Source organism: Macaca mulatta, chromosome 1 (assembly GCF_049350105.2).
Source record: "Macaca mulatta isolate MMU2019108-1 chromosome 1, T2T-MMU8v2.0, whole genome shotgun sequence".
Lineage (NCBI taxonomy): Eukaryota > Metazoa > Chordata > Mammalia > Primates > Cercopithecidae > Macaca > Macaca mulatta.
Genome location: NC_133406.1, coordinates 29,005,296 through 29,127,191, shown reverse-complemented (window position 1 = coordinate 29,127,191; position 121,896 = coordinate 29,005,296). Strand labels below are relative to the sequence as shown.

At 38.9% G+C, this 121,896-nt stretch overlaps 1 protein-coding gene and 3 non-coding genes across 20 annotated transcripts; 1 reads left to right on the top strand and 3 right to left on the bottom strand.

Annotated features, from left to right (window-relative positions):
* Positions 1-9,955: 9,955 nt before the first annotated feature.
* On the bottom strand, positions 9,956-115,032 carry PRRC2C (proline rich coiled-coil 2C). 17 transcript variants are annotated; one of them, XM_015124239.3, is made up of 36 exons: positions 114,799-115,032; positions 90,175-90,343; positions 89,223-89,400; positions 87,762-87,871; positions 86,550-86,675; positions 83,961-84,184; positions 79,395-79,477; positions 78,299-78,432; positions 78,131-78,218; positions 76,701-76,845; positions 73,898-73,951; positions 68,843-69,455; positions 66,133-66,302; positions 65,458-65,707; positions 64,266-64,476; positions 59,557-61,815; positions 56,357-56,565; positions 52,377-52,531; positions 44,444-45,347; positions 41,468-41,553; positions 36,080-36,268; positions 35,658-35,909; positions 34,176-34,268; positions 31,076-31,177; positions 27,288-27,489; positions 24,498-24,701; positions 22,700-22,812; positions 22,199-22,335; positions 17,943-18,174; positions 17,588-17,710; positions 14,989-15,207; positions 14,463-14,566; positions 13,707-13,833; positions 12,594-12,830; positions 11,007-11,059; positions 9,956-10,553 (listed from the first exon to the last, which is right to left on the bottom strand). In XM_015124239.3, the coding sequence occupies exons 2-36, from the start codon at positions 90,284-90,286 to the stop codon at positions 10,481-10,483; spliced, it is 8,571 nt and encodes a 2,856-aa protein (XP_014979725.3). In that variant the 5' UTR covers positions 90,287-90,343; positions 114,799-115,032; the 3' UTR covers positions 9,956-10,480. The 17 variants fall into 17 exon arrangements, with proteins under 17 accessions (XP_014979725.3, XP_014979673.3, XP_014979760.3 ...); XM_015124187.3 differs by lacking the exon at positions 11,007-11,059; XM_015124274.3 differs by lacking the exon at positions 12,594-12,830.
* On the bottom strand, positions 11,066-11,128 carry MIR7178 (microRNA mir-7178). Its single transcript, NR_128358.1, has one exon. It is a non-coding gene; the product is annotated as a microRNA mir-7178 (primary transcript).
* LOC114674972 (U6 spliceosomal RNA) lies at positions 81,826-81,929 on the top strand. The gene has a single exon (XR_003726068.1). It is a non-coding gene; the product is annotated as a U6 spliceosomal RNA (small nuclear RNA).
* A 3,291-nt stretch (positions 115,033-118,323) lies between the features above and the next one.
* LOC114675332 (small nucleolar RNA U13) lies at positions 118,324-118,426 on the bottom strand. Its single transcript, XR_003726384.1, has one exon. It is a non-coding gene; the product is annotated as a small nucleolar RNA U13 (small nucleolar RNA).
* Positions 118,427-121,896: the final 3,470 nt, after the last annotated feature.

Below are 121,896 nucleotides of genomic sequence, written 5' to 3'. Positions count from 1 at the left end.
GGCATGGTAGCAGGCGCCTGTAGTCCCGGCTACTCGGGAGGCTGAGGCTGGAGAATGGTATGAACCCGGGAGGCAGAGCTTGCAGTGAGCCGAGATTCAGCCACTGCACTCCAGCCTGGGCGACAGAGCAAGACTCCGTCTCAAAAAAAAAAAAAAAAAAAAGTCTGGTTCCTTGGCCTCAAGGCCAGATAATTCTAAAGGAGCATCTTATTTCCAGAACTTACCACAAGATTTACTGAGGCATTTTTTTGCATTAGCATCTCAGTTGAATGTCTCCCCCTGCCAATCCAATTTTATGCTCCACTATGGTGTGATCTCAAGGGCAGGCCTAATAAACTTCCTGTACACATCTCTTTTGCAGTGTATTCTGTAAACTCTGACTGATATGGTTTGGCTGTGTCCCCACCCAAATCTCATCTTGAATTGTATCTGCCATAATTCCCGTGTGTTGTGGGACAGACTGGGTGGAAGATAATTGAATCATGGGGGCAGTTTCCCCCACACTGTTTTCGTGGTAGTGAATAAGTCTCACGAGATCTGACGATTTTATAAGGGGTTTTCTCTTTCACTTGGCTCTCATTTCTCTCTTGTCTGATGCCATGTAAGACGTGCCTTTTGCCTTCTGCCGTGATTGTGAGGCTTCCCCAGCCACATGGAACTGCGAGTCCATTAAACTTCTTTTTCCTTATAAATTACCCAGTCTTGGGTATGTCTTTATCAGCAGCATAAGAACAGACTTGTGAACACAGACTGCACTGTTTTCTATACACCCCGGCCAAAGATAAATACAGAATTGCTGAACAAACAAATAAATGATTACTATTTGGAGTTGAGGAATTTCATGCTGCCTTAACCCATATGGACAGAAGGGCCTAAGAACTACCAGAGACCTACAAGTGTTGGAATGGCAGGGAAAAATCCAGAGTTCACTTTGGGCCCATGCCAACATCTCAGAATGAGTATAGAAACCATAGAATAAGAAAGGATGTCAATGGTTTTAAGCATCTTTTTTTTTGGAGAACCACATTTTAGAAGTTCAGTCTTCCATGGTACCCTAATACACAGATGAAAATGGAGAGAGGGCTTACATTTATTTACCAAGTTGGCTTTTCTCATACTTTGAGACACCTCTGAGGAGCCTAGGACCTCTCAGCATAGTTTGAAGTGGGAGAGAGAAACAATGACCTAAATTTTGTATTTACAGAAGTTATTTAACTCTGGAAAAATCCAGCTTTCTGGTAAGTACAGATGCTGGTTTAGACTTAGATATGTATATTTAACAAGGCAATTAAGTGATCATCTTACGGTAACCTAATAACCTACCAAACAAGCATTGTATATGTATATTTCTAAAAACCCCTTTATGTCATTTAATCAAAACTCCGTAAGGAAGATAGAATCATCTCCATTTTAGAGGTAGAAAAACAGACATATGAAAGTTGAGTGATTTTTTTTTTTTTTGAGATGGAGTCTCATGCTTTTGCCCAGGCTGGAGTACAGTGGTGTGATCTCTGCCACCTGGGTTCAAGAAATTCTCCTGCCTCAGCCTCCCAAGTAGCTGGGATTACAGGTCTATAATGCCTGCCACCATGCCCAGCTTATTTTTTTGTATTTTTAGTAGAGATGGGGTTTCACCCTCTTGGTCAGGCTGCTCTTAAACTGCAGACCTCGTGATCCACCCACCTTGGCCTCCCAAAGTGCTGGGATTACAGGCCTGAGACACTGCACCCAGCTGAGTGATTTTTCTTAGGTTACTCAGCTAGCAAGGGATACCTTGAAGAAATTGTGGGTTTGGTTCTAGACTACCACCACGATAAAACAAGTCACATGGACTTTTTTGGTGTCCAGTGCATATAAAACTTATGTTTACATGGTTGTTATTAAGTGTTCAATAGCAGTATGTCTAAAAAAATGCATACACTTTTATTTAAAATACTTTATTGCTAAAAAAAAAAAAAAATGCTAATGATCATCAGAGCCTCGAGTGAGTCATATCTTTTTTTCTGAGACAAAATTTTGCTCTTGTTGCCCAGGTTGGAGTGCAATGGCGCGATCTCAGCTCACTGAAACCTCTGCCTCCTGGGTTCAAGCGATTCTCCTGCCTCAGCCTCCCGAGTAGCTGGGATTACAGGCATGCACCACCACACCCGACTAATTTTGTATTTTTAGTAGAGATGGGGTTTCTCCAGGTTGGTCAGGCTGGTCTCGAACTCCCGACCTCAAGTGATCCACGTGCCTTGGCCTCCCAAAGTGCTGGGATTACAGGCGTGAGCCACTGCGTCCAACCAAGTCATACCTTTTAGTTGGTGGAGAATCTTGCCTTGATGGTGGTGGCTGCTGCCTAATCAAGGTGGTGGTTGCTGAAGACCAGGGTGGCTGTGGCAATTTCCTCAAATAAGACAATGATGTTTGCCACATCAATTGACTCTTCCTTTCACGAATGAGTTATCTGTACCATGTGATGCTGTTTGATATCATTTTACACACAGTAGAACTTCTTCCAAAGTTGGAGTCAATCCTCTCAAACCATGTTAATGCTTTATTAACTGAGTTTGTGTAAAATTCTAAATTCTTGTCATTTCAACAACACATACAGCATCTTCACAAGGAGTAGGTACCATCCCAAGAAACCACGGTCTTTGCTCATCCGTAAGAAGCAACTCCTCATCTGTTCAAGTTAGATCATGAGATTGCAGCAATTCAGTCCCACCTTCAGGCTCCACTTCTAACTCTACCTCTCTTGCTATTTCCACCACATCTGCATTTACTTCCTCCGTTGAAGTCTCCTTGAATCCCCAGGGCTCTGTGAGGGTTGGAATAAAACTTCTTCCAAACTCCTGTTCGTGTCGATATTCTGACATCCTCTCATGAACCACAAATGTTATTAATGGCATCTAGAATGGTAAATCCTTTCACATGGTTTTCAATTTCTTTGCCCAGATTCATCAGAGGACTATTTATGAAAGCTGTAGCCTTACAAAATGTATTAGTACTTTTTTCTATTTTTTTTTTTCTGAGACAGTCTCACTCTGTCACCCAGGCTGGAGGGCAGTGGCGTGATCTCAGCTCACTGCAACCTCCGCCTCCCAGGTTCAAGCAATTCTCCCGCCTCAGCCTCCTGAGTAGCTAGGATTACAGGCATGTGCCACCATGCCTTTTTTTTTTTTTTTTTTTTTTTTTGGTACTTTCTGAAGAGATGGGGTTTCACCATGTTCACCAGGCTGGTCTCGAACTCCTGACCTTGTGATCCACCCGCCTCGGCCTTCCAAAGTGCTGGGATTACAGGTGTGAGCCACCACGTCTGGCCTAGTATTTCTTAAATAAGACTTGAAAGTCAAAATTATTCCTTGATCCATAGGTTGTAGAATGGATGTCATGTTAGCAGGCATGAAAACATCAATCTTCTTGTACATTTCCATCACAGCTCGAGTGACTAGGTGCATTGTCAACGATCTTATCATATTTTGAGTGTTTGGTTTTTTTCCGCCCCTGAGCAAGAGGTCTCAACAGTGGGCTTAAAATATTAGATATGCTACACTATAGAGATGTGCTATTGTCCATGCTTTGCTGTTGTATTTCTAGAGCACAGGCAGAGTAGATTTAGCTTAACTTTTAAGGGCCCTAGGATTTTCGAAATGGTAAATGAGTATTGGCTTCAGCTTAAAGTCACCAGCTGCATAAACCCCTAACAAGTCAGTTTTTGAAGCTTTGAAGCCAGGCATTGACTTCTCTCCAGCTATGAAAGGCCTAGATGGCATCTGCTTCCAATAGAAGGCTATTTTGTCTACATTAAAAACTTGCTATTTAGCACAGCCCCTTCATCAATTATCTCAGCTAGACCTTCTAGACAACTTGCTGCAGTTCCTACATCAACTCTTGCTGCTTCACCTTGCACTTTAATGTTATGGAGATGGGTGCTTTCCTTAAACTCCATGAACCAACCTCTGCTAGTTTTAAACTTTACTTCCATAGCTTCTTCACCTCTCTGACTTCAAGGAATTGGAGTTAGGGGCTTGCTCTGGATAAGGTTTTGGCTTAAGAGAATGTTGGGCCTGTTTCGATCTTCTATCCAGACCACCAAAACTCTGTATCAGCAATAGGGCTCTTCTGTTTTCTTATCATTGTGTATTCACTGCACTGGAGTAGCACTTCTAATTTCCTTCAAGATTTGTCTTTTGCATTCACAACTTGTCTAATGAACCCAAGAGGCCTATCTTTCTGGCCCATCTCAGATTTTGCCATGCCTTCCTCACTAAGCTTAATCATTTTCAGCTTTTGATTTAAAATGAGATGTGCGACTCCTCTTTTACTTTAACACTTACAGGCCATTGTAGGGCTATTAATTGGCCTAATTTCAATATTGTGTCTCAGGGAATAGTGAGGCCTGAGAAGAGGGAGAGAGGGAACAGCCTGTTTGGGGAGCAATCAGAACACGTGCATTTATGTTCACCGTCTTATGGCTGTGGTTCATGAGGCTCCAAAACAATTACACTAGTAACGTTCAAGATCCCGGATCACCATAACTTGATAATTTAAGTCTGAAATAATTTTGAGAGTTATTAAATGTGACACAGACAGGAAATGAGCACACATTGTTAGAAAAATAGCACTAATGAACTTGCTCAACATGGGGTTGCCAAAAACCTTCAATTTTTTTTCAAGAAAAAACCCTGCAGTATCTGCAAAGTGCAGTAAAACGAGGTATGTAACTTCAAGTACAGTGCTTTCACAACAGTGTAGCTTAGTAAAGAGCTTATGCTTAAGAATTAGACTGTCTGGACCAAAAAACCCTGCCTCCTCTGCTTACTGTGTATCATTGGGCAGGCTATCATACCTCATTCTCTGCATGTGTAAATAATATTACCTACCTTATAAAGGTGGGGGGTGGAGGGAGCAAGTGGGTGATATTTATGTGTAATTTCCAGTTTTTCCCTGTAAAGTTCTAAGCTGGAGATACAATTCTGATAACCGAGTCATGTCACAGGAAACTATAGCACCCATTCATATTCCCAGGTTATAGAAAGCTAAGGCCCAATCAGTCTCCTCAATGGGTATCACTATCAGCTTCTGTGAAGAGTGTGGTTTTTACTCCAAGTACAACCTTCTTCGCAGCTTCTCATACTAGAGAGGGTGTCTCCTCCCCGGAACCAATAAACCTTATTCGCATTGGTAATTTTTAAAAAAATAGCCACTGAATCCTTTAGCCAAGCAAAATTTTAAAGTGGAATTGCTTCTGTTTAATAGTGTGTACTTCTAATCTGAAAACCACTGCCCTAAGTAAACCAGATTTTATCAGTTCCACAGAACTGTCTGAAATTAACTATTTCGCCTCTTGGCAAATCTAACCCTGGAGGGCCAGAATGCATCTCTGTCCCTCTATACCATCCTTGAACTTAAGACTTATTCACCTGGAACCACAGGCTCTGCTTATTGAAATTCCCTCTGTTCTCCACTGAACATTAGTGCATTTTTCAGCTCAGATAAGGAAATTATTGAATTGCTTTCTTTGCTCATATATAAGACCCAAATTTACACGCAATTCTACTTACTAAATATTGGCTAGTATGTGAAGAAATGGTGAGAAGGCCAGATCGGGACTGACTAAAAACTTCTGAAAGATTTAGGTTAAGTAGTACAGGCAAATAGATTAGGGGGGAAAACTTAGACTGGAAGATGGGGTTTGAGGCATCCATGAAATAAGGGCTAGGTATCTATCAGTGACGAAAACCTGAAAGGCCTCAAAGCTACCACATGTATCTCCACTCACACCCCAGACTGTGTTAAGAAACTGTCCTCAATATTCCCAGCACCTGACACATACAGAGTTAATACTTGACTCCCTGCCTGATTATACCAGAGACTCACCTCTTGCTTAAACTCTCTGCCTCAGGTAAGTTTTCCTTTTCCTGTAGCACATTATTCCTTTCTGTTGAGGGAAGTTTTTAAAAAAAATAATTACATTACATTATGAAGTAAATTTGTGGTTCCTAATCAAACTCTATTTAACACTTCCAAGGTAATACATGCTGACTGATGACTATTAGCTAGTAGGTAGTTTAGTTGTCAATATTACTTGATTTCTACAATTTTTACTGTTAAAAACTGTAGTCAAATTAAGGGTACAAGCAAAGCTGGAAAACTGAGGGAAGGTATCTGTGAGAGTTCAAGGGAATTCTCTATTCAGATTTCTTTAAGACAAAACTGAAAACTATAGATGATGCATATGTAATAGATCTAGGCAGCAGACATCTCAAAGACATGGTGTAGACCTTCCTCTAAAACAAGCAATCAAAGTATCTAGACTCTGTGACTTTCCACTTTAACTAACTAACCAATTCTAGTTCTGCTTCTAAAGCACCTACAAAATAATTAGGTCTGTCAAACTATGATATAGTTTTATATTTATTCATAAGATGGAAAACAAGTTGCAGGGGAATGTGAAGTCAGTACTGAAAACGGTAAGCATCTATGAAATATGCTGCAATGGCAACATGAAAAATCACTTTACTTGTTAGAAAAGACACACTTAAATAGCTTCTGACTCATTCTACCTTCTGTATCTTGCCTCTGGCCAAGAGTTTGTTGGAACTTACAACGATCCCCTCCTCTCATTCCCCAACCCTCCTCCCCCAATCACTCTTCTATCATAAACACTATTTGTTATTAACTAGGGGCAAGGACCTGGACTCCCCTTACCTTCTACCAGGGCAGCTCAAGGGACAGAGAATGTTCAGAAGTTTATGTGACCAAATATCTACAGTCCACTATTAACTGCAACACCTTTGGGTTATTCTGTCACATGTCAGAGAAGCCAGAGACAAAATTGCATGGCCAAACTGCAGAGACACATTAATATGCATTACCTTACTTTCATTCGATATGCTTTTGGTGCCATTTTCCCACCACAGGTTCTAGCAAAGGACCCAAGGTATTAGTGATATTTTAACAGTGAATACAACCAAATAGCACATGCCTGCTGGTTTGCAAGTGGGGGTAATGCAAGCTGTATAGCTGGTCACCTATTAAGTCTTAAAATTTAGGAGGATTAAACTTAAAAACTAGAATATGAAAAATACCGACAACTGCAGCGACTTGGTAAGGCAAGTATTTGATTCCCATTCTTACCCATCACACCTCTTCCCACAATTCCCTGCAATAAACCACAGCTTTTAATTTGGAGCGTATCTTGAGAAAAACCCTACACTGAAAACTTGGATCAAGGCAGAGCCTACTAATAAGTATCAGACCTGGTGCGGTGGCTCACGCCTGTAACCCCAGCACTTTGGGAGGCTGAAGCAGGTGGATTGCTTGAGATCAGGAGTTCAAGACCAGCCTGGGCAACATGGAGAAACCCTGTCTCTACCCAAGACAAAACCATCAAAACTTGGGTATCTTATGTTTAAGAATTGCAGTATCCATGAGTTAAGAAGGCACGTGTCATTAGTGACTGAATAACTAGTTTTCTTAAAGCTGGGTCTGGAAGCAACATGTTCGGAACATGGGATTTTAGGATAAGTAACTACAATCCCTCAGTACTTCATTTCATAAATTGAGTAAACGATACAAATGCCCTATAGCCTTTTAGGGCAGGTGATGATGTTCGCGAACATGCTAACAAAGCTATGAAAAATACAAACGTAAATAATACTGAGATCTATTTTTGGTCCTTCAGCTTCTGACCAAAAGATGGTGAAACTCTTTTCAACATCTGGCACTATGCATCAAGAAAACTTCTTTCTCCTTGACATCTCCTGCTTCGGCCTCCCAAGCAGCTGGGACTACAGGCATGCGCCACTACGCCCATCTAATTTTTGTACTTTTAGTAGAGACGGGGCTTCACCATATTGGCCAGGCTGGTCTTGAACTCCTGACCTCAGGTGATCCGCCCACATCAGCCTCCGAAAGAGCTGGGATTACAGGCATGAGCCACCACACCCAGTGGATAGATTTGTTTTCAATATGAGTTTGGCTACCTCAGAACAGGAGCCATGACTGCCACTGACAATAGTTACTTTAGTTGAATAATTTTCAGAGTTCTTCAAAGCGAGAAGTCAAGGCTTTGGATGATAATCCTTTTCTAGAGTATAATGTACTTTTTTTGAGACAGAGTTTCACTCTTTCGCCCAGGCTGGAGTGAAGTGGCATGATCTCGGTTCACTGCAACCTCCAACTCCCGCCCTGGGTTCAAGCAATTCTCCTGTCTCGCTTCCCAAGTAGCTGGTATTATAGGCACCTGCCACCAGGCCCAGCTAAATTTGTATTTTTAGTAGAGATGGGGTTTTGCCATGTTGGCCAGGCTGGTCTCAAATTCCTGACCTCAGGTGATCCACCTGCCTTGGCCTCCCAAAGTGTTACGATTACAGGCATGAGCCACTGCTCCCGGCCGTATAATGTACTTTTTGTTTTTTTTGTATTTTTAGTAGAGATGGGGTTTCACCATGTTGCCCAGGCTGGTCTCATACTCCTGAGATCAGGCAATTCACCCACCTCGGCCTCCCAAAGTGCTAGGATTACAGGCGTGAGTCACTGTGACCGGCCAGTACTCTTGACCACTAGTTTTAATACATGACAAACCCTCTTTTAGGAAATGATTAGAAGCTCCAAGAATCATTATTTAGAGAATACTTTATTAGTTTCTGTAATCAAACCCATGTAGATAAGACCTTACATATTTAATACAGTGCGTTACCCCTGTACAAATGGAAAAAATTAAGTTTAACGTTTCTAGACCAATATGGCTGTTAATTTCTGTACAATGCCAACTCAACACAGTAAACTGGGATACTTTTTCCAAAGTTGACAGCACAGCTAAAGTTTCCAAAAATTCAAATTATATATATATATGTATATATATATATATTTATATAAAAAGACCAATAGCAGTATGTTATGCATCAATAGCAGCAACAGCTTTTCCAGGTTCTGCAGTCATCTGAATAAAATTATAGAGACATCCAGCACACTCCATTTAAAAAAAAGGGGGGGGGGGGGGAAGGTAAAAAACAAAACCCCAGAAAATTGCAAAGTTCTGTTACTGTTGTGGTACCTGGCACCATTTTTTAAAATTAGCTTCTGAATCATCATCTGGAAATAAAACATTCTAGAATAACATCATTAAAAACAGCTCTGATAAAGCACGGTCACTACTACGTATCATAAAGCAGGTACAAGATATTTTACATTCACAGAGGTATGATACAGTACTGTCCTATATCTATAATACTAGAGGATACAATTAAAAAGGCATTATTTGAGACTTGATTCTACTTTTCCAGCAGAGGGCCCAAAGGATGGCATGACACAGCTCTGTAAAGAAATGCACCTTCTTAGGATTTCCTTTAATTAGTGGCACAGTTCTAGGTACTCACTGTTCTTCATAAACACCAGCTAAAAACTGGTTTAAAAAAAAAAAAGAAAAAAGAAAAAAAGAAAAAAAACCCAGAACCATGGGATTCATACAAAGATGACTGAGTGGGGCAAGGAAGACTCAACCTAACTAGCATTTTATCAAATCTGTCATGTTTGAATGGTGAGAGCTCCATGGAAGAAAGGAGATGCTAAGTAGCGCTTCAAAGCTTCGGACCACAACCAAAACAGCATCATTTCAAACAGAAGCAGTAGCCAAACACTGCTCACTGTGATATGGTTCAAGGATGCTGATATCAGTATTTAATCATCTGCTCATTCATCCAGGAAGAAGGGGAGATCAGTTACTACTGTACTTTGATTGTGTTCAACTCAATCACCATGTTATAAAAATAGCAAGCTGCCATAATAAAAAATAAGGCTCCTCTATCCAGCACCAGTTATCTTCAGTTCTTCACCTCCAAGCCTACAAATGCCATAACCATATCCAAAGAACATAAGGGAGCAAAAAAACCGCATCTGATGTATTAGCTGGGACCATCACACTGTTCAGGCTGAGCTATTCCTCTGCTGTGTTATTTTCCTTATATTTTTGGTGTTTCATCTAATCATAAGGATTTTTAGGTCTAAATTATATGCACTCAAAAAATGGGTGCATATATTTATATATAAATTCTGACTGAAGATGTGTGGCCATCAACCGAGCGAGCGCATGTTATATAGTAGGTACAAGCTTGCAAAGCCTCATTTTTACTGGTACAGCAGCTATGTGTCAGTGTAAATTGCTCCTATGTCCCTTGTATATCTCCAAGCTCTGAACAGGATAATGTCACAGACCATTTTGCCCCTTTGGCTGCTGGCATTATCTGACTTAATTCTCCATGTTTTCCCTACCCCCACCCCCAATCCCCTGCAATAAACCATAGCCTTTAAGATTTTGTTTCTTCGGTTTTGATCGCCTGAGGTTTGATTGGTCCAGTTCTAACAGGTTTGGTGGCTATGGAGGGTGCAGGGGGTGGCTTTTCTTCTACTTTTTCCTGACAGACACCAGGAGGGTCGGTCAGTGTTTCAGGAGGTTTACTTGAATCACTGTCCACTTTCTGGGCTTTGCCTCCTATCTGTTTGCTCTGTTGCTGTTCAGAGAAGAACCGTTGCGTGGACTGAAGAACCTCTGCTCTCTGCTTTGCCTTAAAAAATAAGAAAGAATAACTGAAAATACTGCAGCATTACCAAAGCCTGTCAAATCAATCTTGGTTCAAATTCTTTTACCAATCACAAATCAGTTTTCCCCACACTGGTTTGGCCAAAGCCAAAAGGTACCTCATTGATCTTTGAGCTTTTAATGCATAGATTTCTTCCTATTTTTGAAATATTCCATGTGATTAAAAAAAAAAAAAAAAAAAAGGAAACCACAGGACCACCTCCCACCACCTTTTCAAGGTTTGCCCTCTCATAAAATAATAAAATATAAATTGCTGCTGATTTGTATCTTCTCTGGAACAATAAGCTTATTGATATTACATTTTATTTAGGGAACCTGCTTGCAAATCTGAAAACATACATGTAACACTTAAAACTTCTAGTTATCAATATGTGGTCTACAATAAAATGAAAAGGAAGCACTTATATTGTGGCATTACCAACACCTAGGACCAAATGTCTTGTGGCTGAGTCCTCTTCCCACAGCTCTCTTCTGCAGGGGAAGAGCATCAGAAATTAGTAACTACGACTTCACTTGATCACTAAGTTCTGATAGCTCCTACCACATTCTGAGCTGGTAAATAATTTCTTAGTTTTGACTATGTGCCCCCAAAAATATACTTACGTCAATCTGTAAATTTTACCACTGTAACATTCACAATTAAAACTTAACTTTCCATCCTTCTTGCATATAAAAAAAAAATGCTTCATGTTCTACAGGTAACCTGTACTATCCAAAGATCTGAAGCAATTTTCAAGAAGCTTGTACCCTTTCCCACCCCATTACGATTATAAAGCTCTAATGTTATTTCCAACATGGGAATATGTGAAAATCAAGAGCCAAGGAGCCAGAAGCAGAACTGGAATCCAAGGCCAAATAACTTCCGAAGATTTTTACTCACACTGGTATTTCTAATTATAACAAACAGATGGAAATCCTAGGCATACAGCCTTAATAAAAGTAGATAATTATTTAATAAAAGTTTTGCTGCTGGGTAGTCTTTAAGGATTACTCAGGATCAGAAACACTAGGGATGTCGCCCCCAGAAACTTTAATCAATCCATCCATCAATCAAATTTTCGAATAGGATTATCATAAACATGTTTCTAATTCAGAGTAAAGCATTACTATGCACATTTCCCTGTTTGAAAGCGGTAAGCTTTTCTTTCTTCTAGTCTGATCTCATGACATATATAGTGACAAAACAGGCAAAATTACTAAGATCCCTGAAAGTCAAGCCTAAAGTAAATATAGAAATAAATGGATTCAACTGGCTGTACTGGCAGACATGTAAGGTTCATGCTACAAAACTGTCCCCACACAGACTCCTAAAGGCACTCTTTCTGCATTAGCAAACCCCATGTGTATCAGTGCCTTTCATCATGAAGGATCCCAAAGTGCTTTTCTGAGTTCTCCATCTACAGCTGCACAATCCACTGTGGAATACGGCCACCTCATGTGGTAGGCCAAAAAGCGTATGAAAACAGTTTGAGAAGAAAACTGTACTTCAATGACTCATAATGGAAAAAATACCAAGATAGGTAACACATCTTACCCATTCCAGAGTTTTCATATAACCATGATTTATATTTTAAGCTGCTGGGAGGAGGAGAGTCAGGGGAAAGGGGGGAAGAAAATTAAAAAAAAAAAAAAAAAGAAAATGGGGAAGTCTATAATAATTCATATTACTTCTTTGCTATTCCAAAAAAAATTTTGCATCTAAACTCAGATCTCCCTCAAATATTTATCTGATAACAATTCATTTGGCCACAGTTTAAGACATTAATTCGTTTCCTGACTACAGTTGCCAAAAAAAAGAAAAAGAAACAAAAAGAAAAAAAGATGAAAGGAATGGGAATGGGGCAAAAAAAAAGAAAAAAAAAGGGGGAAATGAATAAAAGTAGTTAGCTTGGTTCAGTCTACTAAGACAATGAATGCCTGGATATACAGTTATGGGTCCAGAGGCATTTTAAGACATGGTTCAGAGACAGATTCTTGATCTGTTGGCTGTTAACACTGTACTAACCTTCATGTCTTGTTCAGCCTTCAACGCAGCCTGGGCCTGATTACCTCTGACTCCAGATAGTGATCCACAAGGACCCCTGGCTACATGTGGCAAACGAGCATGGCTCATGAGGCCTGTGGTCAGCGGAGGAGGCATCTGACTGGCCAGTGCCATTGGTGGCCTCTGAACAGGCGCTGGGAAGGTGTTAGTATGTGGGGCTCTTACCAATGGAGGGACCAGGTTAGGCTGAGAGAGAATCTGAGTGAAAAAAACAAAACATACAACATTGAACTGTTAAAAAAAAAAAAAAAAAAAAAAAAAAGAAAAACTGCCAACTAGACCAGGTTGGCTTATCCCAGAGTAAATCTGTGCCCATCCTACCAGTGAAAGGAAGTGTATGGATTGTGCCACTTCATTAACAAGGACAAAGAATAAACAGGCCATGCTTGGAGAGTTTAACAGAAAAATTAGGCAAAGCATGCTATGGCACTTCAGTTGGTCCTAGCACCTCAGTTGTAAATTCTGAAGGGGGGGATAAAGACTTTTAATTAGGCTATCTTTTTAAAAGGTACAGTTACAGAAAAGGCACACACCTGTAACAAATGTAATCTGAAGATAAATAAAATCAATACTAATTCAACAAATGTTAATTTCTCAGGAACCAGTTCTAGTTTGTGAGAGTTCTTAGTTAGTCCTTTTATATGATCAGCAAGGGGAAGAGAAGCCAATATTTTTAAACATATATTAAAACACCTTCTTGGAAATTTTATCTCAATTGCACATAAATATCTTAAAAACAAAAACCAACTTTAAAACTAGAAAACTTCAAGCACTGGGACCCTTCGCTGAAAAGTCAACTCCTTAAAAAATGTTAAAAGGAAAAGGACTCAAATTATCAGAGCTGTGTGGGGAATCTTAAAACTATTTCTCTTGTCTGCTTTAGAACTAAACAATTACTATGTCTGGCTATAAATCGCAGACTATCTTTATAAAATAAATTTATTGTTAAATTCAGAAACTATTTTTTATTAAAAACTGTACTTAACTGGCTAACATAAGGCAAGATCACAATTTATCCAGATTAGCAACTATTTTTAAGTCAATAATACTCATTTCTTAATTATATCTGCCCACCTGGGGTGCAAACTGTGTAGGAAATGGTTGTGTCATTCTCACAGTGGCAGGGGCTGACTGGAACTGCTTCTGGTAGACAATGCTGTTCATTTTGCTGGACTGGCTGTTCGGACTTGTAGAAGTAGCCCTTGGGAAGAAGCCGTTACTAGTCAGTATAGTAATACCAAGTAAATAATGCTGTTAGATTTTTGCAAACACTGTTCTTAGTATTTTCATCATACTTGGTAGTTGGTAAAAATTACTGTGATGAGTTACCAAAACATTCTGGTAGAAGAGAGACATTGGAGGAGCAGAGGTAAGAAAGGATACCAGTTACCAGTTAAGATTGGCTGGTTCGAAACCAGCTTGGACAATATTTTTTAAAAAATTAGCCAGGTTTGGTGGCACGTGTATGTAGTCCCAGCTACTCAGGAGGCTGAGGCAGGAGGATTGCTTGAGCCCAGGTGTTTGACATTGCAGTGAGTTATAATCATGCCACTGCACTCTAGCCTGGGTAACAGAGTGAGGCTCTGTCTCAAAAAAAAAAAAAAGAAAAAAAGATCTGCTCTGTAACGAAAGAATTTACTTAAAATATAGTACAATAAACACATTTCAAATAATTTAAAAGCTTAACATTTTAGACAAAACTATCAAAAACAATGTCTTAATAATTCCTTTCCTGCTTGGAAAAGGGATTATGTCACACAGGACTGATAAGTATTTAACAAATAGTGACCAAATTGGAATTTCATAAGCAAATTTAAATGCCCATTTTACCGGAAGGGACTAGATGTTGGTGTGGTGCTTCTACCAGCGATTGGAGGTGTGCCTGGTTTTATATCAATGCCACTTCCAAAGGCTTTTAGTTCCATTTCAGACATCTGAGGAAAAGCATAAAATAAACTTAACATTTCTTTAATTCCATAAGCTAAGTGCTGTGTTTACATGTCCTATATGTGAAGACGTAATCTAGGAAAGGGCAAAAAACCTTAGTACAAAACTCCTATAGTCAAATATTATGGAATTATCAGACCAAAGAGACTTGTAATAAAATAAGCCCAAGAGACACTATAAATCCAATTCTTCCAACAAATTTGTGAATTCTTTGTTATTAGGTAAAAACTAGATGGGGCCAAACACATTAAAAGTAAACAGATAAAATGTAAATACACTGGGGTTTGAGATTTGTTTTGCAGGGTGGTAAAAACTGACACATTTTAGTTTTTTAGATAACACAAATGTATAGATCGGAACACACTACCTTAAATTCTCAAACAACCTGTGCAAATGTCTCTTTACTTACTTTTCCTGTGGTTGCAATCATGCTATGCTGTGTTCCAGCAGGAATTAATCCTCTGAAAGGCTGGCTTACTTGTGCAGGACGGCTCAGACTCTGAGCCTGTGCTTGGGGAGTGGTATGCTGTAATGGGGGCTGAAGAGTCTGAGGCAAAGCAATTAGAGGTTGCCCTGTAGATCCAAAATTAGGCAAGGAAAGCTGGGATGCTGGTAAAGGTACTGTAACCTAGAAAATAAGTAAAGAGAAACTGAAGCAATTTGTTTCTGTTTACTGCAGACATACTCATACAACTATACACAACTCTTCAAATACTTTTGAGTAAGATTTAAAATAGAACACATCGGCTGGGTATGGTGGCTCATGCCTGTAATCCCAGCACTTCGGAAGGCCAAGGGGGGCAGATCACGAGGTCAAGAGATCGAGACCATCCTGGCCAACATGGTAAAACCCCATTTCTACTAAAAAAAAAAAACATACAAAAATTAGCTGGGCGTGGTGGCGTGTACCTGTAGTCCCAGCTACTTGGGAGGCTGAGGCATGAGAATTGCTTGAACCCAGGAGGCAGAGGTTGCAGTGAGCCGAGATCGCACCACTGCACTCCAGACTGGAGACAGAGCAAGACTCTGTCTCAAAATACAAAAAATAAAATAAAATAAATAAATATAACACATCCATCTACTAATATATTTCACATATTTCTTTTTCTTAGTGACTACAAGTTGAGTATCTCTAATCTGAAAATCAAAATCCAAAATGCTCCAAAGCTTTCTGAGAGGCTGATATGACACCACAAGTAGAGAATCTGACATCAAGTCCGGGCACGGTGGCTCACGCCTGTAATCCCAGCACTTTGGGAGGCCAAGGTGGGTGGATCACTTGAGGTCAGGGGTTTGAGACCAGCCTGGTCAACATGGGGAAACCCTGTTTCTACAAAAATAAATAAATAAATACAAAAATTAGCCAGGCATGGTGGTGGGCGCCTGTAATCCCAGCTACTCGGGAGGCTGAGGCATGAGAATTGTTTGAACCCAGGAGATGGAGGTTGCAGTGAGCTGAGATCGTACCACTGCACTCCAGCCTGGGTAAGGGAGACTCAGTCTCAAAAAAAAAAAAAAAAAAAAAAAAAAAAAGAAAAGAATTCAACACCCCACCTCATGTGACAGATCAGTCGAAGTGCGGTCAGAACTTTGTTTCATGCATAAAGTTATTTAAAATGTTGCTTAAAATTACCTTCAGGTTATATGTATAAGGTATATATGAAACAGGAATTTCAGGTTTAGACAGGCCCCACATCCCAAGACACCTCATTATATATACGCAAACATTAAAAAAAAAAAAAAAAATCCGAGACACTTCTGGTCCCAAGCATTTAGGTAAGAGACACTCAACCCTCAACCACATCTCCATTCTTCTATTAAAGGTACAACGTAGTTTAGTTAATGCTACTTGTACTGAAGAAAATAGAAAGTGAAAGAATTAGAACTATCTTTGAATTTATCCACAGGACATGTCAAATAATCACAAAGTACATGGGGACACAATATAAGTAGTATTCACAAGTTTCCAAACAGATATTTTACATAATGTTTTCAAGGCTGGTCAAAATGAGCTATGAGAAGAACAAGAATCTCTGTTTTCATATAAACACTGTATTTAATCTGAATGTCAATAAGATATTCCCGAATTATCACTCCCTAAAATAGCAAACAAAAACAGTTATAAGAAAATGACTAATGACTTGTTCCCCCACCAGCCCTCCACCACTTTTAAAGAATAAGCTAATGAAATTATTAGAGGAGATAGTTTTAAACGCACCATACATTTTTCACTGAAAATTATTATTGCATTCGTACACTTATGAAAGTATTTGCCATTTATACTCGATCACACTCTGCCACACTGTTGTATGTATGCTAACCTGTCAGATGGGTCTTTGGGAGGCTTCTCCCTAGCACTAATGGGTAAGCCACCTAAATCACACTTACATGTAACTATATTCTGGACAATGGTTTTCAAAGTTTTATATTCATAGAATCCTTTGTTAAAATAGAATAAATAATTACACGGAAACCTAGCAGCCAGGTGTGGTGGCTCAAGCCTGTAATCCCAACGCTTTGGAAGGCCGAGGCAGGTGGATTGCTTGAGCCCAGGAGTTCAAGATCAGCCTAGGGCAACATGGCAAAACCTTGTCTCTACAAAAAATACGAAGAAAAATTAGCCAGGCATGATGGCATGAGCCTGTAGTCCCAGCTGCACAGGAGGCCGAGGTGAGAGGATTGCTTGAGCCTGGGAGGTGGGCTGCAATGAGCCATGATCACATCCATTCTGGCGTGGGTGACAGAAAAAAAATAAAACCCCCCAAACCAACAAAAAAACCTAGAAGATGTAAAAATACAGGAATGACTGAAGTAGGGGGTGATGGTGGTGAGAAGAGGGGTGTCATGAACCTGAAACCCCTTCTACGTGAACCCAATGGAATTCTTTATGACATCTCAGTGAACAGTTTAATGACCACTCCTCCATCTTTCCTTCATGGTTCAATTTAAATTCCCAAACAATCACAAAAGCAATAAAAATAATAATAAAGAAAATTGAGGAAATTTACCATGCCATAGTTTACCTGCTGGAGAGCACTTGGTGACTGGGCAGTGTTATAAAAATTTGTCTGACCAGGCTGTTGTACTTGTCCAGAATAAAGATTTGAAGCCTGGGTAAGATTTGCTCTAGCCTAGAAAAAATTTTGTAAGAAAACATGAGTAAAACTGAAAAAAATTTCAAATTCAGAGACGGAGATTATGACTTCAAAGCAATATCTAGCAATTTTTAGTATTAGATAAAATGAAAGGACTTTGTTTTTTTCATTGCATCTTTTAACATGTTTTCTTTTAAAAATGTTTCCTTAAAATGATCTGTGGCATAGGAATACAATGAGTGTGCACTGTTCTAGTCCCCTGACTTACCTGGAGAAGATGTGTGTCAATCAGCTGGGAACCTCCTAGTCCTGATGCCTGCCCCAGTTGATGTTCATACAATATGGGAATAGGTTGGGTATTTGATGTTTGCTGAAAGGCAAGACCAGATTGTGCCTTGGCAAGTTCTTGGTGTTGGACAGTTGGAAAGTTGTGAATAGCAGTCCCAGAAAGGACCACAGATGGCTGGGATAAACTGCTTTGCATAAAAGCTGGCTGAGATCTACATAGGGATTAAAGAGAAAATATTGTTAGAATCTCATCTGGAATCTGAAAATCTTAACAATGCAAATCCCAAATGACCCAATACAGTCATGTACTACATGACATTTCAATCAATAGAACACACATATATTGATGGTCCCATAAGATTATAAGGAAGCTGAAAAATTCCTATCACCTAGTGACATCATAGCTGTTCTAACATCACAGAACACATGACTCAAGTGTTTTTGCTGGTGCTAGTATTAAATATAAACAAACCTACTACAGTCATATAACAGTGCAGTACATAGTTATATACAGTACATAATATCTGATACTGATAAAAAGAATTATGTTACTAGTTTATGTATTTACTATACATTTTGTTACTTTAGAGTGTACTCTTTCTACTTAAAACAAAAAACTATAAAACAGCCTCAGGTAGATCCTTTAGCAGGTATTCCAGAAGAAACCACTGTTAACATAGGACATGACAGCTCCGTGTGTGTTTCTGCCCCTGAAGACTTCCCAGTGGGACAGGATGTGGAGGTGAGGTAGATGAGAGTATATTGATGATCCTAGCCCTGTGTGGGCCTAGCCTAATGTGTGTTTGCATCTTAGTTTTTAACAAAAAAGTTTAAAAAAGTTAAAAAAAAAAATTCAAAAAACAGAAAAACGTTAACAAAAGAAAAGGCCAGACTTTGTGGTTCATGCTCACAATCTCAGCACTTTAGGAGGCTGAGGTGAAAGGATTGCTTGAGGCCAGGAGTTTAGACCAGCCTGGGCAAGAGAATAAGACCTCACCTCTACAAAAAAATAAAAAATTAGGTGGGCATGGTAGCAAGTGCCTGTAGTCCTAGCTACTTGGGAAACTGAGGTTGGACAATGGCGTGAGCTCAGGAGTTCGACGTAGTGAGCTGTATGTGTCACTGCACTCCAGCCTGGGTGACACAGACCTTGTCTCAAAAAACAAACAAAAAAACAACAAAAAAAAATAAAGTATTTTTGTGCTGATGTACAATGTGTTTGTGTTGTAAGCTAAATGTTATTACAAGAGTCAAAAAATTACACTAAGTTGAGGTTGATTTATTAAAGAAAAATTTGTTCTTACAAATATAGTGTACCCACAGTGTACAGTGTTTGTAGACTCCACAGTAGTGTACAGTAATATCACTCGCCACTCACTCACTGACTCACCTAGACCAACTTTCAGTCCTGCAAGCCCCATTCATGGTAAGTGTGCTATACATGGTAAGTACCATTTTTAATCTTGTATGCTATCTTTTTATTGTACTTTTTCTGTTTAGATTGTTTAGATTTCTATGTTTAGACACAAATATTTACCACTGTGTTACAACTGCCTACAAAATACTAAGTACAGTAAAATGCTGCATGCATTTATAGCCTAATTAGACACAATAGGCTGTACTCTATAATAGCCTAGGTGTGGAGCTGCAGGCTATACCACCTAGGTTCCTGTAAGTACACTCTATGATGTTTGAAAAAGGATGCATACTTCAGAATGTTTCCCCATCACTGACACTTGGCTGCACTCTAATTAGCTCAGAAATCAAGAAAAGGGGCAGAGAATACAGACTGTGTCTAAAGCAACTTATTTCAAGATTTAAAGCCCTGTATACAAGGAAGCTTCACATGTAAAAGTCCTGTGAAAAGGCCTGTTCTCCCTGAGAAGTGGATTGCTCTCTCCTTTTGAATAGTGAGAATAATTCTCTTTTTGTGTTCAACACAAAGTTGAGAACAAAATCTCTTTTTCTCTTTGGCAACTTTCTAATTTATAGCACCAATAGCCCCAACTTTTCTTATTTGTATTTCATTACTTCCCCACATATATTTTTAATATAAATGGCCTAGCCTCAAGATCTTTATGGAATAAAGCACAGTAATAGCTCACGTCAGAATTACCCACAAAGATCAAGCAAGCAAACAAACAAGAACACAAACCAAAATCAAACCAAGCCAAAACACACCCCTCAAAACAAAACCATAATGCCAGAATCTAACTCCAGACTTCCCTATCATCTCTGAGGTGGATGCCTCCAGTCTACACTTTTAAGATGCAGAGATAAAGAATAAGCAACTAAATCAAAAGTAGTGGGTTAAAGAACATTATGCTTTGTTGTTTTATTAAAACTGACCTATGTGGCAGGAACAAAATCCACTAAGAAAGAATGCTAGTCTAGGATCATAGCAATCTTTACAATATCTACTTATAATTTATGTTTCAAACACAAGGTAAGAAAATATGAATATACTGTTATAAACTGTCCTGTCTTTGTAGAAGCCAATTCAGAGACTCCCTAATAAATACTATGCTGATTAGGTTAAGTAACAAGCAAGGAATGTTTAGGGATAAAATAACTGCTTTCAAAATCTAAACCTGTACTTTCCAATGTGGTAGTCACTTGCCACAATTACATATGTGTCTTTTATTATATTTCTATTGACCAGGTCTGGTCTTAAAAAGTCTGTCTTCTAACACAATTAGTGAAATGGGGATTACAAATATAGTACATTGCTACTCCACCTCCCATGGCCTGTGGAAGACATTACTAATTAATCACTGTACTCTTTTTCACAGTACTGAAAAGTGGTTGTAAACTTTTCAACAGTGTTTCAAGCAGCCAATACAATTAAAAGGAGACTGGCTTGTGAGGTTAAATCTAGCTGCTATTCCTGTGTCAGAAATTTTCAAGTTTTATTTTTAATATAAATTCCAAGATAATCCCAAATACAAGACTTTCTTTAGCTTCTAGTTGGGGCAAATAGTTTTACTTCTAATGGGAGAAAATAACGAAACTACCTGAGAGTAAGATGAGGAGGGAAGACCTACAACAGCTATATAGGTAACGACACAGGTGTATTAAATTTTACTAAAGTATCTTTAATCAAAAGGTAAAAATAAAAGCCACATTTATGAGGTTTACTAATGACTCAGCTCTCTGTTAAGAAAGTTTCATTAGCTGAACCTGGCTTCTCTAGGAGTATCATTATGGTAATATAAAACATACTGTATTAACTGATGACAAGTTTAATCTGTAAAGTATGGAAATTCTATCTAAACTCACTTCTGAAAACAAATTCCTAAAAACAAATGCACAGACCTCCTAAACCAAGTGTACTGAATGTAACTTATTTTTCTTTCTGATGATTTAAGGCCACCATTAAGAGGATGAATGACAGCTATGCCATGAGGCACTGCTCCTACTATCTGACTCTTACTCTCACTCTTCTTCCCTCATTAAATTGGAAACCAGAGACACTGAGGGTTGAATCCAGGCTCTGCCACTTTATGTATAACCTTAGGTTAAAACAAAACAAAACAAAACAAAAAACCCTCACCCTCTTCAAGTCCTAACATCCACATGTGAAATGAGGAGGACTTACCTTCTTCACACAGGTGGCTGTGTGAAGACTAAATTTAGTTAATGTATGTGAAAGGCTGAATAGCTATCATATATAAGGAAAGTTCAAAAAAATCAGTTTTCATTATTTCCCTAATTGCAAAGGTAACTTACAGTGCATCTGAGTGAATTTTTGGAAAAAATGCTTTCTTCACTACATAGCATATTTGTCACCATTACTTCCATGCTTTGATATTCTACCCCTCTCTGTTCTGTTATATTCCACCCTGTCCTATACCCCCTAACATAATGTAGTTAACTGCCATGCCTCAGCTCGTACATAGAGGAGATTCAGATATATATAGTTGTTGGTAGCCAGAAGGCACACAGACTTTTAGGTTCTTTAAGCAGCTATTTTCTATAATTTCTAACAGTTTTGGGGTTGCTGTTGTTCACTACTTCAAAAGGTTTTGAAGGCTGACTTTCTTTAATAAGGTATGGTTGAAATTACCAGAGGCTGAGGTTCATGACATATAATCAACATGCTCAACTAGCCAATGTGGTTTATAGCAGAGTCATCCTAGGTTTTTTTGGGAAGGAACAGTTATGGATTACGGCAAGGAGGATCAGCAGTTACAATGTTTTCAACATCACTACAAAAGTGACTTTTAAAGCATTTACCTATATGGTTGAAGTGAAGAGCTGAACAATTCCTGAGCCTGGGAAACAGCAGGTCCAGCCCCCAAACTCAGTTGGGCTTGATGCTGCCCTTGCAGTGGTGCATAAATAGGGATTGGAATCTGCTGAACTGAAGTTGGCTGCAATGCATTGAAAAAGTATGTAAACATATTATATATCAACATCATACAAATAAATCATTAACAATGGAATATAAAAATTTGAGACATGAAAAGAGTAAGATGAATACTATATATCAGCTCCATTTTAAAACAAAACTGAATGTAAACATCTAAATTTCCCTTTCAACCCACTACTTATTCTACATTGTTAATATTAGGCTCTGGTAAATTTGGGGAAATTTTAAAATTTTGCTTATAGAATATCAAGGTAATCATGCGTAGCTTGTAATTTCAGAGTCTATTATTTATGTTCCAAGGTAACTATTATAACCACAGAAATGCGAAGGAACAAACATAGGAAGGAAGAAGTCTTTGATATTACCTGAGAGAGACCTGGTTGGAAACCCTGTTGTTGAGCCAAGGATGGTGGAGCCAATCGCGCATGTTGGGTATTAAATAAATGACTTGTGTCCATATAGAAGGCTGGGATTTGAGCTGTAGACCGTCAGGAAAAACAAGCAGTAATAAGTGTCCTAATTTCAGAATTTTCCAAACAGTAAATAAAGACCAAGTTTTGTAGCAGATTCCAAATTAAGTGCACCCTCTGAAAATTAATACAGCCATGGAAAAACTAAAAACGTGACAAGAGGCAAACGTGAAAAGATGGAAAACTTCTAGTAGACAGGTAACTAGTACTTGTGAAGGCATGAGAAAAAATTTATATACTGCCAATGGGGTATAGATACTCAGATTTTGTCAGTGGTAAAATTTCACATAATCTACTAAAATTGAAAACGAAACTACCCATTGAACTGGCAATTCTACTCCAATTTTAAACCTACCTACTAGAATCTAGCAAAATATTTAGAGGATTGACATTTAATTTTAAAAGTTTGGTATCAAATCTAAACACATTTCTATGTATGTACATACTACTTTGTGACTTGCTGTTTTTTTTTTTTTTTAACAGTCTCGCTCTGTCACCCAGGCTGAAGTGCAGTGGCACGATTGATCCCAGCTCACTGCAACCTCCACCTCCTGGGTTCAAGTAATTCTTGTGCCTCAGCCACTTGAGCAGCTGGGTGTGTGCCACCACGCCCAGATTTTTGTATTTTTAGTAGAGATGTGGTTTCACCATGTTGGCCAAGTGGCTCTTGAACTGCTGGCCTCAAGTGATCTGCCCGCCTCAGCCTCCCAAAGTGCTGGGATTACAGGCATGAGCCATGGTGCCTGGTTGACTTGCTGTTTTCATACAGTAGTATGTTCTGCAGAACTCCACATATTATAATGACGAGACAGCGTCTCACTCTGCCAGGCTGGAATGCAGTGGCATGATTATCACCTGGCTCAAATGATTCTCTCACCTCAGCCTCCCAAATAGCGGGAACTACAGGCATGTGCCACCACATCCAGCTAATGTTTAAAATTTTTTTGTAGACGTGGGGTCTCACTATGTTGCTCAGGTTGGTCCTGAACTTCTAGGGTCAAGCAATCCTTCTGCCTTGGCCTCTTGAAGTGCTGGGATTATAGGTATGAGCCACCATGTCCAGCCTATATATTGTTTTTAACTTGTCATTATTAGAAATAATACTGCAATGAATACCCTCACTTAACCTCTGATAGGTTAAGTGTATCCATATGAGATTCCTAGCTAAGAAACTGTTACTACAGTACGTATGTACACTTATATCTTCCAAGACACTTTTAAAAAGAATTATGTCAATTTAGGCTGGGAGAGGTGGCTCACGCCTATAATTCCAGCACTTTGGGAGGCTGAGGAAGGAGGATCACTTGAGCTCAGGAGTTCGAGGCCAGCCTGGACAACATGGTAAAAAAATGCTGTCTAGACCAAAAATGCAAAACAAACAAACAAAAAAATTAGCTGGGCATGGTGGTGTGCTCCTGTGGTCCCAGCTACTTGAGAGGCTGAGGTGAGAGGATCACTTGAGCCTGGGAGATGGAGGTGGCAGTGAGTCAAGACTGTGCCACTGCAATCCAGCTTGGGCAACAGAGCCAGACATCATCTCAAAAAAAAAAAAAAAAAGAATTACACGAATTTAAATATTTACAGCAATGTACTTTAAAAGCCTTATGCTTAGCTGAAAGGTTAAGAAGAGACAAAAATAGGCATTTTAGTCTTCAATTTCTAAATTCCTTATATTCAAGCCTAAAAACATTACCTGCTGCAGACTGAGACACATAAACTTGTGGACTCTGTTGTTGCTGGGCAATAAGGGAAGGCATACAGCTTAACTGTGAAAAATGACTTGCAGAAGGCAGGCTGCTTGTCTGCAACTGCTGAGGTTTCACTTTACAAATATTTGGAGGGTCTGATGTGGTTGTAGATTTTGTGCTCAAAGAAGAGGTAGTGTATGTACCAGCTCCTATATTTGGGGAAGCAAATAAAAGGGAAAACAGAACAAATTTAAAAGTGTTGCTATTGCTCACAGTACTAACCAGAAACTGCAAAATTAATGTTTCTACCCATCACGTACTTATATACTGCTTCAGGCCAAAAGTAGATGAGGTAGCTTACAAAACAAAAGAGTAATTATCACCAAATGCAAATATGACTAGAAAATATGGAACAGTAAACAATAGAAAATTAAAACAAGAAACAAAACACAAAATTCATAAAATGAGGCCGAGAGCCTATATAACTGTTATAGTTTGGCCAGAAACGACTTGTTTTTTAATCATCACAAAGAAGAATAGGATACATAATCAAGAGCTTCATTCACTTATGACCATAGATACAAGGACACAAAAGGGAAAAGTGCTATCCCTTAGAAATAATTACGACTATACATGGGCCTTGAGAGATCTCAACTGGTCCTAAAATGCCACATATACTTAAGGCTGGATTTCTCTCTCCTGTAAAAACTGGCCCATGTTGAGGGGAGGAGTATAAGACCAGCCTGGGGAACACTGTAAGATCCTGTCTCACACAAAATTAAAAAATTAGCTGGGCATGGTGGTGCCTGTGGTCCCAGCTACTCGGGAGGCTGAGATGGAAGGACTGCTTGAGCCCAGGAGTTTGAGGCTGCAGTGAACAGTGATGACGTCACCACACTCCAGCCTGAGTGACAGAGCAAGACATCATCTCTTAAAACAAAAAACACAACTCCAAAAACAACCAAAAAAACAAACAAAAACAAAACAAAACCACCTGGTAGATAGTAATATCTTTAAAACAAATGAAATAAACTACTTAATAAGTAAATAGAATTATAAAACTTAGGTGTTAGGGTCCATTAGTTTTATTGATTAATGAGCTATTATGACTGTATTACTGGCCCAAAATGTCAATACTGGTATTTGATTAAAAAGTAATGTATAGTTATCATTATCTTCAGATGATGTTCCACCTGAGAGTGGACCAAAATTCAAGTGCTTCTATCCTTCTAGTAATTATCTACCAGTAGGATGACTAGGCAACAAAGGCCTTGTTTAAAAAATTATCCTAGTCAAGCATAGTGTAGGAAATCTAGACCTGGGGAAACAAGTTAGTTGGGTTCCAAAGAAAGAACTAGGAACCATTATTTCCAGACCTTCCTACCACACTCTCCTGTTTCCTTCACACCACCTTCACTAACCCCTCCATCTCCAAGTAGACTGGGGCTCAAGCTAGTCTAGTAAGCATAAGAGAAGATGCCTTGGCAAATGAGTGGTGGAGGAATGCTAGGAAGGGTTTTAAAGTGAAAAGAGATATAGTTGGAACACAGTTTGATTTAAAATTTTAATGCAGCGTAGAATCACGGGAGTTTTGTGTTAATACATACTTCTGATTACAGACAATATCAAAATAACTTGTATAACCCTAAGACCAGCTTTTTGGTAACTAAAAATAGCACGGTGGGTTGGAATACTGAAAAGCAATATTGAACGAGAACGAGTCAAATTAATTTATATCACTGGAAAGGAGCTTCCTACTGCTTTGGAAGCAGATAATACTGAGAAATTAATACTTGAAATTAAATTTTATTTTTTCAACAGAAGAATCTTGGTTCTACATATGGTAAAAGGAAAAGGGTGTACTTTCTAGAGTCAAGCATTTTGGAAACACCCGTGTTTCCTGAACTGTAAGGCCTCCAAATAATGAAGTTCAGTGAAAAGATTATGCAATAGTGAAAATTTAAGAAAACCTAAGGAAAAAGAACAAGAAAAGCACCTTCTAACTTTGGGCACCAACGGACTCTCATAAAAAACAAAATAAAACAAAAACCAAACCAAACTAAAGCCAAATCCAATGGATTACATCACTCAAATAGCAGAGGCTGAAAATTCTCCATCCCTAACTCTTTACCAGAAAATATGTTATCCCAACAGGTTTAGGCCAATAGCACCTTCAAATTAGACACAGATTGTGAAACATTTAAAAAAGGTGTGATTCTCTGTTATTTTTGAGCTGATCTAGTTAGTTGTATATACATAAAAAATGACAATCAAAAGGTGAACTTCCTAGAAAAATTTAGAGGAAAATGACACTTTAAAAAGCAATTACTGGCCAGGCGTTGTGGCTCACGCCTGTAATCCCACCACTTTGGGAAGCCGAGACGGGCGGATCACGAGGTCAGGAGATCGAGACCATCCTGGCTAACACGGTGAAACCCCGTCTCTACTAAAAATACAAAAAATTAGCCGGGTGCGGTGGTGGGCGCCTGTAGTCCCAGCTACACGGGAGGCTGAGGCAGGAGAATGGCATGAACCCGGGAAGCGGAGCTTGCAGTGAGCCAAGATTGCGCCACTGCACTCCAGCCTGGGCGACAGAGCAAGACTCCGTCTCAAAAAAAAAAAAAAGCAATTACTGGCCAGGCGTTGTGGCTCATGCCTGTAATCCCAGCACTTTGGGAGGCTGAGGTGGGAATACTGAATACTACTTTTTTGGGAGGGCTGGGTAAACAAGAAAAGACCATAAAAATTGTTAAATAATGTAAGATATTTAAAGAAAGAGTACAAAAAAGTTTTACCTGATAGTGATGTTGTAGGAGTGACTGAGGCAACAGGAATCTGGGGCATGGATGCACTTGAGAACGAATTATAATTGGCAGTGCTTGGTCCACTGGCACTACTGCTGACTCCAGTTGCAATTGGAGGTGCTGTGGAAGTTACTGGAGACCCCTTTTCCCTTACATTTGGAGAATTCTCCCATGCCTTGCGTGCAGACTCCATCTGCAATAAAATGGACATTTCTTATAGTAAAAAAATGATGTTAATACACAAAATACATACTTATATACATGTATCAGTATTTAAGTGCCAAATATAATCTTTCAAAAACCACACACACACAAAGATATTTAAAGAAAATCTAAGACCCTAAGACCCTAGGGATTTCAGACTTTCCATTTGCCTCTTTATCTTTGCTCCATTACTCAAATTGGGAGTGTGAGAGTGGGGCTTAGTTATATTTCTACAGATAACTTGTTGATGGTTTTAGAAAACAAGTCAGTGTACTTTAAAGTCACAGCTTCTGTATCATTTAAACATGAGCCCCTATCCCTACCAGTGAATAATGAAAGGCCCTTCCCAGTAAATATCCATTCTCTCCATTGTTTCTTTTTACTCCAATGCTTCTTAAATGGCAAATGGCAGGCATCTTTTGGTTGGCTGCTTCATGCTCACAGTGTTTTAAAAGGCAAGGTAACAAGATAGGTTTTAGGCTTGGGTGCAGTAGAAATGCTTTTGTTTCACATCTAGATCTCAAGCATTTCATCTACCAGATGTAACCATTTGCATTTATGACCCCTGGTTTCAGGTGTCTTTTCTTCTCCTAGTTTCTTAAAGGGCAGAAAATGGCCTTATTTCAATCTAGAGCAGCACTATTCAGTGGTTTTCAACAGATACATATGTAAGTACAGATCAAATATGTAATTTTAAATTTTCTAGTAGCCACATTTAAAAAAGTAAATACAGAGATTATATATTTATTTTGAAAACATTTAATTTAACCCAATATTTATAATATTATAACTAAAACACTAATGAACATAAAATTGAGATATTTTATAAATGTTTTTAATATTAAAATTTCAGATGCAGTATATATCCAACATAATCTGTAAGATCCAGCTGCAATGACTTACGTGAGAGGAACTTTTTCAAGTTACATATTTAATACCACTTTGTGGGTCCTTAAAGTATCAGTTTCTAAAATTTTATTTTGGTTATAAGAATTTTGAGAAATAGAGGCTGGGCATGGTGGCTCACGCCTGTAATCCCAGCACTTAGAGAGGCCGAGGTGGGTGGATCATGAGGTCAGGAGTTTGAGACCAATCTGGCCAACATAATGAAACCCCGTCTCTACTAAAAATACAAAAAAAATTAGCTGGGCGTGGTGGTGTGCGCCTATAATCCCAGCTACTCAGGAGGCTGAGGCAGGGGAATTGTGTGAACCCAGGAGGCGGAGTCTGCAGTGAGCTGAGATCGTGCCACTGCACTCTAGCCTGGGCGACAGAATGAGGCTCCATCTCCAAAAAAAAAAAAAAAAAGGTTTTTGAGAAATAGTACATAATTTACCCTGCCTTCCTTTAAAAACACACTATTCATAATTTAACCTTTTCTTAAGACTAATTGTTATCATTGGATATTTAAAATATAGAACACTTTTATATTTGAGAAAAATCTAAAATCTTTTCTTTTTCTCAAAATCACCTGGTTGATTTCAAATGTGTTTTATTTTAAAATAAAAGTCTTGGGGGAATTTAGGAAGTAAGCTATAACGTAATTTACCTGGACCATCTGAGATTTTGTGGTTTAGGGCAAGTTGACAGAGTACAATGTCTTTCATGCCAATTTTGTTTTACTAAGAACATATAAATTAAGTTATAGCTAATCAAACTTACATAACATATAGGCCACATGTATGTATACAGGCCACAGTTTGATTTGATTCCATTCCTTAAGCAGAAAGATAATTTAAAGTTTATATTTTTGGAAATTCAGTGAAACTAAAAGTACAATTAGTTAACTATACTCATTTTTTCATATTCTGTCAATGATGTCCATAAAAAATTAACATTGTCAATAGGTTCTTGGAAACTGTGACTTTAAGCACAACAATGTATAATCAATATTTTTTCTCATAAACTTTAGAACAAGTGGCACTGAACCAAATGATGCTATTCTATGGATCCATTGTACACTGTTTTGCTTAAAGTTGCAGTTTCCATGAACCCACTGATAATAAGTAAGAATTTACTACGTAATATAACTTTTCTATGCTTTATATATTACTACAATAAAAAGGACATGGCAGAGGAAGTAAAAAATAAAGAAATCAGAGGTTTTAAGCTAATGCAATTTGATTTAAATTTAATTCTCAGTGTATATATTTCTTCTTGGAATGTTAAAAGCATGAGTGAAAGGCAAAGTTGAATAGGTATTCTAACAAAATAAATACTGGCTTAAAAATAATTAAAGATGACACTATATTTGCTTATGTGAAATTAGATTATTACCTTGCTAGTGTAATGACAAAAACCATATAAGTAAGACTAAATAAGGAACGCAGATTGAGACAATCATTCAAGCCAAAAGACAACAGAAAAGGCTGAACAGGAATTGGCAGTAAACAGTAAAGACTGGGCAAAGACAGGGATGGCACAAAGCAGAAGCTGTTGTCTTATAAAATTTTACGACCTCAAACTTACATTTGCTAAGCCTCTTACAAAGAAGTTGGGCAGAGAGGGGAGAAGATAAGGGGACAAAAGTAGTATGAGTCCAAAATGAATACTGGCCACACTGTAAAATAACAAAGTTCCTGTGATCCCAACTGAAGACCATCAAAGAGATTGTCAACCAGTGCAACATCAGGAAGCCCTACCATATTAGAGATTAAGGACTTGCCTGGATTATGAACAAAGGACACCAATGAGATAAATAGACTTAAAAAAATCTTCCCTTGGTCAGGTGTGGTGGTTCACACCTGTAATTCCAATACTTTGGGAGGCTGAGGCAGGTGGATTGCTGGAGCCCAGAGTTCAAGACCAACCTGGGCAATATGGCGAAACCCCATCTCTATTAAAAAAAATTTTTATTAAAAAAAACCTCCTTTAATTCCATGTTTGCACTTTTTTAAACGACTGACTACTCCAAAGATGAACTGATTTAAAACACTCTCAAACAACACAACTGTAAAAAAATCATTAACATAGCTCAAAATTACAATAGATTAAAAAAAGCCAAAACATTTTGACATCAAAAAGTGCTGAATCTCTTTTCCCTTCTTATTAATTATCCAAAAAACATCAACTGAAAATCTTCTGATGTCATTTATAAAGCATACGTGTTAATTATCTTCCCATAAAATAATCATATAATATTCATTCGATTCACACATAACTTACAGCGAAGACAAACAACATTCTTACTATTATCAGTACTTAATATTTTGGTCACAATCATAAAAACATGAAATTATAAGATTGCATTTTTTGTATACAAACCCATATATCCAAAAATTATTAAGATATCTGGGAGGAACTTAACACAAACATGGAAAAATACTCTCCTATATTTTTAAGAAAAAATTCACAAGCATAATAGGTCTCATTTTAAATATGAGGATATCACATCACCACTTAGTGGTATCAGAAGCTAATAAAACTTTAAGGTATAATTTGATAGCACTCTAATTCCTCAGCTTAGTATTGTTGCTTACCACATCAATCTAGTAAAAATGCCACACGAATATTGTTAACTTATGTACCCTTGCATGCAACAATTAAGGACTCTTAGAGATGGATGTTGTACATACCTTGAAGGTGAGGCTGAAAGTAGTGGGAGGAACTGAAGTTAGGCTGGAGCTCTGTTGTATAGTCTCCCTCTTAGGGAGGGGAAGGGTGTTGGGCAGGGGCACCTGAAAAGGTAGGCAACACATATCACAATCTAACTATGTGTCTACTATGACAGCCCCATTAAAGACAATGCTAAGGTGTTCTAAGGGTAGTGTTTAATTTTCATCAGAGCTAACAGAAATATGTGATTATTTAAGAGTCACATTGTGTTTATAGTAGTTGGTAATTAAGGATATCTCAGATAAAACTTCTGAAGGGAAATTATTATCTGTCTTTTCATACGTAAACTGGCAGAGAGTCTGCACCAGATATAAGGTGTATACTCAGAAGGCAGTGCTTCTCATATTTTAATATGTACATAAATCACCTGAGGATGCTGATAAAATGCAGATTTTGATTCAATTGGTCTATGCTAAGGCCTGAAATGCTGGGTTTCAAACAAGTTGCCAGGTGATGCTGATGCTGCTGGTCTACAGGCTGCTTAGCAAAGCTCTAAGGAATAAAACCTTCACCATATATAGGGCATCTACTGGCTCCAACCAAAAGTATTTAACATGACAGCAAAAATATAAAACATTAATCTCTTTCCTGCAATACGGTAAACTTTTTTATAACAAGATTCAAGAACAAAAGTAATCTTGGGAAGAAAGTATGGACTATTAGCACCACCTCATTATAATAAAACTGTTCTGCTATAGTAATAAAATTACGGCAAATATTGTTAGAAACTCTAAGATATTAGAAACTCACTGCCTTTATCTCTGGATCTTGGGACTTTATTATGTATTACGTTTTGGATGGTTCATTCAGTTGTTCAGTAAAAATAACTGGGATGCTTGAGAGTTTTAAGGTAATTACTTTGTGATACTATGGACTACCTAATGGAGATTCTTTCATACATGTTGAAAGCAGCTGTGCTATGATAATCCAAAATGCCACCTGCATTTAATCTTCAAGGCATTCAAGATACAAGATGACTATACTATTAATACTACTAACCAACATGTATCAGTTAAGACCATAAAAAAAGTGTATTAAGCCCCAATAAGAGAAATAAGCCATTTTCAAGTATAATTTAAAAAGACAAAAGTTCTATGTACAAAATGGAACCCCCAAACAGATAAGTGAAAGAAAAAAGGACATCTCAAGAGGTCCTAAATTTTTTCCCATGTAGGACATTTGTTTTTAACTCGACATTGAGTTCAGAATCACCAACACACTTGGCACAAGTAAGCAACACTGTGAAATCCTTTGAAACTGATGACCATTTATAATGCTCCCTGACCCAAACTGATCTTTCTGTGTTCAAATATACACTGGCTACACTGCTAACAATTGCATGCAGACTATTCACCTATATATGAGACTAGGTCTCTTGCCTCCACTAGTTATCAGTATAGAAGTCGCTCAATTAATTAGCCTTATAGATCACACAGAAACCATCAAAATGCTTATCTGGATATTTTCAGTGAATTTTAAGGGTTCTGAGAATAATAATTTTTTCTTCCTTATTCATATTTTATAAATCATTTTCAGAGGGTAGTCTGGCAAAAAGCATCATATACTTTAAAAACCAATATCGTAGAAATATTCTATATATTTTTAAAAATGAGAAAAGACACAAAGTATAATTAAACTTTATTGAGATTTTACTGATTGAATATTTCATAATCTAGACAGTGACAGCACAGCACTTAAACTGCTTAAACTGAAAGGAAGTCTTTTCTTCCTTCCCAAGTCTTCCATTATTTTTCACAGGAGGTATAAGGAGTTAAAAAAAGAAAAAAAAATATATATATACATATATATTTAAACCACTCTCATTTTAAAAAGTGGGGGGTGGGTGGGGTGGGGAGGAAAGTTGAACAAATCACATTAATCAGCTCCTAGAGAGCTCTCAACACCAAGAAAAAAATGTGTGACTCACTCCTTTCTATTCCTTTTCTCAGCTACATATTTAGTACAGTCCTTCAGCTGAACTACAAAAATTGGATCAAGTGACCCCTAATGCAGCTCACCTTTCTAAAATTCCATATACTTGATGCTAGAGGGAAGAATAGAAAGCATAGAAAAAAAGAAAGAAGATAATAAAGATTTTTGTACTCAAAGTGATAGTTAAAGCTCTTTGTGACAGACCTTTAAATAGTTATCTGTAAAAGATTTTTTTTAAAAAGGATGATCAACATTTTAGTCTGATACCCTTTGCTTATTATAGAAGGTTATATTTAAAACAGAGAGCACTAACCAAATTTCCATCACACCTGCTCTCCAAAATAAGGACCATGCAAATAACTTTTAAAATGTTCTTCTAAATAAATGACACTGTACAACTATGGCAAGCTACCTAATGTTTCTGGGCTAACAATTTTTCATCTGTCAGTAAGTGAACTAAGCAAAATGATGAACTGTACAGACTTTTAAACACAACTTTCAACTATATTAGTAACATGGTTGCTCTAGAAAACTAGGTCCTAAGTTACAACATGACTTAACATCACCTTATATTAGAGCATCTCAGAGTGTTTGGTGTACTTATGTATACAACACATTATAGCTCAATCTACACAAAAGGAATGTTGTTAACACATTGGTATTTTTTCTTTTTTAAAGACATACTTGATTCTTTGGGAATTCTATAGTTGTCTTTTAATTCTAATTTTAGTCATCTCAAATAAGTTAAGTTTCACTTAATTATAAAAAGGTTTTATATAAGAAAACAAAATCACCAACCATTCATGTTGAATTTGTAAAATGTGAGAGCTAAAACAACTTCTTACCAATACCAGGTTAATAAGATTAGTATTTATATGAAACCAAGCCCGCACACCCCAAACCTTCATCTTAAATGGAAAGCAGATGGCTTTCAGAGGAAAAATAAAAAAACTCAGCTTTGATTACTTTTACTAATTATATTACAGCGCTCCTAAAAACAGATTTACTACCAACTCTTTCCCTGAGCTAAATATTGATCGCTACAGTAAATAAAACATGAAATAATGTACTAGATAGTAATAGCCAGGTTCCAATCCAAACTTGCCACATCTCAAACTGATTACTTACATTATTAACCAAAGTATCCTCCATCTTTGTGTTATTAGTAGCCACAGTGTTAGGCAGAGAAGAAGAGGGTGTAGTATAGTCTGTTACAGACTCCTGCGAAGTAGTAATAGAAAAAGAAAATACATTTTAAACTGAATTAATTGCTCACTTTTTTTTTTTTTTTTGAGTCTCGCTATCATGCGGGCTGGAGTGCAGTGGCATGATCTCAGCTCACTGCAACTTCTGCCTTCCAGGCTCAAGTGATTCTCGTGCCTCAGTCACTGAAGTAGCTGGGATTACAGGAATGAGCCACCATGCCTACTTAATTTTTGTATTTTTAGTAGAGATGGGGTTTTGCCATGTTGGCCAGGCTGGTCTCGAACTCCTGGTCTCAAGTGATCTGCCTGCCTCAGTCCACCAAAGTGCAGAGATTACTAGCATGAGCCACCACACCTGGCCAAATTGCTCACTTTCTAATGACAGCCTAATAGTTGTAAAGTTGTTCTGGAAGAAAGCAGGAGAAGACAGCAGACTTTAAGACTCAACTCATTCAATTAATTAACTAACAATGGAATAATATGACACAGACTCACCACCAAAATGACAGCATTTCAACTACTGCTGCATTCTTGTACATTTAGTACTAGGAGACTCTGTCAATAGTACCAAATATTTATTTCTGTGGGTTATTACCCATGTTCATTCTATAGCTCACTATCAATTACTAAGATCTTAGTTGTTGCAATTACTTAGGTTTTAGGGTATATGCCTTATTTCCTGTCACAAATCTCATTTTGAAATATGGCAGAGTAGGACCACATAAGCTATTATTTATATGATTTCAGTTGTATGGCAATTAAAAAGAGAATAATATTCAGATAATATAAAAAATTGCATGTAACTTTTTTCTCAGTGAGTTTATGTCCCAGAGTCAACATAAAATGGCAGATAGGTTTGCTATTCCCACAAGTGTCAGTTCCCATAGTTAATCAACATATCTTGTCTTAATGAGTATTTTTAGATACATGTTTCATTCAATGTGGCTCCTAAATGTGAGTTAACAGCCTCTAGTGCTCAACCAAAGAAACAGTTATCTGTTCCAACTATGAAAGAAAACTGACTATACTGGAGTTACTAAAAGTCTGCCTGACTTTAGAATGTCACCAGTGGGCAAGATAAAGTTCCACAGTAATTTTATTTATATTAAAAGTGATATAGAGCCATCTTTCAAAGTATTCCGATTTTGTGTAGATGTTTTTCACTTTAAACTACTCAAATAGTCCAGAATTTAGAGTAAGTTTCCTCAAAAAGAAATATAATTTGCTATAAAGAATTTCTTTAGATTACATATGCATACTAGGAAATAAAATCTTCTTTGTAGAAATAACCTCTAGAGTTATATGCCTCAGCAGGAAAAAAAAAAAGCAGACTGTTGCTGTTCTTCTCATTCATTTTAGACATGGTTTGCATCTACTGAACTGGAAATCCCTACATGTGGCTTACCTTTGCATTAGTACCATATTCTGCAGATGATACCGAGATCATTGTTCCTATTTCAGCAGACATTTCTGAGACTGCTTTAGCTTCCTTTGTCGTGACAGGATCTGTGCTTCTGACTGTAGCTGGGCTTGGTTTCTCTTGTCCTTCTGGCTCCACCTGTTGGGCATCTTTTACTTTTCTATTTTTTAATGAACGTTCCTTTCCAATGGGACCAGGTTTATGTTCTTTGTTTTCTACTGGACTCAAATCTGGAAGCTAAAGTCAAATGTTTATGATAAAACTATGTTTATGATAAATGAATATCTTTCATCATTGCATCATGATCAAAGATATTCATTAAAACTAAGTTCAATTTTAAAACTATTATTTGCTCTTCATGTTATTGGCCTTCATAAAATTTTATCTGGATTATAAAGTATATTTACCTTCTGGGCTTTGATAGGTCCTGCCCGTGGCTGCTTCTGCCGCTGTTCTTTAGGTTCAGGTATCTTGTCAGCAGATTTTTCCGAAAGCACAGGAACAACTTCATTTTCATTTCCATTTGAAGCTGGAGCACCAAACTGAATTGTATCAGCTCCAATTTCAAGTCCACTTTCTTGACCATTCTTCGTTCCCTAGTAAAAGAATATTTTAAAACTTGCTTGCAAAGCATAGTTCAGATGTGACTGATTTATGAAGTACTATATAGTTTAAGTACAATAGAAGGTTTAAGGCAATCTACATATTAACTGAGACTGACGTTAATTATATTTTAGGAGAATTTTCTCTTAACTCTTGTTTATCTGAACAACTGAAAAATGAAACTCGCATAAGACTGAAGTTTTTAAAGTCCTGGCTCTCCTGAGTGTGATCATGGGCAAAGCACAGCTTCAAGCTGTTTCCTCATTTAAAACAATCGTAAAAGTAACACACAAAGACACCACTACCAACAAACAGATGAATGAACTGGAAATAAAAGACAGTAGTTGAGTGTCACCTGCTTCTCAGAAGTCTGCTTTGAAAATGAAATTTAAGAAATATAATACAAACTTTGCGACTGGTAACGTAGAGCACACATCTAAGCAATCAATCCACCAATTAAACAGTTAATTTGGGCCGGGCATGGTGGCTCACACCTGCAATCCTAGCACTTTTCGAGGCCAAGGTGGGCGGATCATGAGATCAGGAGTTTGAGAGCAGCCTGACCAACATGGTGAAACTCTGTATCTACTAAACACAAAAATTAGCTAGGTGTGGTGGCATGTGCCTGTAATCGCAGCTACTCAGGAGGCTGATGCAGGAGAATCACCTGAACCCAGGAGGCGCAAGTTGCAGTGAGCCTAGGTTGTGCCACTGCACTTCAGCCTGGGCGACAAAGCGAGACCGTCTCAAAAACAAACAAACAAACAAACAAACAAACAAAAAAACCCCAGCTAATTTGTTGAGCACCTTCTTTGTGCTAATCAGATGTGCTAATCAGTCTAACTGCACAATTTGCATTCTAGCAGGGAAAGCAAATAAAGAACTGAAAAGTCAGATAAGCAATATGCAAAAAGGGTTAAGAGACCAGCTACTAGACTGGTAGACACAGAAAGCCCCTGAGGAGGACACACTGACATTGAATGAGAAGACAAGATCAGTGGAAAGAGTTTAGGGAGACCACATACCTAGGGTAAACATCAAGAACAAAAAAAGGTCAGTGAGGCTGAAGCATAGCAGGTATGGGGAACAGTTGTAGAAGACAGACAAGCAGGAGGTTAGGTGACCTAGGGCTTTGCTACAATTAATCTTTTCATGAAAAGACAAAAAAAAAAAAAAAAAAAACAAAACTAGTGTCAAAATTCAACTAAAGCTTCTTTTAATAATTGAATCACTACTCCATGTCAATTTTGGCATTCCCAAACCTAGCATGGTCAATTACTACATAAGGTTAATGTTATATCTACCAGGATATAATGTCAAGAGTATGAACAAGGCATGTAATTCAGATTTATTTTTAATATCTAAATAGTCACCTTCAAATACAGTCATGTGCCATATAATGATGATGTTTAGCTAACGATGGACCACATATACAAGGGTGGTTCCATAAGATTATAATATCATATTTTTACTGTACCTTTTTCTATGCTTAGAAATACAAATACTTACCATTGTGTTACAACTGCCTACAATATTCAGTATAGTAATAAGCTGTATAGGTTTGTAGCCTAGGAGCCATAGGCTATACCATCCAGGTTTGTCTAAGTAGACTCTGATGTTCACACAATGACCCATTTCTCAGGATATATCTCTGTTGTTAAGCAACGCATGAATGTATTGGAAAATACTGACGTAAATTAGAATAAAAATTTCTTTGCTTTAGTCAATGTTGAAATTCTACAGTCAGTTAAGCTTAAGTGTACAGTTAGTATTAGAAAAGAAAATGAAGTAGATTGTGAAGGTTATTAACTGTATGTACAAAAATGTTAAGAACTTGTACATATTTAAATGAGTAGAAAAACAGAAAAATAACTGTCAAGTTAATGACTATTAGAGAATGTTATATCCTTTGAAATGAAAGTGTTTATGAAAAATACATAATACAAAGAATGATAAAAGTTTAGACAATATTATAATATCAAGTCTTTGTAAGGCTAGTTGGTGTAACTAACATTGATAACTTTAAGTAAAATAATCATTAAGAGCTCTATTTCACCAGAATAATCCAAGAAAAAGTCCATTAGGGAATTCTTTCCATCCTATGAAATATCAGCTTTGCTAACACAAAATTTTATCATGAGGAAAAACTCCAAAATAATGTATGACATTCACAAAAAATCAACTTCTATATAGAAAACATAAAGAACATAAAGACAATGAAGAAAAAAGTATGAGAGAAAAATGAGACACCACTAAAATATCTTGCTCCACCACTGACTGAAGGTAAGTGTAAACACCCATTTATCACTGTAAACTTGTAGAATGCCTGCAAGAAAAATCTTGCAGTTGGGAAACAATCTTCCACTCTGTCCTTCATACCAGCATGAAAAATCCTGAAATGCTCTCTATGACTAATCATAATGCTAATACCAACATGCAGAAGAAAAATTACTAAACTGAAACTCTTAAATATTGAATGCAGTGACTCTTGAGCTGTACAGAGTTCTCTGAAGAATCTGTAACATCAAAACAGATGATGAAGTCTATTCTAGACCTACTAAGTCAGAAAACTGGAGTGGAGACAGAAGTAGCAGGAAGACTTCTTTAACGAAAAAAAATTCTTTCAGCACCTATAGGCTATACAAAAATTAAAATAAAAAAATTAAAATCTCAACTATATTTTCTTCTACTGCCCTATTTTTTTTTCTGTACTCCTTTATAGCAAAACGACATTCGTATACAGTTGGCTCTCCTTATTTGCAGGTTCCACATCTGTGGATTCAACCCAGTATGGATGGAAAATATTCAGAAAAAAATAATAAATGGTTGTGTCAGTACTACACAAGAACAGACTGTTCTTTCTTGTCATTATTCCCTAAATAATATAGTGTAACAACAATTTACATAGCATTTACATTGTATTAGGTATATAATTAATCTAGAGATGATTTAAAGTACACAGGGAGGTTGTGAATAGGTTATATGAAAATACTGCTTCATTTTATATGAGACTTGAGCATCCCTGGGTTTTGGTTTATTATGGTGGTGAAAATCAATCTCCACAGATATGGAGAGAAAATGGTACTCATCTTTCCTTTCATTTTCTCTTAAACTCACTCTTTCATCCAGGCTTTCATCCCTACTACTCTACCAATAATGTTCTTATCAAAGTCATCAGTGACCATCATATAACTCCAACTATCAATTGAACACTTATATTAATTGACCTGCCAGCAGCCATCTGACACACTTAATCTATTCCTTCTTTGAACTTATCTTTCACTTGCCTTTTAGGATACTTCTCTAATCACTTAGCTTCTCTAATTCCTACATTTCCTGGAGTCAGAAAGCCCCAAGACTTAATTTTTGACTCTCTTTTCTAACTACTCTCATTCTCCCTTGGTAACCTTATACAATTCTATCACTTTAAACATCATCTATATGCTAACAATTTCAAATTCGTTATCTTCAAACTAGATGAACTCTTCTGAACTACAGACTCATATCCAACTACCTGACATTTCCACTAAGAGATATAATAAGCATCTTAAATCTAACATGTCAAAAACTGAACTTCTTATCTTCACCCCGAACCGGATCCATTTAGAACGTTCCAATCTCAGTTACTGAAAATTCTAGTATTTCCTACTGTTCAACCCCAAAATTTTGGTGCTAACTTTGACTCCTCTGTCCCTTTTCATACCCCATTTAACATTTTAGTAAATCTTGTCAGCTTAATCTTCAAAATACTCAGAAACTAACTATTTCTCATGACCTTTCATGCCACTTCCCAGGTTTTAAGCTATCATCATTTGATTATTGTAATATTCTAACTTCTACTCTTGCCACCTATGGATTATTTTTCACAGACCACCCAGAATAATTTTAGAAGTCAGATCCTGTCACTCCTTGCTCAACATCCTCCAATGTCTTCCTACCTCTTCCATAGGCCCTGTAGGATCCACCTGCTACTCAGGTGTGACCTCCAACTTCATCTATTCTCTTTCCATCTCTTATTTCACTCCAGCCACATGGACTTTCCTGAACTTCCTCAAACAAACCAAGCGTGCTGCTGTCTCATGGCATTCGTATTTGCTACAATCTGAACCTGGTATCTCCTTTCCTCAGACATTCGAATAGCATGCTCTCTTATCTCCTTCAAGTCTTTAACTCAAGCATTATCTAAGTAGGCTTTTGTGGTCACCCTAAACTGTCTTTGTGAACCATGGAAAATTCCTTATGTACCTTCCCTGCTTTGTTTTTCTCCACAGTGCTGATCACCATTAAACACACAATATGTTTTTTTATTAGTGCTTTCTCCTCACAGGACAATGGAAGTTCCATGAGGGTAGGGCTTTCTGACTGTTTTTAGTACCAGTTTTGTAAGCCCACAGGTTAGAACACTACCTAGAATAGTGTGAGTGCTTAATAAATTTTCGTTCAATGAATGAATGAAGAATCACTGACCCCTAACAGTCATTTACCAGTATCACATTTGAGAAATTATGTTAGAATAACAATCTGCTATAAACAGTTTCTAAATACTTATATTACTTAAGTCCTCAAGATAGAAATATGGGAGAAAAGTCCAGAAAACAATAACTGCACTTTTATTTTCTGTATCATTAAAATCTTTGAGACTAAATTGAAAACAAGTGTTTAATGCCTAAAAGTGACACATCTTATAAATGTAAAGATGTAGCAGCCAAAGTATTCAAACCTCAACCCAGACCTAGTAAGTCATGAACTATGGGCATGGGGCTCAGCAATCTTAAGTTTTAATTGCCCTCCAGGTTAATTCTGAGGCATGTTATAAGTTTTGTTTTGCTTTCCAGATGGGGTCTTGCTCTATCACCTAGGCTGGAGTACAGTGGCACAGTTATAACTTTACTGTAGCCTTGACCTCCCAGGCTCAAGTGATAGTCCAACCTCACCTCCAGAGTAGCTTAGACTACAAAAGCACATGCCACCACAACCGGCGATTTTTTGTTTTGTATGTAGAGACAGAGTTTTCCTACATTGCCCAGGCGGGTCTCACTATGTTGCCCAGGCTGGTCTCAAACTCCTGGACTCAAGCAATCCTCCCACCATGCTAGGATTACAGGTATAAGCCACCACACCCGGCCACACTGAAGTGCTAGGGAAAACCCAGCACGCTGACCCCACCAATGCTGTTAAAAGCCTATTCCTACCTCTGATGAAGCAGCTGATCCAAACGATGTTAAGGGCTTATTCCATGCACTGACTGAAGGTGGCTGTGGTGGACTAATGGGACCTACTGGAAAGAAGAAGCCATAGGAAACACGATTAAGATTTAGAGTCTAATAATCTCTAACTCATTTAACCCTTTCCTTAATCTCCTATTGTTTGGCTATTACTAGCCAGCCAATAAAACAATCACTTTTCAAATCACACTTTACAAAGATTATGTATCAACATACAGGCATACCTCAGAAACATTGTGGGTTCAGTTCCACACCACTACAATAAAGCAAGTACTGCAATAAAGCAAGTCACACTAATTTTCTGGTTTCCTAGTGCATATCAAAAGTTCTGTTTCCATTATACTACAGTCTAATATGTAATAGCATCATGTCTTTAAAAAGGTACATACCTTAATTAAAAAAAAAAAAAAACTACCACTAAAAAAGAAGCTAATCATCATGTTAGTCTTTGAATCGTAATTTTTTTGCTGGTGGAGTCCTGCCAGTGGAGACGTCGATGGCTGCTAACTAACCAGGATGGTGTTTGCTGAAAGCTAGCATGGCTGTGGCATTACTTAAAATAAGACAACAATGAAGTTTGTAACATTGACTATTCCTTTCATGAATGACTTCTCTGTAGTATGTGATACTGTTTACCCATACGGTAGAACTTCTTTCAGAACTGGAGTCAATAGTCTCAAATCCCATTGCTGTTTAATCAACTAAGTTTATGTAATATTCTAGATCCTTTGCTGTCATTTCGACAAAGTTCACAGCATCTTCACCAGGAGATTTCATCACAAGAAACAACTTTCTTTGCGTCAGAGTTATTTCCTCCACTGATGTCTTGAATTCCTCCGAGTCATCCGTGAGAGTTACAATCAATTTCTTCCAAACTCCTATTAATGTTGATATTGTGAAATCCTTCCATGAATCACTAATGTTCTCAAAGGAGTCTAGAATGGTAAATCCTTTCCACATGGTTTTCAAATTTCTTTGCCCAGATCTATCAGAGGAATCACTGTCTATGGAAGCTGTAGCCTTAGAAAATGTATTTCTTAAATAACAAGACTTGAAAGTCTAAATGCTCCTTGATCCATGGGCTGCAGAATGGATGCCATGTTGGAAGGCATGAAAACAACATAAATCTTCCTGTATTACCTTCATCACAATTCTAGGGTTTCCAGATGCCTTGTCAACAAGCTTATATTTTGAAGGAAAGCTTTTGAGCATTTTTCCCCCTGAGCAGTAGGTCTCAACAATGGGCTTAAAAATAATAGGTATGGGCTGGGCATGGTGGCTCATACCTGTAATTACAGCACTTTGGGAGGCTGAGGTGGGTGGATCACCTGAAGTCAGGGGTTCGAGACCAACCTGGCCAACATGGCAAAACCTTGTCTCTACAAAAAATACAAAATTAGCCAGGCAGGGCGACGTGTGCCTGTAGTCCCAGATACTCAGGAGGCTGAGGCAGGGGGAACTGCTTGAACCCAGGAGGTGGAGGTTGCAGTGAGCCAAGATCGCGCCACTGCACTGTACTCCAGCCTAGGTGACAAGAGTGAAACTCTGTCTCAAAAAAAAAAAAAAAAAAAAATTAGGTATGCCATTTTGTAAACAGATGTGATGTCATCTAGGCTTTGTTGTTACATTTCTAGAATACAGGCAGAGTAGATTTAGTATAATTTTTAAGGGCTCTAGGATTTCAAACATGGTAAATGAGCACCGGCTTCAGCTGCAAGTCACCAGATAAATTAGCCCTTAACAAGGGAGTCAGCCTGTCCTTTTAAGCCAGGCATTGACTTCTCCTCTCTAGTCATGAAAGGCCTAGATGGCATCTTCTTCCAATAGAATGCTGTTTCGTCTACATTAAAAATTTATTATTTAATGTAGCCCCCTTCATCAATTATCTCAGTTTTGGATCTTCTGGATAACTTGCTGCTTTACCTTGCACTTTAATGTGATAGAGGTGGCTGCTTTCCTTAAACTTCCTGAACCAACCTCTGCTAGGTTCAAACTTTTCTTTGGCAGCTTCCTCACCTCTCTCAGGCATCACAGAATTAAACAGAGATGGGGGTCTTGCTTCGGATTAGGCTTTGGGTTAAGGGAATGGTGTGGCTGGACTGACCTGCTACCCAGACCACTAAAACTCTGTATCAGCAATAAGACTGTTTTACTTTCTTATCATTAGTATTGATTACTGAAGTAGCACTTAACTTTTGACCTATCTTGGCTTTCACCATGCCTTCTTCACTGAGCTTAATCATTTCCAGCTTTTGATTTAAAGTCAGACGTACATGACTCTTCCATCCACTTGAACACTTAAAAGCCACTAGAGGGTTATTAATTGGCCTAATTTCAATACTGTTGTGTTCTTAAAGAATGGGGAGGTCCAGGAGAGGTAGAGACCAGGGTACAGCTGGTCAATGGAGTGGTCAGAACACACAAAACACTTATCAATTAAGTTCACCATCTTATTTGGGTGTTCACGGTACCCTAAAACAATTACAGTATCAAAGATAACCGACCACCATAACAGATAAATGATGAAAAATTTGACACATTCCAAGAATGACCAAAATGTGACACAGAACATGAAATGAGCACATGCTGTTGGAAAAATGACACCAGAAGACTTGCTTGACGCAGTTACCATGAACTTTTAATTTTTAAAAATGCAGTGTCCACAAAGTGTAATCAAATGAGGTATGCATGTACAAGTCTCCCCCAAACATTGCCTATTATTTTCTCATCAACACAAAATTATTTCCATAAAATATAATATGCTTGTTAAACATGCTTAAAACAAAAATTTTAAGAAAGTTAAGAGAGGATTACTATTACTTTTTCCTACAATAAAAAAATGAGATGGCTAGAAAACACTTAATGAGTACATAAATAAAATTGAACAGAAACCTCAGTATTCCCATGCCATTCCCCACCCCTCACTTCTCTTTTGTAACTTACATTTCTTAGAGATATCATTCAGCACAGCTGGTGGGGCCACCTTGTTATCCCATAATTCAGCTGTCAGAGTGCCATGTGACTGTGGGGTCTGGATGGATTTTCCTGAGGCTACGTAATCTGTGCCATTAGGTGTTTGAGCTGAAGGCAGCCTAATTGACGGTGGCGGCTGTTTTGAAGACTGTGATGGAGTCTGTAGTGGATTCTGGACTGGTTTGTGGGTCTGTGTCTGAGTCTGGGCTGGAGCAGGCGGGGCGGAAGTTGGGGCTGAGACTGGGGTGGTGGCTGGGGCTGGGGCTGAGGCAGGGGCAAGTGGGACTGAGGCAGTTGGGGCTGAGGCTGGGATAGTTGGTGCTGTGATGACTGGGGCAGCTGGGGAAGAGGCTGCTGGGGCTGGTGTTGGAGCTGAAGTTGGTGCTAGGGCCGAAGCAAGAATGGGAATTGAGGCTGAGGCAAGAATGGGGACAGAAGCTGGAGTTGAAACTGAGGCAAGGATGGGGGTTGGAGCTGGGGCTGAGGCTGGAGCTGAAGAAGAGGTTATAGCTACAGCTGAAGTAGAGGCTGGAACTGAAGCTGAGACTGAGGCTGAGGCTGAGGCTGAAACTGGAGCTAAGGGTGAGGCTGGAACTGGAGCTGAGGTTGAGGCCAGAACTGGAACTAAAGTTGAGGCCGGAACTGGAGCTGAGGTTGAGGCTAGAACTGGAGTTAAGGTTGCTGGAACTGCAGCTGAGGTTGAGGCTGGAACCGAGGCTGAGGTTGAAGGTGGAAGTGGAGCCGAAGCTAGAGGTGGAACTGAGGCTGAAGACTGTGCTTGCTGGATTCCTGTAGCCTGTTTTTTGGCAAATCTTGGAGGAAGCTTAGAAGTCTGGCTTCTTCCTTTTTCATTTGCATTCTTTTTGTTCCAGACCTTAAAAAATTAACAGGGATAATTTTTGTCAAAAATGCAGCTGAAAGCAACAGTTCATAAATGCAACTTTTAACAAAACTAACTCCCACTAACTTGGCTGCTTTACTTTGCAAAATAGGTACTCAAAATACAAAATGTCAGGGTTGCTAATAAGATTTTAAATGATGAGAAGCCAAGATGATATTGAGAAAAAGACAAATAGGTATTGTACATTCTCGACATACCAGTACACAATTCTGAAATTCAAGAACTAAGAAAGTTTGCAGTAAATTCATTTGGCAACAAACCTTAACTAAGCTAACAAAATGCGACTTACAGTCTTAACTCATATATTTGCCACAGACATTAATTTGGGCAGCGTGGCTGGTATGTTATGATACAGGGGAGATGCACTACTATTTTACCTTCTTAAATAAATGACTTCTGAAAATTTGGTTCCAAAGGTTATATGCAATTAAACGAATAATTTATCTTGATTCACACCGTGTATTTAAATGAACTAATATAGATTACAACAGATACTTTTGTAGGCCAGGAATCCAAAATCTACTGGTTCGTGACATTTGTGTTCATTAGCTTTCCAAGATAATTTAAAATCAACTCAACTTTGCCTTGGGGCAAATAAGGTATCCCTAGTATACAATATGTTGTTAAAGTAAAGATGGTCTTGAGGAAGTAGCAGTTGCCATTCCAAGATGGTCAAATAGGAAAGGCTCCGGTCTTCAGCTCGCAGTGTGATCAACGCAGAAGATGGGTGATTTTTGCATTTCCATCTGAGATACCTGGTTCATCTCACTGGGACTGGTTGGACAGTGGGTGCAGTTCAAGGAGGGTAAGCCAAAGCAGGGCGGGACATCACCTCACCTGGGAGGCACAAGGGGTCAGGGGATTTCCCCTTCCTAGTCAAGGGAAGCCATGACAGACTGTACTTGGAAAATCGGGACTCCCGCCCTAATACTGCACTTTCCCAATGGTCTTAGAAAACGGCAAATCAGGAGATTATATCCCGACCCACGAAGCCTTGCTCACTGCTAGGGCAGCAGTCTAAGATCAAAGTGCGAGGTGGTAGCTTGGCTGGGGGAGGGGTGTCCGCCATTGCTGAGGTTTCGGTAGGTAAACAAAGCAGCTGAGAAGCTCGAACTGGGGGAAGCCCACCCGCATTTCAACCAGGTCTGCCTGCCTCTGTAGACTCCACCTCTGGGGGTAGGGCATAGCTGAATAAAAGGCAGCGGAAACTTCCGCAAACTTAAATGTCCCTGTCTGACTGCTCTGGAGAGAGCAGTGGTTCTCCCAGCATGGTGTTTCAGCTCTGAGAACAGACTGCCTCCTCAAGTGGGCCCCTGACCCCCGTGTAGCCTAACTGGGAGACACCTCCCAGTAGGGACTAACACCTCACATAGCCAGGTGCCCCTGAGACAAAGCTTCCAGAGGAAGGATCAGGCAGCAATATTTGCTGTCCTGTAATATTTGCTATTCTGCAGCCTCCGCTGGTGATACCCAGGCAAACAGGGTCTGGAGTGGACCTCCATCAAACTCCAACAGACCTGTAGCTGAGGGACCTGGCTGTTGCAAGGAAAAGTAACAAACAGAAAGGAACAGCATCAACATCAACAAAAAGGACATCCACACCAAAACCCCATCTGTAGGTCACCATCATCAAAGATGAAAGGTAGATAAAACCACAAAGATGGGGAGAAACCAGAGCAGAAAAGCTGAAAATTCTAAAAAGCAGAGCACCTCTTCTGCAAAGGATCGCAGCTCCTTGCCAGCAATGGAACAAAGCTGAATGGAGAATGACTTTGACGAATTGACAGAAGTAGGCTTCAGAAGGTTGGTAATAACAAACTTCTTTGGGCTAACGTAGGATGTTCAAACCCATTGCAAGGAAGCTAAAACCCTTGAAAAAAGATTAGACGAAAGGCTAACTACAATAAACAGCGTAGAGAAGAACTTAAATGACCTGATGGAGCTGAAACCATAGCACGCGAACTACGTGACACGTGCCCAAGCTTCAGTAGCTGATTCGACTGAGTGGAAGAAAGGGTATCAGTGACTGAAGATCAAATTAAAGAAATGAAGTGAGAAGAAAAGTTTAGAGAAAAAAAGAGTGAAAAGAAACAAACAAAGTCTCCAAGAAATATGGGACTATGTGAAAAGACCAAATCTACATTTGACTGGTGTACCTGAAAGTGATGGGGAAAATGGAACCAAGTTGGAAAACATTTTAGGATATTACACAGGAGAACTTCCCCAACCTAGCAAGGCAGGCCAACATTCAAATTCAGGAAATACAGAGAACACCACAAAGATACTCCTCGAGAAGAGCAACCCCAAGACACATAGTAGTCAGATTCACCAAGGTTGAAATGAATGAGAAAAATGTTAAGGGCAGCCAGAGAGAAAGGACGGGTTACTCTCAAAGGGAAGCCCATCAGACTAACAGCAGATCTCTCCACAGAAACTCCACAAACCAGAAGAGCGGGAGCCAATATTCAACATTCTTAAAGAAAAGAATTTTCAACCCAGAATTTCATATCCAGCCAAACTAAGCTTCATAAGTGAAGAAGAAATAAAATCCTTTACAGACAAGCAAATGTTGAGAGACTTTGTCACAATCAGGCCTGCCTTACAAGAGCTCCTGAAGGAAGCACTAAATATGGAAAGGAACAAGTGGTACCAGCCACTGCAAAATCATGCTAAATTGTAAAGACCATCGATGCTAGGAAGAAACCCCATCAATTAATGGGCGAAACAACCAGCTAACATCATAATGACAGGATCAAATTCACACATAACAACATTAACCTTAAATGTAAATGGGCTAAATGCCCCAATTAAAAGACACGGACTGGCAAACTGGCTAAAGAGTCAAGACCCATCAGTGCGCTGTATTCAGGAGACCTATCTCACGTGCAGAGACACACATAGGCTAAAAATAAAGGGATGGAGGATGATCTACCAAGCAAATGGAAAACAAAAAACGCAGGGGTTGCAATCCTAGTCTCTAATGAAACAGAGTTTAAACCAACAAAGATCAAAAGAGACAATGAAGGCCATTACATAATGGTAAAGGGACCAATTTAACAAGAGCTAACTATCCTAAGTATATATGCACCCAATACAGGAGCACCCAGATTCATAAAGCAAGTCCTTAGAGACCTACAAAGGGACTTAGACTACCACACAATAATAATAGGAGACTTTAACACCCCACTGTCAATATTCGATCAACAAGACAGAAGGTTAACAAGGATATCCAGGACTTGAACTCAGCTCTGCACCAAGTGGACCTAATAGACTTGTACAGAACTCTCCACCCCAAATCAACAGAATATACATTCTTCTCAGCACCACACTGCACTTATTCCAAAATTGACCACATGGTTGGAAGCACTCCTCAGCAAATGTAGAAGAACAGAAATCACAACAAACTGTTTCTCAGACCACAGTGCAATCAAACTAGAACTCAGGATTAAGAAACTCACTCAAAACCGCTCAACTACATGGAAACTGAACAACCTGCTCCTGAATGACTACTGGGTACATAACGAAATGAAGGCAGAAATAAAGATGTTCTTTGAAACCAATGAGAACAAAGACACAACATACTAGAATCTCTGGGACACAATGAAAGCAGCGTGTAGAGGGAAATTTATAGCACCAAATGCCCACAAGAGAAAGCAGGAAAGATCTAAAATCGACACCCCAACATCACAATTAAAAGAACTAGGAAAGTGACAGCAAACAAATTCAAAGCTAGCAGAAGGCAAGAAATAACTAAGATCAGAGCAGAACTGAAGGAGACAGAGACAAAAAAAACCCTTCAAAAAAAATCAATGAATCCAGGAGCTGGTTTTTTGAAATGATTAACAAAATTGATAGACTGCTAGCAAGACTAATACAGAAGAAAAGAGAGAAGAATCAAACAGACACAATAAAAAATGATAAAGAGGATATCACCACCTATCCCATGGAAATACAAACTACCATCAGAGAATACTATAAACACCTCTACGCAAATAAACTAGAAACTCTAGAAGAAATGGATACATTCCTGGACACATACACCCTCCCAAGACTAAACCAGGAAGAATCTGAATCCCTGAATAGACCAGTAACAGGCTCTGAAACTGAGGCAATAATTAATAGCCTACCAACCAAAAAAACTCCAGGACCAGATGGATTCAGAGCTGAATTCTACCAGAGGTACAAAGAGGAGCTAGTACCATTCCTTCTGAAACTATTCCAATCAATGGAAAAAGAGGGAATCCTCCCTAACTCATTTTATGAGGCCAGCATCATCCTGATACCAAAGCCTGGTAGACACACACAAAAAATATAATTTTAGACCAGTATCCCTGATGAACATCGATGTGAAAATCCTCAACAAAATACTTGTCAACCAAATCCAGCAGCACATCAAAAAGCTTATCTAATAAGATCAAGTTGGCTTCATTCCTGGGATGTAAGGCTGGTTCAACACATGCAAATCAATAAATGTAATTTATCACATAAACAGAAGCAAAGACAAAAACTACATTATCTCAATAAATGCAGAAAAGGCCTTCGACAAAATTCAACAGCCCTTCATGCCAAAAACTTTCAATAAACTAGGTATTGACGGAATGTATCTCAACATAATAAGAGCTATTTATGACAAACCCACAGCCAGTATCATACTAAATGGGCAAAAAACTGGAAGCATTCCCTTTGAAAACTGGCACAAGACAGGGACGCCCTCTCTCACCACTCCTATTCAACACAGTGTTGGAAGTTCTGGCTAGGGCAATCAGGCAGGAGAAAGAAATAAAGGGTAGCAATTAGGAAAACAGGAAGTCAAACTGTCCATGTTTGCGGATGACATGATTGTATATTTAGGAAACCCCATCGTCTCAGCCCAAAATCTCCTTAAGCTGATAAGCAACTTCAGCGAAGTCTCAGGATACAAAATCAATGTGCAAAAATCACAAGCATTTTTATACACCAATAACAGACAGAGAGCCACATCATGAGTGAACTCCCATTCACAATTGCTTCAAAGAAAATAAAATACCTAGGAATCCAACTTAACAAGGGATGTGATGGACGTCTTCAAGAACTAGAAACCACTGCTCAACGAAATAAAAGTGGACACAAACAAATGGAAGAACATTCCATGTTCACGGATAGGAAGAATCAATATCATGAAAATGGCCATATTGCCCAAGGTAATTTATAGATTCAAAGCCATCCCCATCAAGCTACCAATGTCTTTCTTCACAGAATTGGAAAAAAACTACTTTAAAGTTCATACAGAAACAAAAAAGAGCCTGCATTGCCAAGACAATCCTAAGCAAAAAAAACAAAGCTGGAGGCATCACGCTACCCAACTTCAAACTATACCACAAGGCTATAGTAACCAAAACAGCATGGTACTGGTACCAAAACAGAGATACAGACCAACGGAACAGAACAGAGGACTCAGAAATAATACCACACATCTACAACCATCTGATCTTTGACAAACCTGACAGAAACAAGAAATGGGAAAATGATTCTCTATTTAATAAATAGTGCTGGGAAAACTGGCTAGCCATATGTAGAAAGCTGAAACTGGATCCCTTCCTTACAACTTATGCAAAAATTAATTCAAGATGGATTAAAGACTTAAATGCTAGACCTAAAACCATAAAAACTCTAGAAGAAAACCTAGGCAATACTATTCAGGACAAATGCATGGTCGAGGAGTTCATGACTAAAACACCAAAAGCAATGGCAACAAAAGCCAAAACAGACAAATGGGATCTAATTAAACTAAAGAGCTTCTGCACAGCAAAAGAAACTACCATCAGCATGAACAGGCAACCTATAGAATGGGAGACAATTTTTGCAATCTACCCATCTGACAAAGGGCTAATATCCAGAATCTACAAAGAACTTAAAACAAATTTACTAGAAAAAAATCAAACAACCCCATCAGAAGTGGGCAAAGGATATGAACAGACACTTCTCAAAAGAAGACATTTATGCAGCCAACAGACACATGAAAAAATGCTCATCATCACTGGCCATCAGAGAAATGCAAATCAAAACCACAGTGAGATACCAACTCACACCAGTTAGAATGGCAATCATTAAAAAGTCAGGAAATAACAGGTGTTGGAGAGGATGTGGAGAAACAGGAACACTTTTACACCGTTGGTGGGAGTATAAACTAGTTCAACCACTGTGGAAGACAGTGTGGTGATTCCTCAAGGATCTAGAACTAGAAATACCATGTGACCCAGCCATCCCATTACTGGGGATATACCCAAAGGATTATAAACCATGCTGCTATAAAGACACAGCACATGTATGTTTACTGCAGTACTATTCACAATAGCAAAAACTTGGAACCAACTCAAATGTCCATCAATGACAGACTGGATTAAGAGAATGTGGCACATATACACCATGGAATACCATCCAGCCATAAAAAAGGATGAGTTCATGTCCTTTGTAGGGACATGGATGAAGCTGGAAACCATCATTCTCAGCAAACTATCGCAAGGACAGAAAACCAAACACTGCACGTTTTCACTCATAGGTGGGGACTGAACAATGAGAACACTTGGACACAGAGGGGAACATCACACACCAGGGCCTGTTGTGGGATGGAGGAGGAGGGAGGGATAGCATTAGGAGAAATACCTAATGTAAATGATGAGTTAATGGGTGCAGCATACCAGCATGGCACATGAATACATATGTAACAAAACTGCACGTTGTGCACATGTACCCTAGAACTTAAAGTATAAAAAAAAAAAAAGAAAAAAAAGATGGTCTTTGCTATAAGTCAAAATATAAGGAGCTACAGTCCTTATATTTTATTTAAAATTTCCTTTGATTCCGGTCAAAATGATTTAAAGTTGGGAAGATGATGTCACTCTTAACACCTGAATAATGAATACAGTCTTGACATTACAAGTAGATAAAAACCTTGAACATTTGCTGATACACTTTGGGCAACAAATGTAAATAACCAGCAACAAGTTGAAACCAGATTTAAACCTGTATGACTTGTTCTTCCTTCTTTCGGCGTTCTTCATCCTGTAAACGTTTTTGTTGTTTTTTGGATACCACTTCAGTAAAACCATCATCATTCAAATTTGACTGGGGATCTTCAATTACTGTTACTTCAGGATGATCATCAATTATAACAACACCTGTGGGTGTGGAAAAGGATTTAAGATATTTTCTGTTTTTCAAATGTTTCCCACCCTATAGCATGGCCATTCATTGTAAAGATTTGAAAAGATTTCATACACTTAAAAGTTAAAAATAAAAATCCTAAAACTGGCCAGGTGCAGTGTCTCACGTCTGTAATCCCAGCACTTTTGGAGGTCAAGATGGGCATACTGCTTGAGGCCAGAAGTTCGAGACCAGCATGGCCAACATGACAAAACCCTCTCTCTACTAAAAATACCAAAATTAGACGAGTGTGGTGGTATACACCTGTAGTCCCAGATACTTGGGAGGCTGAAGCACAAGAATCATTTGAACCTGGAAGGTGGAGGCTGCAATGAGCTGAGACCATGCCACTGCATTCCAGCCTGAGTGACAGAGTGCGACTCTGTCCAAAAAATCCTAAAAATATCGCTTTAAATGATATAGTTAAGTAATATAGTGGTAATGCCTTAAAAAAGAAACAAAATCAAAATTTTCCTATGAACTAACCTCTATCTCTTAGCCTCAGATCTGTATAGTGCTTTAAAAGATCTACAAAACATTCTACCTCATTTGCATCTAACCATTCTAAGAGGTGGCTGTTACTATTATTTTTCTTTTTCAAAAAATGAAATAAACTGGCTTAGTGCTTCAGCATATTGGGAGGCTGAAGTGGGAGGATCATTTGAGGCCAACAGTTTCACACCAGCCTGGGCAACATGGGGAGACCCTGTCTCTACTCTAAAACCAAACATATAAATAAATAAATAATGTTTTAAAAAATGAAATAAGCTGATTTAAGGTAAGATGACCGGCCTAGATGGTCTTATGACTCTTAATGTCTCTGTTTTATGTAGACCCTTGTCTACAGTGTGGAGTTTTAAAAAATAAATGTGTTAAGGGCAACGTAGTGAAACCCTGTCTCTAGAAAAAATGTAAAAATTAGCTAGGTGCACGCCTGTGGTCCCAGCTACTCGGGAGTCTAAGGTAGGAGAATGACTTCAGTTGGAGGGGTTGAGACGGCAGTGAGCTGAGATCATGCCACCGCACTCCAGCCTGGGAGAGCGAGACCCTGTCTCAATCAATCAATTAAAATAAATAAATGTGTAAGCTGCGTGTGAATGTAAGATGGCATAGGTGAACACATACCAAAATCATCTAGGTGATGAATAACTCAAGATCATTTTTCAACTTCTTTTCCCACTAACCACTACTTTGTCTATCTTAAAATTATCCTATATCCCAGTCAGTACGTGAAATATAAATCCATCAAATAATATTTCCAAGAAAAATTAAATTACTTCAGATAATGTAATTTTTTATTATAGGTATAATATCTGAACAATAAGTGTAAGTATCGAGAAAGAGTGAAGCAATTTAAAGAAATTATTTAATTTTCAAACAATATACAATATTTTAATTGGAAATTACACATACAATAAAAATATTTTTCTTGGAAACAATAAGTATACAATTCAGGATGGTGATAACTTGTTGGGTACAGCAACAAGGGAAGGTGATACTTGTTTGGTATAGCAACATAGGTATGATCAGGGAAGTGGTGAGAGAAACTATCTACAAACAATTCTTCTAAAATAGTTAAAACTTAGCATTAACATACACTGAGAGATGAAATGAAAAATGACTACTGGCTTTCACTCCTTAGAAACTGGCTGGGCATGGTGGCTCACACCTGTAATCCCAGCACCTTGGGAGGCCAAGGAAGGCAGATCACATGAGGTCAGGAGTTCACGGCTAGCCTGGCCAACATGGTAAAACCCTGTCTCTACTAAAAATACAAAAAAAATTAGCTGGGCATAGTGGCACGCGCCTGTAGTCCCAACTATTCAGAAGGCTGAGGTAGGAGAATCATTTGAACTGGGGAGGTGGAGGTTGCAGTGAGCTGAGATTATGCCACTGCATTCCAGCCTGGGCCACAGAGTAAGACTCCGTCTCAAAAAAAAAAAAAAAAAAAAAAGGAAATTTGATTTCAAAAGAAAAAAAACCCCAGTTGATTCTGATTTATAAGACAAGTCTACTTGTTTTTAAAATCCTTTTAAAAATCATGAACTCTGTAAAATGAAGCATATTCTCATGTCAATGAAATGTCTGAGTCAAACACTTCAAAGGATGTCATGCACACATTACTTCAGACTGATGGAAAGACCTCATCATAATTCTAATATCATCTCAGTTTTTCACTTACACTAAAATGTGTGTGCGTAAAGCCTATCTTATTATTTCAACTTCCTTATTTCACTCAACTACATGTAGCATTTATGGAAAATTTGAACACTACATTTTAGTTTCCAGTGCCCTCTTCTTTTTACCATTTTAGGTTAGGCATATTACTTAAAAATAATGTTACCAGGAAAAAGAACTAAAGGTGACTAACTCTTAAAGATAACTTTAATGAGTTGAAGTGAATAGCTTAATTTCTATCACCACTTCAGAAATATAATTTTTATCTGTTTTTATGTCTTTTTTTTTTTTTTTTTTTTAACAGGCAAGCGCCACCATGCCTGGCTAATTTTGTATTTTTAGTAGAGACGAGGTTTCTCCATGTTGGTCAGGCTGGTCTCATACTCCTGACCTCAGGTGATCCACCCAACTCGGCCTCCCAAAGTGCTGGGATGACAGCCCTGAGCCACTGCGCCGGGCCTAGTGGCTCACGCCTGTCATCCCAGCACTTTGGGAGGCCAAGGCGGGCGGATGGCTTAAGCTCAGGAGTTCGAGACCACCCTGGACAACATGGCGAAAACCCATTTCTTCGACAACAAAAAATTAGCTGGACATGGTGGCTCATGCCTGTAGTTCCAGCTACTCGGGAAGCTGAGGCTGGGGAATTGCTTGAGTCTGGGATGCAGATGTTGCAGTGAGCCGAGATTGTGTCACTGCACACCAGCCTGGGCAACAGAGTAACACTCTGTCTCATAACAAACAAACAATGAAGAATTTGCATTGCTCACAAATTTCCAGGTAATGCTGATGATGTGGGGACCACGCTTTGAGAACCACTGGTCAAAAAATAATGTCCATGAGCTGTGCTCAAATCAGGGCTTAATATGTACAAATAACCATTAGGCAGATGAAAGAAAAACCTCATCTACATCTCTCATACTAGAATAACCGCAACTAACCCAACTTTCCTATTACTACTATTATTACTACTATCTGAGCTATCTGGTCTTAACTTAGTAAATATCTCGATTTTATCCAGTATTTCCAGTTTCATCCAAATGAATGGCAAATAGTACATTTTACATGTATAAATGTCTATACACAGATACTCCTTGTCTGTTTCCTCATCTAGTATTTTCTTGTTGCTTGTATTATCCTTCACATTTGATCCTCTATTACTTCATGGCTTTCCCAGTTACCCACAGTGACACTGCCTCTTGTCCTATTATTTATTTTGTATTTGCTGTATCTTAGACACCAATTTTACCAAGGACATAATTCACCAAGTTTAACATTTAGTTCCTTTTGTTTTTAATAATACATCTATACCAATATAACTAAGAATCAAATTTCTGTGCTTTCTCAAATCTGGCAAACTAGAGTGTTATTTTCTTCCTCTTTTTTGGAAGAACAGTGCAATGCTACTGGATTATTTTTAACAAAAATTTTATTAAGCATTCAAGGCTACACTAAAAGCTGGAGTTATTTTAGTTTAAGTTCAATTAGTTAGTATTTCATAATCAGCCACTATGTATACCTTGAATGTCCAACTCTTTCCTTCTTGGAAAACTTCTTTAATTGTGGCATCTACATTTTAAAATGTAACAAATAAATAAATAAAATGAAAGAAACCTAAGACATACTTGCATAATTGTTGAGATCAAACTGAGACAGAGCATCCACTTTCTCTTTAGGTTTTTTAGGACCTGGTTTGGGGTCTTCTCTTTTTTTCCCAGTAGAATCTTTGGAGTTCTTCTGTCCTGTACCATTGGGTACTCCTTCCTGATGGTGTGCAGAGCTGCCATTGACGAGGTCAACCCCAGTTGTGCCTGCAGGCTGGTCATCAAATGGCCTACAAAAAGATGACTTGAGGTATTACTATTTCCACCTATCCGAACAAAAGAAAAATGCTCTTATTGGCAGTTTCTAAAGTTCATTCTAAGATGAAACACTGCTGGGATAGAAAACTAACTGTAACCAAACAAGCATTAGTGACTTTTGTTGAATACAACCTTACTAAAACTGGGTTTCCCAAGAAAGTAGACTAGCTCCCTAGAGTTCTTTCCAGCAATTAAATTCTAGAATTCTAATTATACCTGAAGTTCTTAAAGAATCTATTTGTCTATCATATTATAAATGAGCTAATTAACACTGTTTATAGAACATTTCTGTGATCCAAGCAAGTTCAAAGTATTCACAAATGGATGCTCTCCAAAAGTGGGCAGCATATGAAAATAAAAATTTTTAAAAAGCATTCTATATTTACAACTATGTAGATTTAAAAAAAGTAATCAGATTTACACATTGATATAATTATTTTAAAAACCTTAATATAGAAATAATTCACTTCACAAACCAAATGTATCCCCCACAGTTCTTATTTCCTAAAAGAATAATTTCAGGTTGATTTTTTAAAATTTCCAAGTGAAAAGGATCATGGGAAATGGGTTTACTAATACATTTTCATCCTAGCCTATAGTATTACTCAAGATAAAAGCTTACCATGTCCCTGGCCATAACCTCAAACATTTTAGGAATGACTTCATTTCTTCTACATGGTGCTCTTATAAAACATTTAATTATAATCGTCACTGCCATTTCCATAGGTTCAAAGTTGTTGCTACCTATCTAGGTGGCACAAAAATCTTGCTACTTAGTTGAGATTTACATGGCACAAAAATCATATCAAAACTTTGAGTATTGTTACTTAAAATTCTAATTGTTTGGTTACAGGAAATAAACTATTCTATTTATTTTGGTTATCCTGATTCTCTTGGAATTTTAAGGGAATCAAATTCCAAGTAAAAATTTCCTCTTTCTAAATTATCTGGAAGAGCAAGTATATCTTCTCTAATGCTGTGGTTTGAACGTATCCCTCAAAAGTTCATGTGTGGGGCCGGCACTCTGGGAGGCTGAAGTGAGCAGATCACCTGAGGCCAGAAGCTCGAGACCAGCCTAGCAAACATGGTGAAACCCTGTCTCTTCTAAAAATACAAAAATTAGCTGGGCATGGTAGTGCACGCCTGTAATCCCAGCCACTAGAGAGGCTGAGCCAGGAGAAATGCTTGAACCCAGGGGGGTGGAGGTTGCAGTGAGCCGAGATTGTGCCACTGTACTACAGCCTGGGTGACAGTGAGACTCCATCCCCCACCTGCCCCATCAGAAAAAAAAAAAGAAAAGAAAACGTTCATGTGTTGGAAACTTGGTCCCTAATGCCAGTGCAGCAGTGGTGAGCGGTGAGAACTCTGGGAGGTGATTATGTCATGAGGGCTCTGCCCTTCTGAATGGATTGATCCTTAACAGGTTAATGAATGGGTTATCAAGGGAGTTGGTTAGTTATCATGAATGAGTCTGTTATAAAAGCCAGTCCTGCCATCTCTTGTGAGCCCCCTCACCATGTGATAAGCATGGTGCCTTGGGACTCTGCAGAGTCTCTACCAACAAGAAGGCCATCACAAGATGTGGCCCCCTCAACCTTGGACTTTGCAGCCAAGAGATATGCAAGAAATACATTTCTTTTCTTTATAAATTACCCAGTCTCAGGTATTTAGTTATATCAACAGAAAACAGACAAATATACCTTACGAGTATAGTAACCTGAAGTGCTAAGTATGTAAACCTAAGGAACTCAGATTAATACCATACAGTCCAAATAAATTCTTAAATTCTTATCAGCTCAGGCTGCAAACCTGGCAATTGCTCTAAAAGCAAGGCACACATAATAATGATTACTTACTATATACCAAGTATTAAGTGCATCACAAGTATCATCTTAGTATCTTCACACATTAAGTGCTATTATTTTCTCCCCATTTTACTGGTGAGGATGCAAAGGGTAAGCAACTAGAAAGTATCAGAGCCTAGATTTGAACCTAGGCATTCTGAATCTTAACTGCTACTTTATAATGCTTTCTAATACTAAAGAAATCAATACTAGCTTACTATAACCAACGTCTTTTTTTTTTTTTTTTTTTTTGAGACGGAGTCTTGCTCTGTGGCCCAGGCTGGAGTGCAGTGGCACGATCTCAGTTCACTGCAAGCTCCGCCTCCCGGTGGCGCCTGCCACCATGCCTGGCTAATTTTTTGTATTTTTAGTAGAGACGGGGTTTCACTGTGTTAGCCAGGATGGTCTCAATCTCCTGACCTTGTGTGAGGACCTCGTGCTTCGGCCTCCCAAAGTGCTGCGATTACAGGTGTGAGCCACTGCGCCCAGCCCAACATCTTAATACTTAAAAAAACAGGCCAAGTTTAGCTTACTTGAGAAAAATTCTTTAAAAAAATCCATTGCCATGGCAATTATGTTACTGGTGTCCTTGGCAGTAGAACAGGGATTTGTTTTCTGGGCCTCTCTATAGATGATTGTTGATTATAGATTCGCAACCCAAGATAAGAATACAATTTATCCTTAATGTTCAACACTAATTCTCTAGAAACCAGTATTGAGTGATAAAGTATACGGTTATAACATTAATTTAAACCTCGGAGGACACCTGTGTAGCACTAGAGGTTTATAAGGAGAAACTGAGAAAGAAGGGAGGGTTACTCATCAGATACTTACCAAATAAGGACACCGTACATGTCCCTCCCTAGATGCGTACATTTTCCCAAAGCTACAAGTTTCCAAGAGGACTCTTCTGGAAAATGTAACTTAGCAGGGAAAGACTCCTAAGACACCTTAGCCTCTCTTCCTTAAGCACCCTTATACTTTGAGAACAGAGAATAAAGCATTTGGGAAGAACAATGTTTTTTGGTCCTTTATCTAGACTGGCTCTTCAACCAAGAACTCTACTTTTAAGCTTCTTTAAAGGTGTAGAAGCAACTGTATTTAAAACAAAGTACTCACCCTCTCTTCCCACTTTTTGATGGTGGACCACTTCTCCTTTCATTTCTAGGACCTGAGAAATTCCTTCCTGATTTGGGTGGACCATTGTTGCCACGTCGATTCTGACGATCTACTGGTCTCTGACTTGAAAAACTTCTCTTTGCAATTTCCCTCTTTGGCGGTAAAACATTCTCTCCAATCTTTACAACTGTTTGTGCATTCAAGTCAGCATTTTTTTTTTCATCCCTCTCTCGCCTCTCATTGAAATCACTGCTTTCAGAAGCTGTTTCCCATTCTTCATTTGCCTGATCTGAAGAGTTCTGATTAGATAAATCTGGTGTCTTATTCCCAGAAATATCCCCAATCGTATTAACTGGTTCTTGAGCCACATTATTAACTGTGCCATTTGTGGGCACTGCTACCACCTCATTTGATTTTGAAGCAGCCTCCCTCTCTCTTAGCCGTCTAAATCGAGGTGGTTTGTCTTGCCTTGGTGGTCGGGTAGGACGCTGCCTTCGAGGCCTTTCTCTAGCTGGGTCAAATTTTCGCTCAAATTTTGGAGGTCGTTTATCTGCTGCTATAGGAATAAACTGCTCGTGTCTTCTTGGTGGCTCTCCATCTTCTGGTTTAGGAACTTCTGACTGCCTTGGGTTCCACTGATTGTCCCGATAAGCTGGTCTTCGTAAAGTGGAAGGGCGTGATGGACGGCCTCCAGGATCCCTCCCACCACGCCTGAATGTTCCCCCTCTGCCTCTCCTTGTAGGCTCTCCTTTAGGAAGAAAGCCTGGTTTAGATTTATCGTCATCCCTTACATAAGGCTTTTCTAGCAGTCTATTATCTATTCGAACATGATTATCAGGCTTGAAAGAAGATTGAGGCTTCATAGGCTTTTTGTTTTCAGGCCGTTCCTCTCTTTTGGGAAGTTTGCCTTTACTTAAACTATCCTTGTCGCTTGCACTTTCATGAATTTCACTGTCTGTGTCAGTCTCTGAACCCCGCTGTCGTCTTCTTTTGGGGACAACTTCAAAATCGGAGCTCTCACTCCGTGTTTCACTTTCTTCTCGCTGTCTGAGAGGCCCTGAGGGTACATGCTCTGCTCTTGGCTTATTGTCTCTATACTGAGGATAATCTCGAGTGTGTCCCCTACCACCCCTGCCACGCCCTCCATAAGAACCTCTATAGCTTCGACCTCTGGAGTAATATTCACCTCGGCCTCGACCTCTGTATCCTTGATCTGGAAACCAATCTCTATCTCTAGCTTCTTTCCAGTAGGTCCTGGGAGGTAAAGTTGATTCTTTTTTAATTGCTGGTCTTGAATCTGGTCGAGGCCTCTCTATAACAAGGTCTTTGCTGATGACTTTCTCAGGTTGTTTTTCTTCTTTGACTATTGGTGCTGCCACAGGCTGTTGGTTTACAGTCTTAACTGCAGGCTCTACCTGAACAGTACTCACAGGTTCCAGAGACTTCTCAGTATCCTGAGATGGTTTTTGAGCCAAAGTTGCAGTTTCTGTTGAAGGAAATTTCTCTGCTTCTGGTTGAATTGGTGGTGGAACTGACTGTGGCTGAATCGGTGCTGGTGGCTGAGGTGGTGGTGGGGGAGGAGGAAGATCCTTCTTTTCCGTCTTTTCAGGCTTTATAACTACTTTTTCAGTCACCTTTTCGGTCTTTTCTCCTTCTTTCTCCTTCCTCTGTTCCCGTTCCTCTTTCATATCTCTAAGTACAGGTTTTTTAATGGGACCTGATCTTCTCACTGGTCTATCATTACCTTCTTCCCTTCTGTTGGAGCTTGGTCGTGGGCCCCAACGAGTTTCTGATTTAGATTTATATACTTTTTCAGGTTTTGGTCCTTCGGAAGATCGTATAAAGCCTTCCTTTTTTGGTTTCTCCTCTGGCCTTTCTGTTAGTTCTTTTGAATCAATGCATCTGCTGGTTACTTTAGGAATGCCTGCAGATGGTTCACTTCTCTGCTCATCTGGTTTTTGCATATGGTTAGATCCATGGGAAACACTCCTTTTCCGGGAAGGCTGACTTTCTACAGCTGAAATCCGCTCCTCTTGTGGAGTGGGTAAGGTCTTTTGATCAGGTGCTTCAAAACAAGCAGATTGATTATTCGCATCAGTATGGTGAGGTCTAACATCTTCCACAGATCTGCTTAAAAACTTTTGTACTTCTGCCTCACTTGATTCTCTGACAAAGTCTGCCTTTGGATGGGCCTCTAATTGATTATGTTCTACAGAATAAGCAGCAGTAATCTGTTCCTGGTCCAACGCAGCTTCAGACCTATGATGATAAGAATTCAAAGGTATAACCAACAAAGCAATCTTCCCCACGTGAAGTATATAGCAAAATAATACCTCTAAAACAGAAAGCAAAGACTCTTAACCATAATGAGAATCTTTCTCTCGCTATATAAAAAGTTTAGAGGAGAATTACTCACAGTAGCCAAGAGGTGGAAACAGCCTAAATATCCAATAGCTGAATGGATAAAGAAAATGTGGTATACACATACAACAGAATATTATTCAGGGATAAAAAAGAAGGAAATAGTGTCATATGCTACAACATGGATAAACCCTGAGGACATTATGCTTAAGTGAAGTCAGTCAGTCAGGACAAATACCTTACATGAGGAACGTGAAGTAATCAACCTCATCAAAGCAGAAACCATAATGGTGGCTGCCAGGGGCTAGGAGTAGGGAGAAATAGGAAATATAGGTATAGGTATAATATAGGAAATACAGGTGAAGGTAAAAATAGGAAATAGGTATAAAGTTTCAGTCATGCAAGATAAAAAAATGTTCTGGAGATCTGCTGTATAACATTGTGTTTACAGTTAACTACATGGTACTATATAATTAAATTTTTGTTAAGAGGATAGATCTAATGTTCTAAGTGGTTTCTACCACAAACACAAATGGGGCTGGGTGTGGTGGCTCATGCCTGTAATCCCAATCCTCACTTTGGAAGGCCGAGGTGGGCGCATCACCTGAGGTAGGGAGTTTGAGACCAGCCTGACCAACATGGAGAAACCACATGTCTACTAAAAATACAGAATCAGCTGGGCATGGTGGCACATGCCTGTAATCCCAGCTACTCAGGAGGCTGAGGCAGGAGAATCGCTTCATCCCGGGAGGCGGAGGCTGTGGTGAGCTGAGATGGCGCCATTGCACTCCAGCCTGGGCAACAAAAGTGAAACTCCGCTTCAAAAAAAAAAAATAAATAAAACATAAAAAAATAAAGGGCCTGGAGTAGAGTGCTCGCCTGTAATCCTTGCACTCTGGGAGGCAGGAGGATCACTTGAGCCCAGGAGTTTGAGACCAGTCAGGGCCAAATGACAAAACTCTGTCTCTACAAAAAATACAAGAATTAGCCTGGTATGGTACTACATGCCTTAGTCCCAGCTACTCAGGAGGCTGAGGTGGGAAGATCACTTGAGCCTGGGAGGTCAAGGCTGCAGTGAGCTGTGATTACATCACTGCACTCCAGCCTGGCTGACAGAGCGAGACCCTTCTCAAAAAATAAAAATAAAAAATAGAAATAAATAAATGAAGTTTATTCCTTAAGGAAAAACAAAGTTAAGACCATGCTGATGTGAATTTCTAATCTATCAAGATTAGTAATTTCCACCTAGAATGAAAGAGTACACTAGAGTAAGCTTATCTGTCCCAATTAATTACAAATAATTATAAAACATTACAAAAAAAACACACCCCATTAAAGGGCAGGAAGTTCTAACTGGATGGCTATAAATTATTACAGTCATCACCAATTGTGTGCCATTTCAAAGTCAACTTTGTATTATTATATTTCTCCTTATCTTGGCCTTAAAAATGTTCCCTAAAATACTGTTAAAATGGAAAAATTACATCTAGCTAGATTATATAAGCATTGTAGATACACTTAAATTTCTTTACACCTACTCTACAATAAAGACATCCCAAATGGCTGCACATGATGGTTCACGCCTGTAATCCCAGCACTTTGGAAGGTCAAGGCAGGCAGACTGCTTGAGCCTAGGAGTTCAAGACTAGCCTGGGCAACATGGCAAAACCCCATCTCTATAAAAAATACAAAGATTATCACAAGGTCAGGAGATCGAGACCATCCTGGTTAACATGGTGAAACCCTGTCTCTACTAAAAATACAAAAAATTAGCCGGGCGTGGTGGTGGGTGCCTGTAGTCCCAGCTACTCGGGAGGCTGAGGCAGGAGAATGGCGTGAACCTGGGAGGCGGAGCTTGCAGTGAGCTGAGATCGCACCACTGCACTCCAGCCTGGGAGACAGAGCAAGATTCTGTCTCAAAACAAAAAACAAACAAACAAAAACAAAGATTAGCACGGTGTGGTGGTGTACGCGTATAGTCCCAGCTACTCAGGAAGCTGAGGTGAGTCGATCACTTGAGCCTGGGAGGTGAAGGCTGCAGTGAGCCGAGATCACACCACCGCACTCCAGCCTGAGAAACAGAGCAAGTTCCTATCTCAAAAAAGAACCTACCAATTTCAACATCTAATACTAAATTACAGCATACAATTGAGTACAAAACCAGGTTACAAAATGCCCTAATGAATACAGAGAATATGTCCAAAGAGTAAGTGCAGTATGCTAAATTAAATAGAAGGAAACCAGATTTATGCTTCAGTCCTAAATTGGAATGATCTTCAGAAACACTATACAGTTTTCCTTTTACCAAAATATTCTGTATAGTCTATTAAATTGAAATAATTTATTACCTTACATCCTCAGGCTCTTCTGTTGCTTTGGGAGTAGTTGCTTGTTGAGGCTCAGCATGAGGATAGGGATCTGACCCCCACAGCATACGAGGCTCAGAAAGAGAAATTGCATGATCTCTTGCAGATCGAGCTATATGCTCAAATGACTCAGAACTGTTTGGTGACCCTTCCATCTGGTCTCTTCTCATTAACGGTTTAGGAGGAATCATTCCTGTAACGAAAGTTGAGAAAAAGGTGAAATGAGGCTTTTGAAAAATGAAAGAAACAAAATCATGATAGACATATAATACAGATTACTAATTGTTACATGGAATTCTCCATATTAAAAGCATTTTTTTCCTGAGTAAAAGATTGGTGGAAATTATGTAAGGGTTGTTCTGTGAATGAAATTTTATCACTGCTGTTAAATAAAAATTGCATTTAAGAACTGAGGAAGCAAAATCAGCAAAATCACAATAGCGGCCTGTTTCACTTCAAAAGAAATAAAATATTATGCATATAAAAATCAGACACCAAGTACTGTGACTCTGGATGTCAATACAAACATCATGAAAATTATACCATAACTTCCAGAGAAAATTCTTTCCTAAATTCCATTAACCTACCTTAGTTGGTCAATATTCTACAAAATATGCCACTTAAATTTCCAAATACCAGTATAAATTTAAAAATCATGATTTGTGATCAGCTTATCATCCCTAAATTTTCCTCTGTAACATTTTGGTAATAGATTATCTAGATTTATTCTGATGGATTCCATAAAAGACTACTAAATTCACTTTTTTTTTTCCCTCTAACCTATAAGGAAATGCAAGTGTTAGGTTGGTAAATGATGGAAGAGGAACTTGAAAAAGAACAGATATAATGTATGGACAAAATTCAAATGCTGAAAACACTTTAAAGAAGAAAAACAATGTAGCCAATAACAAATACTGTTAATAAGACATAATTATTTCCATCTGAAGTTTTAAATAATACTCACAAAACAGAAATGAAGTAGTATTTTGTTCTTGCCACATAAGCAATATGAGTGTCAGATATTTAATTACTTGATGCTGAAAGTTACATAATTTTGATTAAAAATCTAGAGGTTTAAGTTTTTCCTAGATTACAACTCTCAAAGGAACTGAAACTCAAAGCAGGGAAAAAAAAATTTTGATCCTGTAAAACTATAAATGCAAATTCAACTGACCAGGATGAATGGGTGGAATATCCATAGCAGGTCTGCCTGACATCATTCGAGGATCCATGTAGGACTGCATCATGAGCCACCTTGGATCAAAACCCATAGAAGCCAAATGCTGAGGATGAGGCTGCATAGGCTGATAAAGAGGTCTGTGTGGTGGAGGAGGGACAGAACTACTGGATGGTTGTGAAGGAACAGTCTGTGGAAGTACACCTTGCTGTTGCTGCTGCTGCCACTGCTGCTGTTTCATCTGTTCCTGAAAAAGTAAGATCCCATATCTTGAGATTTTAGTTCCACATGACAAATTAATATAATCAATCATATCACAAAATAATCACCTGTTTTGAATCCTTGAAGGAAAAGTAAGAGTTCAAAAGATATTTAACAGAGTTGGCAAGACAAAAGATTGAAAGATGAACTGTAACATTTTACCTTATACTCAAGCACTGTATAATCTATCTCCTAGAAATGGAAGATGGTGTCTATAAATGAGGCAGAAGATCAAAAGGAATGACACAGAAGGTCAAGGTAAAACCCACATTAACTTTTATTTACAAAGAAAAATAATTTCAAGGGAACTTTGTGTGCTTTATGCATTATAAGTTTTATGTCTAATTTCCCAGATTATTGCATAATAACCATTTCAATCAGACATACATGATAAAATATTTTTATCATTACCTGCTGCCGCTGGAATCGTGGAGGTAAAGACTTCTGAAACTGTTTGAAATAGCCAGATAATACAGCCGGCCGAGGTTGAGACCCTGATTCTGGTTCTGTTTCATGCACCACTGGTGTGGCTTCCTTTTCACTGCGATTGCTGTCTTGTCTAGTGAAAACGGGTTCCTCCTCTGCTCAAAGAAAAGGTGAAAGGTATTCATCTATGACACTTATCAAACACATGGTTTTTACACAGACTGAGGTATAATAAAAGTTAATGAGGAAGAAAATATCCTCCACACCCTAAAACATTATTTTCTACTTTAACATTGGTAGTTATCAATGAGGTAACATTAGATTATCAAAACCTTAGATTTCCTAAAAGCTGCATTCTTAGAGATGGAGAGCAGAGATCCAAATGCTTCATCATATAAAATCTATGTTTGATTTTTTTTTAAATAATGAAACATTTCCAACTCTACCTATTTTTTGTTTCAATAAACATCAATGTAATTGTCAGTATTTACTGGTAGTTCATTAAAATCTACATGAAAACACAAATGGCCTACAAACACTTAAAAAGAGAGCATGTTGGTTTATTTAGTTATTTATTAGATAAAGGGACTATAATCTATAAGGAAGACTAATGAGTTTAGTTATTTATTGGATAAAGGGACTATTATCTATAAGGAAAACTAATGAGTTTAAGTCTGAAGACAACAGAGTGATCACCAGTTATCTTCAAACATAATTCATTCTAGAATGTCATTTGTCACAATTACAAAGCCATGCTTATTACAATTCTTTTCTCAAATGACTAGTAATGAATTTAAAATGGAAGATTATCTCCCAATGTAAAAGCATGCTGTTAAGAATCACAAATAACATTTTTATTGCTTGGATTACATTCAATATTAAGAATGTTGTAAAAGAGTGAGCAGGTCATGGTGGTGCACGACTGTAATAACAGTTACTCAGGAGGCTGAGGTGAGAGGGTCACTTGAGCCTGGGAATTTGAGACCAGTCTGGGCAACACAGCAAAAAAAAAAAAAAAAAAAAAAAAAAAAAAAAGAATGTTGAAAGGGAAAATAATACACTGGAAGAAGAAGAGCTACATAGGCACTGACTTTAAAATCACATGTGTCTTGAGAACATCTCAGAGAGCATTAAAACAAACAAAAAAATTGTATGTGTCTAGTATCAGAATTGAGGGGGGAAAAAAATCACATGGGTATATCTCACTGTTAAACCAAGCTAAAATTAGCTTGCCTTGAGAATATATAAAATGTGAATGAAAATAAAAGCACAAATAAAACTTATTAAACTATGATAATGTTTTCCTTTCTCTTGTGAACACTTTATTTCACTATTTTGGTGTTACGAGCAATCTTCATAAGTACTTATGTAATATAAGCCCACTATCAATAGCACAGTTTCTCTAGATTGATTACTACGAAAAAAATCTGAAATCTTAGAGTCTTAACAAATGATCCATGAAGGTCTTTTTGGCCTTTATTTCATATGGCCTTTATTTCATAAAAAAAATTAAAGATAAAATACTCATACTCTTACGGTTACATTAAGAGCCAAGTTTGAAGGTAACCCTGCATATAAATAAAAACTTTATTTTTAAAAACACATTCTTATTATTTTAAGCAGCAGTGCCTTGTAGAAAAGAGCATGAGAGGTCAGGTTAGAAAACTTACAATATTTCCACATCAGAAAATACACTGAAATAAAACTGCATTTCTATTTTAATTCAAGTCGTTCATTAAAACTAAACTTTAGGCCAGGCGCGGTGGCTCACGTCTATAATCCCAGTAGTTTGAGAGGCCGAGGCAGGCGGATCACAAGGTCAAGAGATCGGGACTATTCTGGCCAACATGGTGAAACCCCGTCCCTACTAAAAATACAAAAATTAGCTGGTTGCAGTGAAACACGCCTGTAGTCCCAGCTACTCGGGAGGCTGGGGCAGGAGAATGGCTTGAACCCGGGAGGCAGAGTTTGCAGTGAGCTGAGATTCCACCATTGCACTCCAGCCTGGAGACAGAGTGAGACTCTGTCTCAAAAAACAACAACAACAAAACAACAACAACAAAAAACCCTGAACTTTAACTTTGCCAAGACTTTATACTATATTTGAATGCCATTAATCAGTCTACAAGCCAACTTGGAGAAGAACAAAAAAGTTGATTAGATCTAGAAAAAGAATTTTATTTTAAAGTATAATTACTCTAGGAAACTACAGTTTAATAGCATATCAACTACACCATGGAAGCTTGCATGTTTAAACTGATTAAACAGCAAACCTGAAATTATGAGCTAGGTGCAGTCATTTAATGATGATAATCCAACATTCTCATTAAGCTCTATGCCAGTTCAGTTTTAGAGGTATTCATGCATGTGAACAAATGAGATTTTGTTTAGTTAAATGTCTTGGAGTCAGAAAAAAGCAGGGGGAGAATCAGTACATGTGACTAGGAAGTCAATACAATTCTGCAGATAAAACAGAAATGAAGCCCATCTAATAACTGAGAAACACTTCAGGGATGTCTGTTCATATACAGAATTAGAAAACATGGCTCTAGCCCATATTTTGTACTGGAAATGCTATCATAAAACAATCGTTTTTATTTTGATGACATATATTTAAAATATACAACCCCCAAACTATAACCAACAAAAAGCTCTTTGTAAAGTTTATAAAAGAGAATGAAGAAGAGTATCAAACCTTTATTACAGTTGTTTTCACTTTCTTGTTTTTCTACCATGGGCTCCAAATTAGGTTCTCTGGGTTCAATTTTCTCCTCTAATTTCTCCCTTTCCTTCTCCAGCTCACATTCCTTTTCTTGTTCTTTCATCTTTTGTAGTTCTTTTTCCTTTTCTTTCTGCCGTTCTTTTTCTTTTTCTTGCTTTCTTTCTTTCTCCATTTCTCTTTGTTTTTCCTGCTCCTTCTCCAGCTCTTTCTCCTTTTCCTGCTGTCTCTCCCTCTCTTTTTCCCTCTCCTTCTCTCGTTCCTGTTCTTGTTCTTTTTCAAGTTCTTTCTCACGCTCCCGTTCTTTTTCTCGCTCCCTTTCCCTAATTTCCTCTGGAGATGGTTGTTTTTCCAGGATGCCAAGCTTCTCATCCAATCGTTTCAGTTTCTCTGCACAAGCCGCCTTCCTTTGTTCTTCCATTCTTCGCTCTTCCTCTTCACGCCGTTTACGAGCACGTTCTACTGCTGCAGAAATTTCTGACTGTTGTCTTCGTCTTTGCTTCCATATTTCATCTTCATCAGCTACTTGCTGCTTGGAGGGAAAGGGGCCCGGTCTTCCAGGTACTGCCTGTCGATCTGGAGGTGGATGCTGAAACATTAAGGTATCAGATGAGTATGACAACTCTATTTCTGACTAACATTGGGTATCAGGCATGGAGAAGGAAAAATCCCACAAAAGTATCAGAAATTTCTCTGATGAACATACACATTAAAATGAAAACACATAAGATGGGAAATATATTACATCTAGATAATTCACCAAACTAAGACCAGATTAATCCAGCTCTCCAATGTTTACTGAGTATGTACCTATTTATTGTGCCAGACATTGTTGCTCATTCAGTATTTGTTGAATAAAATTAGAAGCACAACAGTGAATCTCAAAATCTAGTTAGAGACAAAGGAAATTTAGCATGAATGCTTTAGAAGCAGCTGCCACAGCTGGAATGCCTGAGAGAGAGAAACGAAGGTATTAAATATCCAAAATGATGGCATGTTAGCTCTGAGAAAATTAAGGTACAGCTACGGGTAAAAAGCAGAGCCAAAGAAGCAAGGTGAAAAAGACAGAGACAGTGCTGTAATGATACCCCAAAGAAGAAATTCCTACAAATTAGTCTGGGTGAAGAAAAGTTCTATCTTTAGACTGAAAGATCCAGAAAAACTATCTAGAACCCGGAGTGGAGAATGGGAGGATCATCTGAAAGATCCAAGTTTCAATGACTGAATTTTCATTAATGTGTTATAAAACAATGACAGCTTTTAAAATCACTGCTTGCAACAATGCAAAAACAATAAAAGTAACAAAAAAATTTCTTTAACATACTGATTTTTAAAGCTACTAGGGTGAAGAAATCTTAAAAGCCGTATGTAACCCAGCTGGAATGCTTACAAAAAGATTAAACAATGATACAACGAAAACACTTGACTGAACGTCTTTTTAAATGAATGCAGACTACCATGTACTAATAGTGCTATCATGTGCAAACTACTTCAGTTCTTTGGTGCTGAGTTTCTTCATCCACAGCTCAGAGATAAGCTGAAAAACCAAATATATAAGCACCTAATTTACACAATTCACTTCAGAGAAGTAAAATTTACTTAAAACGTGCTGCACATATTTTAAGTGTATAGTTTGATGAGTTTGGACAAATGATACACCTGTGTAACCACTGCTCCAATGCAGACACAGCATTTCCATCACTCCTCTTCCTCCCCCTGTGGCCCCAAGCACCCCGACCCTAACCTTGTATAGTTTTGTTTGTCCTTTCTTTCATCTTTTATACAAACTTCTTTTGCTAAGTATAATGGCAGTGAGGTTATTTTATGTATGAGTAGTTTGCTCCATTTTACTGCTGGATAGTATTCCATTGTGGGCATGCTGTTTCATGTATGATAGACATGTGGGTTGCTTCCAGTTTTTTTTTTTTTTTTTTTTTGAGACGGAGTCTCGCTCTGTCGCCCAGGCTGGAGTGCAGTGGCGCAATCTCGGCTCACTGCAAGCTCCGTCTCCCGGGTTCACGCCATTCTCCTGCCTCAGCCTCCCGAGTAGCTGGGACTACAGGCGCCCGCCCCTGCGCCCGGCTAATTTTTTCTATTTTTAGTAGAGACGGGGTTTCACCATGGTCTCGATCTCCTGACCTTGTGATCCGCCCACCTCGGCCTCCCAAAGTGCTGGGATTACAGGCGTGAGCCACCACGCCCGGCCCTTCCAGTTTTTAAACTATGAATAAAACAGCTATGAACATTCATGCATAAGTCTTTGCATAAATGAACGTTTTCATGGCTGTTGGATAAACAGCTAGAAGTGGAAATCCTGTGTCATAGGGTAAATATATATTTCATTTACAAGAAACTGCCAAACTGTTTTCCAAAGTGGTTATAAGGTTTTCCAATGGATAAGGTTGCCAGCTGCTCTGTACATCCTTGCCAACACATGGTGTCATCAGTCTTTAATTTTGGCAGTGTAGTAAAATCTCAGTGATTTTAACTTGCATTTCCCTAATAACTAAAGATATTGAGTAATTTTCCATGTGCATACTGGGCATTCTTACATTTTCTTTTCTGAAACAAATGTTCAAGTCTTTTTGTTTAACTACTTATTATTGAGTTGTAAGATATTAAAAAAAACAAAAACAAAAACGGCCCAGGCTGGACATGGTGGCTCACATCTGTAATCCCAGCACTTCGGGAGGCCAAAGCAGGAGGACTGCTTGAGCTCAGGAGTTCAAGACTAGCCTGGGCAACATGGCGAAACCCAATCTCTACAAAAAGATAAAAAATTAGCCGGGCATAGAGGCGCATGCCTGTGGTCCCAGCTACTTGGTAGGCTGAGGCAGGAGGATCGCTTGAGCCCAGGAGGTTTAGGCTACAATGAGCTGAGATTGTGTTCCAGCCTGGGGAACAGAACACGACCCTGCTGCAAAAAAAAAAAAAAGAAAAGCTTAGATACAAGTCCTTCGTCAGATGTATTAGGAAGATTTTTTTCTGCAACATATCTTTGCATTCTTTGGGAAATGTTCTTCAAAGTCCAACTGACCAACTGTTTTTCCTTTCTAATTCGTGGCCAAGGTCTTATTTATCAAAGAAAACTTTGTCAGCTCCAAGTTCATGAACACTTGATCTTCTATACTTTTTTCTACATGTTTTAGTTTTAGCTTCTGTGTATGCAGAAATGCTATAAAGAGCTTTCAGTGGTTATGAGGAGAGGGACTGCTGGAAATGATGGTGATGGTTGTGATACGTGCAGATATCCCAGTAGGGTGATTAGAGAAGGTCTGGAGATCCTGATCATAACAAGGATTTCAGGAAAAGAAAATCTGCTTGTAAGAAAGAACAAGTAAAGAAGTCAGGAAGATCAATGTGTATGTGGTGAGAACAGCAGATGAAATTAGAAAAGTAGACAGAGATCTGAAAGATCATGAGAAGGACCTGAACAATGAGTAATGGACCTAATACATAGTTTAAAAAAGACAACAACTACTACAGGAGAATATGGGATGAAGGCGGCAAGTGAGCAGGCAGCATAAGAGGCAAGCAGTATCTGTCGAGAACCCACTCCAATAGTTCAAAGGGAAGTAAGAGGTGGTAGCGAGCAGTCAGTGTATATTTTGAAGGTAGAGGTGACATTTTGCTGATAAAGCTAGATGTAGGGTAAAAAAAGAGTTAAGAGTAACTTCTAAGTTTCAGCCTTAGCAAATATGTGAATAATAATGCCATTACCTGCAATAGGAAAGACAGGAGAAGCAGCACTGTGGATATATAGGGTAAGTGGGGGTGTGTGTTATGGTTTGGACATATTTGAGCTGTTTACTAGAGATCCAAGTGGAAATGTTGAGTTGATTGTTGAATATATGACTCTTAAAAGTCAGGGCAAAGCTTTTTGGCCTAAATGTACATTTGAATGCCATCAGCTCATAGAAGACATTCCCAAGGAAAAGGATACAGATTTTTAAAACAGACTGAGAACAAGACTTAGTTCTCCAACACTCGAAGTGTAGGAGGCCCAGAAGGAATACAAAGCAAAGAAAAACTAAATAGTGAGGTGTCTCAGATGCAAGTAGGAAAAAAAGTGTTTTAAGGATAGGCCAGGGATGGTGGCTCAAGTCTGTAATTCCAGCACTTTGGGAGGTCAAGGTGGATGGCTTGAGTCTAGGAGTTCAAGACCAGCCTGGACATGAAGGCGAGACCGTCTCTGCAAAAAATTAGCCCAGTGTGGTGGTGTGCACCTGTAGCCCCAGCTGCTGGGGAGGTGAGAGGACCCCCTTGAGCCCAGGAGTCCAGGTGGCAGTGAGCTATGATTACACCACTGCACTCCAGCCTGGGCCAGAAAGCAAGACCCTGTCTCTAAAAATATATGCATATACACAAGAGGGATGGAGTAATCAACTATGTCAATGACTCAGCTGAGATTTAAATGAGATGAAGACAAGAAAACTGAATTTGTCAAGATGGAAGTCATCATTGACTCTGATAATAATAGTTTCAAAGGTAGAGTGGGAAAAGAAAGCATGCCTGGAGAGTGCTAATGAAAGAATGAGCAGCAAAAGACGGTAAGTATAAATAGCTCACTAAAACAATTTCACTGATGGAGAACAGAGAAACAGGGTAGACACCGCAATGGGATGGAAGGTAGTGGGATGGAGTAATGTTAACAGAGAGGTCTTTGTGAAGTTGTTTTTCTGAAAAGATGAGAGATAACATTATCAAAAGTGGAAAAGGATACAAGGAACAAAGTAAAAAAGTGTCCTTAGCAGCAAAAACAATAGGAAGAAAAAGTATACAGTGAAATGGAAAAAAAAAAAGTTATCTCCTAGCTACTTCTTATTTTCTTAGTGAAACTTGGAGCATGCTTATCAACTGAGAATGAAAATGAAAAGGATGAAGAGTAAGACATGTAAGAGTCACAAGGTAAAAAGTTAGTAACTGTTTCATAAAAGTTTTAAATAAAAAATTTGGTGTCTTTCCACCAAAACAAAACAAAAGGTCAAATAAAACATATAATCCATAAACAAGCATTTAGTTAAAATTTACCTGCTGTGCAAGCAACTTTGGAGGTGGTGGCAGATGTGAAGACGTTCCACGTTCCTATTATAAAGAAGAAAGAATTACTGTTATTATTTTGGAGACAGTCTTGCTCTGTCGCCCATGCTGGAATGCAGTGGCATGATCTTGGCTCACTGCAACCTCTGTCTCCCAGCGCCAAGCAATTCTCATGCCTCAGCCTGCTAAATACCTGGGATTACAGGTGTGTGCCAACACGACCGGGTAATTTTGCATTTTTAGTAGAGACAGGGTTTTGCCGTGTTAGCCAGGCTGGTCTCGAACTCCTGACCTCAAATGATCTGCCTGCCTTAGCCTCCCAAAGTGCTGGGATTACAGGTGTGAGCCACTGCACCAGCCTGAAAGAATTACTTAAAAAATAAACATATAAAAAAAAATATATCGGCCAGGTGCGGTGATTCACGCCTGTAATCCCAGCACTTTGGGAAGTCAAGGTAGGCGGATCGCCTGAGGTCAGGAGTTCAAGACCAGCCTGGCCAACATGGCAAAACCCTATCTCTACTAAAAATACAAACATTAGCCAGGTGTGGTGGCGGGCGCCTGTAATCCCAGCTACTCTGGAGGCTGAGACAGGAGAATTGCTTGAACCTGAGAGGTGGAGGTTGTAGTGAGCGAAGATCGTGCTACTGCACTCCAGCCTGGGTGACAGAGCAAGACTCCGTCTCAAAAAAGCAAAGAAAAAGGAAAAATATATCTATTAGAAATATTTCAGCAGGGCGTGGTAGCTCACGCCTGTAAGCCTAGCACTCTGGGAGGCCAAGGCGGGTGGATCACAAGGTCAGGAGTTAGACACCAGCCTGGCCAACATGGTGAAACCCATCTCTACTAAAAACACAAAAATTAGCCGGGCATGGTGGTGGGCGCCTGTAATCTCAGCTACTTGGAAGGCTGAGGCAGAAGAATTGCTTGAACCTGAGAGGCAGAGGTTGCAGTGAGCCAAGATCATGTCACTGCATTACAGCCTGGGAGTCAGATCAAGACTCCATCTCAAAAAAAAAAAAAAGAAATATTTCTCAATGTACTGATTTTCTCAATATCACAAGATTCCTAAACATCTTTCTCCTTCTCTATTTTTAAATAAAAGCATATCACTCATTACAAGATTACTTTTTATGGAATCACTCTGCTATTTCAACAAGGTTAGAATCTCAAATGCACTTTAAAACAAAAATTTTAGCCAGGCATGGTGGCTCACACCTGTAATCCCAGCACTTTGGAAGGCTGAGGCCGGTGGGTCATTTGAGGCCAGGAGTTCAAAATCAGCCTGGCCAACGTGGTGAAACCTCTTCCCTACTAAAAATACAAAAATTAGCCGGGTGTGGTGGCACACCATTGTAGTCCCAGCTAGTCGGGAGGCTGAGGCACAAGAATCTCTTGAGCCCATGAGGTGGAGGTTGCAGTGAGCCAAGATCACACAACTCCACTCCAGCCTGGGTGAAACAGCAAGGCTCTGTTTCAAGAGGGAAAAAAAGAATTTTAGTCTAACTGTTCTGGAATTCTGATCCAGAAAATCTGACTGGGGAGAGGTATACCTCTAATTACTAAATTTTATTTATGTAAGCTCAATTCGTTTCTAGTGGCAAACTAAAAATATGAGATCTTAAAATCTAAAACATAATGGAACAAAATATATGAAACATTCACTTGCTAATATACATACCACTGTCACAAAAAAAGTCAAAGACATATTCCATCTATTCTTTCACGAAAAATTCTCATTCCCCATTATGCCAATAAGTAAAAAGTCACACAAAAAATTTTATTAAAATGTTATTTTAAAAATTATTCTTTTTCAGGGTTCATAAATTTATTCTTCAATGGATCATCAATGCCTTAAGATTAAAACCATTGTAGAGCATACATTTTTAAGAAGTGGTTCTTATATAGTCTACCTCTCTCCCATCAAACTACTTAGAATTTCTTGAATGTGCCATGTTTTCTCATACTTCTCTACATGTGTTTCCACTGCTTATAATAGCTATATTCCCTTTGTATACTGGCTAAATCATGCTTAAGAATTAGCTCAAGTACTTAGTCTTCTGCAGCTTTCTACCTTAAATGAATTCTCGAAGAATTTATTTTGTACCCTCTATGATTATGCTACTTAGTCACACTTCTTACTGACTTTTTTTCCTGTCAAAGAAACTGTTAGCTACCTCCTTTTAGCCCTCAGAAGGGACAAGTTCCTCCATCTATTTTGTATGAATCCAACAAATACATGCTAATTATACTGATTCCTTAATAAAGAGATAAGCGGACTCCCTTGAAAGTAGCCCTTTTTATTCCCAGTTTATAATGCATCTTTTGCAACCGTTTACCATCTCAGAAGTAGGTTCAAATATCTGTTGCACACACATTTCCCTTCATTCACAATGTTCTTCAAAATGATTCAGACTTTAGATGTCCCTACTCACTATGTGATTTCCCTACAGATAGTGTACCATTCACACAAAAAGAATGACTAGTATTTAAGTATTCAATAAACCGTAAAGCACTTCAGCAATGCTTATTTTATTTTAGAAAAATGTCATCCCTACACTTTGCTATGACTGAGCTGTATCATAAGGTGAAAAGGGTGAAGCTTTAGTTTTCACTTGATAATTTTAGCTACTCTACTGATAATTCCGGTTAAATGCAATAAAAATTATGATAGATTCAAGACTATTCAAGAAAAAATACACAGTTCCCTTTTCCTAAGTCCCATTCCACTCAGTGATAAGACTAATTCAAGATAATCCTTGAAATAACAAGGATCTCCATGAGTCCAACAAACCTGATTAAATGAAGGTCCTTTCCCAAAGGGAACTTTTGCTACTGATGGTTGGGCAGGTATTTGAGAAGATGATTTAGCGTTGGAAACTTCATCTGCTTCTTTTTTGTTTTCATTGTTTTCAGAGGCTTTTGAACCTTGATCCTCACTGAAAAATCAAAATGCAGAAGAAATAAAGTGGACCAACTTATCATAAGTACATACATTTTTTTTGGCAATTAAAAAAAATTATTTCGGTATGGTTTCCCGGGGGGAATGTATTAAGGAATGAGATGCGTATGTGACCTACTAGTGCTAATTTCTTCTTTCAATAAATATATACTATGAAAGTGCAATACAGTATTTGTCAAATCTAAACACACACGTCAGGCATATATCCTGGCCAAAGAATATAATCACATAATTTCCTATCTCCTCTATGTAAGAAATATAATCCAAATATAACTGGGTAATATTGGAATTATTATTTAACTGCATTCTAATTTATTCTGATTTAATAAAAAGATAAACTACAGTATTTTTTCAAAGCCACAGCAAATCACAGGTATCTCTTACATGATCATAAAACGATTGTTTGTCACAATGCCATAACTGAAAAATTATGTCAAATGTGCTTACAAACTTTCATATATTTTAAAAGCCCAACATTTATGATATATAACCCATATATTCCTGACTGGTGCTCCAATATTCCAGAATGAAGGAAAAAGAAACAAAAAACTCCCCATTTTCTAAGGCCCTAATGCAGTTTACTAAGTTTTAAGAAATCGAGGACCTGAAGCAGCTGTAGTTACCCAGGGAATTATTCTCCAATTTTATAAATACGGATCAGGCCAAGCAAGTAACAGTTTAAAATTGTTCCTAATATCAATTCTCAAAAGATCTCCAAACTAGGTGCTAAATACCTAAATATCTTTTTTTGAGATACAGTCTTGCTCTGTCACCCAGACTGGAGTGCAGTGGCATGATCTCAGCTCAATGCAACCTCCGCCTCCCAGATTCAAGTGGTTCTCCTGCCTCAGCCTCCTGAGTAGCTGGGATTATAGGCATGTGCCACCACACCTGGATAATTTTTGTATTTTTAGTAGAGACAGGGTTTCACCATTATGGCCAAGCTGGTCTTGAGCTCCTGACCTCAAGTGATCTGCCTGCCTCGGACTCCCAAAGTGCTGGGATTACAGACATGAGCCACTGCATCCGACCCTAATAAAGTTTTTAAATCAACTTTCTTGAGACGCAACACATTTTAATTAACGGATTAGCTGTATACTGTATTAATCTAGCTCATTAATCACCTTCTATTTAGTAAAACTTCAGAGAATATATAAATTCTACAAATAACAATTGTCTGTTAATAAAGCCTCTCTGCATAAGTAGTTAATATTGTATCAACAAATTTCATACTGTTATTAGTAAAACACACCACAACTTACCTGTTATTCTCTTTAGGACTGTTACTTCCTTGTTCATCATCATCACTGAAATTCAGTTGCTCTGTATAATCTACTTCCATCTGAGCACCTATTAAATTAAGGAAAACTCAGACTGGCTGCTTGAAAGCATCTAACAATTTAAAGCACTTAATTAATTTTGCCTCTTACCTGCCCAACCCTCATCAGCTTCAGCATCTAGGTTATCAAATTTATCAAGCTCCTTCAGTTCTGATGCACTAAGAATGGATGGGCGTTCAGGCTCTGAGGCCCATGAAGGAGGTGGGCCTCTTCCTCGGAGGCCTCTAATGAAAGGCAGGTCATGGAAAAGACACAAAAGTTTATGATACTAAATTGGGAGAATACTAAAAGATTGGAATTTAGTTCATTTCGACATTAGTGTTTTCTACACCAAGATATATAATATGTTCTGCATTGACGTGTATGAAAAAATTAATATTAATACGTAATTATAGGATAATACGTAACTCTTAAGTAACAGCTGACACAGTTTTTAAGAATTCTCAAACATTTAAGATAAAACAAATATATGCTAAAGGATAACAATATGAATAAAACTAACTTCAAAACACATAATTTTGAGGAAAATAATTCAAGAGGATGATCAAGTCTCACATAATAAGCCAAAAAAAAAAAAAAAGGGTGGGGAGTCCATAACATGAAAGGAAGAGGAGAAAAACAAGTGTCATCAATTTTAGGACCATGGTTTTCAGTTTTCTTTTTTTTCGAGACGGAGTCTCGCTCTGTCGCCCAGGCTAGAGTGCAGTGGCACAATCTCGGCTCACTGCAACCTCCGCCTGCCAGGTTCAAGCAATTCTCCTGCCTCAGCCTCCCGAGTAGCTGGGATTACAGGTGCACACCACCATGTCCGGCCAATTTTTTGTATTTTTTTTTAGTAGAAACAGCATTTCACCATGCTGGCCAGGCTGGCCTTGAACTCCTGACCTCCTGTGATCCACCCACCTTGGCCTCCCAAAGTGCTGGGATTACAGGGTTGAGCCACTGTGCCCGGCCTGGTTTTCAGTTTTCAAAATCCTATGTAAATTAATTTAAATGTTTAAAAGAATGAATTATATCTGGTCTGTCTTATAAGAGTTAGCCAATTATTTATTAATGACAACTGTACTGTGAGGACAGGAAAACGATCAATTACACAACTCAAAATCACACAATCCACTCCACCTTTAGGAAATCTTAACAAGCATATACATATTCCTTACAGACTTTAATCATTTAATAGCCTTACTTGTTTCCTTCAGATAAAGAAGGTGGGAATCTCATGGGACCATGGAGAGGAGGATATGTCATCCTTGGATACTGTTGAAACATCTGAATGAAGGAAACAAAAAATTTTGATAAATTTAGCAACCCAGTTATTTTAAAAAATTATATATATCTATATACACACACACACATAAATACATAAAAATCTGAGCCTAGGCCTGAAGTTATAATTTATAGAAACAATGATTAAAATGAATAAAACTATTAATGACTGTTACCTGCTAGCATAGATCATCATTCATCCTCAATAGCAACCCATTTCCAAGGCCATTGCCTCTACCAACTCTTTACAAATAGAATAACTAGAGCACATCATATGAAAGACTTCTGCATTATATTGATAAAATTACATTAAAGTAATTGTATTAACAAGGTATGTACACATTAAAGTAACTGTATCGAGATATGTAATGTAAAATTGCATTAAAGTAACTGTATCAATAAGATATAAATTACATTAAAGTAACTGCATCAACAGGATATATACACACATGTACCCCAGCAAACAGCAAAGTGAAAATATTCGAAAAGCAGATGCTGTAGGCCTTTCTCCATAAGCAGGAGTAGAATAATTAGAGGCAGATTTGTGGATAAGGAGGATAACATCAGTCCCCAGCCCCAGCACCTCAAATAGAAAAAAGTAGGGGTAGCAGGGGTAGGGAAGAACTCAGTTCAGATAAAATTAAGGGACAGTCCACAATCCAAGGAACTGAGTTGGAAAAGGGGGACAGAGAGCTACCCAAAAATTTTCTACGGATATGGCATAGGTGAATTCTCAATCAAATTACTGCACAAATGATCATTATAAACAGTCCCAAACAGGTCCAGATATTATTCTCTGTAGGAACTTGGCTCTGGGAAACTAAACTTAAGAGGAGACATAAGATAGATTCTGAGAACAAATAACACCAAGGGATTCATCCTATGATTTTGAAGGGAGGAAGTGTCAAAGAATAGCTTGGTCATTTACTATTTGCTTATATCCAAGTAAAATTATGTAAATAATATGAAATTATATTACTGTAAAAACACAATTTATATCCTAAAATAGAAGACTAGTTTTTCTAAAAAGAAAGTAGTAACTATGTGTTAGATAAGAAAATTACCTTACATTTGAAGCAAGGATGTTTATATGATTATGCTGTCTAAAGATGAAAATTCTGGGCCAGGTGCAGTGGCTCACACCTGCAATCCCAGCACTTTGGGAGGCCGAGGTGGGTGGATCACTAGGTCAGGAGATGGAGACCATCCTGGCTAACATGGTGAAACCCTGTCTCTACTAAAAATACAAAAAAACTAGCTGGGTGTGGTGGGTGCGCCTGTAGTCCCAGTTACTCAGGACGCTGAGACACGAGAATCACTTGACCCCAGGAGGCAGAGGTTGCAGTGAGCTGAGATAGCACCACTGCACTCCAGCCTGGCGCCAGAGTGAGACTTCGACTTTTTTTTTTTAAAAAAAAAAAAAAAAAAAAAAAAGAAAGAAGAAGAAGAAGAAGAAAAAGAAGAAATTTCTCTTAAGTCAGTTGAAGCAATGTTAATTAAGCCCAGCAACAGCTGAAACTCAGCTGGGGAAACTTTGAGGGATACTCTGGAGAATTTTCAGTAGCATCACACTTCTATACTGAAGTTAATAAAGACACTACTGGAGGCATATGTTCATAGCTAAAGCTGCATTAAATCCTTCATCTGGTCATTCCAGGCATAATTTCATGTGGTCTTAAATGCTTAACGTCTAGGAATTTGGCAGAAAATTCATTATAGAAACAAATTTTAAATTCTCAGTATATAGTAGTGATATTTAAATGTTTTTGTTAATTAGCGGAACACATTATTCAAATATAATCGCTGATGAAAGTGGGAATGATGCCCACTTGGTCTCCCCTCTTTCCTATCCTACCCTCTCACCTGAAAGTTCAGGGATCTTTGGTAGCGCAAATTGAAAATGATTAGGAAAAAAGGAATTTTTTTTCCTACCCATTTCTAATGGGTATAAATCATTTTTCAAGGCCAGGTCAGCATACTCCTAAACTTCTTTTAGGAAAACATTTAACGGTCAGGCACAGTGGTTGACACGTATAATCCCAGCACTTTGGGAAGCCAAGGAGGATAGATCACCTGAAGTCAGGAGATCAAGACTAGCCCAGCTAACATGGTGACACCCTGTCTCTACTAAAAATACAAAAATTAGCTGGGTGTGGTGGCGTGCCCCTGTAATCCCAGCTACTTGGAAGGTTGAGGCAGGAGAATCACTTGAACCTGGGAGGTGGAGGCTGCAGTGAGCCGAGATGGTGCCACTGCACTCCAGCCTGGGCATCAGAGCAAAAAACATTTAACAAGTAATTGTACTTAATCATTCATTTCCCTCTGTTAGTCTAGAATGATTAAAAATAGTAATGTATATGCTCACTTTGGCAGCAAAATTGGAAGAATATAGAGAAGATCAGCACAGTCCCTGCATAAAAATAGCATGCAAATTTATGAAGCATTCCATATTTTAAAATAACACCACCAATATGAAGGAATGGAAAGTATGATGGATATTTAGGATTCAAATATTAGAAGTTAAACAAACTAAATAAATATGACCTAGATTTTTGTTTCCTATGAGAGTAATGAGTCTCCTGGAAAAGTAAATGTATGTATCCAGGCACATGTGACTTGCTTTACAACTTTACATTGGGCTGACAGTAAACAAAGAACGAGGACACCAAATCTAACTAATAATTTAGAAAATGTGGCAGGAGGGCAGGGGTGGGTGTAAGAGTATGTATTAAATGTAACTAAAGATAGAATCAACAAAATCCAAAATCTGAGGAACTTTACAGGTTAACAAATTAAAACAGATAAGCACCAAAGGAAACAGGAGATGGAGATATCTGTAGGTAACAAGATTCTTAAAAGAAGTATGAACCAATCTCAAGGAATGGATGTTGCCTGTATCCTAATTATGAGACAATTACTGGGACACTAACATAATATTCAAGAATATCAAGGAATTAGTTTTCTTTTAAGGTATGATAACAGCATTGCAAACTTTCTCCCCAAGTCTTTATCCTTTAAAATAGAAATATTTACTGATGAAATATTTAATATTTACTAAATATTTAATATTTACTAAAATAGAAATATCTTGGATTTGCTTTCGTAATCCAAAGTGGTAGGAAAAGAGCAGGCATGGTGACTCACACCTGTAATCCCAGCACTTCGGGAGGCTGAGGTGGGTGGATCACTTGAGGTTAGGAGTTCAAGACCAGCCTTGCCAACATGGCAAAATTGTCTCTACTAAAAATACAAAAATTAGCCAGGTATGGTAGTGGGCGGCTATAATCCCAGTTACTTAAGGAGGCTAAGGCAGGAGAATTGCTTGAACCTAGGAGGCAGAGGTTGCAGTGAGCCGAGATCATGCCACTGCACTATAGCCTGGGTGACAGAGCGAGACTCTGTTTCCAAAAAGAAAAGTGGTGGGAAAAGAGGCAGATTCACTGCACTGTTATCTTTATTTTTGCAGATGTTTAAAACTTTCCATTAAAAAAAAGTTTAAAGGCCAGGCGAGATGGCTCATGTCTGTAATCCCAACACTCTGAAGGGCCAAAGTGGGCGGACTACTTGAGGCCAGGAGTTCAAAACCAGCCTTGCCAACATGGCAAAACCCCAACTCTACTTAAAAACAAACAAACAAACAAACAAACAAAAAAACAGGCGTGGTGGCACATGCCTGTAATTCCAGCTACTCAGGAGGCCGAGGCACAAGAACTGCTTGAACCCAGGGGGCAGAGGTTGCAGTGAGCTGAGATCACACCACTGCACTCCAACCTGGGCAAAAGAGCAAGACTCTGTCTCCAAAAAAAAAAAAACAAAAAAAAGTTTGACAAAAATATTAAAAGCACACAAATAAAAACCTTGAAACTACAGCAAGTGTTCTTTATCTTTTTTTCCATGAACCACCCCTTTGGCAGTCTGATGAATCCTATGGACTTCCTCTCAGGAAAACATTTTAAATGCATAATGTAAAATACAAAAATATTGCAAAGAAAAACAATTATATTAAACAGAATTTTAGTGTAATTGTTCTCTGTATTTACAAAATAAATCTGTGGTATGGTAATGTATGTGTTTCTTTATTAGATCATTGTCTATGGGTCTAATAATTATTTTGAAGTAATGTTGAATGTAATGTGATATGAAAATATCTACAATCTCTGTTAATAATAAAGACACTGCTGATAGTTCTGTGATTTGTTTCCTATATGGTACAACTACACTTACCCAAATAAAACAGCTAGGTGGTTTTGCTAAGAAACACTGCTTGGTAACCAGTTTCCCGGATAGCCCAAATGATCTCTATCTTCTGGTATTTACACCACGTGTAGTCCCTTCTCACAATACACCATACAATAAAAGAAAATGCTAATTTTTAGTTAGATGTTAACGAAAATAAAGACCTAAACTTTTCCCTGTAACAATTCGCTCCTCGGACCCCAGATCAAAAGCCTCTTGTTTGACTGCTTGTTCATTTAACAATACTCACATAAGGAGGCATCATAGCTCTATACTGGGAAGCGAGAGCAGCCTGCTGTCCATTCAGTTTAGCCTGTGGAGGACCACAAGCTATCCTCTTTTCCACCACTTTGAGGATATCATTTTGCTCTGATGTTCCAGCTATGCTTTCATCCTGGCCAGGGAGCTTTTCATCTTGATCAGATGACGAAGGTGAGCCAGCAGCCTTACCACCATCTCTCCAACAAGCAACATCTAGTATGGAAGCAGAGAAAAAAGGAAAAAGATAAAAATCTGAAAATGGAACAAAGTGAAACCAAACCAGGCACATTTCAGGAACATGAAAGCAAGTAAGCAGAGTGAAAGAGCAGGAAAAGTCGAATCCAGGTCCTACTAATGCTTTCAAGGTGTTTGGGTAGTAGTGACTTCCAAAGTGGAGAGGATGTACCTCAGAGGGTGTCACCACAAGCAAATACTGGGGTGGGAGAAGAAAATATTAGAACTTCTCTATGAGGCTTTAACAATATTTGGTATAGAGATGAAAATCACTGCTCTCCCTATATCAGATGGCCATGTTTCAGAGTGACACACCTGAGGTTTCCTGAGGGAAGGAAGATGGGACTTCTACAATCTGGAAGGGTTGACAGTGATATTCTCATTTGTCTGTTTCCAGTATATCATTGCTAGTTACAGATGCCCCCAAGTGAACGGACTGTGTGAAATTATCTGGTGTAACTACACTTAACCAAATAAAACAGCTAGGTGGTTTTGCTAAGAAACACTGCATGGTAACCAGTCTCCTGGATAGCCCAAATTATCTTTATCTTCTGGTATTTACACTATGTGTAGTCTCTTCTCACAATATAGCAGGGTTGGTCTGTGTAACCTGTAGAATATGGCAGAAGTGATAGCATGTCCCTTTCCAGATTAAGTTATTAAAGACTGTGGGCTTCTGTCTTGGGTGGAGGATATCTGTCTCTTATCATTTATTCTGCAAAAGCCATGTCATAAGCAGCTCCACTAAGAGACCATGAAAGTAAAGAGCCAATAGCTACACCAGTTTGGAAGTGTAGCCCCAGTCAAGTCATCTTTAGACAGCTTAACTGCAGCTTTGAGAGAGGAGTCCCTTGGCCAGAACCTCAAGCTAAGCTGATCCTGGATTCCTGACTTTCAGATACAGTGGGATATCATAAGTATAGTTCAGTTTGTTGTTTTACATTGCTAAATTTGTTATGCAGCAATAGATAACTGAAAATTCAACTGAACAAGAAAAGAGGAGTTGGCACATCTATTTCTAATACAAATGCACCAACCACATTATGACGCTTGAAAAATAAAAATAAAATTTAGATTTATTTAGATCTGATAAGAGCCAAAAAATATAAAATATATCAGGTTATTAGAAATACGGAATTTGTGCCGGGCACGGTGGCTCACGCCTGTAATCCCAGCACTTTGGGAGGCCGAGGCGGGCAGATCACGCGGTCAGGAGATCGAGACCATCCTGGCTAACATGGCAAAACCCCATCTCTACTAAAAATATAAAAAATTAGCCGGGCGTGGTCACGGGCGCCTGTAGTCCCAGCTACTCGAGAGGCTGAGGCTGACGCAGGAGAATGGCGTGAACCCGGGAGGCGGGGCTCGCAGTCAGCCGAGATCGCGCCACTGCACTCCAACCTGGGTGACAAGAGCGAGACTCTGTCTCAAAAAAAAAAAAAAGAAATATGGAATTTGTAAACACTTCTGTCACAGATGAACCTCCCCATGTAAACAAGGTACTTTAAGATACTTGGTAATGACAATATGAAGCTATCACAATTAAGAAGACATTTAAAAATCCCTCAAAAATTTTATACTTCTATTTTTAGTTTTTGCTTTGTAATGTACATAAACTATCCCTCACTATCCAAAATTACTTGTTTCCTCAGTTTGAGCTCAGAAAGTGAGGAATCACCAAATATTAATACAGTATTAAGTATTGCTCAAAACTTGCTCAAAGCTTGCTCAAAAACTTACTAATATAGAAAAGTCCAAACATTGATATACATGAAAGTCACCTGGACATCTTGTTAACATGTAGATTTTGATTTAGGAAGTTGGATGCAAGGCCCAAGATTACACATTTCTTTTTTTTTTGAGACGGAGTCTCGCTCTGTCGCCCAGGCTGGAGTGCAGTGGCCGGATCTCAGCTCACTGCAAGCTCCGCCTCCCGGGCTCACGCCATTCTCCTGCCTCAGCCTCCCGAGTAGCTGGGACTACAGGCGCCCGCCACCTCGCCCGGCTAGTTTTTTGTATTTTTTTAGTAGAGACGGGGTTTCACCGTGTTCGCCAGGATGGTCTCGATCTCCTGACCTCGTGATCCGCCCGTCTCGGCCTCCCAAAGTGCTGGGATTACAGGCTTGAGCCCCCGCGCCCGGCCAAGATTACACATTTCTAACATGTTCTCAAGTTATGTTGATACTGTCGCTGCAAAAATCACACCTGAGTAGCAAGTGACTATAGTACTAAGTATGCCTTTTCAAACTAGGCAAATCATACATACAACAGCAAGCAGGAGGTTGTATTGCAAGATAATATACAAATATGATCTCACTTTGTATTAAAGAGAAAGTACTCTTACTTGGTGGGCGTAAACTGGGTCCAGGTCCATAGTTGTCATCATTTGTTTCCTTTTCTTTTTTTTCCTGATCCCCAGCTGCCTGCAGGCTGGGAAATTCTTGCTGAAACTGACTATTCACTTGGATTCCTATAGATTAAAAAAAAAAAAAAAAATTAAAGGTAACTTTTATACTGAAGATAATACAAGCCACCCTTCCAGGATAGAGCTCTCTGCCTCTTTCTCATAAATTATTCCACATTTCAGTGATGACTGTTCATAGCCATAAATCTTTAAAATTCATCTAGACTCCTTTGAAAAGCTAATGATCAGCCATGAGGAGATGAAAGTCTAAGACAGTAATCTTCCAGCACCATTCCAGAGGACTCATTTAAGATGACCATGCAAGTGAAGAGCTTCTCTTGTTTCTCTTTCATTACAACTCCTTACATTTTCAATACCCATCAAATTCCTTTGCTAAGAATTCTCAGAATTCGTTCAAATCATATTACTGAAATAGTGTTTGATGAATAAAGACTCCAAGCTCAAGATGAGGCTAAAATGCCTTTATTTAATTTACTGCTTCATTTACTTTACTTTGATTTAATTTACAGCTGAGATGACTGCACCTCACTATTCACCCAACTTCCTATCTACCTATTTTTTTAAATTAAAAGAGCTAGTTTTATTAGCTTGAGGGCCCAGATCGGTTCTTCCATAGAATGTTTTATAGACAGTCCCTGTTTTGAAAGTAGGAAAACTAAATTCTGCTGGGGATTCCATCATTCCTTGGGGAAAAGGGTAATATTACAGCAGTGGTGCTTTATGGCTACTTTCTAGCTCTTCTCTCAGGAAATCCTGGCAGCATGTCGGAAACAGGAGAAGTTGGGGACACAGTTGAAAAATGAGTATGGTTTCTCACAAACTATGCAATGGCTGGATACTTTGAAGGTACAAGCTTTGCTTGGATATGTAGATGTAAAGATAAAATAATGTGGGGCAGAGGGTATCTTAAAGACTCCTTTTCTTAACCAGTATCATTGACTCATGCATGGCTCTTGACACTGGAATTTAGCTAGCCCAAGAGATTTTTTAAAAAACCTTTTAAGAGCCTCGAAAGTATATCCTTTAACAATGCTTTATGGCTCTACCAAAACACAGTTCACCCTTTATCTCCTGCATGGCTGTTCAGTAACTATCAAGCCTAGGCAGTTTCCCCAACTAATGTCCACTTACCATCTCCTTGCCCACCTTGCTTGTTACTGGCCCATGATTTGGGAGCAGGTGCTACTTCTGGGGGAGCTGCAACCCCAGGTTTTGGCTGTGCTGGTGGCACTTCTGGTGTTCTTAAAAAAAAATATGAATCCATTATTTCAGATACTGTACGTGTAAATAAAATCAGTATTATATTTAAGGTAAATCTGTGTACAAATTATTTTGGCTATATGTTTATTCATTGGTAAATCTCCTATAAATGTTTTCTCTCTGCAACATTCCTTTAAATGATTTATGGCTATTTTTATCCCCTTTCATCTCTGCCTTTGAATAATCCAATGAGATGAGTTTTGCTTGTTTTCCATTTTGTTTAAAAAAAAAAAAAAAAAAAAACCACACACACACACTTTCAATGGAACATAGTTAACAAATATCTGCTTTGAAGAAGTGAACATTTATAATTAAAAATAGCAGTATAAACATACATACAGTCTGGAATGGTGAAATTAGCTGAGGGCTAAAGCTAAGCAAACTCTCCACCTGGAAGTCAACGGGATCACCACTGTACTTATTACTGTTATTCAAAGAGGTAACAGCAATCTGCCTAATACATTCACGTGAGTAAAAGGTATTTTGAAAGGCTGTACAGTTTTATTCAATTCTTGTAATGAGGTAATGCTTAAAAATAAGAAAGTAGTTAAGACGCTCACAAAATGCAATATACTTCTGGTACACTCATACCTATAACTGACTCAATACTATAAAATAATTTTACTACAGCTAACAAGCATAAGTATGTGATAAATTTCTACAGAAGTAGTCACATTTACTATACAAATCTCCCCAGGCAGGAGTATAGAATTTTGATAAGAGATAGGCAAGAAAACATCAAGTATCCAATGGCTTATCTTATTTTTTAAAATTACCACTATTTAGGCTTGGTCATTCAATTAGCTAAAAGACTGGCAAAATCCTTGACACACAGAAGTCTAAATAGTTGTTGAAAGAACGATGACTAAGATGGACACTATTAATTCTATCCTAGCTTTCTTGCTAGAGTATATACAAATTATTACTTGAGCACCTATGAAACATCAGGCAATTTCAATGCTAGAGATACACAGTAAATTGGCAGACAGACACCCTTAGTATCATGAAATTTAGGTATCAGAGTCAACTCTTAATCATATTGGAAAGGGAATACTGGAGTTGGTGGTAGTTAAGAGAAGGGGGAGCCTAATAAAGGCTATGATATAAGCAAGGTTGTGATTTGCAATTGTCATCTGTTCTACCCTGACAAATAGAAATACTTGTAATAGGGAAAATTAACCAAAAGTTACTATAGTAAAAAGACTTTAAAGAGTATAAAATATGTAATATGTAATACAGACAGCATGACACTTAGTAAATAGCAGGTACTCAAACATAAGTTCCCTACAATGAAAGGGGAAGGGCTTCATTCTTTAACAGACTTTGACTCACTTTTCTTCTTCATGTTGCTCTTGTTTTGATGCCCACCCTGTGCCATCTTTAGGTACAATATTTACATTAGGATCATTGCCTTTGTTTTCTGCTTTAAGACTCGGGAGGTTAGCAGGTGGAGGCATACGCCGTGAAATACCGACTTTTCCAAGACTCTGTAATCCATGTCGAGCTGCAACTAAAGATCAATAACATCAACTTTCTTAGAACATCTATTTTATTACCCATATTATTCCTCAAACAATATAGAAAAATAGGAATTAATGCAATCCCTGAATGATTTTCATTCATATATTTTAAGATAATAAGTTTAAAACTAAGCTACAGTTGCAACACAATTCAGTGTCGAAATCAAGCCATTTAACAGCATTTAACAGATTCCTTAAAAATTCTAACAATGCAATTCAATACACTACAGAAAACACTGATAATGCTGATATTTTTTCAGAGAATCTATTTCAAACTCAAAACTTCGAATGTTAGAGAATAAATGTATTGATTTTATGTTCATAAAGAATACTGTTAATATGCCATACATGATTTTCAGTTTTCACTATACTCACTAGGTCACAGTATCTAACACACACACACACATGAAACATAGGACTTTGTCTAGTCTATAACTAAAAAGATACTAAATTCCCACTAATATATAGGTCTGTGCCTATCAATCTCATTGACTGAGTTTCCCCTTTAGAGCCATACAGTTCTTTTTTCCTGCTGACAACAGAGAAAAACAAAAATATTTTTAAAGGGCTCTATGAAAGTATAAATTTTCCATTACAAGATGTTTATCACACATTCTCTGAAAAACGCGTGCATGCATAAAAAGGCAAATGTAAATAGGGTGGTATTAACTTGGGTACATCCTAGTTTCTCATAGCAGCACGTGTATCACTTATGGTAACAAAACAAACCACGAAAAACGTAAGTGTCACTTGATTTTACTCACCTGTGGTTTTCTGTGTTTCTAATGATTTCCCCTTGTAAGTATTAAATAAACTGAGTGTTGCATACTTTTTCCCATCCTTTGCTTTTGTGCTCTGGCCTGACTTCTCCGACATTTCGGTGGAAACTCATCGAGTCCAAAACCTCCTGCCACACCCCTTAAAACCCCAGTCCTTAAGATGTACATAAGAAAGAAAAATAAAGACGAAAAACTCAGTAAATTCAAATGTTCACAGAAATTCAGAAAAAACTTCCCATATCAATAATTTCACAGAACTTTTTAATACTGTCAAATTCCAATAACCAATACACAACAAAATTGATCATAACAAGCTATCATGCACTTGTGAAATATATCAGTTATATATGGTTTATAACTGCTTAACTCTATCATAGAGAATAAGGGTTACAATTCCATGCTGACATGAATAGTTCAAACACAGTGAGCCTATTGAGACTATTTTAAAAAGACATATTATCCAATTTAATATGCTTGAAATGACTGACATCAACCTTTGCACATGGAATCCAAATGACAGGAGGACATCTTCATTCCCCTACATACTACATTCCTAAATCATCAGGCAATATGTGCCCAACAAAGCTCTATTAATTTAACAGATTAGAACAGAAACAACATTCTTTGTTCTCTTCATTTTGTAAAAGGTAAAACATCTCACAAACACAAGGTACATAAAAATAACCTATTTCATCGCTGTGGACTAAATATTCAAAAATCAGTATGCATTTTTTCCAAAGCATATATAAAGTTCCCTTACATATGAGAAGTTGTAGAAATAAATAATATTTTCATAAGCATTCAAATACAAAGAGAATCCTCATCTTTAGAGCTAATGTACCCTCATCTTGGTGATGCACTCTAACTTAGATTATTAATAAATAGGAGAAAAAGACAAATTATGTCTCCTACTATTTCCCTTCAATTTAATGAAGTTGTAGACACATATCAAACTAAGGGTTGTTTTTGTTTTTGAGGGGTTAGTGTAGCAGTAGGGTAGAAGATGGCTAATTCTACCACAGAAACAATCAATCGCTAAAAACACTGAGAACTGAAACACGGGAGCCAAAGATAGTATAGAATAGGTATACCACGCAGAAAGCATCAAAGTAAAGCCTATATCCACTTTACTTTTATAAATTTCGTTTCATCTGTTAGTTTTATATTTGTCAATTACAGAATCAGCAGAGACGTCATTTTATATGCATGTAAAATGCCACCCGACGTTTGTATAGTTCCATAAAATTTATCAGGCATTCTCACATCTATTATCTCATTTCAGTCTAACAACTTTATGGTGTAGCTACTATCTTGATTTTTACACATAAAGACTAAATTAGATTGAATTTGAAACCAGGGTGTCGGGTTCAATCCATTACACTGTGCTGCCTCCTCCCACATAACAATGTAGATAACCATTTCGCTTTCCATATATACATTTACAATAAACCACCCTTCCTTGAGACAACCGGCAACCTGAAAAAAGACTGACCTGCAACCAAAAGGACTACACTAATACAATTTGCCACTACATGTAGAAGAACGTATACAATTAATTATACCCCAAGAGCGCTAATGATGATGATGATGATGTTGTGAAAAGAGAATGTACTACCAAATCTATCCTATTGGCAAATTTACCAGTAACATGCACAAAGATATAGAAAGAATATTCATCTACAGTGACAAAAGAGAACAGTAAATATTCACTACCTGACAAAATTAAAATTCAAAGAGCTGTTTCATCAGGTGAAAAAAAAAGGAACTGATGTATCAAGAAAAACAGTCAACTTGCTCAAGTTATTTAACTAAGGATCCTCAAATCTTGGACTTTTCTGAATACCATTACTACTCATGCAACACTCTTGGTGGAGACCCTTTCTGTATGTTAGAGAGAAAGCAACATCATGAGAAAAGAACTCCTTAAACTTTCTAGGAGCAAATCTCCAAACCAACCTGTATCTAACATCCAATCTTTCCTTCCTACACCTACTGCTACTGCGGTTCACAGAACCATGTTTCCGGCCGGGCACGATGGCTCACGCCTGTAATCCCAGCACTTTGGGAGGCTGAGGCAGGCGGATCACCTGAGGTCAGGAGTTCAAGACCAGCCTGGCTAACATGGGGAAACCCTGTCTCTACTAAAAATACAAAAATTAGCCAGTCATGGCGGCAGGCGCCTGTAATCCTAGCTACTCGGGAGGCTGAGGCAGGAGAATCACTTGAACCTAGGAGGTGGAGGTTGCAGTGAGCCGAGATCATGAGTACAGCCTGGGTGACAAACTGAGACTCCGTCTCAAAAAAAAAAAAAAAAAAAAGAACAACGTTTCTGAGACGTGATTCTACAGAAACCATGTTTCTCTAGAAATAGGATAAAAATGAAAATTCTCAGGTCCCAACCCAGACCTACTGACTCAAAACTCTTGAGGAAGGGGCCCAGCATTCTTTACAGCAAGTCTTCCAGACTGATTCTAAGACTTACAAAAATGTTAAGACCTACTGACTTATTATAAGCAGATATATTCTAAGCAGTGATTCTCAACTCTTGCTGTATACAAATCTGGAGGCAGGGGGGCAATTGGGCATCAACTCTTTTTTAAAAAAAATTCTTGAGGTGATTCTAACTGAAAGTAGTTTGAGAACCACTGCAATACATAAAGTTTATCTTTCTTCTCATTCCATTTAAGGTCAATCTTTCCTCTGGTGCTCTTCATCCTATCCCCACTTCCCTTCTTATCTAAACTCTTGTCTAGGAAATCTCATTAGCTCCTTTGGCTTTAATTACTAACTCATTACCTTCTGCTCAGTACTCCTGAGGAATATATCCCCACACTGCCTGTTTACATTTCTTTGTTTTGAATGAAGCTTCACCTTTAACTAGAACACAGGCATCTATTTCATAGCAAAACTTTAAGAAGCAAGCCTACTAAACATTCTGTCCAGCATAAGAGAAAAACAATGGTTAAAAAATCAAATTGGGCTCGGAGCCGTGGCTCATGCCTGTAATCCCAGCACTTTGAGAGGCCAAGACGGGCAGATCGTGAGGTCAGGAGATCAAGACCATCCTGGCTAACACGGTGAAACCCCGTCTCTACTAAAAATAAAAAAAATTAGCCAAGCATGGTGGCGGGTGCCTGTAGTCCCAGCTACTGGGGAGGCTGAGGCAGGAGAATGGTTTGAACCTGGGAGGCGGAGCTTGCAGTGAACAGAGATCGCGCCACTGCACTCCAGCCTGGGCAACAGAGCAAGACTCTGTCTCCCCCCCCAAAACAAAAGAAAAAAAAGAAAAAAAAATTAAATTGATGGTCAGTGTACAAAATAATCAACACTTGACAAAATGTAAATATGCTATAAGAACTCAACAAATCAAAGAAGCCCAAAGAGTAAAGCTATGAACAGACAATTCACTAGAGAAATATTAGTGAGCAAGCGTATTAAAATGTCCAATGTTACAACTAAATAAAAATCAAAATAAAATGCCAAGTTCAGCTTTTCCATATTCTTACAAAGGAAAACAAAGTAGTAATACACAATTTAACCACAGGGTTATAGAATATCCGATTTAACTCTAGCCATCACAGAACACTCAAGCTTAAAAGAATCATAAAATGAACCTTAACTTCCCTACTTAAAGACAATACCAATCCTTCTCAATAACATGTTAAACCAATTAAATACCAGGACCAAGTTTGATTTATCCCTAGAATGCAAGACTGGTTTAACATATGCAAATCGATGTGATATACCACAGTTTAACAGAATGAAAAGTAAAAACCAAATGATCATCTCAATAAATGCAGAAAACCGTGTGACAAAGTTTAACATCCTTTCACGATAAAAACTCTCAACAAAATAGGTACAGAAGAAAATTCCTCAACATAATAAAGGTCATTTATAAAAATCCCACAGCTAACATCATAACCAATGGGAGAAACCTGAAGGCTTTTTCCTGCGATCTAGTACACAGTTAGAATGTCCACTTTTACCATTTCCATTCAACACAGCGTTGGAAGGACTAGCAACAACAATCAGACCAAAAAAAGGAATAAAAGGCATCACAAATCAGAAAGAAAGTAAAACTGTCCCTGTTTGCAGATGACATGATCTTTTAAGTAGAAAACTCTAAAATTTCACAAAAACTGTTGAAACTAATAAATGAACTCAGTAAAGCAACAGGATACAAAATCAACATACAAAAATCAGTTGCATTTCTTTTCACCAATAACAACCTAGCTGAAAAGGAAATCAAGAAAACGATTCCATTTACTAGAGCATCAAAAAGAAGAAAGTACTTAGGAGTAAATCTAACCAAGGGAGCAAAATACCTGTACACTGAAAACTACAATTGATACAAGAAATTGAAGACCCAAATAAATGTAAAGATTGCCCACATTCACAGACTGGAAGAATTAATATTGTTAACAAGCCAGCAAAGAAAGACCTGAGAGGATCAGAGGGGAACAGTGCCTAAAGTTCATAAAGGGCTGGGAATAGTACCTGTTTCACAAACAAGACTAAAAAGATGACATGACATGCTTCACCAGGCATTAGGTAGAGTTGTTCTTTTTTTGGAGACAGTCTCACTGTGTTGCCCCGGCTACTTAAGTACAGTAGTGCGATCTCAGCTCACTGCAACCTCTGCCTTCTGGGTTCAAGTGATCCTCCTGCTTCTGCCGCCCAAGTAGTTGGGACTACAGGCGTCTGCCACCACGCCCGGCTAATTTTTGTATTTTTAGTAGAGATGGGATTTCACCATGTTGGCCAGGGTGGTCTCGAACTCCTGACTTCAGGTGATCCACCGTCCTCAGCCTCCCAAAGTGCTGGGATTACAGACGTGAGCCACTGCACCCAGCCCAGGTAGAGTACTGAGCAAAGCCTTGCCTCCAGCAGTGGGTGAAAATTACCCTAATGTAAATACTGATCTGATCTTGTCTAACAAATCTTTTCTTCTTTTTATGTTAAATAAATGAGATGGGATCTCACTACATTGCCCAAGCTGGTCTGAAGTGATCCTCCCAACTCGGTTCTTCCCAGTAGGTGGGATTACAGGCATGTGCCACCACATCTGGCTTGTCTAACAAACCTTAAAGCCACACTTGAAAAGATCAAACAGTTTCCCAGTAACTTAACTGAATCCCAGAATCAAGTGGGGTTGGGGTGGGGGAAATCAAGCAAGTGAAACCAACCCAGTCTTGACTATTGATGTTAGAATTAGTGGACAAGAATGTTAAGTTATTTTTCTTATGTCACCTTGTCTAAGAAAAAGCTACTTTATAACTGTATTCTATATGTTCGACAAGCTAAAGATTGAATACAAATAGACATAAAAGACATCAAAACGTAGAGAAAAAAATTCACCAATTGGTATTACTAGCATTATTAGACACTGCCAAAGGTAAGAATACTACAGGTTGCAATCCTTTATGAAAAAGAAAACTCCCCTTTCCAAATGAAACATTAAACACACACACACACACACAAAGGAAAAAAACAGTGAATCTGAAGCCATCAATAGAAGCTATCCAATGGGAAAGATAAAGTGAAAAAAGCTTAAAAAAAAAAAAGGACCTTAAGTGAACCTTAAGACAACTTCCAACAGCCTAATCTATGTGTAATTGGTGTTACACATAGAGGGGCTTGACAAGCTGAAAAAATAATGGCTAAAATGGTACAAATTTGATGAAAACTGCAAACCCAGACCCAAGAGACTCAACAAAGCCCAAGTCTAAGAAGTATGAAGAACCCACACCAAAGCCTATCATAATCAAAGTATTCAAAACCAATGATAAAGAGAAAATCTTAAAAGTAACAAGAGAAAATAGTTACTTTACATATAGAGAAACTGAATAACAGCAGAATCCTCATGGGAAAAGGTGCAAGCAGTAGAGCTACATGCTTAAATTACTGAAAGAAAAAATAAAAACAGAATTCTACATGCAACAAAACATCTTTCAAAAATAAAGACAAAATTGGCTGGGCAAGGTGGCTCATGTCTGTAATCCCAGCACTCTGGGAGGCTGAGATGGATGGATCACTTAAAGTCGAGACCAGTCTAGCCAAAATGGTGAAACCCTGGCTCTACTTTTCACCAGTGTGATCACAGTGTGTACTTACAAATGTAGGTGGCATAGCCTACTGAACACCGAGGCTATATGGTATAGCCTATTGCTCCTAGACTTCAAACCAGCACAGCATGTTACTATACTGAATATTGTAGGCAACGGTAACAAAAGGTAAAATATTTGTATATCGAAACATGTCTAAACATAGAAAGTGTACAGTAAAATGTGGTACCATAATCTTATGAGGCCACTGTCATATATGCGGCCCACTGTTGACTGAAACATCATTATGTAGTGCATGATGTGGATGCAGAAAAAGCATCTGACAAAAACCAACCCAGTCCTTATTTGAAAAACAGAAATAAAACAAAAATCCTCAATAAATAGGAATAGAAGGGAACAGTCAAAAGTTTGAATATGCTTGCCCTTCTGTTCCTTTCAATGAAGAGAAATGAGGCAAGGATATCTACTCTCTCTTAACACTTCTGTTCAACACTATACTACAAGTTCCAGCCAGCAAAATAGGAAACAACAACAAAAAAATCAAATTGGAAGGGATAAAGTAAAATTGTCTTTAATAGTTAGCACTGTACGATCACATATATAGAAAACCTGATGATATCTTAAAAAAACCTACTAGATGGGAGCTTACAAGAGCATATAAGATCAACACACAAAATTCAATTGTATTTGTATTCAGTACTAAACAATTAGAAACAGAAATTATATATAGTGCCATTTGTAATAGCAATAAAAAATGAAACACGGTCAGGTGCGGTGGCTTATGCCTGTAATTCCAGCACTTTGGGAGGCCGAGGCAGGTGGATCACCTGAGGTTGGGAGTTCGAAACCAGCCTGACCAACATGGAGAAACCCTGTCTCTACTAAAAATACAAAAATTAGCCAGGCGTGGTGCAGCGTGCCTGTAATCCCAGCTGCTCAGGAAGCTGAGGCAGGAGAATCGCTTGAACCTGGGAGGCAGAGGTTGCGGTGAACAGAGATCATGCCATTGCACTCCAGCCTGGGCGACAAGAGCGAAACTCTGCCTCAAAAAAAAAAAAAAAAAAAAAAAAAAAAAAGAAAAAGAAAAAAGAAAAGAAAAAAAAAGAAAAAAGAAATACTTAGGGATACATCTGACAAAAGATATGTAAGACCTACACAATGAATACTACAAAACATTATTTAAAAAGCTACATAAACATGGCATAAGAACATATGCCATGTTCATGGATCACAAGACTCAATATTAAGATGTCAATTATTTTCAAATTTATCTACAAATTCAAAGCAATCCCAAACAAAACCTCAGAAGAAATTTATTGGAGGAAAAAAGTTGTCAGGCTGATTCTAAAATTTATAAAGAAATGGTCTGCCTCTAGAATAGCACCACCGCCCCCACCCCCACTCCCACCCCGCCAGCTTTGAAAAGAATGAAATTGAAAGGTGAATAGTACTTGCTTTCAAGACTTAAGGCACAGCAATGAAGACAGTGTGGTACTGGTGTAAAAATAAGACAAATAGATCAGTGGAGCAGAACAGAGTCTAGAAATATATATACATATAAGCATTTGATTTTTGACAAATGCAAAGAAATTCAGTGGATAAAGGACAGTCTTCCCAAAAATGATACTGGAGCAATTACATGTACATAATATTAAAAAACACTGATTCACACCTCACACCATATATGAAACTCAACTCAAAAATGAACCATAGACAAAATGTAAAACTTCCAGAGAAAATACAGGAGAAAATCTTTGTGACACTGGGTTAGATAAGGACTTCTTAGCTATTAACACCAAAAGCAAAATCTATAAAAAATGAAATTTATAAACTGGACTTTTGCTTTTTGAAAGATACTGTTGAGAAATAAAGGACAAGCTAGAGTCTGGAAAAAAAACTGTCAAATCATAAATCTGAGAAAGAACTTTTACCAAGAATATATACAAAACTCTCACAACAACCAACCCAGTTTTTAAAAAGAGGCAGGAGATTTGAAGAGACACTTCACCAGAAATATACAAATGGCAGGTAAGCATATGAATATACTCAGTGATATGGTTTGGCTGTGTCCCCAACCAAATCTCATCTTGAATTGTAGCTCCCACAATTCCCACGTCATGGGAGGGACCCGGTGGAAGGTAACTGAATCATGGGGGTGGGTTTTTCCCGTGCTGTTCTTGTGATAGTGAATAATTCTAAAGAGATCTGATGGTTTCATAAAGGGAAGTTTCCATGTAAGGCCTGGCTTTGCTTCTCCTTCTGCCATGATTGTGAGGCCTCCCCAGCCATGTGGAACTGTGAGTCAATTAAACCTCTTAACTTTATAAATTACCCAGTCTTGGGTATGTCTTTGGCAATGTGAGAACAAACTAATACACTCAGCATCATTTGTATTTGGGAAATGCAAATTTAAACCAAAATAAAATACCTCCACACAATCAATACAATTGCTAAAATTATAGAATGATTATATGAGGTTTTGGCAAGAATATGGAAGAACTGGAAATGAAAATAGCACAATCACTTTGAAAAACAATTTGGCAGTTTCTTTTCTTTTTTCTTTTTTTTTTGAGATGGAATCTCTGTTGCTCAGGCTGGAGTGCAGTGGCGTGATACTGGCTCACAGCAACCTCCGCCTCCTGGGTTCAAGCGATTCTCCTGCCTCAGCCTCTCAAGTAGCTGGGACTACAGGCATGTGCCACGATGCCTGGCTAATTTTTGTATTTTTAGTAGAGATGGGGTTTTGTCATGTCGGCTAGGCTGGTCTTGAACTCCTGACCTCAGGTGATTCACGTGCCTCAGCCTCCCAAAGTGCTGGGATTACAGGGGTGAACCACCATGCCCGGCCTACAAACACATTTACATGAACATTCACTGATCATGCCTCAGGGAGACTGGCAGGAGACGAAATCAGAGTAGGCAAAAGTCACATTTTGCAGAGCCTTGGATTAGAAGTGTTATCCTTGAGTTTATTCCAAATGCCACAAAAAAAGCTGGGTGTGGTGGTATATGCCTGGAGTCCCAACTACTGAGAAGGCGGGGTGGGATGATTACTTGAGTCCAAGAGTCAAGTCCAGCCTGGGCAATACCAGCAAGACCCCATCTCTCATTTGCAACAAAAAAACAAAAAAGGTTTTAAGGCCAAGAAAACCCACTGAAGGAAAAAGCTAGTTAAAAAAAATCTCAATTGCTGAGTAGGCACAGATGCACTCAGCATAACCACATTTAAGTAACAAAATGGTACAATTTACATAATTAGTAATCCCAAAACCCTTGAAACAGCAAGCTCAGTAGCATTCGTCTTCAGCTTGCCAGCTCTGATTTCAAAACCCATCCACACAGTTACAGAGGATATCAAAAGAAGTATATCCTCTACCTACATCAATTTTAATTTTGAAAAGCTTTTTTATTACTTTTACAATGTTAATACTTTTTATATTACTGTCCTACTTGCCATGTATCAAAAACTCTCAATCATTAAGGGCAGAGGATCAGCCTGTAAAAACAAAACCTTCTGAATAACACACCTTTCTTTCTCTGTTTAGGGAAGAGAAAATCATCTTTTAAATTCAAGGGTCTATGACCAACTGAGCAATGCTGGTAAGAAACTAGCATTTTTCATTGTAATTAGATGTATCAAAACAAGTACACCTCAGCTGGGAGTGGTGGCTCACATCTGTAATGCCAGCACTTTGGGAGGCCAAGGCATGCAGATCACTTGAGCTCAGGAGTTTGAGACCAGCCTGGGCAATATGACAAAACTCTGTTTCTACAAAAAATACAAAAACTAACAGGGCGTTGTGGTGGGCACCTGTAGTCCCAGCTATTCAGGAGGCCGAGGCAGGGAGGACTGCTTTGAGTCCAGGAGGTCAAAGCTGTAGTGAGCCCTGTTCACACAGTAGCTCATGACTGTAATCCCAGCACTTTGGGAGGCCAAGTCAGGAGGATCACTTGAGCCTAGGAGTTCAAGACCAGACTGAACTGGTAGTGAGATCCTGTCTCTACAAAAATAAATAAATTAGCTGGGTATGGTGGTGCACACCTGTAGTCACAGCTACTCAGGAGGCTGAGGTGGGAGGACTGCTGAAGCACAGGAAGGCTTCAGTGAGCCATAATGGCGCCACTGCACCCTACCTTGGGCCAAGAGAGTGAGACCCTGTCTCAAAAAAACAAAACAAAACAAGACATGTGCATCTGCATTTTCCATATTTTGAACAGCAAATATTACCTTGTAACAGTTTTGTTTTTGTGGGGAAGAACAAAAAGTACTGAAATGAAAGAAAAGTTTAGGAGGAAAAAAAAGGAAGCCAGGGCTTTTAAAGCAGACTGTTTCCAAAAGGTCTAAAAGAAATTTGGAAGGCAACGGTTTATTATAATATTTACATTAACCTTTTAAAATCAAAGAATGACACTTAACAGTGATAACAAAAGGATGTTTTTCATGAAAGGATAGCTATCATAGATTGAAACTCTGTGGAGATAACCTGGGCAACATAGTGAGATTGTCTCTAACAAAACAACTAAAAAGTAGCCAGGCATGGTGGCGCACACCCGTAGTCCAAGTTACTTAAGAGGCTGAGGTGGGAGGATAGCCTGAGCAGAAGTTCAAGGCTGCAGTGAGCTGTGATTGCACCAGTCCACTCATGCCTGGGTGACACGGCAAGATTTCGTCTCTAAAAATAAAAAAATTTAAATTAAAAAAAAAAAGAGAGAGAAAATCTGGAGGAAAAAATCTAAGTGGTTTCCACATTTGTTAAAGAGATTAGCTATGGTCTCTCAAATTCCTTTGGTACTCAAAACTATAAGATTCTAGTTTTAATAAAGAAAACTTTAATTTTAAGTAATACTGAAAATTTAGTATATTTGGAAAAATAACCCCCATACTTCAGCAAATTGCTATTTGCTAAATTCAATTAAATGACGTAACTTTCTTTCTGGACACAATGGGTTTCTAAATATCCAAGCTCTGTTTACTATTCTTTCCTCATTATTCTCATGATGAGTTCAGTTCCCCTGGAAAATACAGTGCCCCCCCAGACTTAAGTAGTTAACATTAAAAATGAATTACAACAATTTCCAGAGAAGTATACTCTAAAAGTGTTTTACAGAACATTTGTAAATCAAGAAATAATGTGTATTAACTAATTGATAATAGTCAAGTATCACATATAAATATAAAAGGTAAATAGCTTCTGTGTAAACCATTTTCTCTGGTTTCCATGACTATGACAGCTTTCAACCTCGTTAACTTTTTTTCTGTCTCTTCTTGCCATCGCTCCCTTTTCTTTTTTGTCTTTTTTTGAGTCTCACTTTGTCACCCAGGCTGGACTGCAGTGGCATGATCTTGGCTTACTGAAACCTCTGCCTCCTGGGTTCAAGCGATTCTCCTGCCTCAGCTGCCAGAGTAGCTGGGATTACAGGTGTCTGCCACCAGGCCCGGCTAATTTTTGTATTTTCAGTAGAGACAGGGTTTCACCATGTTGGCCAGGCTGGTCTAGAACTCCAAACCTCAAGTGATCCACCTGCCTCGGCCTCCTGAGTAGTAATCCTAAAGTGCTGAGATTGCAGGCATAAGCCACCGTGCCCAGCCCATCTCTCCCTTTTCTATTAATAAGTGCTTTCTCCTTTGGCCATTTCATCTGCTCTTCACTGCTTCAAATATTTTCAGTAAACACAATTCTCAAAACTTTCCTTCAAGCTACAATCTTTGGATACACAGTTTTAATGGTCTACAAAACATCACTTACATTTCTTGTTGGAACTTCAAACTCAAAATGATTAGTTCCACTATTCAATCATACAAATATTTACCCAGGGTCTACCATATATCACGCACTGCTAGGAACAGATGAACAAGAGACATGCTTTCCCCATCCACTGAGTGGAGGTAGAGTTTAAAAATTTGAGGAGGCTGGAAAAAGTTTGAAAAGCAAATGGGAGAATGTGAAAGCCAAGACATTGGCAAGAAGCACTGAAAGCCTAGTAGGGCTGAGTGTCATGGCTCACGCCTATAATCCCAGCATTTTGGGAGGCCAAGGAGGGAGGAATGCTTGAGCCCAGGAGTTCCAGATCAGCCTGTGCAACTTAGTGAGAGATCTTGGTCTCTACGCAAAATGAACAATTGGCCGGGTATGGTAGAGTACGTCTATAGTCCCAGTCCCAGCTACTCAGGAGGCTGAGGTGGAAGGGCCATTTGAACCCAGGAGTTCAAGGCTGCAGTGAGCGATGATAGCAACTGTTGGGCAACAAAGCAAGACCCAGTCTCCCCTTCAAAAACAGAAAAAAAGAAAGTCTAGTAGAAGCTGGGGAGCAGGGGTATACAGTATTCCCAAGTTTGTACAGTTATGATTCTCTTCAATGTCCAGTAGGACATCTAGGGAGTCGGGAGTGGTAGAAAGCACAAAAGCAGCTGGACTGAATCAGAGATTACAGTTGCATCAGTAATTAGTAAACTAGTAAAGAAAAGCAAGGTGGATGAAGATACTGCCAGAATTTCTGGAGTAATGTTTTACTGAAGTCTAATCCAGACAGTGAAAGAAAATGGTTTGAATGCCTATGTTTCTTCCAAATTTCATGTTGAAACTTAACCCCCAATGCAACACTATTAAGAGGTGGGGTCTTTAGGAGGTGATTAGGCCATGTGGGCTCTGCCCTCATGGATGTGATGTATGCCTTATGAAAGGGCTGGAGGGGAACCAGCTATGCACTTCTGTAACCTGAGGACATGAACAAGGTGCCATCTTGGAGGCTGAGATCCTGCCTGTCGGTACCTTGATCTTGGACTTTCCAGCCTCCAGTACCAACAGAAATTAATTTCTGTTATTTATAAGTTAACTAGTCCCAGGCATTTTGTTACAGCAGCATGAATGGACTAAGAGAGGAAGTCAGAAGATAATGAGGAGAGCAGAAAGGACTGGTGATTTCAGTAAGGTTGACTAAAAGCTCTAGCAATAAAATAGTAATTATTGGCAGGGCATAGTGGCTCACGCCTGTAATTCCAGAACTTTTGGAAGCAGAGGCAGAAAGATGGCTTGAGCTCAGGAGTTCAAGACCAGCTTGGGCAACACAGCAAGACTTTGTCTTTTCTTAAAAAAGAGGAAAAAAAGATAAAGAAAAAAGAAAAATTAGCCGGGTATGGTGGCTCCTGCCTGTAGTCCCAGGTACTCAGCAGGCCAAAATGGGAGGATCACTGGAGCCTAGGAGGTTGAGGCTACATTGAGCCATGATTATGCCACTGCACTCCAGCCTGGGTGACAGAGGGAGACCTTGTATCCCCCCACAGCCCCACCAAAATCTGAGCTCTAAAGACATAGTATAACATAAAAATACCAGATTAGGGCCAGGTGCAGTGGCTTACATCTGTAACCCCAGCACTTTGAAAGGCGAAGGTGGGAGGATCACTTGAGTCCAGGAGTTCAACTCCAACCTGGGCAACAGGTGACCTCATCTCTACAAAAAATAAAAGTTAGCCAGGCCTGGTGGCACATGCCTGTAGTCCCAGATGCTCAGGAGACTGAGGCAGAAGGCTTGAGACTAGGAGGTTGAGGCCACAGTGAACCATGACTGTGCCAGTGTATTACTGCCTCGGCAACAGGGTAAGACCCTGTCTCAAAATAAATAAATAAAAATAAAAATAAATACCAGATTAGGACTAAGAAGGGCTTAAAGCCTAAATCACTGAATATTACCAATGAAGAAGCAATCTTAGCGAAGTAAAGTAATTTGCTCAAAACATACAGAGCTGGAAAGTGGTAGAGTCAAGATTAAATCCAGGCTGACTTCAAAGCCAGTGCCCAACACAATCTCATTATTTAAAAAATCAGGATTGAACTTTCATTTTAAGAAATTAACAAGCCGGATGTGGTGGCTCATGCCTGTAATCCCAGCACTTTGAGAGGCTGAGGTGGGCGGATCACGAGGTCAGAAGATCAAGACCATCCTGGCTAACATGATGAAACCCTGTCTCTATTAAAAATACAAAAAAAATTAGCCGGGCGTGGTGGCAGGTGCCTGTAGTCCCAGCTACTCGGGAGGCTGAGGCAGGAGAATGACGTGAATCTGGGAGGCAAAGGTTGCAGTGAGCCGATATTGAGCCACTGCACTCCAGCCTGGGTGAGTAAGACTCCGTCTCAAAAAAAAAAAAAAAAGAAATTAACTGAAATATAAAACAATAAAAGTCACTTAAGAGACCCTAAATGATTCATGTTTTCATTATCAAACGTACTGCATTACAATACAGAATAAGATACCAAAGATAAAACACAATAGCAACAAAACACAGCAACATCTCTATTAACAAATGTATTGGTGGGGCATGGTGGCTCATGCTTGTAATCCCAGCACTCTGGGAGGCAGAGTTGGGAGGATGGCTTGAGCACTGGAGTTTGAGACCAGCCTGAGCAACATGGAGAGACCTTGTTTCTATCAGAAAAACAGCCGGATGTGGTGGCACATGCCTGTGGTCCCAGCTACTCAGGAGATTGAAGCAGGAGGATCGCTTGAGCCTGGGAGGTTGAGGCTACAGTGAGCCAATGATTGCACCACTGCACTCTAGCTTGGGTAACAGAGTGAGACCTTGTCAAAACAAAACAACACACACACACACACACACACACACACACACACACACACACACTCCAAATGTATCGATTTGTTGCTAGAAATGTCATTTTGTAGTACAAGTAATAATAAGAGCTTGTGAAATAAATTTAATTAAGGTTTCTGGTGATGACAGGGTTTAGACAGCAGACATTAAAAACCAAACACACAGGGTGTGTGTGTGTGCCTATGTGCATACTATATAGAAAATAAGGTAAATATGGTAAAATATTAACAAGTGGGGAATCTGAATGAAGGAATATGGGAATTCTTTGTATTATTTTTGTAACTTGTAAAAAACAAAACAATCAGGCCAGCTGTGGTGGCTCACGTCTGTAATCCTAGCACTCTGGGAGGCCAAGGCAGGTGGATCACTTGAGGTCAGGACTTCAGGACCAGCCTGGCCAACATGGCAAAATTCCGTCTCTACTAAAAATACAAAAATTAGCTGGGGGTGGTGGCATGCACCTGCAGTCTCAGCTACTAGGGAGGCTGAGGCAGGAGAATCCCTTGCACCTGGGAGGCAGGGAGGGACCCTGCAAAAACAAAACAAAACAAAAAAAACCAAAAGGCATAAGAACCAATGCTCTATAAATCGTAAACGGGGAGGGGTGCTGATGGACTGATGGGTGCCCCCTGACATTCGTATGTTGAAGCCCTAAATCCCCTGGGCTGATATTTGGAGATGGGGCCTTGGGGAGGTAATTAGATTTAGATGAGGTTGTGTGGGCCATGAGGTATCTCTAATAAAAAGAGATAGCAGAGCTTGCTCTCTTCTCCATTAGAGAATACAGTCAGAAGGTGGCTGTGTACAACCTAGGAAGAGCCCTCACCAGAACTACCTGTCAGAAATATTATAAAGATAATTCTTGCTTTGAGTAAGAAGTTGAATTGGCCACTTATAAGGTCTCTTCCATTTCTAGTAGTCAAAATGAACTAGCAATTCTAAGGTCAAATATTTTAAGAGTACATTCGCCACTATAATAGTAAAGCTAAGAATACCACCATATGTTGAATTCTTTTACTACAAATAGCAGTTCAGCAAAAACATCCAAAATGGTCATTTTTAAAAAAACAAAGTGTAATATAAATAAATCTGTTGGAGTTCTAATTAGGATAGTGGAAGGGCTCAGACTGTTCCTGGAACCTGAAACATGTGAATTAAGTTTCCGGAGCAGGATAAAGCCTTAACAATCAGAACAGAAATGTAGCTATCAAATTTTCTGTACTAAAAACTCCTGTCCTTAAAAATTACAGCTGTCTGTCTACCGATTACTTAATGAGGTGATTGCCAGGGCATTCTTTTTAACAACTTACGTATTTTAAAATTGTTAAAATTACACAACTATTTCTCTTAAAACTGTTTTTGTTTAAATTCTAGCTCTAATATTTAGTAGCTAGGTGACCACCGGCAAATTAATCTCAACAAATTTTTACTTCCTTACCTGGGTGGGCTATAATATCTACTCCAACACTATTACAAGATTTAATTAACAAAGTGTGTATAAAGCTCTTAGAATACTGTAAAGCCCATAACAAAAGCTTATTTAGTGGTAATCAATATTTGCAAAACTAATATATTAAAAAGAAAAACCCAAGCACAGATAATTTCTTCTCTTTTTTTTGAGACAGAGTCTTGCTCTGTTGCCCAGGCTAGAGTGCAGTGGCAGGATCTCTGCCTCCCAGGTTCAAGCAATTCTCCCGCCTCAGCCTCCTGAGTAGCTGGGGTTACAGACGCCTGCCACCATAACTGGCTAATTTTTGTATTTTTAGTAGAGATGGGGTTTCACCACGTTGGCCAGGCTGGTCCCAAATTCCTGACCTCAAGTAATCCACACACCTTGGCCTCCCAAAGTGCTGGGATTACAGGGTGAGCCATCGCTTCAGGCCCAAAGCACAGATAGTTTCTTAGTCAACCTTTATGTATTATTTTTCTTTTCAAGAGTTTTACTCTATCACCCATGCTGGAGTGCAGCAGTGCCATCACTGCAACCCTGAACTTGAGCTCAAGTGATCCTCCTACCTCACCCTCCTGAGGAGCTAGGACTACAGGCACATGCCACCCCACCCAGTTAACTGATTTTTTGCAAGGCCAAAGTATGTTGAATGTTATGGGATTGAAAGAGAAGTATTTGCTCCAAGATGCTCATCTAGCATCATGAATTACAGTTAATCTTTCGGATGACCAAAGGGTTGCCTTTAAAAGTCAGAATATTAATTTTAAATTTATTAACTGTAGAGAATTGGTTAACATCCCTCCATATCATTGGCTCTCTTCTTCTACCACGGAAATATCCAATCTTAAAACATGTAAACCTATTTCCTTCCTTCTTTCTCTCCTTCCTTCCCTTATTATTTTATTTTATTTTATTTTTTTAAATTCCCCGGCCCGGCCAGGCACGGGGGCTCATGCCTGTAATCCCAGCACTTTGGGATAGCGAAGCAGGTGGATCATTTGAGGTCAGGAGTTCGGGACCAGCCTGGCCAACACGGTGAAACCCCATCTCTACTAAAAATACAAAAAGTAGCCAGGCATGCTCGTACACACCTGTAATCCCAGCTACTCAGGAGGCTGAGGCAGGAGAATTGCTAAAACCCGGGAGGCAGAGCTTGCAGTGAGCCGAGATTGCGCCACTGCACTCCAGCCTGGGTGACAGAGAGAGACTCTGTCTTAAAATAAATAAATAAATAAATAAATAAATAAAAATGTCCCTACCGCCTTGCTTTTAATAAGAAACAGGGTCACCTTAAATGTTGTCCAGGCTGGAGTGCAGTGGCTATCCCACTATTGCTCAGCATGGGAGTTTTAATCTGCTCTGTTGCCAACCTGGACCAGTTCACCCCTCCTCAGGCAACCTGTTAGTCCCCTACTCCCAGGACACCCTATTGATGCTGAATTTAGTGCAGACACTCAATCCATATGTAGCACATAGTGTGCTACCCTCCAAAACTCCCGGGCTCAAGAGATCCTTTCACCTCAGCCTTCCAAGTAGCTGAGCCTACAGGCACATGCCACCACATCCAACTCCTTTTTCTTTCTCCTACTTTCATTCTTTCTATGTTCAAGTTTGTCATAAATATAACAGTATAATCAAAATATTTTTTCTGTCTGATCAGAAAACCAATCAGCATGCGTAGGCCATTCTTGGCTTTTTCCATCCCCCTTTAATAGCTATTGCTTCAAGAGAATTTCCCTGTCTCCCAAATGCCAGAAGACTCTAGTTCTACAGTTGGGAGATGTTTTATCTTTCCACATTCTGTATCCTAGTTGTGGTGGGGACTACAAAAATCCGTATGTACTAAAACTTATAGAACTGTACACCACAAATCAAATTTCTAAATATAAACTTAAAATTCACCTGTCTAAAGCCTCCTTTGTTTTCAATGTCCTCTTTCTGGTTTCAAAATAAAATTCCTCTGTTCCATTTTCCTAACCTTCAGAAGTAACTGTGTACCTTCCCTATTGTGCTTCTTCAATTAAGAGCCATAAAATTTATACAGCTTTAATTGTAAAACCTAACATTAAAAAGTTACTTATATATCAAACTACTTGCCACATGACCAAAAATCTAAATTTTAATTTAAACCCCCAAATTACAAAGTTTTTGGGTAAGATTAAATTGTGTTAAGTATTGTTTTACTCTTATCGCTCCTCTTTGAAATTCGATAAACTATGATATTTAATATAGTTTCCTGGTTAATAAAAATATTTAATAAACTACAATACACATTTTTTTTTTTTTTTGAGACGGAGTCTAGCTCTGTTGCCCAGGCTGGAGTGCAGTGGCCAGATCTCAGCTCACTGCAAGCTCCGCCTCCCGGGTTTACGCCATTCTCCTGGCTCAGCCTCCCGAGTAGCTGGGACTACAGGCGCCTGCCACCTCGCCCGGCTAGTTTTTTGTATTTTTTTTTTAGTAGAGATGGGGTTTCACCGTGTTAACCAGGATGGCCTCCATCTCCTGACCTTGTGATCCGCCCGTCTCGGCCTCCCAAAGTGCTGGGATTACAGGCTTGAGCCACCGCGCCCGGCCTACAACACACATTTTTAAAGCACACTGGGTAAATTAGAATTCTGTGCTTGCCCAACCACCTAACCCATCTTAGCAAAAAGTTCAAAGTTTTTTGCTCCTTAGTGACCATTTCTCCAATTTCCCAATTGTTTTTGATGTTGTTCTAAATGTATCCTTAATATGTCTCCTTAAGGAGTCTTTCAGAGTATCCATTGGTCTCCATAGGGCCTTTATGTAACTAGGAAAAATACATCCTTCTGGGGAAATACAGAAACTTTTGGCAAGGAGCCGACGCCTCGGAGAGAGGAGAAGTGGAGGCGCAGTTTCCTCTGGGAGGCCTAAGCTAGGGCACAGGACTCTGTAAGCAGAACACAGGCTGACTTGTTGCTTCCTTCAGTCCAGCGTCGTTGGGCAGTACACAAGCTGCACAACCATATATAGCAGCCCTGTACCTTCAGATTGTTCACTGGCAAACAGGGAAGAAAAAAATGAATTATTAACTTGGATACCCATTCTCCAACCACATACATGCATCCATCTCTTATCCTTCACACTCAAGATTTATTCAGAAGGGATCTTCCAACCTCATAGGGAACCTATCCTCCCTTTATCTTTAATTTTCCCTTTTCATGGTTCTCTTTTCTGCTTTAAATATGGTCAAGACCCATGTCTTGATATTGTGTAATTTTAAAGAATATTAAATTCAGAAGATATATAGAAATATAGTACAGTCTTCTGAGATAGGGGAAATGGATATTATCCTTATATCATAAATCAACATATTTAAAACTTAAGCCAGGTTAACTTGCCCCAAAATTAACAGCTGGCACAAAGTGACAAAAAGGACTAAACCTAGGTTTAAAACAATTGTTTAAAACAATTAGTCCAGAGTCCACTTTGAGTATTCAATATATCTAAAAATCAAGAGATTTTTCCTCCTACCCCTTTAACCTTTCACCTTTGTAACTTGACCTAGATTATTTTAAGGTCACCAAGGATCTCACAGCCGAATCCAAAGACTACGTGTCACATATTTTTCTGAACTCTGCTACATTTAGCTCTAATAATCCTGTTTTTAGATTATTCTCTTCTGCCCCGATTTCTATAGTGGCTTCCTTATTTTGTCTTGTTTTTCCCTTGCCACAGACTGTCCTAGACATCCTATTACATTTCTCTATCTAAATAAACCTACTCCTTTGCAGTTTATCGTGAAAGTGGTTGTCTCAAGTATGTGGTTAAGACTCTAATTCATATCTCTATTCCTGTAATGCTGCCATTTCCTATTTTATCAATCTATTCCATTCTAGGCTTTTGACCTTCATTAACTGTAACTGTGGCCTGATCCTATCCAGTATTCATTTCTTATAGCAGTAATGTCCCAAAGGGTGGAATACAAAGACTGGTAGTATATTGGATGATTTTAAGTGATCCATAGAAAATTATGTAAAATCATGTTTATTTTAAAATACATTGGGGGGATGCTAACGCCAAATAATCATAAAAATTTTCTTTTAAACGGCCAGATGCGGGGGCTCATGCCTGTAATCCCAGCACTTTGGGAGGCCGAGGTGGGCGGATCACGAGGTCAGGAGTTCGAGATGAGCCCGACAACATGGTGAAACCCCATCTCTACTAAAAATACAAAAATTAGCCAGCCGTGGTGGCGGGCGCCTGTAATCCCAGCTATTCAGGAAGCTGAGGTAGGAGAATCACTTGAAACCGGAAGGGAGAGGTTGCAGTGAGCCAAGACAGCGTCACTGCACTCCAGCCTAGGCAACAGAGACTCCATCTAAAAAAGAAAAAAAAATTTCTTTTAAATTCATTCAATTAAAAGACAGCAAATTGAGTTGAAGAAAAATATTAAGTAACAGGCAGGTGGTTTGAGACGAAGCAGAAACTGTGAATGATTTAAGTTTGGAAAATACCGGCCACTAGGAAACCCATGTAGTTGAGTTAGGCACTCAGGCTCTGGATCAATAATTCAAATGCCATTTCTACCACTTAGAAGCTAAGTAACTTTGAGCAAATTACTTAAATCTCTTCCTTTTTGGCTTTCTGCAGTATGGATTTAAATAGATCATTCACAAAATAGTTTAGTACATGGCATAGTAAGTGCTCAAGAAATAATAATCACAATTATTCTTGATTTTTCTTAGCCATCACTGTTTCACTTATAATCAACTAGGCACTCAATCTGTACTATCAGTAATTTTCTGCACCAAATTTCCCTTACCTTCTTAATACACTTTTTTAATCTTCTAGCATGAATCCAAAGATTACAAGATAACTTTTAACATTAATCCTCAAGGCTGTGAACACCTTGGGAGTGGACCAAATGCCATATTGCTCTGATTCACTGGGCCTTACAAAATTAAAAGAATATTTAATCTTTGTTGAATAAGCTAAAAATTTTAAAAATCAGATGTAAATAAATCTCACAATGCATGCTATTTAACACAAACTCTTTGAAGGTTACTTGTGATACTATTCTTAGAGGTAAAGGAAAAAACCTGACAGCATTTCCTTTCGCTCCAATAAGATATTTATCAGTTAATCTTGTGGGTCTATTCTTTTGTGTTTCTGACCCTCATTCATTCAATAACATATAAACTCTAGGTATACGCCAACCACCATACAAGGTGATGAGGACATGGAAACAGTCTAGTAGAGGAAAACAAACTAATATCAGAACACAGAAAATAGAAAAATTACTAGGTACTATGTATTGCTATGTAGTATGCTACATACATAATATCCAGTAGTTTTTTTAATACCAGACGTGCTCCACAAATGATATCCCATCTTCCCTTAATGTTGAGGACATAGCAGCACCACACAGGGGTGAGTATATCACACTGACTATATTTCACGTAATAATTTCATTGCAATCTTTTGTTCAGACTCTTAGATATCAGCCAATCATGTCTGCCAATCAGACAAAAATTTCCTGTTGAAACTAAGTAACAGCCCTTGTTTGACTGGATTTGCTGGCATGTAGTCACAGGCCCCAAAACATGCTTTCTGATAACTTGGAGGAAAATAAGGACTAGAAGTGTAACTGGCAATGCTGGGAGCAATGGTAGGCACTTCTAGTCCCAGCTACTTGAGAGGCTGAGGCAGGAGAATCTCTTGAGCCCAGGAGTTAGAGGTCAGCCAGGGCAACAGAGTTAGGTCTGTCTCTTAAATAGAAAATTTACTAAAGTTACCCTCTCTCTATAGAACGCATTTATCCACAAAGGTGTTCTGGCTGATGCATCAATGAGATTAGCCAGGAATTTAAAATGTTGTGACTCAGAAAACTAACATAGTAACTCTCAGACTTGTAAGCAACAATTAACATAGACTGAGATAAGCTTTCATTGTGTTGTCCTATTCATAAGGTGACAAAATCACGCTTTACCGAAGCAAAAGTATGTCATAACTCAGATACAACTTTTTTATCTCCTTCACTGTAAGAATACAATTCTGTACTAACTTATGTAACATTTCACCAATCATCAATCCTTGTCATTTATAAATATGACATAAATAGCATCCAAAACACAAGTTACCTGATTCAACAAACTGAAGCAGTGTTTAGGGGTGACACTTGGAGGGAGACAGGGATAATCTTATCAGTAAAGAGTGTGGAGTGGGGGTAAGAAGAAGACAGGGGACTGGAATGAGCCAGAACTTCTGCATTTTCAGCTATGAACAAGATACTCATCCCAAGGATATTTACTGTAGAGCATAAAGAAATGGCTAAGCAGCAAAATCCTGCATATAAATAGATATATTAGGGATAAGGGGAGGTGAAATTTTCTTATATACCTAAAGAAATATACACATCACCCTGAGAATATACAGATTATTTATTGCTTGGAAGAGAGTATTTTCTTCTACTAATATCCTACCATTCTCCCCCCGTTATTAGTTGACCTTTTACGATGTACTAAGCATAGTAAGAAGTCCTTTACATATATTATCCATTATCTTTTTTTACTCCTATAATAAGCCTTTGAGGAAAGTCCTATTATCATCACCATTTTACAGATGAGGGAGTATTCTACCAATAATATGTCAGATGCTCAAATTTAGAAATTGTATCTATGACATGGTAGAGTTAGTTTTAAGTTATCTCTAAGCACTCAAATAGAAAGGGACGCAAAAAAATTAGCCTCTACCCCACCTCCAAAGTGGATATAATCCATTTTTACAACTTGCAACACTTTAACCTTAGCATGCAACCATGTTCATAAACTAGTCAAGCTAAAGAAAAACTACCAGTTAATAATGCTTTATCTTATTTAGTTACTACAGTTTATAATTTACAAGGCAGGTTGAAGGTATAGAGCATCCCCTTTGGGTTCAGACAGTATGGAATTGAACCTACATAATACTACCAATAACCGCTAAGTGACCTTGGTCAGACTACTCTCTCAGATTTCATTTCCTCATCTGTAAAATGGGGATGATCAAAATTACCATTTCCCTCAAAGGTCTGTTGCGGGGATTTAAAAAAAATATGTATGAAAAGGGCTTATTACTGTGCTCAGTGTATAGCAAAGGGTCACCTAATGGAGAACAGCCACACATAAGCTAAGCAGAGCAAACAAAATCACTTAAAAAGGCTATATTCTGAAAATCCATTCACAGAAAAGGAGAGAAATACTATTTGACTACATGCTAAAGACAAAATTCAAATTCAATCTATTCCTAATTTTTTAGGTGATCAATGCATTTGGGGTGAGCCAGAAAAGATGCTGCAGTGCATCTGTGACACACACCTAAAAATGGCTCCAGTCAAAGCAGCATCTTAATTACCAATATGGGAGGTGAAACCTAGTTTTGAAAAATGCTGGGGTTAGGCTTGGTAGGTGCTTAATATCACCGTATTATTTTTATTTGCAGGGTAAGCTATTAAGTACTCAACAATCAAAAATCCTCCGATTCTTCTGGTGCATTCCAAATGAAAATCTTACAGCAGAGCCGCCTACTGTACAATTCTAAGTACTCTAACGAGGTATGAATATGAACCCAGGCTGAAGACCAGCCAATGCGGAAATCCGGGTAGCTTTATAAGCCAGCAAAGATCAGGCATGTCAGACCCTCAAAAGATGCCAAATAATGTCAAAACACACATACATCCCTTTAAATTAAAGGTATTCATCTCATGCAAAGGAAGGAAGCCTCTATCAACGTCTCCACTGGCCCCATGCCCTTTTCTTCAGTCCTAAAACGGGGCCTTTACCCTAACACCACTAATACCAACGCTATCTCAAAGACAGGGAGCTACCGAGATTTACCACGCAAGTTAGAGGATGGAGCGGCCTAGAGTGTGAAAAGACTACCCAAATTCTCCTCTGGAGTTGGGCAGCACTTCCCTAGCGGAAGTAGGGTTGGTCTTGATTCCCCGAAGAGCCTCTCATCTCATCAGGTCTTTAATCCAGACCCTCCTATACATTGCTCATTGCAAGTCCCACCCTCACTACACAGGAAGAGAGAGAGAGTGAAGGCCCCGGCTGAGTCCTTCAGTTGTTTGGGGGAACACATACCCCACACTTAAAAAAAAAAAAAAAAAAAAGACTTGCACGTCCGCCAGTCCAGGAAGACGGAAAACCCCTTCGCTTACCCGGCAACATGCGTAATCCCCTCGCAGGGCCAGGACTGGGGTCTGGGTGGTAGCAAGACAGACCGGTCCAGAACTCCCGCTGCAGACCGCATGGGGCGGGTCTGACTCCGGTTTCCCGCTCCCCAAGCTGGAGGCCGACTTCCCCAAACACAGAGATGATGGTAACCAAAGAGAAGGGAGATGCCCGGACCCAAGGCCCTCTCCACGCTGCCCCCTAGCCTGCGGGCGCCAAGGTCTGGGTGCGCTCCCACGCCCCAGGCCGCACGCTGGCCGTTCCCGACGGGGCCCTCTTTGATCGCGGCCCCCACACCCTCGCTTTCCTTACCGGTGTGGGTGAGTGTCAAGTTTGCGCACTTCTAGGGTCTCCGCCGATCTCTGATCGAAAGAAGGGGGAGGGAAAGCTGGGGTTAAAGGGGTGGCCGGAAGGGCCACCGGACTGGAAAAGCCGAAGCTGCGGATGGACAAACCGCCAAAGCACTTTCGCAGCTTCCAGAGAGGGAGCGAGCGAGCGAGAGAGAAAAAGAAGCAAGATGGCGGCTAGCCAGCCCCTACGTACTACGTCATGACGCTAAGTACGTAGGGCAAATCTCCGCAAGACCACACTCCTGCGCAGAGACGGCCGGATCACGTGAGGCCTCCGTGGCGACCTGACGCCGGCAGAGGGTGCTGGCGCTTCCTGCTGGACGGAGGGAGTTTCTGCAATCAGAATTATCTTTTCAGGACGAAGCTTGGACCTGAGACCTTTCCAAGAAGTCTTAAATTGAGCACATTTACAAGATGATAATAAGCCTCAGTTAAATGAGCCCTCTTATGTCTGGTGGGTGGATGTGTAAATGGTTGAATTAGCAGTTTGCCAGTATGTTCTCAGTGAATTTGGGGGCAAGCTGAGAAGTCTTGGTGTATTGGAAAGTTATCACAGAGAGTGAAAGTAAAACTAGTGTGAGGAACAGAGTAACATGGGCTACTGAGAGCACTTTTTAAGTTCCTGATTATGGATGTGAAATAAGCCATTCAGTTTATTTATATGATCTCTGCAGCACAGTGTTCAGCTCCGTTGAATAGTAAAGTTCACCCATGCTGGCTTTTACCACAAGTGTAACATAGGCAGATGAGTGTATCTGGAAGTGGGAGACTATAATGATGATAATATTATGTCAGAACAGGTGGTGAATGTTTAGTAAATGGTATCTTTTGTCCTCTTTGTGAACTACCTATGACTTATTTAAAAATTCAAGGATTTCTTACCACTTCTGGTCTGAACGATCTTCCCCGCCAGTAGCTGGTGTATGTCCATGGAATTATCACTGTAGCATTTATTTCATTCATTATTAAAATAAATGAAATAATAAACAGAGGTAAATTATGAACACCTCCCTCCCCACTGATTTAATTTGAAGTAGAAAAGTCTGGGCTTGCTTGGTGGTTCATGCCTGTAATACTAATACTTTGGTAGGTCAAGGCAAAAGGATTGCTTGAGACCAGGAGTTCAAGACCAATCTGGGCAACATGGTGAGACCCTACCTCTGCAAAAAAAATTAAAAAGTAAAAAAGCTAGCTAGGCATAGTAGCACATGCTTGTAGTCCTAGCTACTTGGACTTGGGAGGCTGAGGCAAAAGGATCACTTGAGCACAGGAGGTTGAAGCTGCAGCGAGACTCTCAAAAAAATTAAAAAGAAGAAAAGAAAAAGTTTTTCTTATTGATGTAGGGTCATTGCCAGGGGAAAGCCCACTGATCATCCACAAGAGGACAAGGAAGCATTACTTTAGTGAATTTCTACAATCTTCTAGGATCTGGTCTACAGTGTCATGGTCACAAAAAACATCTTTCTTTGTTTTTTGAGGCAGGGTCTCACTTTGCTACGAAGGCTGGAGTGTAATGGCACGATCACAGCTCACTGAAGCCTCAACCTCCCAGGCTCAAGCAATCCTTCTGTCTCAGCCTCCCAAGTAGTTGGGACTACAGGTGCTTGCCACCACACCTGGCGTTGTTGTTTTTTTTTTTTTTCCCCCCAGTAGAGCCGAGGTCTTGCTATGTTGATTGGGCTGGTTTCGAACTCCTGAGCTCAAGCAAGCCTCCTGCATTGGCCTCCCAAAGTGCTGGAATTACAGGCATGAGCCACCACGCCCAGCCAAAACATCTGTCTTGAGCAGTGGAGAACAACTTCAGCAATCAGATGAACTTAAATTAACCAAGGTCATAAGACTGACATGTATTAAGTTATTAATTTCCAAGAGCTTTAATTTATATGCTTGAACACTCACAACTGCAAAGCCAATACTTTTTTTTCTTTCTTTTTTTTTTAACTTTTTGCCAGAAAGAGAATGTCTCCAGTGTTCCAGCATGGACCCAAGGTGTTGTCTTTTCTTGAGTACATTTTCTCATTCCCTCCCCTCCCCTCCCCTCCCCTCCCCTCCCCTCCCCTCCCCTCCCTTCCCTTCCCTCCCCCTCCCCCTTCCTTCTTTCCTTGCCTGCCTGCCTGCCTTCTTTCCTTCTCTTTCTCTTTCTTTTTCTTTCTTTCTCTCTGTCTCTCTCTCTTTCTTTTCTTTCTTTCTTTCTGTCTTTCTGTCTTTCTCTCTTTCTCTCTTTTTCTTTCTTTTTTTTTTTGAGATGGAGTCTCACTCTGTTGCCCAGGTGGCGTGATCTTGGCTCACTGCAACCTTCACCTCCGAGGTTCAAGTGATTCTCTTGCCTCAGCCTCCCGAGTAGTTGGGATTACACAAAGGCGCCCCCATGCCAGGCTAATTTTTGTATTTTTAGTAGAGATGGGTTTTCGCCGTGTTGGCCAGGCTGGTCTCAAACTCCTGACCGCGTGTGATTCGCCTGCCTCAGCCTCCCAAAGTGCTGGGATTACAGGTGTGAGCCATTGTATCTGGCCCCTCTGAGTGCATTTTCTGTGTAGCCAAACCTATTCAGGAAACCAGCGTATTATCAGAAGGTTGCTTGATGAACACCTATTCTGAACAAGTGGAGTTTTATGTATAGACTTTTCTTGATTCATCTATCTTCACAACAGGACAATTTTGTTCTGAAAATAGTAGTTCTCAATTTCCAATGGCTGCACTGATCTCCAATATGGTGGGGACATCCTGCTGAGCTGTTGATTTGTACTCTTTCTCTCCTTAGCAGCACTTGGATGGCCACTGGCCCTAAAGTGCCCCTGTATATGACTTTCTCTGTTTCCATGGCTACCCAAACCGCTTAGCAATATTATTTCAAGAAAAATCAAGTTACAGTTAAATCAAACCAGTGTGTGTTTTAAAGGTGGCTTTGCTTATTTCTGCTCCTAGCTATGTATGTGATCTTAAAGTTTAACTTTTAGAGAGCAGTCTTACTGCCTTTGTTTCCAATTTAGTGGGGAAAATGTGACTGAAGTCTCCTTGTACTGGTACAATATCTAAAGCCAACTAATACTCTTTTATAGTTTACTTTGACTTGGATTATTTGCACTTCTCCTGACACTCCACCATTGTAGACAAATTTGTTGAAAATGTCTTCATGACAGATGGAATGAAAACTTCTCATTTAATTTACAACGCTTCTATTTAAACAACCATTTTAGGGTAACATTATCAAATTTCCAATTGGTGGTGTGGAATCAGGCAAACTAGTTTCTTACTGAAAACGAATTCACTCTCCAAACAGTATGACCTATTTGCTTTGTGATTGCCCAGCCTTATTTGCTAATTATTTTATTGAGTTTCTACCCTTCTCATTGTGATTGATTCCATAATCCTGTAGGCACTGAAATTTTATGGTAGTTAAAAACAAAATGATCATAAAAGTATCATACTTTATTAGTAGTAATTTTCCTTTTTTCTCTCTTCTTTGTTTAAAATTTTTAAATTTTCACATCGGATGGGGAATGGACCACGTCATAACAAGGTTTGAGGGCGGCACATCTCATACATGCATGTGAACACCGAATCATCACACTTATGAACTACAAAAGGATCAGCAGTTGTGTTTCTTAAGTGTTTAGGTGCATTTGACAATTTTGTTTTCTTTTTATCAATGATCCAGCAAACCATATTTAGTTAAAAACTGTGAAACATGATAAGCCTGGTGTAAGGAAAACCAAAATACCCAAATACTGCATGAAAATGTAATCTCAGTTTATAAACATCAACAGATGTTGTACATTTGCTAATAAAGATAAGAAAAATATTGCTAGTGCTTCAACAAATCACCTTTGGGGGGTCCGGAAAAACAAAAACTAAGAAAAAAATGGGCCAGGCGTGGTGACTCTCACCTGTAATCCCTGCACTTTGGGAGGCCGAGGCAGGCAGATCACCTGAGGTCAGGAGATTGAGACCATCCTGGCTAACACAGTGAGACCCCATCTCTACTAAAAATAAAAAAAATTAGCCGGGCGTGGTGGCACACGCCTGTAGTCCCAGCTACTCAGGAGGCTGAGGCAGGAGAATTGCTTAAACCTGGGAGGCGGAGGCTGCAGTGAGCTGAGATCCTGCAACTGCACTCCAGCCTGGGCGACAGAGCGAAACTCCATTCCCCCTGTTCCCCCCCCCCAAAAAAAAGGCCTTTGGCCAACTTGTGAGGGGCTAGATATTAAATACATGATAATATTTATATTATACATTATATGTAAAATTTTACATTATATATAAAAGGATAATTTTTTTTTTTTTTTTTTTGGAGATGGGGTCTCACTCTGTCACTCAGGCTGGAGTACAGTGGTGTGATCTTGGCTCACTGCAACCCCCGCCTCCCGGGTTCAAGCCATTCTCCTGCCCCAGCCTCCCGAGTAGCTGGGACTACAGGTGCATGCTGCCACACCCAGGTGATTTATTTATTGATTTATTTATTTATTTTATTTTAGAGACGGGGTTTTACCGTGTTCCCCAGGCTGGTTTCGAACTCCTGAGCTCAGGCAATCTACCCGCCTCAGCCTCCCAAAGTGCTAGGATTACAGGCATGAGCCACTGTGGCAGGCCAAATAGCATAAATATTTTATTTTATTTTATTTTATTTTTCTGAGATGGAGTCTTGCTCTTGTCCCCCAGGCTGGAGTGCAGTGGTGTGATCTCAGCTCACTGCAACCTCTGTCTCCTGGGTTCAAGCAATTCTCCTACCTCAGCCTCCCGAGTAGCTGGGATTACAGGTGCCCACCACCACACCCAACTAATTTTTGCATTTTTAGTAGAGACAGGGTTTCACCACATTGGCCAGGCTGGTCTCGAACTCCTAAACTCGGGTGATCCACCCATCTCAGCCTCCCAAAGTGCTGGAATTACAAGCGTGAGCCACTGCACCCAGCTGATAAATATTTTAATTACCAGTCTGTTTATTGTCTTAGCAAACTCTTTTTATGATTGAATAAAGGGGACAGTTTGGCTAAAAGTTGTATTTATTTCTTATGTCATAAATTAATGAAGTCTGGATTACCTGGCATTTACTGTCCACCAAAAATTTTCCAAGAGTTTTCTTAGCTGACAGGAGAAACTAAGTTCTTACAGCTATGGATTCCAAGTCAAGAGGGTGCTGTGTTGTTAATAAGCACAGAATATCTGGAAGATTTAGTCCCTCACAGAGCTGCAGGCAGAAGGGAGGGAAAGAGGGGAGAGACGGAGAAAACAAACTTTGCTGTCTCCCATTTTTACCTTAGGCTGTAAGTTCACCTGAGTCAGGAAATGAGTAGCGATAAAAGGCACCGATTCTAAGGGGAAGATCACAAAGGGAAAGGGGTCACAACAAAGGCAAAACAGGAAAAATTTACAAAAGGAAAATAGCCAGGTGGTAATTGAAGGTACAGAATATTGTAATTTCTTGATTTTTTTTAGGCCAAAAAGCAAATCCTTGAGATATTACTAATCAATATGAATACAGTGCTCAATAATTATTTCTAAAATTAAAACTCTGTCTGGGGCTTGTAGCATTTCTTAAAGTATAGGAAACTTTTTATGTATCTGCTGCCCAACCAATTAGGTATATGTATAAATAAAACTATCCGATTTCAAATCTTTTATTGCTTCATAGTAATTAAGAGAGGATTGATAGTACATGTTTTGGTTACCATTGGGATTAGGTATTTTGAATAATTTTTAGGCTTGTGGTAGAAGAGAGAATTTTATATGTTACAATGTCACCAGTAGCTTGTACCTAGTTTGGTTATTTGGTTTGTTTGTTTCTCTTTCTCTTCTGTATTCTTATGTCTGCTGGGGTTAATTAAATGATTATTTCAGAAATATTTCTATGAGTTGCTGAGAGTCTCAGTGAGATAATTGCTTCAAATGGGAATTAGTGCAATACTCTGGAGATTGGACCATTGTTAACTTCATAGGGCACAGTCTTGATAGAAGAGAGAAAGGAGAATAGTGATTGAAAGAGAATTGAGAAAAGATATCTCAAAGTATTTAACAGCCTTGGTGAATTGCAGTGAAATGAAACTCTTCATTTCAATATTCCATAAAAAACATAAAACAATATTCCCTATTACCTATGTATTAGCCAGGTGTGTGCCCATAATCTCAGCTACTTGAGAGGCTGAGGCTGGAGGATCTCTTGAGCCCAGGCATTTGAGTCTGCAATGAACTATGATCTTGCTACTGCTTTCCAGCCTGGACAACAGAGTGAAACTCTGTCTAAAAACAGAACAGAACAAAACAAAAGGCATGATATATCAGGCTACAGAAGACATAAAAATGAATAAAACAGTTTAAATTTCTGTTCTCAGGAGATTCTATTCAAGTGGGATGAGAGTGGGGTGAGATTATAAGTAATTATGATTAAAAGTGACAAGTCCTCCAGAGAAACAGAACCAATAGGATGTATAGGTCAACAGACTGGAGACAGGAAAGAGACCAAGTTGTAGTTTAACTCAAAAGGCTGCCATACTTAAGAATTCCTTTGCGGGAGGTCAGTCTTTGTTCTATTAGGCCTTCACCTGATTGTATGAGGCCCACCCACATTATGGAGGTCAAAATACATCCATTTACAGTTAATATAATCACCCCCCCACCCCCTCCCACAAAACAAAAACACTTTTATAGGCTGGATGAAGTGGCTCATGCCTGTAATCCCAGCACTTTGGGAGGCCAAGGCAGGTGGATCAGTTGAGGTTAGGAGTTTGAGACCACACTGGCCAACATGGTGAAACCTCAGCTCTACTAAAAATACAAAATTTAGCCAGGTGTGGTGGCACGTGCCTGTAATCCCACCTACTTGGGAGGCTGACACAGGAGAATTGCTTGAACCTGGGAGGTGGTGGTTGCAGTGAGCCAAGATCGGGCCACCGCACTCTACCCTGGGTGACAAAGAGAGACTCTGTCTCCAAAACAAAACAAAACAAAACAAAACACCACTTTTATGGAAACATTCAGGATAATGTTTGACCAAATATTGACATAGTAGCCCAGCCAAGTTGACAAAGAAAAACAACCATCACAGGTGATAAATTCTCTGATG

Excerpts from the sequence above, each read along its gene's own strand:
- PRRC2C (XM_015124187.3), bottom strand. The coding sequence starts at position 90,286 with ATGTCGGAGAAGTCAGGCCAGAGCACAAAAGCAAAGGATGGGAAAAAG. Across the intron at positions 12,831-13,706 it reads CTACACAGTTTGCACCCCAG|ATTCTCTCTCAGCCTAACCT; the intron begins GTGGGCAGATAT and ends TTTTTCACTCAG. Across the intron at positions 10,554-12,593 it reads AGGCTGAACAAGACATGAAG|GCAAAGCAGAGAGCAGAGGT; the intron begins GTTAGTACAGTG and ends TTATTTTTTAAG.